Here is a 113504-nt window from a genome sequence, read left to right as displayed (position 1 = left end):
GAGGGGGGGATCCGAGGACCCTGGCCGGCCGCCTGAATCCACCCACACCCCAGCACAGCCGCCCTCCTTTCAGTTTGGGGCACACAGGCAGGGCGGGCGGGGGGCTCTCCGCGGCCAGCTCTGCCCTACGGGGGGCCCTGCCTTCCCCTCCTGCCCCAGGCCTGTCTGTCTGCCCTCCTGGGAGTCCAGCACCAAGGGGCAGCCCCGAGCCCCCTCCCTGCCTGGACTGGGCCAGTGGCAAGGGGTGGGTGGGCCTGCGGAGGGGGGCCAGGCAGTGGGCCCTCCACTCAGTGGCCTACAGTCCACTGGGGTGGCCCGGTCCGCTGTGCAACCCAGGGGGACTGGGGTTGGGGTCTGGCTCCCAGGTGCCCCTCCGCCTCACGGACAGTCGGGAGTGGTGGGTCCTGGATCTCAAGCCCGGAGACAGGGACCTGCCGACTTGTGTGCCCAGAGCCCGGCACGCAGTGGGCACCTCAGGAAACACTCATCAGGCAGATGCTGAGGGTCCCGAGGCAGGGCGGCTGGGCCCCTTCCCTGGCTCAGCTGTGGCCCAGCCGATGGCCAGCTGGGCCTCCAGCCCCAGCCTGCGCCCAGCACGGGGCCATGTGCACACAAACCCTCCCCAAGTTCTCCCGGGAAAGATGCCCTCCTCCTGATGCGGGGGGTGGGGTGGGGCGGACACGGACCTTGTGCTCTGGCCGGGCAGTGTGTGCCAGGCACAGTGGCCTGCAAGGCCCAGGGGAAATGCTGACTGGCTGAGCAGCAGCCGCTCGGTGGGCTGGGGGGAGGCCCGCAGGGGAGGGATGGGGGGAAGCTGGCTTCCCTCAGGAGCGGTGAGGGGTCCTTGGATCCATCGGGGCGCAGGCGCGGCACCTCCCGCGTCCCCAGGGCTGTCGGACTGGCCAACGATGCTCTCAGCGCTTTAACCGGGCGGGTGGCAGGCGGGGCTAAGCCCACTGGGACCCTGGCACCTCCCTCCCACAGCCACAGGCAGCTGTCCCTGCTTGTGGGAGCCCCTGGGCAGACCCGGACCAGAGATGGAGAGGGGACAGCTGGGTCCCCCGGGGGTCTGCTTTGTGCTCCCCGCCCTTCGGTCTCAGACACCAGGTGTCTGCAGTTGTGGATCTTTGGCGTTTTCTCTGCTGTCAGGGGGCCCTTGGCGAGGGACAGGCAGGGTGGCAGGGACCCAGGTGTGCGGAAGGGCGGCACAGTCTGCTGGGGTGGCCCTGCCTGGTCACCCGGCCTCTTCCCGACAGTCTCGGAAGCTCCTCCAGGCAGCGGTTGTGGAGAGGACACAGGTTTCAGCCCCACCTGCCCCTCCCCACGCCTCGGAGCCCCTACACCCCAGAAGGGGCTGCTCTCCAGGCCAGAGCCCATCTTGAGGTTGCTCGGGGCTGGGGACTCTGGACAGATGCAAGGGGTGCGCTCCTGGGGGCCACCCGATCTGTCCAGGGGACCATCCCCTGGGCGCCCAGAGTGCTGTGCTCACCCCAGCCCCCGCAGGCCTGCTTCCCCCAGGCTGGGGCACTGGACCCCCAGCTCTTTCTGCGCCCCATGATCTCCCCTCAGGGTCACCAGGCTGCCAGATGGCAAGGTGGACTCGGCCCCAGGGGATCAGTCTTGTCCCCAGGAATCAGCCCCACGTGTCCATGAGATGACGGGTGGGCTAAGCCCCCTGAGGGTCCAGCGTGGAAGGAAGAAGTCAGGGCTGAGACCGACAGTGTTTAATGAAGGTGGCACCCCGAGCTCGTGAGGGGGGCGGTGGCAGCATCCGGGGCAGATGGGAGAGGCCCCTGCTCGGCCAGGAGTGGCGGGTGCCCACACTTCCAGCTTGTGGCTCTCTCTCGGCGGCAAGGCCCGGGCCTCACTGCTTTGCTTCTGCGGCACGGGTGAGACTCAGCCAGGGAGGAAGCCGGGGAGCGCCTGCCCCCCACCGCCCGGCTGGCGCTGCCCACTCACCGTCCAGGACGTGGAACTGGTCTGCAGCCTCGCAGAAGCCTGGGGGCCGAGGCAGGGGTCAGGGGTGGCAGGGCCGGGGCCCGGGGGCCAGGGCAGACCGCTGGGAGACACTCACCGTACTTGGGGAAGAACAGGATGTGGTCCTCGGTCAGGTTGGCCCCCTGGACCCGCTGCTCAAAGACACTCAGGGCTGATTCGCTCACGGGGAGCGAGCGGGCTGCGTGCAGGACACATGGGGCTCCTGGGCACCCGCGGGTGGGGTGGGCTGTGTGCCTGGGGTTGCGGTCTGACCCCTGGCCCCCAGCCCTCCTGGTCCCCTCCCCGTTCCCACATCTGGGCCCATCTACAAGAGCGGGAGCAAGAGGGACGGGTTCGCGTCCATCCGGGCTCGCCCGGCTCGCCTGGACAGCCCCGTGTGCCTTTACCGTACAGCTTCACCGACAGCTGCCGGGCCCTCTCCAGGTACAGGACGGCAAAGCTCTGGTAGTCCGTCTCCCCGACGACCACGTCCACCGCGCCTCGGGCACCTCGGGCTGGGTAGAGCCAGGTCAGCCGCGCACCCCCTACCCCAGCCCTGCACCCCTCCCGGGTGCCCTTGCCTCACCCTGGAGCAGGAAGCGACCTGGGAGCCCCGTGTCTCCGAAGAGCTGCCGCACCTGCCAGCAGATCCCATCCCTGGGGGTGGAGGCGGAGGAAGGCACAGAAGGCTTGGGGACCCCAAACCGGGCGGGGCCTCTCAGGATACTGGTCCAGGCCACTGCAGGGGTGAGGGAGGGGCAGGGGTGGGGGCGGGGGTCTGTGCTGGAACTCACAGCTTTCGGAAGGTGCTGACGGCCATGGCTGCACCCTGAGGAGCCACGTGCAGTGAAGTGGCCTCAGCCCGGTGGCCCTGCTCTTGCAGGAAGCGGCAGGAGGAGGCCACGGCCACCAGGAGCCATGTCCCTGCAAACTGGGGAAGAGACCACATGAGGGCACATGGGAAGGGGGCTGCAAAGCTGGGTGAGCTGCTACCCCCACCTCCTCCCAACTCCACCTGCTGGGCATCAAAGCTGGCCTTGGGCTGGATGGTGCTGATGGGGGATGGGCGCCGAGGGGGTCTCTGAGCCCTCTGGCCCAAGGAGCCCGTGGCCAGGAGCAGCGTCAAGAGGGGTGCAGCGCTGGGGACCAGCATGGCCACGGCGGCAACGGTGACAGGACCGGTGGAGGCAGAGAGCAGGACGATCGAGTCCCAGGTCAGAGTCCACCGGCCAGTGCTGCCCAGCAGCCCAGCCCAGGAAGTCCTCGTGTGTCCTCCTGCCTCCCCAAACCCCTGCCCTGGGCCAGGGTCCCCCACCCCCACCCCCGCCCCAGGCTCCTCATGAACTCAGCCTCGCCCTGGACATCTGACCTCGACCCTGCACTTCCCGGCAGGGCCCTGTCACCATGCCCTGTGTGCAAAGTCCGAGTTGACCTCGCGCTCCCTGTCCCCAAGTCCCCGCCTGATTTCCACTGTGGCTGGTGCTCATCCATGTGCACACTGATCTCCCTTAAAGTGCCAGCAGCTCCCGGAAGTAGGAACTGGTCTTATCCCCTGGCCATGAACACAGTTCCTGACGCGCTTACTCGGGGGAGGGGGGGGGGGGACATCGGGGAGGGCCGGGGCCAGGGCCGGGGCTCGAACCCTAGCTCGTGAGCCTCGTGCGCAGCCCCGCCCACGGGCCCCGGCGCGCGGCCGCCGCCCCTCCCGGCCGCCAGGGGCGTTGTTTCGGGCGCGGCCGAGAACGCAGAGGCGCCCGAAGCAGCTCCGCCCAGCGCGCGGGGCCTGACGCGCAGGCGCAGGAGTAGGGGACGCGGGTTCCCAGCTCAGGCCTCCGCTGCCATCGATGCCTCGGGGCTCGGGGCGTCGGCCTGGCGGGCTCCATCATAGAGACGCGGCGGCCAGAGAGGCGACGGGGGGCGGAAGAGGGTCCACCGGCCGAGGCTGGGCACCGGGGCGGGGGCAGCGCAGCCGGGCGGAGGCGGCCGCGGTGAGTGCGCCCGGCCCGGGGAGCATCATCGCCGGCTGTGTCCGGACCCCGGTCCGGACCCCAGCCCCTCGGCCCAGGGGAGCGTCACCCACTGGGCCCTGATCCCAGGCCCGCACCCCCGGGCCCCGGCCCCAGCCGCGCCCTCGGCCAATGAATGAGTTGCCGAGGTAGCCCGTGGGCGCCGGGACTGGGGGGCCGAGCCGAGGCCCCGCCCCTGCAGCCCCTCGGAAGGAGAGTGGGAGGGGGCGCTAGGCGGCCCCGCCCCCGCCCCGCCCCCAAATCGCCAGGCGGTGGTCACAGCGGCCGGCTGCCGGCCAGGCAGGGCTCCCCTAGGTCTCAGGGCAGAGGTCAGGGCCGGCGGGTGTCCCTGGGCGCATCTGTGGCGGGCGGGCTGGCCCTTGTCCTGCCGGCCCCAAGTCTTTTCTCCAGAGGACCTCCGTCCCATGCTGACAGCTCCAAAGTCTGGGGTGGCAAGGTCAGAGTGACAGGGTGCGTGTCAGTCACTGACCCTTTGTTTCTTGGCCTTGGAGCGGTCACCAGCCGTAACAACCAGATAGCTCCCTGGGATTCTGCCGGGGAGGTCAGAGGGCCGGCCCAGAAGGCCTGTGCCCTGAGGAGGGGAACTTGCTGGACCAGGCCTGGAGGATGTCTGCTGCCCACCTGGAAAATGCCTGCGCCAGCGCATCACTGGGCCTCGCAGGAGGCCCTCAGGAGCGTGAGAGGCCCAGGAGCATGGCCGTCCCGGGGGGCTTAGTGAACCTCTTGGATCTTTGGCCAGACCCGGGCGGTGCCAGCCGGCCCTCCGCACACGCTCAGTCCAATGGAATTCCCAGCAGGGCAGTTGGTGGGAGAGAGGCCTGTGCCCTCCAACTGGTGGCTAAGGGGACTGTACGTTGGTTTCAGGGCCGCCTGGGCAGAATGTCACGATGGACGAGGGGGGCACACCCCTGCTCCCCGACAGCCTCGTTTACCAGATCTTCCTGAGCTTGGGCCCAGCCGACGTGCTGGCCGCGGGGCTGGTGTGCCGCCAATGGCAGGCCGTGTCCCGGGACGAGTTCCTATGGCGGGAGCAGTTCTACCGCTACTACCAGGTGGCCCGCGACGTGCCCCGACACCCAGGTCAGCACCTGCGCTGGCCCGGAAGCCCACCGGTCCTTCCGTGGTCAGGGGCAGCCGGGCCACGCCTCAAAGCGCAGGGCCTGGTAGGGAGGCCAAAGGGTGGGCAGGGTGGGCGCCCTGGCCTCCGAGGCTTGGGGCTCCAGTGTGACCCCCCCAACAGCGGCCACGTCCTGGTACGAGGAGTTCCGGCGGCTCTATGACAGGGTGCCCTGTGTGGAGGTGCAGACGCTCACCGAGCACACGGACCAGGTCCTGCACCTCAGCTTCTCCCACTCGGGCTATCAGTTTGCCTCCTGCTCCAAGGACTGCACCGTGAAGGTGGGAAGAGAACGCCAGGCCAGAGGTGACAGGTGGCCCAGTGGGCCGCATCCGCATGGGGAGGGCGGGGACCTGGACCACCCAGGCTCGGAGGCTGGGGTTGGACTGCCCATATGCCAGCAGAGGGAGGGTCCTGGCCGAAGACGGAGCCCTAACCCGATGGCGGCTCAGCCGGCCGGGGGAGGGGCCCCGGGGGCCCCGGGCAGGGCGGGGGTCCACGAGGCCCACCGACTCGGCCCTCCACGCAGATCTGGAACAACGACCTGACCATCTCGCTGCTGCACAGCGCGGACATGCGGCCCTACAACTGGAGCTACACCCAGTTCTCCCAGTTCAACCAGGACGACTCGCTGCTGCTGGCGTCGGGGGTGTTCCTGGGGCCCCACAACTCCTCCTCGGGGGAGATCGCGGTCATCAGCCTAGGTGAGAGCGGGCGGGGGTGGGCGGCCCTCCCGCCCCCGCCCCGCCCCGCCCCGCCCCTTGCCCTCCCGGAGGCCCCGCCCACCCCTTGCCCTCCCGGAGGCCCCGCCCCGCCAGCCCTACCCCCGTCCCGCTGCTCCCTCTCAGACAACTTCGCGCTGCTGTCCCGCGTGCGCAACAAGCCCTACGACGTGTTTGGCTGCTGGCTCACGGACACGAGCTTGATCTCGGGGAACCTGCACCGCATCGGCGACATCACGTCGTGCTCGGTGCTCTGGCTCAACAACGCCTTCCAGGTGCGGGCGGGCGGGCCCTGTGGCCGGTTGGCTGCGCCCCCGCAGCCCGTGCCCACCGCCGCGTTCCCGCCCCCAGGACGTGGAGTCGGAGAACGTGAACGTGGTGAAGCGGCTTTTTAAGATCCAGAATCTCAACGCCAGCACCATCCGCACCGTCATGGTGGCCGACTGCAGCCGTTTTGACAGCCCCGACCTCCTGCTGGACGCCGACGCCCCCGGCGCAGCCCCCAGCCGCGTCTTTGACCTGGGCGGCAGCAGCGACGGCGAGGACGAGGCGGCCAGCCCGGGCCCGGCCCGCACCAAGGGCTTGCGGCGCCTCCTGGATGGCCTCCTGGAGGGCCAGGCGCAGCCCCCGCTGTCCGAGCGAGCGCTGGAGACCAAGGTGGCCGAGCTGCTGGCCCAGGGCCGCACGAAGCCCCCCGAGCGCAGCTCGGCCTTCGTGGGCAACAAACTCCTCGTCTTCACCACCGGCTGCCTCACCTACTCGCCGCACCAGATCGGTAAGGGGCCTGAGGCGCGGCTGCCCGGGGCGGGGCAGAGTCCCTGGGTGGCAGGGTCCCGCCGTTGGTCCTGGGGGCCCCGCGCCAGCCCGGCCCCGGGGCAGCTCCCCGGCACAGGTGCCGCCCCAGGGCTGCAGGCTCGCCCTCACCCGCCATCCCGCAGGCATCAAGCAGATCCTGCCGCACCAGATGACCACGGCGGGGCCGGTGCTGGGCGAGGGCCGGGGCTCCGACGCCTTCTTCGATGCGCTGGACCACGTCATCGACGTGCACGGCCACATCATCGGCATGGGCCTGTCCCCCGACAACAGGTGGGCCCCCACGAGCGTCCTGGGCGGGGCGCCCCCAGGCGCGTACTGAGCAGCGTGCTCCGCGCAGGTACCTGTACGTGAACAGCCGTGCCTGGCCCCGCGGCTCCGTGGTGGCCGACCCCATGCAGCCGCCTCCCATCGCGGAGGAGATCGACCTGCTGGTGTTCGACCTCAAGACCATGCGGGAGGTGAAGCGGGCCCTGCGCGCCCACCGCGCCTACACGCCCAACGACGAGTGCTTCTTCATCTTCCTGGACGTCAGCAGGGACTTCGTGGCCAGGTCAGGGGGGGCGGGGCCGGGGGGGGGGCGCGGGGCGCGCGGGCGGGGCCCCTGGGGCTCACCCTGGACTCTCCCCAGCGGGGCGGAGGACCGGCACGGCTACATCTGGGACCGCCACTACAACATCTGCCTGGCCAAGCTGCGGCACCAGGACGTGGTCAACTCGGTGGTCTTCAGCCCCCAGGAGCAGGAGCTCCTGCTGACAGCCAGCGACGACGCCACCATCAAAGCCTGGCGCTCGCCGCGCACGGTGCGTGTGCATCAGGCCTCACGCCCGCGCCCGCGCCCCTTCTTTTCCTGGTTTGCCAACCAGAGGCGCTGAGGGTGGTGGGACCCACGGAGCGCGCCGCAGAGGCCCTTGGTTTTGTGTCCGGGTTGGCCGCTGCCTGGACAGCACTGGGGGACAGAGAAGCTCGCCGCAGCCATGCCTTAGGAAGGGGGTCCAGCGAGGCCACAGCGAGGGGACTGGCCTGACCCCCACCCCACACTCGCACACGTGCACCGCCTCCCACGGCTGGGACTCAGCGCTGGGCCGCCAGGGGCATCTCCTGGCTGGCTTAGGGGGCACAGGACACTGGGGGCCCCGCCTCCTCACCCACTCGCTTCCCTGGGCCCGGGCCCCTGGGACAGTCAGCAGGACATGGTGCCCAGCCAGCCCTGGGGGGGTGCCCAGCCTTGCCCAGGGCACCCCAGCTCCCTCCCCTGGGAGCTGCTGGGCAGCAGGGTCACAGTGCAGGTCGGGCTGCCATGAGCCCGGGGAAGCTGCATGTCACTGGTCACCTGTTCAGGGTCTGAATAAACGTTCGGCAACAGTGTAGCACTGTCCTGCGTCTGTGTGGGGAGGGGCCGTGCCGTCTGTGTGCGCTCCCGTCCTGCCTGCCGGACAGGAGGCTTCTGTGCCCCAGGCTGTGCGACCAGCCGCTGCCCCCACCACCTCTGTGGACGAGGCCCCGAGCGTACCCGCCAACACTGCGCACTCCCCATGAGCAGGGGGACACACGGGACCTGGGACCTGGCAAGGGCTGCAGAGATATGGGGTGGCAGGTGGGGGCTGGGCAGGGCTGGGCATGGGGAGCAGGAGGAGCTGCATCTGCCTCAGTGCCCTGGGAGCTAGCCCGTTGCAGGGGTTTGTGTCCTGGAGGGGGTTCCCTGGCTGCTGGGGGCAGGCATGTGACAACACAGACACAGCAGAGGGGCAGGGGCGGCCCCCGCTGTACCCTCAGGCTTGGCCCAGGCCCATCTTGGGGGCTCACCTGCCCTGCCTGTCTGTCTCGGGACATCCTGGTGGTGGTGGCAGGTGGGGACAGCCACATGGGCAGCAGGCCTGATGAGCAGCCCAGCTGCACGTGGAGCTCACGGTGAGGGGCTGCCCTCAGCTCACGTGGCACTGTCCACATGGCAGTTGAGAAGACAGACGTGGACAGGCCCTCGGAGATGGCAGGGCCCGGGCAGTGGTGAGCAGAGGCTGCCCAGGCTGCCTGTGGGGTCGGAGCCAACCTGGCCAGGGAGCTAGGCTGGGCAGGGCTCCGAGCACAGACCCAAGGTCAGAGAAGCTGGCCTGGGAGGAGTTCGGCCAGGAGGGTGAAGCGCCCAGAGGAGCCGGCCACCAGCACAGGCCACACACTGAAGGCAGAGTGAGGAGGACCTGGGCCCCGGGGTTTGTCTTAGAACCACCTGATGGGTGAGCACAGCGCAGCAGGAAGTGGGGGACAGGAGAGCAGCAGCCCGAGCACTATACCCAGGATGCACTTGGAGCCACAGCCCGGAGCCCACAGGCTCGGCCAGGACAGGAGCCAGCAGACCCCACAGACGTAGCTGTTCCCGAGCTTCTGCTGTTGAGGCGATTTCTGGAAACGACTTAAGATACATCTAATTTAAAGCCGTCAAGGACACTTAGAGAACCCACAAAACACAAGCAGCCAGATAGGAATCAGGAACCCACGAAAATGGACAAATTGGAGGAAGGGTGGAGTGATGCAAGGGAAATGCTTGACACTTGGAAATAAGGCCAGACCAGATCCGCCCTGTGTGAGAGCTGGGACGCGGAGGACAAAAAGAGAGGTGGTCTAAAAACGTGTCAGAGGATCAAGGAGGCATGGGAAGTGGGCAGAGAGTAGGCAGATGTGGAGACAGACTTGAAGAGAAGAAGGCCAAGCAGAGGGAGACTCACGCCCAGAGTGTGGGTGCCCAGCCTGCCCGAGGAGAGTAACCACACTCCTGGCACCATGTGAGCCTGCAGCCCAGCAAAGCTCTGAGGGTGAGGCTCTGGGTGCAGGTGATGGGGAGCAAGCCGGAGGCCCTGCTCCTCCTGCAGTACAGCCAGAAAATCTGGGCAGAGGCAAGGGGCACCGCAGCAGGTGAGTTGGGGCAGTGGCAGAATCAGAGTCCCTCAGAGCCAGCACCTCTTACCAAGCACTCACCTGGTTTACTGGGCCTGAGATTGGTCCAGCTGTCAGCTCTGGAGTGGGTGCATGAGAGCGGCCGGCTGTGGGGGCTGGGAAAGGGGGCTCTGCTCTGTTCTTCAGGGCAGGGGATGCCCCGGTGGAAGTGGGACGGGGGCCCATGGAAACCTACAAGAGCCACACTCTGAGGCAGGGACCTTGCTAGCTGTGTGGGCAGGTATGGTTGCAAGAGCCCCTGCTACTTTGCTCCTTGCTCTCCTGCTGCGTGGACCCAGGTGTGGCCAGACCACGGAAGGGCATGACAGAACAATGTGGCGAGAGCTCCAGGTTTTGCGCTGAGGACCAGACGGAGGGCCAGCAGCCAGACCAGAGGAAGCAGCTTGAAACAGTCCACAAAGCAGTCGTGAGCGCCCAGGACACCCCTCCAGGTGGCAGACCTGCTCCTAAGGACAAAGCCACCAGCTCTGAGAGCTCACAGAGTCACTCCTGAGTCCCAGACTGAACATGTGCATGTGCAGGACAGGCCCAAAGAGCGTGGCTTTGGGGCCTGGGCTAACACTGGGTCCAGTCCACAGATGGCAGAGGGAACGTGAGCCTGGACCCAATAAGGGTCTGGGAAAAACAAAGACATCACTCTTTTCCATGGGATTAAACCAGCCCCAAATCTGATAAAGTCATACTCAGAATAGCCAGAATAGAATCCATGGCTACTTAGCACATGAAGAACCATGAAAAATTCAGCTCAAGGGAGAAGACATTCAACAGATGCCAAGGATGGTGAAGTTGCCTGATGGCCTCCAGTAGTTATTATAAAATGCTTGAACAAGCTGTCACACACATTTTGCAACAGATAGTATGATATAAACATCTCAGCAACTATAAAAAAGTAAAGTGACCAAAGTTTTAAAACTCACAAGACAGACTCAATAGCAGAAAGGAGCAGTCATAGGAAAAAGTCAGTGACCTTGACTGAAGATAAAAAACAGATTGTCCAACCTGAACAGAGAGACAAAAGATCAGGTAAAGGAAACTCAGAGCCTGCCGGATCTGTGGGATGGTAAGGAGTCTAAGGGTTGTAGCGCTGGAAGCTCAAAAGGAGAAGAGAAAGTGATTTGAAGGAATAATCGCTAAAAACTCCCCCAAATATGGTGAAAGATATAAACCTACAGATTCAAGAAGCTGAGAAAATCCAATACAGGACGAACTCAAAAACATCCACACCCAGACAACATCCAAGCAAGCAATAAACTGAAGACCAAAAAGCATCTTTTTGTTGTTGTTGTTTTGGTCTTTTGTCTTTTTAGGGCCCCACCCGTGGCATACGGAGGTTCCCAGGCTAGGGGCGGAAGCTTCTAGCACACACTGATGTTACATGGGGAACAATAAAGGGGCCTGTGGAGAGGTGAGGTTTCTACAGCTCAGTTGAAGAACAAAATACTGATTCCAAGTAAACTGTTATGAGTGTTGTGATCCTCAGAACAACCACTAACACTTTAAAGAGAGAGAGCCAGAACCACAACAGAAAAACTCAATCTGAAATCGAAGAAATGTTCACATAAGTGTACAACACCATCGGCAGGAAAGAGGAAACTGAGGGACAAAGATGGAACCAGAGGCGGTCCCCCGGTGGCAAAGCAGAATTGGCAGCATCTAGAGAGTGCTGGGACGTGGGCTCGATCCTTGGCCCAGCTCAGTGGGTTAAGGATCCGGCCTTGGCACAACTGTGGCTCAGATCTGATCCCTGGCCTGCAAACTCCATGTGCCTTGGGGCGGCCAAAAAGGAAAAAGAAAATCCTAACAGATACACACAGAGTGATTCTAACAGTTATACCTACTGGCAGAGCAGCAGAAGTAGCTGAAACGGTTCTGAAAGACAAGACTAAAGCCGGAGGACTCAACCGCTCGGGTTAACCCTGACCAGGACGCACACCCATCAAGACGGGGTCGCTGCCGAAAGAACAGGGAATCAGGGAGCCCGACAGAGCACATGACTGCGGCAAATGAAGTTTCCCAAAGTACGGAAACGAGGCAGTGGAGAAAAGAGGCTACGCTGTGCATCTGCATGAAAAAACATCAACCAGACCCCAACCTCACACTTTATACAAAATTAACACAAAATGGTCACAGATCTCCAGTAAGTGCCGAAAAATGTTCACTGCCTATGAAAGCTTAGACGACCTCCAGACTCTGGTGAAGCACAATCCCCAGGAGAAAAAGTAGACAAATGGGAGTTCCTCAAAACCTGCAACTTGGTTCGGAAAAACACTGGTAAGAGGATGAAGAGATAAGCTACAGCCTAGGAGAACAAATTACCCACCTGACGGAACTCTGTGTCCAGCAGATGTACAAACAAGTCTCAAGCCTCAACAGTAAGGAAAGAACAACCCAATTAAAAACTGAGCAGAAGACACAGACGCATTACAACTACGTTCATTTGATGGTCAGGAAAATGCCAACCAGAACCACCCCATGCCTGTTAGGACAGGCAAGATAAAAACCAGGACGGTGTGACCTGGGGCAGCTGGGACCTGACCTGCTGGTGGGGACACTGGGGGTGCAGCTCTGCTCCCAGGCAGCTCAGGACCGCAGACCCAGCAGCTTAGAAACAACAGGCGTTTATTGCTCCTAGCCTGAGGCTGGTGCCAGCCTGCTGGGGTGCAGACGGGTCGCCCAGTCCTCCCGGGGAAAAGCAGGGGAGCTCCTGGGGCCCTCCTCACACCACCCCTGGTGGGTTTGGTTCAATGAAGTCAGACCTCGGCAGCTACTGGAAAGTGTTTTGGCGGGTTCTTGGGAATTTGTTGTTTGTTTGTTTTCTGTCTTTTTGCCTTTTCTAGGGCCGCTCCCGCGGCATATGGAGGTTCCCAGGCTAGGGGTCGAAACGAAGCTGTAGCCACAGGCCTATGCCAGAGCCACAGCAACGCGGGATCCAAGCTATGTCTGCAACCTTCACCACAGCTCACGGCAACGCCAGATCCTTAACCCACGGAGCACGGCCAGGGATCGAACCCGCAACCTCATGGTCCCTGGTTGGGTTCGTTAACCACTGAGCGACGACGGGAACTCCAGGTTCTTAGGAATTTGAGCTGCACCGTGTGGCCTGGTAAGGCCACTGCCGAGAAATGAAAACAACTGCTCAGAGGGTCACGGCAGCTTGGCTGGCAACTGCAGAAACCTGGAGGCCACACAACGCCCCCTGCAGGGCACAGCCGACTGTGCTTCGTCTGCAGAGTGGCACGCCCCTGAGTTCTGATCCTGACATGTTGAGTCTCAAAAGCACCTGCTGGAGTTCCCGTCGTGGCGCAGTGGTTAACGAATCCGACTAGGAACCATGAGGTTGCGGGTTCGGTCCCTGCCCTTGCTCAGTGGGTTAACGATCTGGCATTGCTGTGAGCTGTGGTGTAGGTTGCAGACGCGGCTCGGATCCCGCGTTGCTGTGGCTCTGGCGTAGGCCGGTGGCTACAGCTCCGATTGGACCCCTAGCCTGGGAACCGCCATATGCCGCGGGAGCGGCCCAAGAAATAGCAACAACAATAACAACAACAAAAAAGACAAAAAAAAAAAAAGCACCTGCTGAGTCAAAGAAGCCCCGCTCAGGTTTTGCTCCATATGACTCCATCTCTGTGATATTCTCTTTTTTTTTTTTTTTTTTTTGCCTTTTTAGGGCCGCCTTCGTGGCATTTGGAGATTCCCAGGCTAGGGGTCCAATTGGTGTTATAGCCACCAGCCTACACCACAGCCACAGCAATGTCAGATCCGAGCCTTGACTGCAACGTACACCACAGGTCACGGCAACGCGGGATCCTTAACCCTCCGAGCGAGGCCAGGGATCAAACCTGTGCCCTCATGGATACCAGTCATTCATTTCCACTGAGCCGCAACGCCAACTCCTCCGTGACACTCTTGAGAAGACAAAACTTCAGTCACAGAGGACAGGTCAGCTGCCGGGGTCCGGGGTCGGGACCAGCCAAGGGACGAAGACACGATGGAGGCCCTCCATCCCCCGGGGGCGGCGCCCACCCACCTCTCGGAATTAAGACGCACAGAGCTGCACCCAGCAGCACCGCAAATTGGTCTGACTGTGGGACAGATTTTAAAAGATGTTAGGGAGAAGATACATTTTAAATGTAAAGAGGATTAACAAACGAGCAGTGACTTTCCACCTGCAGCAGGCCCAGGTGACGGTGGACTCGTAGCTTCCAAGCACCGGGGACTCCACACCCACATCAAGAGCATCAAAGCGAAAGCAAGGAGGGTAACGAGCCCGACTGGCGCCTGTGAGGATGTGGGGTCCATCCCTGGCCTCGCTCAGTGGGTTAAGGATCCGGCGTTGCTGTGAGCTGTGGTGCAGGTCGGCAGCTACACCTCCGATTTGACCCCTCGCTTGGGAACGTCCATATGCTGCGGGTGTGGCCCTAGGAAGCAAAAAAAAAGTGTATGCAGGAAGGAGTTCCCTTGCGGCTCAGTGGGTCAAGGACCTGGCCCAGGAACTGCACACACTGCAGGCGCAGCCACGGGGAAGGGGCGGTGAAATAAAGGCATCCACTGACCAGGAAGCGGCTGGCGTCCTTCCTTCCTCAAGACAAGGTCATGCGAGTCAGCCGTGAGCAAACGCACAGGCGATGCCGTGACCTCTCCTGGATGCTTGTAAACAACTTTGTATTAAAAAAAAATAGAGTGGAATCGCGCTTTAGATGACGCGGAAGGCAGGGCGTGGAGGTCGGATAAAGGCCGAACTCTGAGGACCACATCCCGGGGGAGTGGCGGGTGTGTGGCCACCGTGGAAGACAACCTGGCGGTTCCAGGACAAACCCACGCCCCGCAGCTCCACTTCCAGGGGGCAGGAAAGCTCACATGCACGCTGAGCCTTTCAGGCAATGCTCACGGCAGCCTGGAGCCGGACACCCCTCGAGTCCGCTACCCGTGAGCAGACGGGACGCGGCCCATCGTCCTGGGGAGGATCGAGGCCAGAGCGAAGAGGCCTCTGGCTTGTGCGACCCCACCGATGGCGCCGTTCAGAACAGGCAGACACGGGGGGGGGGCGGTTCAGGGGAGGGCCGGCCACGTCCCAGAGGCAGGGTTGTGAAGGCCGCTCTGCAAACACCGCCCTCGGGTGGGCACAGCTCACTGCCTCCCAGGGGGGTGCCAAGGGGCCGGGGCTGCTCGCGGGGCTTCTCTGGAGGGTGTCGTTTCTCCAGGGGTCCCTGGTTCCCCGTGGCAGCCTGGCCGCAGCCCTGGGTGCGGACCCTGGCCTCGCTCAGTGCACCGCGGAGTGGGTCCTCCACCCCCAGCTCCTGCGGCACGTCTGGGCAGGCGAGGGCAGGGGCACCCAGCTGCCCGCCTGTGTCCTCTGCTGCCCCTTCTGTGCCCAAATCCCACCTGCCAGAGGGCGCACCCTGCCACTGCCGCCGCCTCCCTCGGCCCCGGCCCCCCCGACCCCGGGAGGCCTTCCTTCTTCTCCCCGCTTCCGTCTCGTCCATCCTAAGGCAAAGGACACAAACTCACCGACTCGGCTGACCCTGGACTGACCTAGTGGGAAAACGCACGCAGACACGATACAGAGACAAGTTCCAACTGGCAAAACCCAGGACGCTAAAAGCAGAACTTAAAGGCCCTCAGAAGAAAAGAGCGCGTGCCAGGCTGTGGTTTGGGTGTCGGCCCCTGGGCGGACCCCAGCGCGGCTCGGCACAGGGCCCCTCGCCCGGCTCAAAGGCTCGCCCAAGCCCGGCTCCGGGGACACGGGGAACCCTCTCCGACAGGAGGAAAGCAGGCGCCCTCCTGGAGGCGGCGGCAGGCGGGCCTCCCGCGAGCGGCCGGGGGGCGGGGGGGGGGGCAGAGAGCCCACCTGCAGGCACCAAGGGCTGGATGGGCCGGGCGGCCCCGGGGACGCTCCTTCCAGGTCAGGGGCCCAGGGCAGGGCGGTGTGCGCCCCGGGACGTGGAGAAGGGAGGGGACAGACGAGTGCCAGGGCAGGGCGGTGCGCCAGCACGCCAGGCTGTACCAAGGGGCGGCGCAGAAGAGGCGTGATCCGCAGGCGACTGGGTGTGCATGGTGTGCAGATGGCAAAACACAGAAACAAAAAGCGAAACAGAAAAGCCTCAAAACCGCGAGGACAGCGCCCTGGGCCACTGAGGCGGCAGCAAGAAGGAAGGTGAGCAAACGCACTTCGGATGTCCCTGTGACATTTCTTTAATTAAAATACATACATAACGCGACAAGCGCACATGTGCCATTTCCGTGTGGTTCCGTCGCTGAGCCCCTCAGAGCAGAGGAGAAACGACGGCCCGGGCAGCGGCTGTGAAGACCCCGGCCCTCCAGGACCACCTGGTCCTGGTCACTCGTGCGGCTGGTGGCCCCAAGGGGCGCCAGCACGGCCCCGCCCAGCCAGCCGAGGTCCCCCTGCCCCGTGCGAGCCAAGGCTCAGGGTCCAGGGCGCTGCCGCCGTCGGACAGGTGCCGGGCCCGGGGACGACGCCCTGGTCAGAGCCCCAGACAGAGACGAAGCCAACGGCCATTCTTCCAGACCTGGGGCCCAGGATGGGGACCCCACGCGGCCCTGCTCTCAGGGGCAGGGGCCGAGAAGGAGCCGCCCAGCAGACGCTACTCCGGAAGAGAGGTGGCGGCGGCCTGCAGCTGCAGGAGCGAGCTCGGCGTGTCGGGGGGCCGGCACTGCTCAAGGAGCGGGGGACACACACGGCCGGGCCCGGAGGGCAAGAGGCCACTCCAGCTGCAAGGCCAGGGCCAAGCAGACACCACTCGCCCTGGAGATTCGAGGGTCTGACAAGCACCGCTCTGTGCCTGACGGGGAGGCCGACGCGCCTCGTGATGCGGCTGGACGTGCTCCCCTCACGCGCTGCAGGGCGGAGGACACGGGGTGCCCTCCCCACCCCCAGGCCCACTGGCCTGGCCGGCCCGGCCCGCAGGGGCTCCCCGGCCCGGCAGCCAGGCCCGGCGCAGGCCCTTCTCTCAGGGCCCGCCTCCCGCTGCCACAGGCCCCGAGCTCCGCTCCGGGCTGGCTGCCCGCCTGGGGTGCACGCAGGCCCGGGGGCGGCCTCGGGCTGAGCCCTCTCCCAGGAGGAGGAGCGTGGCGGCTCCCGGCGGAAGCGGCTAGAGCCCCGTCAGGTCCACGATGGCCTTGATGAAGATGGCGTCGTCGCGCACGTAGGAGCTCCTGGCCTCCATCCTGGAGACGGGGCAGAAGAGCGGGCAGCCGCTGGCGATGTTCATGTCCCCCACCGGCCTCTGGAAAGACGACGAGCTCACGTCGGGTCTGAAGGCGTCGATCACGTGCTCCCGGTTGTTCTGGTCCAGCAGCATCAGGGTCACCTGGGGAGAGGCCGGGGCTGCTGAGCCGCAGCCCGGGGTCTGCCATCCCGCGTTCCCGGCCCAACGCCGGGAACCTGAGGCTGAAGCCCGGGAGCACAGCCCTGCATCCACTTCTGCTCTTTTTCCGATTTGTTAGAGCCGCCCCCACGGCACACGGAGGGCCCCGGGCTAGGGGTCCAATCGGAGCTGCAGCTGCCAGCCTGCACCACAGCCACAGCAACGTGGGATCCAGCCGCGTCTGCGACCTACACCCCAGCTCAGGGCAACGCCGGATCCTTAACCCACAGAGCGAGGCCAGGGATGGAACCCGCGTCCTCATGGATGCCAGGTGGGTTTGTTACCTCTGAGCCACGAAGGAAACTCCGTTTCTGCTTTTTCGTGGTAACACTCGGCTACCGGACGTTTTCTCAGCAAAGAACCTCCCCACGCCCCAGCAACGGCACTTTGCGGGAGAAGCACGCCCTGCCCCAGGCTCTGTGACGCCACCTCCACCGCTGTGAGCGCCACGGCACTGCCCGGCGTCGTCACACCGTCTGTCCTGACCCGGTCCCCAACCTCCGATTCTTCCCCCAAACTCCGTTCTGGCTTCCAAAGGACCAGGCCGCAGCCTCAGACGAAGGCCCCTTAACCGCCCGTCTTCTCCGAGGCAGCAGGGTTTTTTGCCGCGTCGGAAGCATGCAGCAGTTCCGGGGCCAGGGACGGAACCCGTGCCACAGCAATGGCAATGCCAAGTCCTTTAAACCGCCAGGGAACTGCTTCAAGGAAGCACGTCTAGCTGCGGGTCCTGAGCGGCCATGAAGCTGGTGGCCTGACCGTGGGGCGGCCTAAGGGATGCTGCCTGGGACCCCGCCGCGGGACGCCCGCACCCCCGGGGCCCCTGGGCGCCCCCGCACCTTCTGGTTGAAGGGCCACCGCAGGAGGGCGTCGTTGGGGCCCTTCATCAGCACGAAGAAGAGAGACAGGTGCGTCCCGCGGCCCGTGCCGTCCCCGTTCAGGTAGGCGCGCAGACACATCTTGTAGCCGTACCTGCTCGTGTAGAAGGCTGCGGGGCAGGCGCCGGTGAGCCGGGCGGGAGCGCGAGGCGGCCCCGGCCCCACCCAACCCCGGGCCAGGGGAGAGGGCTGCAGATGGCAGCCCTGCGGACGAGGGGCCCCGGGCCAGCAGCAGCTCGGGGCCGGGGAGGGGGCGCGCTCCAGGGGGCACCTGGGGAGAAGATGGCGGGCGCGCGGCCGGCCACGGCCTCCTGGCGCTTCCTGGCAAAGTCGGAGATCTTCCAGATGAAGACACCATCGAAGGTGGAGGCCTGCAGCTCCTGGACCTTCTGCTCCAGGTCGGCCACGGCCAGGTCCTTCAGGCCGATGCTCCTCTCCAGCTGCTGCACCTGGGGACGGGCGGGGCCTGTGAGGACGCGCCCGCGGGGCACAGCACTGGGGGCTCGCCCACCCCTGCCTCCATGGAGACCGGAGAACGCCTGCTGTTGCACAGGGACGCGCTGGTAAAACGACCTCCAGAGCCCAGGGGCACCCCTCTCCCAGTGACGCAGGCGCTCTGACACAGGCTCCGCGCCCACGAGACCCCTCCCCAGGAGGAAAGGCGCTCAAGGGACCCTGCAGACACAAGGCACGCGCCCCCGGCGACCTCCACCCCCGGCTGGAGAGGAGCAGCTCCGCCGGGCGGCCTCTCTGAGCCCCGAGTGGGGGGCCCCGGGGGAACGGGGCGCACACGGAAGCGGGGAGCCTGCCGGAGAGCCAGGCACCGCCCGATCTCCTGGCTCGCGACCCCTTGCCGGCCACGGCCTGGGCAGCGCGGGCAAGTGCCCCTCGCCTCCGGGGCACGAACCTTATTGCTCAGGGCTTCGATCCTGTCCTGGTCCAGCCGGTGCTGCCGGCCGCAGGCCTCGGCGGTCATGGCCACGCGCTCCACCTCCCGGTTCAGCACGCAGACGATGTTCTCGAAGGTCGCCGTCTTGCGCTCCAGGGCCTCGCACCTCTGCAGCAGCTCGGCGGCCTTGGAGGGCCCCAGGCCCGGCCCGCCCCCCTCCCAGGACCCCTCGCTCTGGCCGAGGAAGGGCTGGCCGCCCCCGGGGGAGGGCCTGGCCTCCAGGAAGACGCCCAGCAGCAGGCCCAGGTGTTCCCGGAGCCGCTGCGCCTCGTGCTCCTGCTGCTTCTCACTCTCCACCTGCCGAGGCAAGAGGCTGCGCTCAGCCCTGCCCTGGGGCCCCCAAGCCCGGGCGGGAACCAAGCCCGAAGCAGGTCAAACAGAGCCCGAGGGACAGAAGGTGCTGCCTCTGTTCACCGCGTCAGGAAAAATAAGCAAAATACCAAGACCAAGTGTGTCAAGTCACCAAGGGCCAACAGCACCAGAGGGGCCCCACCAGACATGGGGCTGGGGGCTCGCGAGAGCAGAGGGCTGGTGTGCCCGTCTCCCCGAGGCCAGGCCCTCTGCTCCCAGGCTGTGCACGCCTGGCCCTCGGGCACAGAACCAGCTGGGCAGGGAGGGGCCCGCAGACAGAGCTGCCCAGGAGCTGGCGTGCAGAGAGGAGGCAGGCCGGGGTCTGGGGAAAGTCAGTGCACCGGATGCCAGCCAGGCCAGTGACCAGGCAGAAGGACGAGGACAGAGATGACCAGGGCAACGCCATACAAGCCACAGGGGGAGGCGGGGAGGCGGGGGTCCGGGACCCGTTCACAGGCAGAACAAGGTGCGCTTTTTGGGCAAAGTGGGAGACGGGGCAGCGGGGGCGCCGTTAGACCTCTGGGAGGTCAAGGCCCTGGGCGGGGTCTGGCACCAGAGATGCCCCAGAGGACAAGCAGACAGAGCCGGGACACCCAAGGGCCGGCCTGGAGGAGTGAAGCTGGCGCAGCCCCAGCCCCAGCGCAGACTCACCATCTCGGGACAGCCGACCGCGTGGAACCTGCACGGGACGCGGCACCTGCCACACGTCCTGACGTGGTCCTGAAACTAAAGGCCTGGCCTCAAAACCGTTACTCCTCCGCTCAGCCGCCCGGCCCTCCCGCACCCGCCAGGTCAGAGTCCCAGCAAGGGTCCCTGGCCGCCCCCGCCTCTTCACCCTCAGGCCGGACACAACCCAACCACCCGCCCCCCCAAGGCCGTGATATGCGCACACCTGCCAACGCGCACACATGTGTGTTCAAGTTGGGCTGAAAGCCGAGGTGTGTGCAGGCCGAGGGCCTCAGACGCAAGGGCCCTTTTGGAACACCTGCGGAGACCCCGTCCCGGGTGTGGGCCTCCGCGCCAGTCTGAGGCCCTGGGGCCCTGGCGCCAGCAGCGGGGGTTCTAAACCGAGTCAGGAATGAGGAGCAGCAGCCTGACCCGGTGGCTCCAGCATCAGACACCCGCCAGGGCCACTCAGACCCCCGGGCCTGGCAGCACCTCAGCCAGCACAGACAGACAGACTGACGCTGACCTGGGGGGGCTGGTTCAGGAGGAGCAGCCACCAGCCTCCACCCGCCGGGGACCCAACACGTGAGAAAATGAGACCCGTCCCTGCAGGAACACCGGGTTCCCTGTGCCTGGGAGCGGTTATCAGTCCCACGTCGGGATCAAAAGCCAGAATCAATGAAAAAGCCCTGAACGGTGCCCCCCAACAAAAACAAAGCAGGAACACCATTAAGTAAAACGAAAAGACAAATGACCGTGACAGCCGTCGTCCCTGACGCACAAAGGGCACGGAGAACAGAGCGGAGGCCGAGGGCCCTGCAGGGCATGGGACAGGGACACGATGGGCACAGGAGGAGGCATGGGTGGAATTTAGGCCAGAACGCTCTGGTCCGCACACAAGCCGAGCGGTGCCACGAAAACCAGCCCGGTGCCACCCACGACAGCACTGGCCCTCCTGCCAGCTCTCACTCTGGAGCCCCCACCCCTGGACGAGCCTCCAAGACAACTTGTGGTCAAGGAGCGGCCTTCGAATTCAGCTCCAGAGAGGAGGAGACCAGCTGCAGCTGCCTCGCTGCGAACAGGCTGCTCGGCCTCCAGGGGCACAAGGAGCTGGAGAGAGAACCGGTCCCCAGAGAACTAAAGCCAGCAGCCCCAGGAAGGACGTGTCCCGACAGCAGGAGAGCAGACAGGCCACGGAGTCCTCGGAGCAGAGTTCACCAGCACACACGAGGGCAACGCCAACAGCTGGGTTCCCACTCAGCCAGCGCCAGGCGAGCTCGGGGCAGGAGGAGGCAGCGCCCATGACCCACCCCGGCCCCGCCACCTCTGTCACCGGGGGTTTCACCGGAAATCGGGCCATGGGCCACCCTTCCAAACACAGTCCCCGTGAGCTAGGCCCTCACCGGCGCCCCTCGCGCCTGTCCCGGCCGTCCGCACGGCGCCGGGCGCCGCTTACCTTCTCGCGGGAGATCTTCTTCTTGCCGCAGCCGTCGCAGGTCAGAGGGAACTTGGGGCAGACCTGGAGGTGAGCCTGGAAGGGACAGGTCAGCGTCAGGCCTCCGAGGCTCCTGCGGCCCCGAGGCGGCGCTGGCACGGGGTCCTTCTCGGGGCTGAGGGCCCCGCAGTAAGGCCATCCCCGCCTGACGCGGCAGGCCCGGTGGGGGCTCTGCCTCTAGAGCTCAGGCTTTCGGGACGGACGTCAGAAACACCCACAGCCCCAGTCGGCCGAGCGCGGACTGCTTCTCCGACACGCGAACTACACAGAAAACAGGCTGCCGCAGGCAACGGCCGCAGCCGGAACTGCACAGACGGCAGGGGAGCGGCGCCGTCCGGGCCCCCATCTCGCAAACCGACATGACGCCACCCGCCAACGGGCAGCACGCGGGCACCGCGCTCACTCGCGGTCTCAGGAACCAGGCCAGGCCCCTGACGTGCCAGTGACGCGACAGCGCTGCAGCCGCGAAGGTGCCCCCCCCCCCCCCCACCAACGCGCCGTCTCCAGCGTTTTCAGAGGGCGCGACACGGTGTCTCAGGCAGAGGCGGCCTGGCGCTCGGGGCTGGGGCGGCCCGCGTCTCACCTTCATGTTGGCCGAGCAGCAGGGCGCCCGGCAGTGGCGGCAGCTGAGGCTGCGCTCCGGGCACTCCTGCCCCAGGTGGCGCTCCTTCTCGCCCAGGCGGACCAGGCCTTTACATGCCGGGCACTCGGTCAGCACGAACGGGCAGTGTCCTTCGTGGCAGCTCTGGCAACACAGGGAGCAAAGCGGGTCACTCTCGGCTGGGCCTCGGGCCGCAGGGGGAGACTCCGGAGCACCGGCCCTGCCACCCAGGCCGAGGCCCCCGTGTGGAACGAGCCTGGGCAGGCAGGGGCCCCGCTGGGGACCTCCGGGATGGGTTCCAGAAGCGTCCAGAGGGGCCGGGCATGTCCCAGAGAAAGGCTGCAGCGCGAGGAGGGCGGGCGTGGCTGCCTCCTCCGGGCCACGACCATGGTGCCCGGGTCAGACCCCGCTGCCGCCCGCCCCGCTGCTGCCACCTCACTGCGCAGAGCGACCTGGACAGTGTCGGTGACTGAGCCAGAGACCGAGGGGGGAGGCGGGATGCGGCAGCTTGAAAGGGGTGACCTGGGCGGCAGGGCGCCAAGCAGGAGCCGAGGGGGCGGGCTGACGCAGTGAAGGGAGCAGAGGGCGCAGCAGGAACTGGAGAACAGGCGAGGGCGGTTTGTTCGCCGTGTGTTTTTCAAATGCGGTCACACACGTGAACTTGACCGCTTCTAGGTGCACGTGCCGCATAAAGCACCTCACACCGCAGGGTCAGCAGCCCTGCGAAGGCTCAGGCTGGGCCCCTGCAGGCCGCGGAGGCAGCAACCCGGAGGGCAGGCCGCACCCGTGCTGTCTCCACGGGGCCTCGGCCCAGGACCCGCCAACACGCCGTCCAGCCCATGCAGCGGGCTCGGCTGCTGGGGCCAAGCTCACCGCTTGGAGGCTGAGCAGAAGCGACAGGTGACCTGTGGGCGCAGCGTGTGTGGCGCCTGGCGCACCCACAGTCCTGACCTCTGACCCTCCTCGGGGACGCTCAGCAGATGGAATGCCGCGTTCCCGGCAGACCTCCCTGGGGGCCCCCACGCAGCCCCCCGGAGCACCGGGGGCACTGCTGCAGACGTCCTGGCCCCGGGACACAGACCGGCCGCCAGCCACGCAGAGCAGAGCGGAGGGGCGTGGAGACTCGCAAGGGCTCACGTCCGCCCCGCGCAGGGAGCAGCCCCCCAGCAGCCGCTCCGTCCTCAGAGGTCCCCACAGGGCACGCGGCCCAGCACCCCGGAGCCAACCTCCTCCAGCACTCAGCCCAAGCGCCCCTTCCCTGAACCCCCAGGGCACGCGTCTACCCGGCCACGCAAATAACAATCAAACCGAGCCAGAGAGGAGCCAGGCACCTCACAGCGAAGCAGACTCCACAGCCCCGAGGGCGCTGGCACAGGATTAAAGCAAAAGCAAAGCCCCGCGGGGAGCCCCCCCGGGCCCCCTGGACACACCCGCGAAGTGAGGCACGCGGGCCAGCCCTGACCACCGGCCCCACACCCCAGGCCTCGCCCAGGAGCCTGGGTCCCGGCATCCCCAGGGCCATACCCAGAGCAGACGCACCAACCCGCTCCTGGGGCCGCGATGAGCTCCGTCAGCTCCCACGCCCGCCAGGCGGCACCGCTGCAGAGGAACCAGGAGCCACTCAGGCGGAGCTCCCGCTGCGAGTCTGAGCGATCCAGCCCTGGATGCCCTGGGAGGTGTGGGGGCCCGGGGCACGCCCGACACTGCTCCCCTTCCGGCTGAAGCTCCCAAGATACGTCCTCTCTCCTCTGCAGCCACAGCCCTTCCTCCCGGTCCCTCCATGGCCCCCAGGCTGCCAAGTGTACCCGGCAGGCAGGCCACAACTTCTTCTAACTGAACTGGAGCTTTCAAGCACTGGGTTCTTAGAAAATAAAACATGGGCTGTCCCTGCAAAGGAGACACTTACTCGAAGGCGGAACAGAACCCCCCATCCTTGCAGGCGGGCAGCAGCTCAACCCCAGCGGTTCAGAGCAGCCTGAAGGGCACCCGTGTTGGCGCAGCATGGAGGCCGGGCCCGGGCTGAGGCTGGATCCGGCGGGAGGCTTATCCGCACATCAAAGGCGGCGCTCAGAGCCCCAGAGCAGCTCCCGCCTCCCGCCCCCGCGGCCGGCCCGACGGCGGGGCCAGGCCGGGCCGGGGACTTTCCTGAGGCGGCAGGGCGCAGCCAGGGACTTTCCAGCCTGCATGCCTGCCAGGCCGCGGCCGGAGCCCGCGGGCTGGCTGCGCTCCCTGGGCCGGAGCCAGAGGCCCACGAAGCGGCCACCCACGCCTACCAGCCTGGAGGAGGCAGGCACCCCGAGGACGCAGAGCTGGGGGGTCATCCCACCGGCTCCCAGGGGTCTTCCACGCCCTCACAGGGCAGCACGGCAGAGCCCCCCCATTCCGGCACCCGCCGACCCCCAGAGCCTCGCCCTCCCGGGAGAGCACCTGCCCCGAGGTCTCGGCCATCTCCTCGGCTGAGCAGGGCCCGGGGTGCGGCCGAGTGGCACAGGGGCCCCTGAGCCATGGGGGGGCTCTGTCCAGGGACCAGAAGCCTCACTTCCTTCCAGGAAGGGCGCGGAGAAGGCCCGAACTCCCCTTCCAGGGCCCCGGCGCCTGGAGGAGGAAAGTACAGCTCCACGGCCACCAAGCAGAGGCTCGGCCCGGACACGGCCAAGCTGTTCTTCTAGCAAAGCCCCGCTGAGAGCCTGAGACCCCGAAGTGGACTCGGTGCCTGGGGCCGGGAGCAGGAAGAGAGAAGCTCGCCAGGAGCCCAGGAACCCAGTTCCAGAACCGATGGGCCCTCCCCTGGTGTCAGCACTCAGTCACAGCCCGGCGCCCACCCCCCCAACCCCCCCTCCACGTAGGAGAGCCCGGGTCCCACAGCCTCGCCAACCAGGGCTGCGCTGGACACCCCGAGGCCTCCCCACCTTGAGGGCCCACTGAGCAAGGCCCGCAGCCCTGGCCACCCCAGGCTCCGGCCCTCGGGGCTGGGCTGGCACTCTGACCACAGCTGACGGAGCGACGCCTCAAGGCCTGCGCCTACTGTGGGTCCACGTGCCCTTCTCTTCCTGGCTGGGCACCGTTCCACGGCCTGACCAGCCCCTGTGTTGCTGACCCGCCCTCAGCTGCTGGGGACGCTTGCACTCAAGCCATGTGGGAAGGTGGGCTTTTAGAGCGCAGTGGCTCGTCTAGGGGCAGGAGCGGATGGCCCGCTCCCAGAGAGCCGTGCGGTGGCCACGAGCTCCGGCCCTGGGGGTGCAGCCACGGGGCCTGTCACTCAGAGACCCCTAAGTGCCAACACAGGGAGGCGGCCGACACCCCCTGGCAGATGGACAGGTGGCAGGATGCGCATGCCAGCCAGGGCCCTCATCGCTGGCCAGACGCCTTCCGGTGCCCGCAGAACAGACATGCCAGCCACTGCTGCAGCTCCCGCATCAACGCCACTCAAAGGAGGGAAGCCCGTGTGTGAAGACAACAAACCCCACACACCGGCGAGAGGGCGCGCGGGGCAAGGCAGAGGGCCAGCCCCGTCCCAGGCAGCAGCCTCGGCCGCTTCCAGGGACACTGGACAGGCTCGGAGCTGCTCTGGGGGCCTGGAGGCCGGGCAGGGCGGCCTACCTCGTACTCTTTCAGGGTCCCCTTCCAGGTGCAGCCGTCGCTGGGACAGACGGCCGGCAGGCTCTCCACCTCCCTGCGGGCGGCATTGTCCGGGAAAGCCTGGGGAGAGAGGGCCCTGCGGTAAAGCTCCGGCCCGACGCCCACCCCGTGCCCCCCCGCTGCGAGCCCTCAGGCAGGCGGCTCAGGAGCCGGCGCCCCTCCAGAGACGGTCCCAGACTTGGGTGGTCCCGGCCGCTCCCGCAGGAAAGGCCAGCACGGTCCGCCCGTGGCAGCACCGCCAGTGCAGACACCTCGCTTACCGAGCTGCTCTCCAGGATAGAAACGCCTTCTTCATAAATGCCCTCGTGAACGCAGGCCGCACAGTTCTGGGGCCCGGAGCTGGGGGGGATGGGGGGGTGTCCGTTGTGAAACCGGCCGCGGAGAGTAGCTGGGCTCGCGGACCTCAGCGGACGGGCAGCAAGGGCCCGGAGCCCTGACGGCTGAAGGTGCCCGGTGCCGTCAAGCACCTGGGACCCGGTGCCACCGTCTGCCTGCTGATGGGCCACCCCCCCCCGACCTCCGAACCCCGTGGGGACCAGGCCCTTCGGGGGAGCGGGGGTCTCCGGCAGTTTCCACGGTAAAGGTCTAAGCAGGCGCGCTCTCTCAGCCCCAGATCTACGTGCCCTCGGGTCCCGCCCGGGGCTGCGCCCCGCTGGCAGGCGGCGTTTCTCGGGGACGCCTCGGGCCCCCTACCTCAGGATGTTGCTCAGGCAGTAGGAGCAGTAGCGGTGGCCGCACTGGGCCTGGAAGGGCCTGCGGAGAACGTTCCTGCAGGCCGAGCACAGGTACTTGTCCTCCAGCTTGGTCCCCAGCAGCGTCTTGGAGAAGCCAGGCTGCAGCAAGTCCAGGGAGCCGGGAGGGGTCACGCTGGCTGCAGCCATGGGCGCCACGGCCCCGCCAAGGCCAAGCCCTAAGGAAGAGCACAGGGCGTCACGGCGGCCACCAGGGTCTGCGCGCTCAGGCCGAGGGGCTCAGGAAAGGGAGCGCGGGCTCTCAGTGCCCTCGGGAGCCTGGGGACAGGCTAGCCCCACCTGCTGCAGACCCGAGAGCCACAGCTCGGCCAAGGTGGCGGCACCCGCACGCCCACTGCAGCCCTGAGCCTGGCGGGCTGTCCCCAAGGCCCGCACCCTGGCCTCTGCTCCCCGGCCAGCTTGCCGTGACTGTGTCGCGATCACACCTGCCATCCCTGCGCCTGGCTGTCCCCCCGCCATCCTGCAGCGCGTGTGGTCTTAGTGCACCAGACAGCGCTCACGACAGGTCTCACAGACCCGCCCGGCAGGAGTCACATACCAGGCAGGCCCAGGAGGGGGCCGCACAGCCCTGCGGAGACCAGGGGTGTGGCCCGCTTGGTGCTGCTGCTCCACTCCCATCCCTGCACCCACATCCCTCTTGCTTCAGAGCCACACTCTGCTGGCCACCAGGCCCTGGCCAGGCCCGCAATACAAAGCAAGTGGGATGGGCCATGCGAGGAGGGCCGCACAGCTCAGAGTCCTGGGCAGCGCCCACAATCTCGAGAAGCGAGGGAAACGGAACCCACTAAGCCTTGAAAACGGGCGAGTGCCCAGGAGCCCCCAACAGGAAACAGCCAGACCTGAGACCCAGCAGGCCACCCCAGCCCCGTGGGCAAACACCCAAAGAGCTCTCCCTGCCCCCACACGCCCCCAGAACACACTCCACTCGTCTGCTTGGGCAGCAGCCACATGCAGGAGGTTGCATATGCTGTCCCGAGCTGGTCTGAGCCCGAGGGAACACTGGTGGGCTCTCCATCGGCCGAGGGGTCGCAGTGTGAGGCCGTATGGGAGGCCTCCGAACAGCTCACGGGGCGTTTTATAACCCACATCTGGCCTCCAACCACCCCACAGAGGGATGCAGCCCTGGGGACCCGAGAGGGCACACCTCCACCTCGCACACACCTGCCCACGAGGGCCCGCCCAGCCCCTAGACCACCATCCGGTCAGACATTGGACAACCGGGCTTGTGTTCTCGCAACCCGCACGATGCAGGCTGCAAGCACCAGCAGGACAGAGTCCTGGAAGCTCCAGGTGGGCCCCCGGCACGGCCAGGGCGGCGTGGGCCAGGATGCAGGCACGCCCTCCTGTGCCAGGGGCACCTCGTTCCTGTCTCACCTCTTTCTGTGATCACACTGCTGAACTGATGTCACGACCCGTAACGGTTTACAGATCACGGCTCTAGGGAGTTCCCTCTGAGGCTCAGCGGTAACGAACCTGACTAGGATCCATGAGGACGCGGGTTCGATCCCTGGCCTCACGCAGTGGGTTAAGGATCCGGCGTTGCCATGACCTGCGGTGAAGGTCGCAGACGAAGCTCGGATCCTGTGTTGCTGTGGCTGTGATGCAGGCTAGCAGTTGTAGCTCTGATTAGACTCCTAGCCTGGGAACCGCCATACGCTGCAGGTGCAGCTCTAAAATGCAAGAAAAAAAAAGGCAAGAAAGCTGTCGTGAGGATGAATCAGATGGTGTATGGAAAACCCCAGCTCAACAGCGCTCACACTAACTAGTAGCCATATTTTAACACGCTATCTCGGGAGATACTGCAATAACATGCTGTGGATAAAACATCTTTGAAATAACATAACAAGAAGGTAACACTGCACCCTTCGAAAGTTGGGCAGATACCAAATGGGCAAATGTTATTTGCCGCGGATGCGGCTGTAAGAAGAATAATAAATAAATAAATAAAAAGTAAAAATAAAGATCACAGCCCTACACTGTATGAGACAGAGAAGCTTTTATTTTTAAATATCAGTAATAAAAAAAAAGAAAGAAAAAAAACCACCTTTTTTAGCTTGAAAATCTTATTCGTTACATTAAATAAAACGAAAGGTCAAAGGCAAAGGTGAGGCCATGTTTCATGGGGGTGGGACCAGAAGGCAACATAGAAAACGAACCTGGAGCAACACTGTCTCTGAACAACCTCAAACAACGCTTGCAGCGGCCCGACGGGGAGACCGCCTCCTCCGCACGGCCGGCCTGCAGGGCCCTGTCCTGGGGGGCTGGCCACAGCTTCTGCAGCAGACCGAGCCCCCTTGTGACCCTCCACCCCGCCGGACGTGAAAGAGTACAAAACGGGCTCCTTCTCGGGCGATAAGGGGGGAAAAGACCCCGGGGCGGCAGGCAGGCAGCGCATTCCTGCTCCAGAAGCAGCCCTGGGGCCGCTGGAGAGGCCTCGGGGCTTCAGCCCCCAGCCGATTGCCTCAAGAGGCACTTACAAATACGCCAGAGCCCTTGAGAAGTGAAGGAAGACGTAAGGGCTCGAATGCCTCGAGCCGACCTCGGCCCTGACCGCCATCCTGCCACCTGGCCCTCTCGCGGCCCCCTGGGCACACCGGTCCAGCCCCTGAAATCGCACGGGGCCTGGGCCCTTGGGGCCGCACACCTCGAGGGTTGAATGCCACGCGTCTCCGACTGGCCCCTCCAAGCTTTAGGTCTGTTTTGCAAACCCAGCCCTCAGGCGAGGCGGCAAAACCAAGAACGGCCTCCATCCAGACGACGCACCGGACAGGAACCCGAAGCCGCAGAGCCGGCCCGGAGCTCGCCCTGAACTCGCTCCCGCAAGAGGCTCCAGGCCGAGGGCACGACCTCATCCATCCCTTTACGTTTGGTTAAAACGGCACTTCTGCCAGAACCCTGGCAGAACCAACCCCTGATGACGAAGTCTGGTCTTCTCGGCTCCTGGCCCAAAGCACTGACCCCTCTGGGGCTTCGGGCGCTGGGGAAAGGGAAGAGGGGCACCCGCAGCTGCTCAGACGCAGGCTGATCTCGTCGCCGTGGCGGAATCAACCAGCCTTCTGGGTGGAGTCCAACGAAACCCCTGGACGGGCCTGGAGCTTCCGCTGGGAGGGCACGCGGCCCTGGGCTTCTCTGCCACCTGCTGGCCCTCGTGGTCCTCTGAGCTCTGGGAGGCCTTCTAAGCAGGTTGTTAAACCCAAGAAGGGGTCACAGGAACCCTCGATTTATAACCAGCCTGAGGTCAGAAGTTCGGGGAGTTCCTGTCGTGGCTCAGTGGTTAATGAATCTGAATAGGAACCATGAGGTTGCAGCTTCGATCCCTGGCCTTGCACAGTGGGTTAAGGATCCAGCGTTGCCGTGAGATGTGGTGTGGGTCGCAGACGCGGCTCGGATCCCGCGTTGCTGTGGCTCCGGCGGAGGCGGGCGGCTACAGCTCTGATTCCATCCCTAGCCTGGGAACCTCCATGTGCCGCGGGAGTGGCCCAAGAAAAAAGGCAAAAAGACAAAAAAAAAAAAGTTCGGGAGGCCTCGCTTTCCACTGGAGAGGCCACCTAAAGTGGGCAGCGGTGGGGGGCGTCTGTGGGACCAAGCCCCTAACAAGAGGAGTCGGCGCCAACTCCAGGTGGCCAGTGTCAGAACGGAGTCAAACGGCAGGACAGCGGTCAGTGTCCGCGGAGAATCGCTTGGTGTGGAAACCCCCAGACAGGTGCACTGAGAGACACCGCGACGCTGCCATGCAGGAGTGCCGACGGTGCCCGCGAGGGGCCTCCGGAGCGACTGCCCGAGGGGACGCAGTGCATCTGGCCGGGCACTCAGGATCTGGGCATGTGGGGTACAAGCCGCTCATTTTGGAAAGAAAAAGTGTCTATTCCCAGAGAGTCAAAAAAGGGGTGACATCCCTAATTATGGCCCAGGCACACACGCTTTCCCAGAATGACCCTGTCTCATGATATTAACCACGACAGAGCAACCTCAAAAACAGGTTTTTACACACAAGTCCCCTCCAGGTGGGACTGCAGCCCACCCCCAGGAGAGTGGGGGGCATCCAGCGCCCCAGTGCTCTTCTGCTATTTCCTTCCCTGCAGGGGGGGTCTGGATGCAGTCCCTTCCCAGGTCCTGGTCCTGCCTGGGCGCCGAGCAGCAGGACCCCACCGCCCTCAACCCGAGTGGGCGGCAGTGGATGACTCCCAAAGGGTAAGCGCTGCCCAGACCGACGTCACATCAGACTCTGGAGCACTCAGCTGCTGGGGGGGCCACCGTGTCACCGGCGAGACACAGGCTCGGCCGGGAGTGCCCCAGACACAGGGATGAACTCCCCAAATCCACGTTCCCACTGGCAGCCGCTCCTGCTTCCAGGTCCGGCTTCCCTGGGCACCTCCCAGGTCTCAGCCGCTGGTGCAACAAGCCTCCTTCAGCAGCGTCCAGAGCCCGTGTCCGCACAGCCCCACAGCGTGCCTGAGGCCCCGGGACCAGAGATCCCCCACACAGGACAGTTAGGACTCAGGCCCACCTTTTTTCCAAGCTCAGTGTGATGCCAAAGAGTCTGGCACCAACTCATCACCAACAACTGTCTGCACCAAAGCACTGCAAGCAAACGTGGCTGCTGTCCCCGTCCTGGCAGCGCCCGCTCACAGCTGCCCGTGCAGTCAGTGCACACTGTTCCTCTCCTGAAACGCAAGGCCAGCCTCAGGAAAGCTAATTACGACGCCGTAATCCTGCCCCTTCGAGGGCCCAGCCTCATCAGCTCACACCCAACACAGTGGTAAAGCCACGGGCTCTCCCTTCTACAAACAGCCCGAAGCTGACCACACTGCTACCACCAGGCCACTGTCCACTGGGACCTGACGCCCCACGGGAGCCTCCTGGGGCCCAGCTCCTCCCTCAGACCCCAAGGCTTCTGGGCTGCTCCACCCTCCCTAACCTCACCTGGGGTCCCTGCTCTGGCGAGCCCTTCCCTAGCAACCCTCGCCGAACCTGTGCTGTGCCAGCCCCCTGCCTGCGATGGCTAGGGTCAGTGTCTCACCTGCTCCCCTATGGGTACCGGGCATCTCGGGCTTGGTGGCAGGGAGGAGGGACACAGGCCTGTGCCCAGGGGGAGGGGTGCCTGAGCACCCTCCTGCCCCCATCTCCCAGCCCCATACCCCTTAGCCGAGTCTTCCCTCCACGCTGCACCACTGGCCCAGCTGTGCCCCACCCCACTCCAAAGCGAGGCCCCCCAATCCTGGACCCTGCACTGCAGTCACTCCCTCTACTCACCACTGCCCCCACCCCAGCTATGCAGTCGCCCCCTAGATCACAACCAGGCTACAAGAACACCTGCCCCAAATGCCACCTCCATGGCCTGCTATGCCCTGCAGGGAACGCGGGCTCAGCCCTCAGCTCAGACCCAGGGGTCAGCCTCTGCTGTGCCTGCCTCCGCCCCTCCCCCCAGGGCCCAGCCCCTCCTGGAGACAGTGACAGGCACAGCCCGGGCATCAGGGGCAGTCCTCACCCGTGTCTGTGCAGGAGCAGGCCAGGACCCCGGGAGGCTGGGCATCAGGCACAGGTCTGAACTCGAGGACAGGTAGGTGTGCACCCTGCCCTCCGCGGGACCTGTGGAGCCTGGCGGTAATGTTTTCTGGATCTTCTTCTCCAGACCTTCCGCCCCTTGTCTGTGCGCATGCTATTGAACCCCACCTGCCAGGCAGCAGCCAGCCCCGAGTGGTGCGCTGAGCCTGGTGGCATGTCCACTGCCAGAGAGGGGCCCAAACCCAACTCTGAAAAACAACGTCGGAAGCCCTTTTCCTCCTGGAGAAAACACTTTCTCCAGCAGCAAGTGGCAGCCATAAAGCCGGCCTTCTAGTCCACGGGTGACCACCACTGTTGAAGCAACTCATTCCTGCAGGTCCCGGGAAGAAAGACACTGGTGGCTCCCCACAGTCAGCCAGCCAGACACGCACACGTGGGAGGTGCCCCTCTGCGGCCGCGGACCACACACAGGGCCGGGGGAGACAGGCAGGCCTCCGGACAAAGTCAAGGGGCCAGGGCCAGAGCACAAGGCAGCCTCAGGTGGCAGAGGTCAGGGACACAGGGGGACACCAGAAGGGCTCACGGCACAGCCTGGGTGTCTGTCTGGGCTCTGCCCTTCGGCGTGGGGGCTGGGGTGGGGGGGAGGCCAGGACGCTCAGGCGTGCCAGGGCACTACTGCTCCCAGCACGGACAGCTGCCACTCCCAGAGAAGCTCCAAGAAAAGCAATTCTTAAGATCTTGCTTCTTTGCAACTCAAGCCCTAGTGAACTGCATGGTGCGTGAGGCAGGCCGCAATCAAGCTGTTTAAAACAAGACATAACTCAACCAGCGGACGCTGGGTGGGCTGTGACCTGACCTCTGCCTAAAGCCAGTAACGAGCTGCTAATCACTGCCACCTCACCAGGGACCTGTGGCCCTGCTGCGCCCCTGCCTGGCACGCCCCCCTGCTCGGCCAGATTCAAGGCCGGCCCCGAGGCTGCTGCCACAGCGCAGCTGTCCTGAGCTCGCCACGGTCCGGGGTCACGACGCGCCTCTGGCCCCGGGCACACGGGTTTTTCGGGGCGGCCCGGCCACGCTCCGTTCCTCCCGGCGGCTGCCTCCTCTCTGGGTCCCAGCGCCCAAGGACCTGGCTGCTCCGTCCACATCGTCCCCGGGGCTCGGGGTCACCATGGGCCACGCGCCAGGCTCCCACGGACACCAGGGGCGGCGGTCCCCGCCGCGAAAGCCGGTCGCAGGAGGCCGACCCGAAGGCCGGGGCAGGCACCCCGACGGCCACGCCGCGGACCCGGGACGTCTGGGCGGCGGCGAGTCCCCGAGCGCGGCGGGGAGGGAGCCCGGGCAGCAGAGGGACAAGCGGCGACCCCCGGGGTCCGGGCCCCGAGCGGGTCCGGAAGCCCTCGCGGGCAGGAAGAGGCGCGGCACCGCGAGCTGCGGCCGAGACTCGCGGGCAGCGCGGCGGGGCGGGGACCCCGCAGGGACCCGGACCGCCCGCCGTGGACGCCCCGGGCGTTCGCGAACTTTCCTGCGCCGGCCCCGCGCCGACTTTCAGTTTCCGGCTCCGAGAAATCCCCTCAGGCCCGCGGGCGGCGGCTCGGTGCCTCCCGCCCCGTCTCCCGGTGCCGCGCGCCCCGCCGCCCCCGCCTCCGCCCCTCGACCCCTAACCCCAACCCCACCGCGACCCCGACCCGACCCGACCCGGACCAAACCCCAGCGTTCAGACTCACCAACGGTCGCCGCGCGCCCGGAACCGCCTGCCCGCCTGTAGCCGCCGCGGCCGCCGACCCGCCCCCGAGCCTGCCTGACGGACTGCTGCGGGGGCCTACCAGGAGCGCGCAGGGAGCCGCAGCGGGCGCCGATTGGCCAGCTCTCTCCCCCGCCCCCTGCCTGACAGATCGACACAAAAGCCTACCAAGTGCCTGCAGAGAGCCGTAGCGGGCCTCGATTGGTCAGCTTTCTCCCCCGCCCCTCCCGGGCCCGCACACTGACGGACTAAGGCAAGAACCTACCAGAAGCGAGCAGGGAGCCGCAGCAGGCGCCGATTGGGCGGGGCTGCCGCCGCTCTGGTATTTAAGCCGCCCCTGGCTGGCGCTCAGTGGAGTCCGCCAGAGTAGGCGCGGCTCCGTGTGCGGGGCCCTCTCGCCGGCTTGGCCCGGACTCCCGCTCGCCTCGGAGGAGGGTCAGCCTCGGTGTGGGTTAAGGTTATGACAAAAAGTACAAACCTAAAGGGTCTGAAGGCGTGCGAGGGCTATTTTCCAGGTAGTGAAATGTTCTAGAACGAGATACTGCTGCTGATTGCCCGAAGTCACCAAACGACACCGAGTTGTACGTTTCTAGTTGAAACGGTGAATTTTATACTATGTGAATTTTACACCAAACAAAACAAAACGTGGAAACCACGGCCCGTGGAAATACACAGGTGGAAACATTTAGAAACGGGGTGGGCTTGGCGGGAAAAAAAGAGGCAGCACGGAGAGAGCCGAGTGTTGACCCCACCACTGCCGCTGTGTGTGACCCGGGGCCGGGCCGTTTCTTTATCGCTAAAGGGCAGCTAGGACCATCTGGATCCTCTAATGGGGAACACGGGCTTTCTCCATATCTGAGAACAGCATCGGATACCAGCATCTGCACATGGGGACAGAACTCCCCACTCTTCAGAAAAGGAAAGGCTCAGAGAGGCACCATTCCTTACCCAGGTCACACAGCACAAGGGCACCCCTGCTCCGGGGGATCACGAGAAAAACCGTGCAAACTGTTCAAGGACAGAGTAGAGAAACCAGGCAGGCTTTGAAGTTCTGCGATTTAAACTGTCTATGCTGAGTCCAGAAGTGCACACATCTCACGGCATAAATCATCACTGGGCTTGGAGTTGGAATTCCCCAAACGCCACAGGCCCAGGACCCAGCCGTGAGGCCACCCTGCCTCCAACACAAGCTCCATGAACTTGGAGGCTGAGTTTGCCACAAGCAGCTGCGGAAACGTCTCCCAGTCCCTCCCCCCGCAGGTTCCATGGGGTTTCTCTCCAACCCCACAGCTAAGCCAGCTCTTGGGTGTTAAGATCTCCTCCCGGCGCTGGGAGGCCGGGCCGTCCTGTGACACCTCCGCAGGGTTCCTGCTGCCGAGGGGAGCTTCGCCTGCAGCACTGCACCCCTCTTTCTTCAGGGTAAAATGAGGAAGTCGCCTTCTGCGGTGACTCCCCGGGGAGGGTCAGAGCCCACTCCCCCTTCCCGCGTTGGGGACAACGCAGAAGCCCTGGGCTCGGGGCCCCACCCTGCGTCCAGAGGAGGTTTCCCGGCCAAAGTCTTGCTTCCCAGAAAGGCAGCTGCCTGCAGCCCTTGGCACTGCTGGGGCTGATCCAGCCTGGAAGTACCTGCCGATCTCCCAGCATGAAAACGCTCTCGCGTTAGGGACTGCCGCTTTCAGAGGACTGTCATGCACACATTTTGGGGGCGGAGCGCTGGGGACAGGGAGCTTGGCAAGGAAGGGCTGCTGACTGAAGAGTGGCCACCAGGCCGCCAGCTCAGCAGGGTGACACCTCCCTCCCGGCGGGCTGGAAAAGGATGACTCACTGGTTGCAGGGCAACTCAGGGGATTCCCACGCAGGTTCCTTCCTGCCAAAAAGAAAGCAAAACTCAGCCTGCTGAGGCAGCCATGCGGAGAGGAGCTGGGAGGTGGCCTGGCAGGGACAGCCCCCAGGAGACCCTGGAGGGGCCTGCATCATCTGCCTGCGGCTCCCTGGGGGCTGGGGCCTCTGTCCTGTGCCGCAGTGCCCCCCAGACGGAGGCACAGGCCTGCCTACAGGCCTGCCTGGGTCCATGTGGACGCGGGCTGCTCACGATTCGGCCAGGCAGGAGAGGCCCCATCAGCTGCTCCCTACGCCTGCAGCGGATGCTGTCGCTGCCACCCATGCTGCCCCCAGCCCAAGGACAGAGCAAAGAAAACCAGGCACGCCACTGGCACCTACCCACCCCACGCCTTTACTCTCCTTCCTCCGGCCTGCCCTCATCTGCACCCCACTGCTGGTGCCACCTCCACACCCATCTGGCGTGACTGGTCCCTTCCTCCCTTTACTCACTCAAGCCCTTGAGGGACCAGCACACGAGCCAGGAGGCAGGGAGGCTGACGCGGGCGCCCACGGAGGGCCCTCCTGTGCCCGGCGCAGCCCCTAGGGCACAGGCTGGCACTGGGCAAAGCCAGCCTCCCAATACGATCTACTTCCTGCCCTGAGAGCTCGGCCCTGCCTCTTTTCTCGTTTTTCAGACATTTGAAGGTCAACTGGCCTGCGGCTTCTGAAAGAAGCCAGTTTCACACTTACTGCACAGTCACCTGATGGACGCAATTCCAGAAAGGCCGGCCTCCAGCTCTGCCCAGAATTCCCCTGGACCCACGCCAGCCACAAGGGGCTCCCCCGCTCCCCCTCCCGGAAGAGCACAGCAGGGCCACCCCCAAGAAAAGGAGAAAGACGACGCGACACTGGCGAGGCCTCTAGGGTGACCTCACAGCAGCCAACGCTCTGGGACCAGAGCTGGCCTCAGCCAGCCACGCGTGGCCCTAACAGAGACCACAGAAGGTGGCAAGAGCATGGCAGGTGCACAGCGCTGCAGGCTCCGTAAGCAAGGGAGGCTGGGAGGAATGGTTTCCACGTCCCTTGGTGTCCCCTGGAGCCTTGGGAAGGATGCAGAGGAAGGTAACCAAACTGGGGGGCGAGGGAGCGGGGCTTGTTCGCTGTGCACCACCCACAGGTCTTAATCCACCGATTCAAGAACGTTTGGGTTTTAAGCAACAGAAAGTCACTTTGGAGGCTCTGGAAAACACAGAAAAATACCAAGAAGAGGGAGAAGATCAGCTCAGATGCCCCTGCCCTGAGACAAGCTCTGCCAAGCTTCCCCGCTAAACAGCCGCCTCACTTCAGCCAATGTCAGAAAACAGATGCCACCCCCCACCCAGAGCGGAAGGCCTGGGGGACAATCTCACCAGCAGGATTACAGGTGCCCGGGCCGCCCTGGCGTCCCGCCTCCCATCACCAGCTGACCTGGCCCTAGGGCCTTTGCAACCCCAACCGCCAGTCCCTCCACCAGACCCCGCTCCCTGCCCCCCAGGCGCTGGGCACAGCCTGCGCCCTCTGCAGGTTTTAGGGTCTCAAGATTGAGTGGAGAAGGTCTCTCTCCGGGTGGCCCCGCGTTAGGTGCGTCCCTTCGCCCACGCCCCGTTTGTGTGCTTGTGTCGTCCCTCGGGTGCTGCTCCCCGGCAGGGGGCCGCGGTTCCCTCCACCCCAATGCGGAGCCTGGCGGGTCCCCAAGCGCCCCCTGCCGGCCGCGTCCGGGACTGCCGCCCTGGCCCGCGAACTCCGGGCCGAGGTCCTGCCCAGACAGCTGCACACCTGCTCTCCGTGGGGACTTTGCGCTGCCGCCTCGCTTTGGACTCACAAACCCTAAGAGGGCCCTGCTCACCCTCCGACCCAGCAGGTGACTCACCTGGCCAAGGTCCGCAGCTCTGTGTCCGGAAGGCTCCCTGCACCCCAGGGCAGCAGGCATTGCTCTCTGCACAGCCACCCTCCCGCAGCGGGGCCCCACCTGCCCAGGACCCCGCTGCTGCCACCTGTCGACCATCCCTTTTTGCTCCCCCAGACTCCAGGCCCATCCCCTGCAGCCCCACCCTCTCCAGCTGGCCCCCATGCCGGCCTTCCCCTGGCCAGGCGCAGGAGCCCCGCACCAGGCTCCGTCTACACAATCCTTCCTCTGCAGCTGACATCGCGGCCAGGGTGCTGGAGCAGGGTGCTGGCCAGCCTCCTCCTGCCCAGGCTGGCCGCTTGCCCTCCTGGACCACAGGCTGCCCTAGCCTCCTGCTCACCTGGTCTTTGAGCCCTCGCTGAGGACGCCTGATGGACCCCTGAAATCCCCTTCGCCACGGGACCGAGCATATATTCCATGACGACGACGACGACGGCCTAAAAGAAAAGCGAGTTGTGAAAATGTTCTTTTGCTGAACCTCACGTACACAATCGTGCGGGTAAAAATAGATACATTCAGTAAAGGATAGAAAAAGGGAAAGGGATGGATCAGAATTTTCACGACAGTAACGAATTTTTTCAAAAACAAGGGGAATCCTTGCTTCAACCTCTATTCCTCACGGTAATGAATAACCTTAGAGACCAGTTTCCGGTGGTTGTTTTTTTCGGCCGCACTCAGAGCATGTGCAAGTTCCCAAGCCAGGGGCTGCACCCATGCCACACTTGTAGCCGGAGCCACAGCAGCGACAATGTTGGATCCTTAACACCCTGGGTCACGAGGGAACTTTGAGTCCTAATAGCTGCAAAATGTCAAAATGCTTTGGTCTCAATTGATCTTTCTTCTTCTTGTCATGTTCAACACAGCCCAGCTGTATCTGTCCATCTATTTTCCCTCATACGTGACCAAAGAACGATTCTTATCAAGCTTAATAAATCTGGGTGGAGTTCTCTGGTGACTCAGGGGGTTCACGATCTGGCACTGGCACTGGTGTGGCTCAGGTTGCTGCTCTGGCACAGGTTTGAGCCCTGGCCAGAGCAGCTGGGAACTTCTACATGCTGCGAGTGTGGCCAGGGGGAGAAAAGGACAGCAGGGATGGACACAACATTGTAAACCAACTCTAACCACTTTTTTACAAAGAGGAAGGTCCCTCACTTCCTGGTGCATCCTAGAGCGTGGGACGCTGTCAGTGTCCAGCCAAAGCCAATCCTAGCGCCTTTTAGACATCACAGCAGGGAAACCGTCAATTCAGATGAAGACTCCACGTGGCCACAGAGAACGACAGAGCTGGAGTAAGTGGCCGCTGTGCCAGTGTCCCCTGCTTTGCTGTTTAAGCCAGGGGCGCGGAGTTCCACCAGGGTCGGAAGGACACACTGCACGCAACATCCCCCCCAAAACACAGGGTGCTGCTGATTTCCACAAGGGATTTGCAGTTCGAGGAAGGAGTTCCACACAGGCTGGGCCGATGCCGGCAGCCAACAGGGGACATCCGGAGGAGGAGGAGGAGGCTCTGTATCACTGACAGTGGTTACGAGTGCTCAATGAACCTTTGGTTGGCTGTGTCATGTACGATCTGCCCCTTGGTGGCAGAAGGGGAGAGTCACCATAGCTGCGGTGGCTCTGCTCACACCCAGAGGCCCTTTCAGTGAAAGAGTTCTAAGTTGAGGAAATCTTCCAAAAGTGGAGCAGAAAGAAAAGGAGTTACAAGTAGAAATGATACAGAAGATGTGGTACATGTGTGCGAGGGAATACTACTCAGCCAGAAAAAAAAAGAACGAAATAAGGCCATTTGCAGCAACATGGATGGATCTAGCGATTATCACACTAAGTGAAGTAGGTCAGAAAGAGAAGTACAAATACTATATGATATTACTTACATGTGGAATCCAAAATATGACACACAGGAGTTCCCATTGTGGCTCAGCAGAAACAAATCTGTGTTGCCATGAGCTGCAGTGTAGGTTGCAGGCTTGGCTCAGATCCTGTGTTGCTGTGGCTGTGGTGTGGGCCAGTGGCTCCAGCTCCAGTTTGATCCCTACCCTGGGACCCTCCATATGCCGTGGGTGTGGCCCTAAGAAAAAGACAATAAATAAAATAAACTATAAAACACACACACACACACACACACACACACACACACACACAGGAGTTCCCTTGTGGTGCAGCAGGCTAAGGATCCAGCATCATCACTGTAGCAGCTCAGGTCACTGCTGTGGTGTGGGTTCAACCCCTGCCCCAGGAACTTCCGCATGCCTCACATGCAGCCACAAAAAAAAAAAAAAAGGAAAAGAATAAAAAAGAAAAAATATAACTCAAATGAATCTATCTATGAAACAGAAACAGCAGTCTTTCCCCACAGACAAGGGGAACAGACTTGTGGTTGCCAAGTGGGAGCGGGTTGGGGGAGGGACAGCCTGGGAGGTTGGAGTCAGCAGGCATAAGGTATCATACACGGAGAGAATAAACAGCAAGGGCCTCTCTGTACACAGAGAACTATATTCAATGTCCTATGATAAAACATAATGGCAAAGAATATATTAAAAAGAGTGTGTATATATGTTTAACTGAATCAGTTTGCTGTACAGATGGAAGAAAAATTTTTTTGGCAGCACCCGCAGCATTTGCAAGTTCCAGGGCCAGGGTTCAAACTCAAGCCACAGCAGCAGCGTGAGCCACAGGAGTGACAAATCGAGATCCTTAAGCTGCTGCACCAGAAGAGAAATCCTACACAGCAGAAATTAATATAACATTGTAAATTCACCGTACTTGCATTAAAAAGATAAGGACATTCACAGCCCCAGGAGGGAGTCTAAGATTTTATTGACAGGAATTCCAAACAGTGGAAACGAGAAAGGAAGGGAGGAGACGCTTGAGGAAATAGCACAAGAAAACATTCCCAAATGGAGGGCCCTATTATCCAAGCTCAGGGCTTCTAGACTGCAGAGGATATGGTGGGAAACCACACCAAGGCTGTTACCCTGACGTGGCAGAGAAAGGGGGGCAAGTAGAAGATCCTCAAACTTCCAGGCAGGGGAGGCGGGGGGAGGAAGGAGAGACAGAGACTGTGGGGGGGAAGCGGCACGAGGGCACTCAAAGCCAGGCGGGTGTCAGCATGGACAACAAGAAAGACATGGGACTTCTCAGGTGTAATATGGAAACTAGAAGACAATGGGGCATGCCTTTAAAACTCTAAGAGAAACAACCCAATTGAAAAATAGGCAAAAGACCTGATAGGCATTTCTCCAAAGAAGATATACAGATGGCCAACAAGCACATGGTACCACCTCACACCAGTCAGAATGGCCATCATTAGTAAGTCCACAAATAACAAATGCTGGAGAGGGTGTGGAGAAAAGGGAACCCTCCTACACTGTTGGTGGGAATGTAAGCTGGTACAACCACTTTGGAAAACAGTATGGAGGTTCCTCTGAAAACTATACATAGAACCACCACAGGACCCAGCAATCCCACTCCTGGGCGTATATCTGGACAAAACTTTCCTTGAAAAAGCCACATGCACCCGCATGTTCATTGCAGCACTATTCACAACAGCCAAGACATGGAAACAACCCTTATGTCCATTGACAGATGATTGGATTAGGAAGATGTGGTGTATATATATACAAAGGAATACTACTCAGCCATAAAAAAGAACAAAATAATGCCATTTGCAGCAACATGAATGGAACTAGGGACTCTCACACTAAGTGAAGTAAGTCAGAAAGAGAAAAACAAATACCATATGATTTCACTTATATCTGGAATCTAATATAGGGCACAAATGAACCTTTCCACAGAAAAGAAAATCATGGACATGGAGAACAGACTTGTGATTTCCAAGAGGGAGGGCGAGGGAGTGAGAGTGACTAGGAATTTCGGGTTAATAGATGCCAACTATTGCCTTTGGAATGGATAAGCAATGGGATCCTGCTGTATAGCACTGAGAGCTATGTCAGGCTCCTTGTGATGGAGCCTGATAATGTGAGAAAAAAGAATGTATACATGTATGTGTCACTGGGTCACCTCGCTGTGTAGTGGAAAATTGACAGAACATTGCAAGTCAGCTATAATGGAAAAAATAAAAATCATTATTAAAATAAATAAAACTCTAAGAAAAGACATTTTCAAACATCTTGTGTCTCAAAAAATTTTTCTTCCCATGCAGTCTTGGTCTAAAAGCTACAGGAGACTGCCCACCAAGATAAGGGTGAACAGAAAGAAGATGCTGGTATTGCCTTCAGGAGAGAGGAGGAACTCAAAAGACAGTTCCAGGAGTTCCCATCGTGGCTCAGTGGTTAATGAATCCAACAAGGAACCATGAGGTTGTGGGTTCGATACCTGGCCTTGCTCAGTGGGTTAAGGATCCAGTGGTGCCCTGAGCTGTGGTGTACGTTGCAGACACAGCTTGGATCCTGCGTTGCTGTGGCTCTGGCTTAGGCCCAGTGGCTATGGCTCCAATTCCACCCCCAGCCTGGGAACCTCCATATGCCGCAAGTGTGGCCCTAGAAAAGACAAAAAAAAAAAAAGTTTCAGGCCAACCAGTGTCTCAGGTCTGGAGGAAGCCCACACCAACTTGTCTGGAGAGAACAGGCTGCAGAGGATGAGGCCTGGGGAGCATAGGGATGGCTGGTCCCCTGATGGTTGGAGAGGAGATTTACAGCTCTGACAGTTGGGCACCCAATTAATGGGGGTAAATAAAAATGAAGCAAATAGGAGTCCCCACTGTGGCGCAATGGGATACGTAGCATTTGGGGAGTGTTGGGACACAGGTTTCATTCCCAACAGTATGGCACAGTGGGTTAAGGATCTGGCACTGCTGCAGTTGTGGCTTAGGTCACAACTGCAGCTCGGATATGATCCCTGGCCTAGAAACACCATATGCTGCGTGGGAGCCAAAAAAAAAAAAAAAAAAGGTAAATAAACATGCAGCCAACCAAAAAATTAGAGATATGGTGGGAAAGAATAGAATCACAGTGCATTATGCGGATCATCCGTGAACAGCACTTTTATAGTCATATTCATCAGAATAAAAAGGATGAAACCAATAACTTCTACGTTAACAGTTGGCATGTTGTTCTGTTGCTCCAACCTTATAGCATCAGCTTCCACAAGAATGTCACTCTTCCCAGCCCTGCGCCATTCCTTTTGGCTTGGCCAGTCCACTTCACTCCCCATGCTCCCCTGAGCACTGTTTGGACCCTATGTTCACACGCCCATCCTCCACACTGTAGCCAGAAGGTTCTTCCCCAAAGGCAAACCTCAGCAGGTAACTCCTGTTCTAATCCCAAAAGGCTCCTTCTTTTCAGAAAATATCCATCTGGAGTTGTCATACCTGTGACATCTTCTACATTTGAGACAAAGCCCAAAAATCACATCCTATGACACCTTATATAGTTGAGATGTAGCCTGGGTATAGTATCAGAAATGAAGACTCTACCTGGGTTTAATATTGGAGGAGTCCCCGGTAGCCTAGCGGTTAAGGATTTGGTGTTGTCACTATGTGTCTAGTTCGATCCCTGGCCCAGAAATTTCTGCATGTTGTGGATGCAACAAAAGAGGCGGGGGGGACAAGCATACTCCATGCAATATTGGGGATGTACTTATATTTAAAAATATCATATTGGAGAAGGCAGAAAATAGGATGAGTGATCCTGAGTAGAGAACCATAGAAATAGTCTGCAGAGCAGAAAGAAAAAGAGATAAAGAGCTGAAAGAATAAAGGTGGAAAAATCTGAACTGTGAGACATAACAAGGAGAATTATATACCTTAATTGGAATTCCAGAAGAAAAGGGAAAATGGAACAGAAAAAACAAAAATATTTGAATACTAGTAAAATTTTTCCCAATTTGATGAAAATCAACCATATAGGTCCCCCAAATTCAGCAAACCCAAGCAGGAAAATTATGAAGAAAGTTATATTTGGGCACATAACAGGGACCCCCACCCCCCAAAAAAAGAGATAATCTTGAAGCAGCCAGAGAACATGTCACATTATGTGCAGGATACAAGTAGAGACAAATGATACAAACAGACATGAGTGACAGAGGACTTCTCATTGGAAACAATGGAAGTCAGAAGACAATGGGACAATATTTATAAAATATATCCTTGAAAAATAAGTAGGGCAGTTCCTCAAATATTACAAACAGAATTACCAGAAATTCCCTGATGGCTCATGGCTTAAGGGTCCTGCACTCTCATGGCTCTGGCTCCAGTCACTGCTGTGGTTCAAGTTCAATCCCTAGTCCAGGAACTTCTACATGCTGTGGGCGTGGCCAAAAAAATGGAATTACCATATGATCCACCAATTCCACCTTTGGGTATAAACCCAAATAAATGAAATTAGTGTCTTGAAAAGATATGTGTACATCCATAAGCACAGCAGCACTGCTCACAATAGCCAGATATGGAAGCAACCCAAATGCTCACGAATGGAAGAGGCATGAGCAAATATGCTATGTACACACAATGGGGGATTATCCAGCCTGGAAACGGAAGGAACCTCTGACACAGTCCACAAGCTGAATGGACCTTAAGGCCATCACTCGGAGTGAAATAAGCCAGTTACACAAGGACAAGTGGTGTATTCTCCCATTTAGATGAGGTTCTGATAATGAAGTTATAGAGACAGAACGTAGAGTGACAGGTGTCAGGGCTTGGGGAGAGAGCGAAAGAAGAGTCAGCGATTAACAGGGAAAGAGTCTTAGCTTTTATGAAATAAAGAATTCGGGAGTTGGACCATGGGAGTTTCATAGAACAATGAATGTGCGTCAGGCCACCGAACTCGAGAGTTTTACAATGGCTAAGGCGGCAATTTGTACATTGTGTATTTTACCACAATGAAACATGCTTTAAACAGGGGGGAAAGGGATTTCACAAGGCTGAACTTCCAGGAAGTGGGATCATGGGACCACTTGAAGTCTGTTAGCCTTGGTAATCAGAGACTTTCTTTTTTGGCCACACCTCTGGTATATGGAAGTTCCCAGGTCAGGGATCGAATCCAAGCCACAGCTACAGCAACGCTGGATGCTTAACCCACTGAGTCGAGCTGAGATTCAGACCTACGCTGCTCCAGAGACAACACCAGATCCTTAAACTGCTGCGCCACAGCAGGAACTCCATGAACAGCCTGCAAGTGCATAAGTAACCCCTCCTTCCTGAGGTGTGTGGACACTCGCATTTACTAGATTTTTTGGGATAGCTTTTAACTGATAACTCTTAGTGCTGATTTTCATCAGGGATATAATATTCAAATTAATATCTTTATTTTCAAAATATAGATGAGTTCCCTTGCGGCTCAGCATGGTAAGGATCTGGCATTGTCACTACTGTGGTTTGATCCCTGGCCGGGAACTTCCACATGCTGCAGGCGTGGCCAAAAAACAAAAAGGAAATATAGAAATAGCCAGGTTTTATCTTTGCCTTCCAGAAGTGTGTGGAATTATCTTTTCTCTCCTTTGTATGTGAAGACAAACGAATAGCACTGGTTACTTTATTTATCTTTTGTTTTTTGTGTTTTTTTGTTTGTTTGTTTGTTTTGTCTTTTGTTGTTGTTGTTGTTGCTATTTCTTGGGCCGCTCCCGCGGCGTATGGAGGTTCCCAGGCTAGGGGTCTAATCAGAGCTGTAGCTGCCAGCCTATGCCAGAGCCACAGCAACACAGGATCCGAGCTGCGTCTGCAACCTACACCACAGCTCACGGCAACGCCGCATCGTTAACCCACTGAGCAAGGGCAGGGACCGAACCCGCCACCTCATGATTCCCAGTCGGATTCGTTCACCACTGCGCCACGACGGGAACTCCTACCTATTTATCTTCTTAGGACCACCCAGCAGCATACGAAAGTTCCTAGGCTGTGGGTTGAACTGGAGCTGCAGTTGCTGGTCTATATCACGGCCACAGCAACACCAATACCAGATTCAAGCGTCGTCTGCAACCTACACCTCAGCTCACAGTAATGCCAGAGATCCTTAGCCCACTGAGCGAGGCCAGGGATTGAACACAGGTCCTCATGGATACTAATTGGGTTCGTCACCCCTGAGCCACAACAGGAACTCTGGTTTAAACAGTGCAGAGAGGAGTTCCGGTCATGGCGCAGTGGTTAAGGAATCCGACTAGGAACCGTGAGGTTGCGGGTTCGATCCCTGGCCTTGCTCAGTGGGTTACGGACCCAGCGTTGCCGTGAGCTGTGGTGTAGGTCGCAGACATGGCTCAGATCCTACGTTGCTCTGGCTCTGGCGTAGGATAGCAGCTACAGCTCCGATTAGACCCCTAGCCTGGGAACCTCCATATGCCACGGGAGTGGCCCAAGAAATGGCAAAAAGACAATAATAATAATAATAATAATAAACAGCACAGAGAGAGGATTCATTAAAACCACAGTGGGACCTTCCCATTGTGGCTCAGTGGAAACTGATCTGACTAGTATCCATGAGGACGCAGGTTCCATCAGTGGGTTAGGGATCCCGAGTTGCTGTGAGCTGTGGTGTAGATCCCAGACACGGCTTGGATCCCGTGTTGCTGTGGCTGTTGGTGTAGGCCAGCAGACACAGCTCTGGTTCAACCCCTAGCCTGGCAACGTCCATATGCCGCAGGGACAGCCCTAAAAAGACAAAAAGAGAAGTTCCCGTCATGGCGCAGTGGTTAATGAATCCAACTAGGAACCACGGGGCTGCAGGTCCAATCCCTGCCCTTGCCCAGTGGGTTAAGGATCCGGCGTTGCCGTGAGCTGTGGTGTAGGTCGCAGATGGGGCTCGGATCCTGTGTTGCTGTGGCTCTGGCGTAGGCTGGCAGCTACAGCTCCGATTGGACCCCTAGCCTGGGAACCTCCATATGCCACGGGAGCGGCCCAGATAGGGCAAGAAGACAAAAAGAAAAAAAAAAGACAAAAAGAAATACATAAAACAATGGTGGTGTGACAATGGCTCCCTGAGACCTGCCTACCTACCCACTGAGGGGGAAATGAATTTAAGAAGGGAGGTTAAATTATTGACACACTGGGGTGCCAAAGGGAGACCTGTTTGCTCAGGTGCATCCCCACTAGCACGAAGAAACAAACCCTAAACCTCATCTTATTTACTCAGTTCAGCAGAGTAAAACAATTCCAAACTAAAGAAAACAAAGGGTGGAGTGGCCCCTCTGGGAAGACATGAACTGCTGACCAGGCCTCCCGCCTGCTGCTGCAGGTTCATTCCCCTGGGCCCCACGTCAGCTGAGAGCACTCAGAGCCAGGATGGGGTGAGGGAAGATGCAGGTCAGGGACCTATACCACCTGTGCCCTGGGGGTAGCACGGGCCGCAAGCAAGGGGGCTGCAGAGATCTCTGTGGCAGCAGACCTGGACTCCTATCCAAGGGCTGGATGTCCTGGGGTCACATGGACACCGAGGTCTACGTGTCCCCATCTCCCGGCTGAGCCAACCAGGGCAGCCGCAGTACCGCAGAGCTGATGCAACTTCTCCTGCAGGAATCTCAGCCAGAACTCCAGCCAAGGGCCGCTCCTGGGGTTCACACGCCCAGTGTTGGTTCAATTCCATGAGTAGGGTACCTTAGCGGTTAAGACCGCTGCCCCATACTCTTCCTGGGCTCCATGAAGGCCACAGGCATTTGGGGGACCTCACTTGAAGGAGCTTGAGTTGGGGCGCATTTAGTTGAGGTTTATGGGCTATTTTCATGCTGTTCGGTAGTGCTGGCCTGACCTGGGGCAGGTGAATCTTCTACAGCTGCCAATTACCCACCTGCACTCCGCCCGGAGCTGGAAATACGTGGAAGCGAGAAAAAAATAAGGTTTGCCGTGTGAAGAAGGGAATCTGCGCAAAACTGTAAGCAGAACTCAGTCCTCCTGACACTGGGCTGGAATGCGCGGGTTTAATTCTTGAAACCTCGCTAAAGCTGGAGTCAGGCCAGGCCTGGAGTGGACGCCCGCACGGCCCCCGCACATGTTGGTTACCTGACCGGGAAGAGGTCCCCACCTACAGCCTGGGCAGGAAGGCGCCTCAACTTTCCTCCGCAGAAAGAAGGAAGCTTCCCTCCGCCCCAGGACACCCCAGCCAACCAGAGACTGCAGCCTCAGCCAATGGGAAGCCTCCAGGCTTTGGACCGCCCCCCCAACTCCTCAAATGGGCTTTTTGGTTATCGCAGCCCCGCCCACATCTCCTTTTCCCTATAAAAGCAGGTTTCCCCCCTCCTGATTCTCCGAATTTGGCTTTTGTCTCTTGCAGTGTTGGGGGTGCAGTTCTTCTGCTATTTCCAAATAGCGTTTGCTGGTAAATAACTGGCTATCACTTATTAAAGTGGACACATCTTTTAGAATTCTTGTCTTGTGGAGCAGAAACCTGTAGGAAAGCTGCAAAGAGTGCCTCTCTGCGAAGCCACAAGTATTAGCCACACCGATGTCCGCGGTAACAATCAGATGCAAATCTGTTCAAACATGTTAGACGTATGACTGAATTCTCTTTCCGCTCTTTCCATAAAACAATTCTGCGAAGCCTCATTGAGTGTGGCATTCAATGAGAATACAGCCAGAAATGTAAGCAAAAGCAGTAGAGATGCATTCATTAATTCATACAAACATTATTTTTTCTGAATTTTGTGATGCTTGTGGCATTCGTCAGTCTTAAAATTTATAACTATCGGCTTATTTTCTCATGCAGAGTTTATCATAAAATAAATATTACAAAATTATTGTAAAACATTGTACATTGTGTATATTACATTACTGTAAAGTTATGTGTACATATTTTCAAAATATACATGTTATACGAAAATGTTTTTTGTAGTCAATTTGTTTTTATAATTTCGCACATTTCCTTGGAAATTATATATGCCTTAGACCTCACCAAGCCTACATCCACCCCAGCCCCCATCATCTTTGTGTCATGGGAGCACAACTCTAGATAAGTAGAACTTGGAATTGCGTTCAGGGTGATCAAAAACAAAGAAAAGAAAGAAATGAAATTGAAACTAACTTCAACCACCAAAAAATCGATGAGGCTACCTTTCCCTGGCATCCAGTTTGCGCACCCACCTTGCAGCCAGGCCGTGGCTGGTGGACCCGGATCCCCAAAGATGAGACCAAGAAACCAGATGTAGGCTCCAGTCTCCCTCCCCCTACCTGCGCCCCTTCTTCTCCCTGGGTCCCCTCTTCTTCTCGCACCGGCGCACGGCACCCCCATTCGCGTTTCCCCTCGCAGGACCCCACCCCGCGTCCTGCACCCATACCCATTCCGAGGGCCTCGCTGTGCTGCCTTCCCCAGCCGGGGTTCCCACCCCCTCACCCCAGGTCCTCTGGCTCTCCCTAGCGCCCCCGCTCCCCCCAATCGATCCTCGGCGCTCCCAAGCGCCCTTTCAGCATCCCCAGGGCCCCTTGTTCCCCCGGCGTCCCCTGTCCCCCCATCGCCCCTCCGGCGCTCCCAAACGCCTCTCAGCGCCCCCTCAGCACCCCCAGCGACCCGCCCCCGCTTCAGCGCCCCCCAGCGGCCACGCGCTCCAGCCCTGACGTCTCCCCACGTCGTGAACTCGCTCCCCCGGCGCTGTCTCAGACGAGCCCGGCGCCGATTGGCCCCGAGACGCGGGAAGTGCCCGCCTCCAGGACCTCCGGCCAATGGGAGGAGGGGGCGGGCCCGCGCCGGGCGCCGGAAGCGGCCGTTCGACGAAGGGACGTCGCGTCGCAGGGTCTAGAGCAGCTGCTGCGGAGCCGCCGGACGGACCGCCTGCACCCGCCTGCCCCTCCTGCCCCGTCTGCCCCGTCTGCCCCGCCATGGCTGAGAGTGACTGGGACACGGTGACAGTGCTGCGCAAAAAGGGCCCCACAGCCGCCCAGGCCAAGTCCAAGCAGGTGCGGACGCAGCGCGGGCCTCGGGACTCAGGAACGGCCGGGCGGGGCGGCCGCAGGGGCGGGGAGTGGGGACAGAGGTGGGGGGCCGGGGGCGGGGCCGGGGCTGGAGCTGGAGACGTGGGTGGGAGCCGAGAGGGGCCGGGCGCGGGGAGCCGGCGGGGGCCCGGGACGGGCGGGAAGCGGGAGATCGGACGAGGTGTGTGTCGCAGGGTCGGGGCGTTTTCGGGCCGATGATTAAGGTCTGCGGGCGAGGCCCTCTGTCTCTGGGTGAGGACAGGGCACGGAGTGGAGGAGGCGTGGGGCGAGGTTGGCAGGGAGGACCTGGAGCGGAGATGAGGGACGAGGCACGGGTAAGTGGCAGTTCCCAGGAAGGGATGGGACGGGCAGAGGCGGCCCGCACCTCCCGCCCCAGGATCTCCTTCCCCCCTCTACGGGCTGCCTGGTGCTTAGCCCGTCAGATGCTGCCTGAGGCACATTGCTGACTGAAGGGAGTCCCTGGCCCCAGGCCGAGGTGACCTAGAAACCCAGCATACAGGGAGACTCTGCGTCCCCATCTTGCAGGGGTAGCCAGCGTGCCCTGAGAGGTACTCGAGGCAGAAGGTTCCCCGCCTGGCTAATCCATCCAAGGTTCACCTGTGAGTTGATGTAAGGCGGGGAGGGCGGTTCGGCCTCCACCCCTGCTTGTTGATACTCTCAGGCCACCCTGGGCAGGCCTGAGACACGCAGTATCAGGCCTGGCCCCGTGCTGACTTCGGCCCTGGTGAACGGCATTCATTGACCTGACCTGGACTCGTTAGTCAGTCTAAGTCGAGCTCAGTCTTTTTTTTTTTTTTTCTTTTTTCAAAGGCAGCTTTGGGAGTTCCCATCGTGGGCCAGTGGTTAACGAATCCAACTAGGAACCATGAGGTTGCGGGTTCGATCCCTGGCCTTGCTCCGTGGGTTAAGGATCCGGCGTTGCCGTGAGCTGTGGTGTAGGTCGCAGACGCAGCTCGGAGCCCGCGTTGCTGTGTCTCTGGTGTAGGCTGGTGGCTGCAGCTCCGATTCGACCCCTAGCCTGGAACCTCCATATGCCGCAGGTGCGGCCCTAGAAAAGGCAAAAAGACAAAAAAATAAAAATAAGTAAAATTTGATTTAAAAAAAAAAAAGCAGCTTTGAACAGGTCTAGAAAACGTTGAACATAACACACCTAGGCTGTTCCTCAGGCATATCTGAGTTGTCAGAAGCGTCAAGAGATACGTTGTATGAACAGCGGGCAAGCCTGGACCCAGGGGTGTCACTGCCTTTGGTGGTGTTTAGGGCAGGGACTGCAGGCATGGTGCTATGGGTTCTCTCAGGAGCCAGATTGACTTGGCATGTCTTTCTGCTTTTGCCAGCAGGTCTGGTAGAGAAGCGAATCTATTTCGAGTGTGGGTTTCTGAAAGGAAGCTATTGGTTCGCCTTTCTTCACTGCAGAGACACGAGCTCTGTCTCTTTTCCTGAGCAGGAGTTGCTGAGAGTCGCCTGGCTGTTTGGTTGTAGAGGGATTTGTACAACCAGCTTTGGTTTAAGCCCAGCGTTGCTTGTCAGCCTTGAAAAAGCACTGGATACTGGGCCAGCAGCACAGCGCTTTGGGCATGAGCTCCCGGCCCTGCTGCCTGGGCTAGAAAAGCACCAGGCGTTGGCAGTGTGCCGACTGGCTGACGAGGCCTAAACTGGTGTTTGCCAGATACCACTGAAGCTAACTTTGACCAAAAGCCATTTCTTCATTTCCTAGGCCATCTTAGCAGCTCAGAGGCGAGGAGAAGATGTGGAGACTTCCAAGAAATGTAGGTACTTGTGTTTCCACCACCAAAACCAGGGTGTGCTGTTGGGGTTCAGGTCCGCAGTGGGCGCCTGGGGCCCCGGGGCTGTCAGGATGGCCTCTGGCAGCCGAGGCTGCTGCGGAGCTCGGAGGGTCTGGGATCTTGTCAGAGCAGCTGAGGTCGGCAGAGGTCGGGAGGGATTGTCCCGCACGCTTCCCTCAGCTGCGAAAGCCTCGGGGCTCCGTGCTCTTCGGCCCGTGGGCCGCCACTACTCTGGGTGGCCTGGCTTCTCCGTCACTCTGGGCACAGGGCACCTCTTGGGCTTGGTCCTTGGGCTTGTTGCCAACCCTCCCCTCTGCCCTGCTTCCCACCGGTCCAGGGGCCGCCGGCCAGAACAAACAGCACTCAATCACCAAGAACACAGCCAAGCTGGACCGGGAGACGGAGGAGCTGCACCACGACCGGGTCACCCTCGAGGTGGGCAAGGTCATCCAGCAGGGCCGCCAGAGCAAGGGGCTGACACAGAAGGACCTGGCGACGGTGAGTGGGGCTGGCGGGCTGGGAGTGGCAGCTCTGCTCGCCTGGTGACCCAGGGTCATCGTCCGCCCAGGCCACACGCTGCCCCGCAGGCGGGCCTGAGGTGTCTCCCCCAGAGGGGCTCCAGCCTCAGCCTTTCCTTCTTGAACCGACTGCAAAATACACGCTCTCTTTAGAAAATCAACGAGAAGCCGCAGGTCATCGCGGACTACGAGAGTGGCCGGGCCATACCCAACAACCAGGTGCTGGGCAAAATCGAGCGAGCCATCGGTGAGTGTCCTGTGCCCTCCTGATCAGGCGGGGGCGCTGCCCCTCCACGGTAGGGGTGGGGTTGGGGAGGGTGGGCATGGGAAGGGCTCCGAGGCCCCCAGAGAAAATGCCCAGAGCGAGGAGTGTCTGGGCTCCTCCTTTGGCACCTCCTGCCCCTGTGCTGTGGGCCCGCGCGCCCCCTGCAACGCTCTCGTCCCAGCATCGGGCACGTTCCGCGCCCACGTGAGCCCCCCCGCCCCCCAGGGGTGTCCACGTGGCTCTGAGTGAGGAGGCCCAGTTCTGGGAAGGAACGTCCTCCAAGGTGGGTAGCCACATGCTCCTGAAAGTGAGCCCTGAGAGCTAGGGATGTGTTCCCCCACAGCCCCGGAGGCCGGCAGCTGGTGCTCAGGGGTCAGGGAGGGTGCCCGCTGCCACCTTGGGGGCAGCAGGTGGGGACGCTCTGGAGCCGCCTTGTCCTTGAAGCTGCAGAGGTCAGTGGGCCGCCGGCTCTTTCAGGCCTCAAGCTCCGGGGGAGGGACATCGGGAAGCCCATTGAGAAGGGGCCCAGGGCGAAATGAACACAAAGCCTCGAAATCAGTGCGTTCCGGCTGAGCTCACCTGGCTGGTTGCCCTCGACCACCTGCGGCAGCGCGTTCTCATCACGCGGCCGAGCGGACCCGGCGGCAGCCCTGCCCGGACCCCTCCACCCACGCCTGCTGTCAGACTAACAAACAGAACCTTGCAAAGTGTCCGCCACTCCTCGTCGTCCCCCCACCCCCCCCCCCAGGCCCCGTCCCTGTCCCGTCCCTCCAGGGGGCGCAGAGCGCTGCCTTCCTCTCCCCTGGCTCTGCCCAGTCGCCGCTGTGGCTCCCGAGGGGACCACCTCCCGCGGGTGGGCGGCCGGACCGTCGGGAGAGGAGCTGCCCCTGCGCCCGGCTCGCGGCGACGGCAATAAACGTGTGTTGCCCTCCCTGCCGGCCGAGTGGTGGCGCCCGTCTGTCTGCCTGCAGCGCCCCTCACTCTGGCCCGCAGTGTGGCCACGGGGGAGCCCGAGGGGCTGTGGGGGAGGGGGGGGTCCCTGTGTTCCTCCACGCCGGCTGGGACAGTTGGGGGATGTCGGTCTGCTGCTTGGCACCAGAGCCCAGTGTGGGCACCCCCAGCCCCAGCACAGAGGCCCTGGTCCCATCCTTCCCTGCGGAGCCCAGGGGGTGGGGGTGGGGGTGGCAAGCCGGAGCCCCCTGGGCTGGTGGGGGATACCTGGCCATACAGGTGTGCCCCCTCCCCCTCCCAGGACAGCCAGGGAGGCCTTCCAGACCCAGGTGGGTGGTGGCTCATTCTCCTGCGAGTCAGATCAGAGCCAGTGGCCTTCCTATTCAGGAAGAGTCCATTTGACTGGATGCCCTGGACACACTTCCAGGGGGTCAGCTCGTCCTCAGGCCCTGTGAGGCTCGGAAGGCAGGGACCTCTGCTTTGCCTCCCGGTGACCTGTTGCAGGGGCAGCACAGGGACACACTGTGCTCTCTGTCTGGAGACACCACTCTGGGGACTGCTGAGACGCTGATTGGGACACGTCACACAGGGACCTTTATTCGGGACACTGGACAGAGCAGCCTTACTGTGGCGAGGAGACAGAGCGGGCCCTTATCTGGCACCATGCACACATCAGGGCACCCCCACCAGCCCAGCTCCAGGCCACCTGGGGCCTGTGTCTGCTCCCGTCTGTCGCCTGTACCTGTGGGGGTTTCTATCTGGCTTTATCTGGATGCAGAATCCCCCAGATGGGCTCGGGGTGCCCCACCTCTGCCTCCCGGTGCCCCTAGGCCCTGGTCCTGTCTCTTGTGGCCTGCTCGTTTCCTGTCACCTGAGTCACACACACGTGGGAGGTGCCCCCAAGCATGGCTCGCAGGCAGGTGGGGGGTCTGGGGACGCAGGGAGCAGGACGCGCAGCCTTCGACCTCAGTGGCCGGGGTGTCCCTGTGAGCTAGGGCTTCTGTTGGGGTGAGGACCACACCCAGGCGTGGGGGTGCAGGTAGTGCTGGGCTAGGGTCCTGGGGAGGGGCGGGGACTTCTGGAGCAGCTGGCGTCTTCTCTGGATTGTCTACTGCTCGGTGGCAACTGACGCTGGCAGGGTGATGCCATCCTGGGAGGAGGGAGAGGAGCTTCACGAGTCCTGGGCGCTCGTAGCCCGGGGGGCAGGGGGTCCTGCTCTCGCAGGAGGGCCCAGTGGCTTGGCTCCCATCCAGCGCCCCCCAGAGCTCCTACCGCGTTGAAGAGAATGTTGTCGAAGCCAGGGGCCGGGGCCTCCGACTCGCCCCCGGAGGGGCAGCCCGCCCGCTTCTGCAGCCAGCGTCGCCCTACAAGTCCGAGCAGCACCAGCACCGCAAGGAGGAGGAGGGCACTACCAACCACGGCTGGCACCGATGTGGCCACTGCCCTGTCCCCTGTGGGCCACAGGGCATGTGACCCCGAAGCCAAGCCCTCCCTGTTGGCCCCGTCCCTGGCTGTCCCCGTGGCCCCAGAGAGCTTCTGGGTTCACCCCTTGAAGAAAGGGCCGCCCCAGGCTAAGGTCGGTCCACAGACCTGTGGGGTCACGGCACCCGGCTGGACCCTGCCTGGCAGGAGGCAGCAGTGACCAGAGTAATTCAGGAAGAGGCTGCTGTGGTTCTGGCCTGACAGGCATTCCCTCAGAGGGCTGGCCGCACCCCGGTGCAGGAGCACAGAGTGCAGAGGCCGGGGTGGGGGCACCCCACGCCTGGGCACCAGGGACCGCCCAGCCCTGGGTGGGGCACAGCAGGCAAGGGGGGTGTGGAGCAGGGCTGCTGGCAGCCACGAGGGCCGTGAGCCACAGATGGAGGCCCAGACACAGGGCGGGCCGGCCGATCTGGGCAGGGCTTACCCTGGCTGGGTGCAGGCTGCTGGCAATGCTGCCCGGCCAGATACTCAACGTCGTCTAGGGCAATGGGCCCCAGGGCCGGCTGGCCACCCAGAGTGGCTTCAAACACGATCTGACCGGGAGGGAGCAGAGGCTGTGTGGCCCCCGGGGAGGCGGGGGGGAGGACAGCCCCCCGAGCCCCCGGGGTCTCCTGGCTCTGGGCAGCCCGGCCTCACCTGGAACTCCTCAGCGCTGGCCACTTGCACCCGGCCTTCCAGCCACTGGTGCCGCAGGTGCCCGCCTGTGCCCCACACAGCCAGCTGGCCCTGCGCGCTGCTCAGGAGCACCCTCAGCTCGCCCTTGTCTGCGAGCAGGGGCCGGGGAGTGTCAGGGGCCCGACCTGCTCGGGGCGTGCCACCCTCGCCCTGCTCCTCCTGCCACCCAGGTACCCCAGCCCAACTCACAGAAGTGCTCGGGAAAGCCCATGTGGTACCAGAAGCGGAGGCAGGAGACCTCAGTGGCAGGCAGTGGCTGGCTGCGCAGCCAGGCCGCTCGGCCCCCCGGGCCCAGCACACCCGTTTCGAAGAGAGCAAAGTGGCCTGGAAACGAGAGGGTGGGGTGCCCAGCAGGCCCCCTGACCTTTGGCCTCTGACCCTGACGGCAGCCTGGGTGGGCTGGGCTGGGCTGGGTGGCCAGGGTGGGGGTGGCACCGGGGTCCCTTCCCGACTCAGACCCACCCACCTTTCTCTGTGCCCAGGGTGTGGTCCACAGGGGGTTGGCGGTAGCGGGAGGGCGTGGCTCCGCTGCTCCAGTCCCAGCTGTACCCGCCCAGGCCAGGCCAGGGCAGATGATGCCAGCCACACAGACCGGCCTCGAAGTCACAGGAAGCTGCAAGGAATCTGGGCAGTAAGAGCGTCCCCACCTCCCTCCAGCCCCGGGATGCCACCCCTCCTGGGGCAGAGGGCAGGCCAGGCCTCTCCGGGTTGGCACGGAGCAGGGCCTGCCGGGTCCCGGGGCCAGGCCGCAGGTTCCCACCTGGCCGAGGGCAGGGCCCGTCCTGGAGAAGCAGGTCATCCAGGGCAATGTAGGCGCGCTCCACGCCCGCGGCCACGGCCTCAAACACCACCTGGCAGGCACAGGGCAGGGTGGCCTTGCGCCTGGGTTGGACTAGATGGCCCTTGGGGGCAAGGAGGGCCCCCCCGACCTGACTCACCCTCCAGGCCCGCTCGGCCTGCACGTCCACGCTGCCCAGGCGCCAGGCGAACCCGCCGTGGGTGCTGATGCTGAGCACCTGCCGCATCTCGGCCTCCTCCACGTGGACCCGCAGGGTGCCTGCCGCCCGAGCAGCCCCGTCAGCGGCAGCAGGGAGACTGCCCGCTCAGGGCTCTTGGGTGGGGGCTCCCAGGGGCCCCTGGTCCCAGCGGCCCCTCACCTGGGTTGCGCAGGCTCAGGTGGTACCAGAAGGTCAGGCAGGCAGGCTGGGCCAGGGGCCTGTGTGCCTCCGACGTCAGGGAAGCCACGTGGCCGCGGGGCAGAGCCTGCGGGCTCATGTCCACCACCATGTAGTGCCCTGGGGGATGCCAGCGTCAGCCTGCTGGCTCCGCCCTCCCCCTCAGCTCACCACCCCAGCCCTCTGCCCACTGCCCGCCCGCTGCCAGCACCCTGAGCCGTCTCTGTGGTGTGGTCGGCGTGGGGACCCCAGGCGGTATGGCCTGTGGCGTTGGTCTGGCGTGTCCAGAGGCCCTGGCCTCCCGTGGAGAAGCCACAGGCCGAGTCCTCGAAGGAGCAGCGTTTGGGAGCCGAGCAAGGCCCAGGCCGCACGGCCACGTCGTCCAATGCCATGGTCCCGTGGTACCCGTCCCGGAGGCCCTCGAACAGCAGCTGGGGGGCAGAGGGGGTCAGCTGGCTGGGGCCTTCCCTGCCCACCACCGCCCGGGCACCGGACCTCACTTGGTACTTGGCGCTGGTGTCCTGCGGGTGGTGGAGGGTGGCCCAGGCCTCGTGCCAGTGGTTGCCATGCGTGCCAGACCTCAACCACAGATGAGTGTCTGCCTCTCCTTCTCTCCTCATGGCCAGGCGCAGGGTCCCTAGAGGGAGGGGGTTGAGGGGACAAGACCCTAACTCCAGATTGCCCCTCACCCCCTCGACAGCCCCCAAGGGACCAGGAGACCGGACTTGGGTCTCTGTGGGGGTCTCACCGATCTGGGGCCCGTGGAGGTGGTACCAGAAGGAGAGGCACTCCTGAGGGGCTGTGGGTGCCTGGGGCTGGGTCAGCAGGTGGGCGCTGGGACCCTGGGCTGGGGGCTCCGTGGGGTCTAGGAGCATGAAGTAGCCTGCAGGGGGGATGTGGGGCTGAGCTGCAGAGACGCCAGGCTCCAGGAGAGACTTGGTCCAGGGTGACAGCGCTCGCCTCTGCTCCCTGGGGTAGGGCGTCTCCTCTGAGTCTGAGCGCCGCCCCCAGGTCTGGGCGCACTGCCTTACCGCTGCCCGTGGTGTGGTCGAACCTGGGGCCTTGGCTCTCAACCCGGCGCCAATGGGCATCTGTGAGGTGGTCGGTGTGCCAGCTGCACGCGTCCCGCTCGAAGTTACAGGAGACCTCTGGGGGCGGGGCCGTGGTGGGTCAGCAGGCCCCCAACCCCACACCCCTTCTGAGTCCCGAGAGGGTGGGGAGACTTGCTCCTGGAGTGGGGACTCCCAGGGGTGCCTCCAGGACTGGGCGGGGGGGGGGGGGCTGGGTGCTAAGGGGAGGACCTGCGTCTTTTTCGGTGGCCACCGTGGGGCTGCAGTCCTTGAGGGTCACGTGGTCCACCCCAGCGCCCTGCTGGCCAGGGCCGTCCAAGTCTACCAGCCCAACAAACTCCAGCTTCACGGGGGGGGGGAGTGAGGAATGAGGCTGTTAGGCCAAGGCCAGCTCTGTGCCCCCCTCCCCAGGCTGCCCTCCTCACCCGGAAGGGCCGGTGGCGAGCCCCAAGAAGGATGGTGTCCATCTTCCAGCCCGCGGGGCTGTGGACAGGGGCCTGCCACACCAGCTCACGCCGACTGCCCTCCACCACGACCAGCTCCAGAAAGCCTGTGAGGGGTGACCGTGGGCGGTCCCCCGCCCCCCCCCCACATACGGCCCCTGTCCAGGGCTTGCCAGAGGGCCCAGAGGGACAGCAGTACCTTGGGGCTGACTCTGAAAATAGTAGGCCAAGTGGAGTTCACAGCGCGGGCCTGAGGGGCCCAGGAGGGGTGTGAGAGCCCGGGCCTCCTCTGTCAGCTGCCCCCAGGCCCTCTGCAGGGACAGGAAGTGTCCTGGGGAAGAGCCTCAACTCAGCTGATTCCTTCCAGGAGCCCCTCCCCGCAACTCAGACACCCTCCCAAGTGCAAAGAGGCAGAGCAGGCACCGGTCTGGATGCAGACCCAAGGGGGCGGGAGGCTGCCCTGCGCTGGGGCCCTCGGGCCTCACCAGCAGCATTCCCGGCAGCGTCCGCTCCGGGGATCCGGCTCGCCTGGGCCGAGACACGCATCCACTGCAGGCGCCCCACGCTGGCGTCCTCCCAACCCCCGGCCGAGGGGTCCTCAAAGTCCGTGGTGCCTGCAACAGCAGCCGGCGGGAATCGTCTCGGGCCCCCGCCCCCGCCCCCTCCGGCAGCGGGGCGGGTCTGGAGGGAGGGAGGCGTGGCTCCCCAGCCCCGCCCACTCCGGCAGCGGGGAGGGTCAGGGGAGGGAGGCGTGGCTACCCAGCCCCGCCCACTCCGGGAGTGGGGAGGGCCTGGAGGGAGGGAGGCGTGGCTACCCAGCCCCGCCCACTCCGGCAGCGGGGAGGGTCTGGAGGGAAGGAGGCGTGGCTCCACAGCCCCGCCCACTCCGGCAGCCGGGAGGGTCGGGGGAGGGAGGCGTGGCTCCCCAGCCCCGCCCACTCCGGCAGCGGGGAGGGCCTGGAGAGAGGAAGGCGTGGCTCCCCAGCCCCGCCCCTACCGCACTCCTGCTCGTCCTCTCCCCCCAGGCACTGCTGCTGGAAGTCGCACAGCTGCTCCGGGGGAACGCACAGGTCCTCGCAAAAGAGATGTCCGGGCTCACAGAAATTCCGGGGCTGCAGGCTGGACGGCTGGGGCCAGGGACCTGGGGGCGGGCCAGACCCCTCTGTGGGGGCAGAGCTGGGGTCAGGCGGGCAGGGGCTCGGCTTCTGCTGAGGAGGGGCGGTGCTCCGCAGGCTCACCTAGGGCTGGTTTGCAGTGGTCCGACAGGATGAGGTCGTCCAGGCCCACGACGCCCCCGGGCCCCGTCTGCGCGGCCAGGAGGATCTGTGGGCCCCCAGCACTCCTCTGTCACACCCGCGGTCTGCTCCTTCGCGCCCTCTCCCCGCCCCCCCCTGCCCCCCGGCAAGGGAGGGGTACTTGTCTCCCCTCCCGCGCCACCCCCAGCCCTTCAGGAGGGGCCTTGGAAGGCGACCCCTCCCGGCCCTGGCCTGCACATGGCACCCTGCCTTCCCACTGGGACCCCCTGGGCTCCCTTCTCTGCTCTCTGAGGGCCCTACATGCCCTCTCCCCCCACTGCCCCCACCAGCCTCACCCGAAAGGGGCGCCCGCTCTGGATGTCGACACGGTCTCGAACCCAGGCGGCCCCCAGCTCTCCGCGGCGCCCCCGCAGCAGGACGAGGGTCTGGGGGGCGCCAGAGCTCCGAGCCTGCAGGAACACCTGGAGGCAGCCAGCCTCGGACCCATGCAGATAGTGATAGAAGACCAGCTGGGAGGGGACCAAGCACAGTCAAGGGAAACTCCAGGCCCCGGCACTCAGGGCAGGCACCCCACTATCGCCCCCTCGCCTCACCGAGCAGTTGTAGGGGGCAGAGGCCTGGAACTCGGGGCTAGAGAGGATGGCAGGGTCACTGGGCTCGGCCGTGGATACCAGGAAGGAGCCTGGGGAGAAGGCAGGCGTAGGCCAGGGTGGCCGGGTGGGTGCTGGGACTGAGTGTGGCCAGGACAGTGGTTGGGGTCCCCGGTGGGCCTCACCCTGAGCGCTGTTCCGGCTGTGGTCCCTGCGCGGCCAGGCAGGGTGCTGGGGGCGGCCTGTGCTGTGGTTCCGGGCCCAGCCCTCCGAGTGGTTCCACAGGCCCAAGCCCATCTCAAAATCCGTGGCCAGGTGGTGGCCTGGGGCGGGGGGGAAGCGGGGCTCTGGCTGCTGAGCGGCCTCCTCCCCGGGCCCCTGCCTCCCGGTCTGTGCTGAGGGCCCAGGTTACACGGCTCCAGCTCCAGAAAGACACTAGCCACCTCACCCCGGAAGGACTGTGCCAAGGGCCACCCCCTCCCTTGAACCGCACGCCGCCCCGCCAGCCTGGCTCACTGCAGGTGGGTGTGTCCTCATCCGAACGGTCCCCGCAGTTGTCCTCCCCGTCGCACAGCTGGTGGGGCTGCACGCAGGCCTTGTTCTGGCAATGGTGATGCCCCAGGGGACAGCGAGCCTGGGGGGCTAGGGCGGGGGAGGGTCAACCCATCAGAGGCCCCAAGGCCCCAGGGGGCAGCACTAGTGGCGGAAAGGCTCAAGGCCTTCTGGGCCAGGACAAGCAGACGAGGGGCTCCTGCCCACCGCCCCCCTCCCCAGGTGTGGGTCCCGGTAGGGCCTTACTGGGCAGGCCACAGCGCCCGAAGGCCATGTCGTCCAAGGCCACAGCGCCCCTGTGGGTGGCGTTTCGAGTGGCAGAGAAGGTCACCTGAAGAGAGTGAGGTCCCTGGAGACTCAGAGCTCAGACCTTCGCCGCTGCCCCGCCCCCCAGACCACCCCGCATCTCACCCTGAAGTCACCCCGGATGCGGCCAGTGGTCACCAGCAGCTCCTGCCAGCCTGGGCGCCAGGGCCCCGAGCTCTGCCACAGAGTCAGTGTCTCTGCACCGTGGGTCAGCTCCAGCCGCAGCTCTGCCACATCTGCAGTGGGGGTCCTGGAGCAGCTGAAGCCCCCGGGCGCCCCCCCCCCCGCCCGCCCTGGGGCGCCCTCCCATCTCTGCAGCGGCTCCCCTTCCTCTCCTGGTCCCTCTGTCGGGACACCCGACCTGGGCGCAGAGTCCTGGACCCACCTCCAGAGGCCGCGTGGTACCAGAGCCTCAGCTCACAGGTCGGGGCTGCCTCATGCAGGACGGGGGACCGCAGGGCTGCTGTGGCCGCCTCTTTCCCGCGGTGTGTGCCGACAGCCGCATACCAGCCTGGCGGGGCGGGAGATCAGGAGACCAGGCAAGAAGCAAAGAGGGGAGGGGTGGCATGGAGACCCGCCCAGGCCTCACCTAGGTCAGTGCCCAGAGTGTGGTCTGAGCGCGGCCCCGGACCCCCGGGCGCAGCCCCTGCCCGCTCTCGGAGCCAGCTGTATCCTGAGGTGCTGATGTCCCGCCAGCCGCAGAGGTCCTGCTCGAAGTCGCAGGAGAAGGGGGTGCCGGGGGCGGGCGGGGCCCCGTGGTAACCTGGGAGGGTGGGTGGTCAGGCTGGGCGGCCGCCTGCCGGCCCCGCCTGCTCCCCACCCGGGGCCTGGCTCACCGCACTGGGCCTCGTCGGGACAGCCTCTGCAGTCACACACGAAGTTGCACACAGCCTCGCGGGGGGCCCTGCAGCGGTTGGGGACCCAGGCCCAGCCCAGGGACCCTGCTGCCAGCAGAGAGACAGCCAAGTGGCCCGGAGCAGGGAGAGCCCATGGTGCAGTTTGCCCAGGCCAGTTCCACGGCCCAGAAACTGCTCAGACTTGGGCGGCCTGGGACAACGGTCACCCTGCTTTGGGGTCCCGGCCAGAAGGTCGTTCAGGTCGCGGCCTGAGCCGGGGTCTGGAACCCACAGAGAACTGCCACCTGGGGGTTCCTGTCAGGGCCAAGCAGATCACGTCTGGCCCTGGAGAGGCCGGCTCAGTGTCAGGATGGGGGTGCACGGGCAAAAGTCCCTGATGGGGACGCTCCCTGGGGATGTGCAGGAGGCCAGCAAGGGCCCCGAGGGGCTGCCAGAAGGGTGCCCTCCCCAGGGGACGCATGGATGGGCGGCCCAGCCCTCCTCTGCTCCACCCAGGTCAAGAGCGGAGGTTGAGCACCTGCCTTCAGGGCCCTCTCACCTGCAGCCTGGCTGGAGGCCACGGCCAGGCGGAGCAGGACCCTTGCCTCCCCGCCGGGACAGTCCTCGGGACCCCGAGGGCTCACCCTGTGTCCCCGCTGCAGCCCCGCACCCCTCCTTCCCCGCAGGCCCAACACGGCAGCCCAGGGCATTCATGCTTCAGGAGCCAGGTCCCATGACTCACCCAGGAGCAGGACCAGCGTGGGCAGGAGGTGGCCGGGCAGAGGCATGGCCAGGCCGGGGAGCGGGGTGTTCGCTGACCAGCCTGGTGGGGACTTTGCCTGGTTATCAGCTCCAGGCCCCACAAGCTGACTCTGCTCCAACTGGAGACAGGGCTCAGCCCCTTCTATACCCGTGGCCTCACGCCCGGCCCCACCCTGCACCGACGAACAGCCGGCTGGAAGAGCACGCGGGACAGGGGCCCCTGGCCCAGGGAGGCTCCCCCCTGCCTGGCTCCCTGAGGCCGAAGGTCAGGCCCTGGCCATCCTTCCTGCCCGTGGAAGCCCCACCAAGTGGCATTGGCCTTGGCTGTTCCTCCAGGGGCCTCTGTCCCCACACCTGCTGGGAGCTGAACTCAGCCCAGCCCAGGCTGCCACCTGGAAGCCAGCTGTGCAAACCCCACACCCGGCCCCTGGGGAAGGGGCAGCCCTAGCCACCAGGGACACTGTTCCCTCTGTACCACAGAGTGTGAGTTTTTCCTCACTTGTTCGCTTACAAACGAGGGCTGTTTATTCAGCGGCAGGTGTCCTGAGCACAGTGGGGTGAGCGCTGCCAGGCTCAGGCTCCAGACGGGCCTAGGGGCTCTGGGCCTGGAGATGCCGACCCCAGTGGAGGATCTGGAGCAGGCTCACCTGCTGTTTGGCGCTGCATGGCCTTGGTAGCTAGTCTCACCTGAGCCTCCGTTTCCTCATCTGTAAAGCCCAATCCCCTGCCTGGAGAGGCTACCACGAGCGCCCTGGGAGGGCACAGAAGGCGGGCGCAGAGGGGTCACAGCCTCAGCGGGGCATGCCCACACTCCAGGTGATGAGCCACAGGGGCAGCTCTGCCCTCCTCTATGCCACTTGCACTGCCCAGAGCCCTGTGCCAGGAGGAGGCGGGGGTTCCTGGGAGAGGGGCCCCAGCTCCAAGTCTGAAACCCTCCCTGCTCTCCGGGTGGGAGCCTGTCTGTGGCTGCGGGGCAGGGGCGGTGGGACCCGACCTGGGAATCACTCGTGACCTCAGCTGGCAGCCGGGATGGGCCCTGTGTCGGCAGGCCCAAGGGACTTGGCCCTAGCTCCTTGCGTAAAAGACCTGTCAGGCCTCCTCTTGATGTCCTTGGGGAGAGCGGGAGTGTGGAGAAGTAATGAGGCCATAAACGGGGGCAGGAGCCTGGGGCCCCGTTATCAGACCCCAAAGGGCTGAGTGTGCACCGCCACTCCCTGGGCCCCAGAGGTGGCGCTGGGTCAGGGGCGGCCAGGCTGCCTCGGCCCAGCCACCCACCCACCCTAGTCAGGGTCCAGAGAGAGGATGGAAAAACAGAGAAGCCAAGACACACTGCATCCAGGGACCAGCGGGGGTGATGATGCTTTTACTTCTCCCAGGAGAGGTAACCCCGGGCACTGAGGCCTGGCCAGGTGGCGAAGTGCCAGGGGGTGCAGCCCAGCCCCTTGGGAGGGGGTCTCAAGGGCAGAGTCCTGAGGAGGCTGCCGGAGACAGTCGGGCTCCGGGGGGGGGGGGGGCCTCAGTAGCCGTCGTCAGCCCAGGTGACGCTGTAGTCCGGGTACCTGGCCTTGATCTTCTCGGTGGAGATGGAGTGCTGGGCGCGACCATAACCCTGAAGGGAAAGGCAGCTCTCACGGCTCTGTCCTGGCTCTGGGCACCCCATCAGCTGGGACATCAGGGGCCAGCTCAGGAGGGGGCTGTCATGCTCCCCCAAGTACCCCCGGGGGCTCCCCTGGGGGGAAATGCGGCCACCAAGGTGCACAGACCTTGAGGAAGGGTCCTCCAGCCGGAGGCCCAGACCATGCTAGACGCACGCCCCTGTGGGTTAGTTAGCTGGTAGCCTGGTGACCGGAGAGAGAGGGGCCTCCGAGTTGGCCCCTAACACTGATGGCCTCAAAGCACGAAAGACAAAAGCCCAGCCAGGCCTTTGGGGCAGGAGCAGCAGAAGCCGGCAGGGCCTCTTTCCCACCCCAGGTGTTTCCTGTCATGCCACATGGGAAGTGGGGACGCTCCAGGCCCCCAGTGGAGGAGGGTTCAGCAGCTGAGAAGCACCCCGGGTCTGGCGGCTCAGAGGGCCAGGTCTCTCCGAGACAGGACTGGGGCCCCGGGCTGCGGGCTCACCATGGAGTAGCCGTACACGTGGATCTTCTTGTCCTGGCTCTGGTGGGAGATGCGCCCGCCCCCCAGGCACTCGCAGTCGATGCCCTTCTTCTGCATCTCGCCTGACACCTTGTCGTAGATGTCGGCTGCGACGGGGAGGGCGGCTCGGTAAGGAGCCCTGGCTCCCCTTGGAGGCTAAGGGGGTCTGAAGCTCCGCTCTGAGCAGCTCCCTCCCCAGGACAGGACACCCTCTGGGACGGGATGAAAGGGAAGAGGGGCTGCGCCTGGGCAGGGGCGCTGGGACTAGGAGGGAGGGGTCGGGCCCATGGCAGCCCTTTGCCTCCAGGAGCCCGACTCCTTTCGGCCAGCCCAGGATGAGACCCCGATACGGGATCACCTCTCCCTGCAACCCCTCCGCGACGGCCTCCTAGCCCCGCCCACAGACCCCGGAGACCCCGCCCCACCTCAGCCCCGCCCTCACCGTGGTACTCGGCCCACTTGTAGCCGCGCACGATCTCTTTGCTCTCCCCGGCTGGGGTCCCGGGGGGCGACACGGCGTGTACACGAATCAGCACGTACTTGAAGACGCCATCGGAGTCGATATCCACGTCGGGGATCTGGGCGAGGTCCGCCGCCGCCGCCATGTTTTCGGAGCACGCTCGCCCCTGCGGTCCGCGGCCCTTCCCCACGCGGCCCGACCGCGCAGGAGGCGGGGCCTGGGGCCTGTGACCAATCCCGTGGGGGCATGCTGTCCGGGCCCAGCGTTTCAGCCAATCGTGCCGCCAAGGCACGGCACGGACTGGCCAATCGCGATCCAGATCCTTGCAGGCTTGCGACCACGCCAATTAAAGGGGAACGTGGAACCGGGAGTAGGTTGTGGTTCAATCCAGCCGACGGAAAACTTCTTTCCCAGGAGGCCTGGGCGGGGGGGGTGGGTGGATGACTGGCCCCTTAGGGGGGGGCTAGGTGGCCCGTGAGGCCCAAGGGATGCGCGCCAGCCCTGAGCCCCTCCCCCACCGTGACCGAAGGTTCTCCTCCCCCACGACGCTCACGCGGTCCCTTACCCTTCCTCCCACGCATCCCCCGCGGTGCTCCGTCGTTCCTCTCCCCGGTTCCCCACTGTATACGAAGGTCTCCTTGCCCAGCTTTTCCCAGCCCCGTTGTTCCATGGTCTCCCTCCCTTTTTCTCCGAAGCCCTCCCCCGCAAGCCTCCGAAAGTCACCATTCCGCGTCCCACCCTCTCCCGCACAATAAATGAGGCGGCAGCGGCTACATTCGAGTTCTATTTTCCTTGGTTCGAAAGCGCTCGCCCTCTGGAAATAACCCCGGCCCAGGGTCCTCCCTGGACAGCCGGCCCTCAGGCATGGGGCCGCAGGCAGAGGCCCCTGGGTGGGGTCGCGGCGGCCAGATTTGGGAGGCCACGAAGGCGGATGGGGCAAGCGGGGCGCGTGGCTAGTGCAAATGCGCGGAGCCTAGGCAGGCGCGCAGGCATGTTGGGGAGGAAGGGGTGGGGAAGATGGGCGCGGGCGCACGGTCGGGGGCGAGGGCCGGGAAGAGAGGTGGGGGTTGGTGGGGTCCACAATTTCGTTCAATCAAGGCCACCCCTGGCCCCGGTGAAGGGCTGGGGGCTGGGGGAGGACCCTTGCATGGGTCCAGACTCGCCCCCTCTCCAGGTCTCAGGGCATCCTTGGAGCCTGGGCTTGGGGGCCAGGGGGGACCCCGGGGGGCGGGAGATGAAGGACACCCCGCGGGCGCTCCCGAGAGCCAGATCCGGGCCGTCAGCCTCCCACGCCCAGCCCCCCCCCGCCCCCGCCCACACACAGACACACAGGGCACTGGCCAGAGTGAGTGAGCAAGCAGGCATTTGGGCAATCAGGCCCCCACCCCTCGCGTGGACCACAGCCCAGGCGGACCAGCTCGCTCCCGCACCTGCTCGCATCCACTCTTTCCCTGCCCGTTGCAAGCTGGGAAGGCCCCTCCTCTTTCGGCTTCCCAAAGCCTGGGGACAGGGTCCCACCTGGACGCTTCCCCGGCCCCTGCCCTCTGCACCCGCCTCCTTGTGAGGTCAGGCCCTGCTCTGGCATTTGCACCCCCAGACTGCTCTGGCATGTCTAGGGCCATCCTGTCAGGGGAGAGCAGGCAGCCAGACTCCCCCCCCCACCCCGCCCCGCCCCGAGCCGGGTAGCTTAGACCAGCGCACCCCAACCCATACACACCCTCTGCCTCCCCCACCCAGGACCCCCTCTCCCCCTGGCTGGGTGTCTCGCGCCTTGGCTGAAGACTCCTAAGTACTCCTTCGCTGCGGTTTGTCGGAACCCACGAAGCAGGGTGGGCAGCGCCCTCAATGTGTGGGCTCAAGGTGGGGTCCCGCACAGGCGGGACTGGGGCTAAGCGGAAACGCCTCGCTCAGGTCCCTGCCGGCCCTGCCCAACAGACCAGTACGAGCTCGAGATGCGGACACACCGAGGCCGATCAGGGTGTCCTCCAGAGAGGAAGGGCCTCTGGGCAGGACGCATCTCAGGCCACTGCAGGCCGGTGGGGAACGTGTTGGAAGGGACAGGACTAGACTTTGGTCAACTCGGGCTCCTGCACCAGGGCGAGCCGGGGTTGGGGAGGTTCCAGGGAGGCCTTGCCGACAGACAGGGGAGGAGGGCGAACCGGGTGGTGCGCGATGGGGGTCTGCCGCAGTGACCCCTCCGCGTGAAGGCAGAGCGGAGCGGCCCTCAGATCCACCCCGTCTCCTAGCGGGGAGCACCAAGCGGCCGAGGACTCGCCTCTGGGGAGGCCCGAGGGCGAGATGCGGGAGAGGGAGCTGGTCAGGACTGGTCGGGCGGTCGCCGGAGTGGGGAGGGAAAGGCCGAGCGGGTGAGGAGCGCGAAGGGGCGGGCGGGTCTTGCGGCGAGCTGGGCGGGGCCTGGCGAGCTCGGGGCGGCACGGGGGCGGGGCCTAGCCGACTGGGCGGAGTTCGGGGGGACTGGATGGGGGTTCAGGGTGGGCCCCAGGTGGTCTGGGCCGGCCCCGGACGCGCCCCCGCGGCTCACATGATGTCATCCAACAGGTTGGCACTGGCCACCCAGTCGAGCGCGCGCGGCTCGGAGGCGGCCATGATCATACACATGAAGGGGCGGCCGGTGCGGCGGTCCGTGGGGTAGATGGTGGTGGGCGTGAAGCGCCGGTTGTCCTCGACGAACTCGCAGAGCTGCTCGTAGACGCGCGGGAACTCGTGGCGCAGGAAGACGCCGCGCAGCCGCAGCTCTCGCTGGATGTGAATGAAGGCCACTTCTCGAGCTCGGCGGCCCGCCTCGCCCTCCTGGTCCAGGCCGGCCGTGCCAGGCGGTGGCGTCAGGATCAGCGTCTCCATGTCGGGTTCGCGGCCCCGCGCCGGGGGCGGCCGCGCTGGGCTGCCAGCCGCCAGCGCCACTTTGGCGAACTTGCGCACCGTGGGTCCCGGGCTGCGAGGCGCGGGCGCCGGCCGGGCAGGGGCGCCGGGCGGCGCCGCGCTGGGGCCCACGGCCACTGACACGCTGAGCAGGAAGCACTCGGCCGGCTCGTAGAGGCGCCCGGCAGCCGCCAGCTCGCGGGCGTAGCTGCCCAGGGGCGCCGCGTGCGTAGCCAGCTCGCGCAGGGACAGGTAGGTGGGGGACAGCAGCAGCCCTTCGAGGCCGAAGCGCAGGAAGTTGTCTGCGGAGCCGGGGCTCGGGAAGCCCAGGAAGAGCACGCCGCGGCCGCGCGACAGGAAGCCCACCCGCGCGATGCGCGAGAAGGCGCGGTGTACCGGGCCGCTGTCTCGGCAGAACTGCAGCACGTGTCGGCACACGCTGCCCACGCGGCCGTACACGCAGCGCGCCTTGTGCGCGTCCCAGTCCTCGCGGCGGCACAGGCGCGAGCAGTAGTAGGTGTAGCAGCTGTGACAGGACTTGAAGTAGAGGCAGGCGTTGAACATGGTCTCCGTGCGCCCGCAGCGCGCGTTCGAGCACGTCATCAGGTCGTCCTCGTCGGCGCTGGGCTCGGGGGACGCGTCGGCCGCCTGCCCCGGGCCCGAGGGCTCCTCCGCGCTTCCGGCCGACGCGGGGGGCGAGCGGGGCGCAAGCGCGGGGACTCCGGGGCCCGAGGGCCGCGAGTCCAGCAGGCGGCGCAGCTGGCGGCCCAGGCCGTCGGCCGAGGGCTCGGGCGCTTGCCCTGCCGGGGGCCGCGAATCAATGACCAGGTCGGTGATGAGCTCGTCCAGCTGTTCGAGGCTGCGCTGGCGGCCAGAGGCAGGGCCCTCGGCGGCGGCAGGCGGAGGTGGCCGCGGGCGGCTCCCCGGCAGTTCCCAGCTCCTGGCGGGCGGGCGCTCGGCGGCGCGCAGGTCGTTGTCGGTGATGGTGATCTCGGGCGTGACGTACCAGTTTCGTCCCGGGCCGTCGCCCGGGCGGCCCTTCTCCGACAGCGACGTTTCGGACAGCGACAGCGCCGCGTAGCGTCTGGGCGAGGTGGACAGGTTCACGATGACGGGCGGGCGCCGGCCCTCAGGGGACGCGCCCCGCGGCTCTCGCGCCTCGCGCCCCAGCAGGTTCTCGTAACTACGGCCGCGGCCCAGGGGGTCTTCTCGGCGCGGCCCAGGCGCCAGAATGTTGTCCCAGGAGCGCGAGTAGTGGCGGCTGTCTGTCGCCAGCCGCGGGGGGCTGGTGCCCGTGCCGCCGTGCCAGGAGGCGAGCAACGGGCCGGGGTCCGGCGGAGGCGCCACCTGCAGGGTGCGGTAAGGCCTCGGGCCCCAGTCGCCCCAGGCCGTGCTACCGCGAGGGTGTGGGTAAGTCCGAGCCAGGGCGTCTCGATTGCGGTACCGCCCGAAGTCCTCCGTGTAAAAGGGGTGGGCGGCCGGGTGGGCCCGGGGCTCTTCCGCGGCATAGCGGGGTCCGCAGGGCGGCGGGCCGTAGGCTCGGGGGGCCTCCCCATAGTAGGACCGGGAGGGCGCTTCTTGCACCGGGAAGGTGCGAACTTCCCCCGCATAGTAGCCGCCCCCGCGCCTGGGACTGGGCCCCGGGGGCTCTTCGGACAGAAAGGGCCTGGGGTAGTAGCTGTCGAAGGGCGGCCCAGGGCTGGCCATGAAGCTCCCGGGGTGGCCCTCGGGTTCCTCGGTGTAGAAGAATTGGGTGGGGCCCGGCGGGGTGGTGAAAGGCAGACTCCGGCGCTCCGCGTAGTCCCGGGGCCCGGGAAGGGGCCCGTCGCAGTACAGCGCCCGGGGATCGGCGCAGTACGAGTCACTGGGGGTAGGGGTGCGCGAGAGCGCCATGTGGCGAGGCCCGGGCACCGTGAGGCCGTGGATTTGCGGCGCCGCGCGGGGCCAGGGCGCGCTCTCGGCGGGCCCGCAGGGCCGAGAGCCCCGCGCGGCGTGCTGCAGCACCGAGTCGTCCGGCTTGATGTCCAGACGGCAGCGCACGTGGGGGGCGGGCCCCGCCGGTGGCTCCGCGGGCGCGCAGCGGTTGGCAGCGGCGCAGAGAGGCGCCATGCGGCCGGGACCGCCCCGCTGCGGCTGCAGCTTAATGGGGTGCAGCTCGTTGGCCAGCGCGCGCAGCGTGGGGTACGCAGGCTCCCGGCGGGGCGACGCCTCGACTCGCGCCGCCCGCTGGGCCTCCCGGCCTCGGCGCGGCAGCACGGGTGGTGAGGCGGGCGCGGGCGCCAGGCCCGGGGGCGCGCGGGGGGCGCTCTTGGAGCGGGCGCGGCGCCGGGGCTCGCTGTCGCGGGACCGGGCGCGCGGCGGGGCGGGCTCCGGCGGCGGCGGCGGCGGCGGCTCTGGCTGGGCCTCCATGGCCACCCCGTCCAGCGCCTCCAGGAAATCAAAGCTGCGGCAGTGGCGCTTGTTGAAAGGCACGGGCGCAGCAGGCCGAGCCATGGAGCGCTCACATGGCGGGGGCCTGGACCCGGGCCCCGGGGCCGCCACCTTGATGTCCTGGTACACGGTTGACACCAGCAGGTCCGGCGGGTCTGTGCGGGTCATCTTAAAAGAAGTCTCCGGGCTGCAACTCACTCAGCCGTGCGGGGCTTTCTCCTTGGGGGGAGACGCGAGTCAGGGCAGCCCCTCTGCAGCCCAGGCCCGGCGAACCCCCAGCGCTGGCCCGGCTTACCTGGGGCACAGAGGGCAGGGCAGCCCTCGCTGCGGGCCTTGGCCGAGGCCGCAGGCGCTTGCTCCATGCTGGCATCAGAAGCACCTGCAGGAGGAACTCAGCTGTCCGGCCACTCAGGTCCTGCCCCCTCATCCAGACCGTCCTTTCTGGGCCACTTTCTGCTGGGATGAGGCGGGTCAGCCAGAGGGGACGCCACTGCAGTGGTTCTTGAGCTCCTGCACCCACTAGTGACCACCGGGCAGGCTTGGGTAGACCAACCCCCCCCCCTTCTGGGACAGGCCAGCAGTGGGGTAGGAAGAGTGAGGGTGCGGTCCCAGGACCACCACCGTGGTGCCCACCGCTGGACCACGTGCCTGCTCTTTTAGGGCCGTCACAGACCTCTTCAGGAGTGACGGCTCCACAGAGCAGCATCCAGGCGGATGGCGCCTCCTGGTGGTGTGCAGGGCCGTCTGGGGCCCCAGCCTCAAGCAGCCCCGTTTCGAGTCCCCTGAGCCTCCCACCCCAGCTGCAGATCGGGCTGGACAGGGACTCCTCCCCCAGCACTGTGTGGAGCCCAGTCCAGAGGCCCCAGAGGGGCCCCGAGGTGGCCCCGGCCGGTCCCGCCTCGTCTCACGGACTTGCCCGCCCCACCCTCAACTCGCCGTGTGGCCCAGGCCAGTATAATCCCTCCAAAGAGCATACCTGGGCCCTACAGCTCTCTTTCCCTGGCAGAAACCTCCTCCGACACCCCCCTCTCCGATCTTGGGGTGGCTGAAACCCCCAAGCTCTTTGGGGCTGTCATGACAAGGCCCAGAGAGCGAGCCCTCATCTTTGCAGTGAGTGCACTGCGGCCGGAAACCAGGCCCTGGCGGCGCGGCCACGTGGGGGCCTGTTCCCCCGAGCAGTGCACCAGGCCAGGAGGCTGCCAGCCTGGGAAGCAGGGCAGTGGGCGGGTAGAGCCCCTGCTACCGCCCCTGATCCTCAGGGAGGCCCTCCCCACAGCAGCTCGGGAGGGCTCCATGGAAACCCGAGGTTCCCTCCGCCTGCAAGCTGCACGCCGAGCTAGGGTCCAGCCCTCTGGACCAGGCTCATATTCAGACTCGGGCCACTGGCTTCTCCGTGGTGCACAGAACCAGGGCAGGCTGGGGAGGGGCTCAGACAGTGGGACAGGGTCTCCACCTCCTCACGCAGTCTGGGGGAGCACGCGCTAGGATGAGCTGGGGGAAGGGGGAGCTGGACTCTCACCTGGAGAACCTCTGCTCTGACTGACCTTCTGTGTCCCAGGTGTGTAAGGGGCTTCCTGCCCACAGGGCCGCCTGGCTGGCTCAGGGCCACTCAGGCCCAGGCCCATCTCAGCCTCGGGCCCACCCCAGCCACCCCTGGCTCACAGGACCATCCCCCTCCCGCCTCCTTCCATCCTAAGCTCAAAGCCAGGCCGGAATTGGGGGCTGGATGACTGGGTGTGAGGCTCCGCCCCAGGGAGGTGACAGCCCGGCCTCGGTGCTGCCGTGAGGAGCTACACTGGCGACACCCCTTCCCGCGGGGATGGGGTGGGATGGCCGCCCCGGTGGGGGTCCTAGGCCTAATGAGCCCGGCAGGTGGCCCTCCCCGCCGCTCCGCCCGGCCCCAGCCGCGAGCGAGCGAGCGAGCGCCAGGTGGGGACCAGCCGGTGTCGTCAGGGAGCGGCACCCCCATCCTTGCGGGCGCCTTGCCCGTGGAGGACGCGCGGGGCAGCGGCCCCGACCCCTTACCTGGGCGGTGCTCCCCCACCGCGCCGGGTGCGCTACCCAGGCCCGTGAGCCCTCCGCCGTCCCCGGCTCCGCCGCGTCCCCGGCACCGGCAGAAGCTTCGAGGCAGCGGCGCGAGGCCGCCGGGCCGCTCAATGCTGCCCCCGACGGCGGCCGTCAGGACTGCACTTAAAGGGGCCGCGCCGTGGGCTTGGGACCCGCGTGGCCCGCTGGCTCCGGATTGGGGTTGGGCTGGGCGCGTGACAAGCTCTCTGCACCCCCAAGGTGCAGACCTGGGGAGTTTGATTTGGGGACCTGAGCCAGAGAGCACCCGGAGGTACTGTCAGCCCTCCATCTCCAGGACACCTGCCGGATGGCAGCTGGTAGCCTGGCAGGCCTTGGAGCAGGAGTCTGGAGGAGGCCCAGGCCCTGGGCAGCGCTGTGGGCAGCTCCCGGAACTCAGGCCTTGGCTCAGCCCAGCCAGCTGGGAGCAGATGGGTTGCTCCCTGCCCTGCCGGCCTCTGCGCTGCAAAGCTGGAGGTGCCAACCACTCCCCAGGTCCCTGGGGCCAGATGGGCATGACCTGAGTGCCTGCAGCCTCCTGTCCTCAGGGTGCCCAGCCTCTCCCGGGCAAGGGCATCCTCCTGAGCTCTTTCCATCCAGGGTCCGGGCGGGTGGAGGCCGCCACTGCCCTGGACAGGTCTGCACACGGCCCCCTCATAAACTGCATGGCGAGAGCCTCCCTTCCGGCCCCCACCCAAACAAGATGCTGAACCAGGAAACTGCTTAGCAGAGGGGCGGGCCACTGATGCCCTTGGCTTCAAAGGCTGGGACCTGCCCCACTGGAGTTCAGTGAAGGGGCCTGAGGCAAGTTTCAGGTTGGTGTGGCCCCTACATTAAGCAGCCACCGCAAAGACAGTCAACCTCACAGGCTGTGGGCTCATGGGGACCCTATGGACCCCCAGCAGCTACTCAGTGACTGCTCTCCCGCTGCCGCCTGGGTGTGCCGCTCTCTGGGCACTGGAATTGGGGAGGCCTGGCCACCAGCCCCTCTCCCACGCCTGCAGGCAGTGTGCCTGCCTCCGGAGGGAGTTCTCATGGCAACTGTAAAGTGGTGGGTGGAGCAGAGCCCTGCCGGCAGCTGGAGGGGGTGGGGCTGCAGGGCTGAGGTCAGGGGAGCAGGTGGGAGCTTCCCCAGCGCACAGGATGGCGGCTATGCCGGCCCCCCTGGATGGGGCTTGGCACGCGAAGGCCTGGGCTTGCCAGAGGCTGCCCAGGCCAAGGGCAGTGGGCCACCCCCCAGAGATAGGGCTCGGCGCCCTGAAGGCAGGGAGCTCAGGACCTTCCCGCCTGCCCGCGCTGCCCTGGGGTTAAGGGGGCGGTGGGCTGGTCCGACCTGGGCAGGGGCCCAGCGGCAGGGAGAAGCACACACAGACACGCAGTAAAACAGGAGCGCTTTATGGGCCGGGTGGTGGTGGAGGAGAGTGAGAGGAAATGAGAGTGCGGGGCCTCTGACCCGGCCTGTGCGCACGCCCGAGCTCGGGTGCAGGCGCAAAGCTAGACGCCATGCCTCGGGAGAGCCTCCCCCGAGAGAGGTGCCAGCGCTGCCCGGCGTCTGCACGCAGAGCCCCGAGCGCCGGGGGGACCGGCGGTCCGCAGCGCTGGCCGAGCCGCAGCAAGAAGCGGAGGCCACCCGCATGCAGCCGGCCGGGTGCGCGCGTGCGGGGGGCCGGGGGCAAGCAGGGCCCCACCCCTGTAAACAGCCTGGCAGGCCTCCTCGGCCTCAGTCCCATCCCTGAGAAGCGCTGGGGGCCGGCTGCCCGCAGAGCCCGCGGCCCCCTCCCCGCAGGGCAGGCCCCGCCCCCGCCCCGTGGGCGTGGTCGGCGGCGGCCGGGACTAGAGCTCCTCGTAGTCCCCGCCCCCGCGGGCGTGGCCGCCCGGGGCCCCGCCCCCCAGGAAGGCCTCCAGCTCCTCCACCGCGGTCCTCTCTGGGCCCCGCGGCCGCCGCCGCCGCCGCCTCTCCTCCCGGCCCTTGTCCTCCGCCTTGTCCTTGCTCTTCTTGTGCTTGCTCTTCTTCTTTGCTGCCTTTTCCTCCTCCTGGAGAGGGGACAGCACGGCGTCACGGGTGCCAGGAGAGCAGAACCCGCCTGGGATATCCCACGCCGCCGGCTGGTGCCAGGGAGGCCCGGGGCCGGGGCTGTACCTCTCCGCTCTTCTTCTTCTTCTTCTTCTTCTCCCTCGAGGGAGCCTTGCCCTCCTTATCTGCCGGGATAAGGCGCAAGGTCAGCTCCCTGGACCGGAGGCCAGGCCCCCTGTCTGGGCCTCCCGGGCTGGGACTGGACAGAGGCCTCTAGCCGCCCTGTCTGAGCCGGGTCCCCGGCAAGCACAGCCCAGAGAGAGCGCCCGGCTTCAGCCCCTGCCAGGTCCGGGGGGCCTGGCTCCAAAGGCAGCAGAAGCGCCCTGCTGTGGAGAGGCCCGTGCTTCAGCACCAGGACCAGCTCGCGAAGGTCCTCTCCTCTCCACGGCGGGGACAAGGAAGCTCCAGGACAGGCCCCAGCTGACACTGCTGGGCTCAAGCGGCCCAGGATGGAGGGTGGGGATGGGGCTGGCGAGCCAGGGAGCTGGCCAGGGCCACACGGAGCCACAAGCCCTTCCTTATCAGGCCCGGAAGCCAGGCCAGCTGCTTCCGCGGAGGGCCGGAACGCAGGGCCGGGCTGGGGGCCCAGAAGAGCTCTCGGCCAGCTCCCAGCAGCACTGCCCATGCCACCCCATCCTGCGGTGTGGCCCCTAGGTCAGTCGTCCCCAGCTGCCATCCTCCAGCCCAGTCGTGGCCTGCAGCCTCATGCTCCCGCAAGTCTGGGATGTCGTCAGAAACACAGCTGCCCCCCCAGCAGGCCGAGGAGAGCCTGGGACGGGGCTTCTGTCCCTGCGGGACGTCCTTGCTGCCCAGGCCCTCGCCTCACCCCCGCGCTCTGGGCCCAGGTACAAAGGGACAGGGAAGGCAGTCAGAAAGAGGCCCCTGCCGGGCCACAGCCCAGTAGCCCCCGGCTACCTTCCCCGCTGCTCTCCTTCGGGCGGGTCTCCTCCAGCCCCAACCCAAAGAGATCAGCATCGTTCTTCGGCCTGAAGGCGGAGGCGGGGGGCCTGGCGGGCGGAGGCGGCTGGACAGGGCCGGTGCCGTCGTCCGTCCCATCAGAGAGGTCCTCTCGCTCGGGGAACTCCCCCTGGAAAAGCAGCGGGCAGGTCAGCTGCCAGACCCAGCCCCAGCTCTCCGTCACATGACCCCGCAGGGAGGGGACCCTCCCCTTGTGGGCTCGCCCAGAGTGACCATGGCCTGAGTGTGGCAGCCGTGATGCCGCCACCCCTGCACCGCATGTGCCTTCCCCGGGACAGGCGACAGGCCTGGGCCTTACCTACAGGCCCCCGTGGGACAGCCCGGCCGAGGCCCCGCGGGCTGACCTGACTCTCCACCGTCACCCACCCGCCACCTGTCCGGGCGCCCAGGTCAGTCCTCACCGCTGTCCGCTGAGTATCTGAATCGCTCTCAAAGTCAGGGTCGTCCATGACAAAGGACAGCATCTGGGCGGCAATGGGCCCCTCGGGGTCGCTCTCTGAGGACTCCTGCTTGTCCCTCCTGTCCTCGTGCCCTCGGGAGGAGCCCTCAGTGGGGGGCTTGGTGCCACCCGACCAGTGGGGCTCTGTGGTCCTGGGAGCTGCGCCCCGATGTGGCCTTGAGGCCTTTGCGGAGGACCTACAGGGCAGACAGAAGGGTCACGGGGCCCGAGGCCACCGTCCCCAGCTCCTGGCCTCCCGGTGCCCACCATACCTCTTGGTCTCTGGCTCAGAGCACTTCCCGGGGGCTAGAGCAGTGGCCTTGGGGTGCTCTGCCACCTCCTCTGCTTCCTCCTCGCTGGACGGAGGGAGCTTTTCCTCAGGGATGGGGCCTGTGGGCATCAGAGGTCTGCCAGGCGGCTTATCTTCAAGGTCCACGTCGTCCTGGTAGCCTGCCACCATCGGGTTCCCTCCAGGGGCCTCCCCCTCACTGCAGAGGGACAGGAGGGTCAGAGGTTGCGAGGGGTCCCTCCAGGCGCTTCCAGTATTGGTGTGCACAGCTCCTCTCTGCCCCAGGCAGGGCCCTGACGTCTGCGTGGACGTGGCGCAGGGGACCTGCTGCAAAGGGGGTCTCGGGGCTGTTCTGTGGAGGGGACCCACCAGGGCTGCGGCAGAGGCTGGCAGGAAAGGAGGCATGAGGTGGGGCCATGGGGGCAGAGACGCCCCCCCAGGGCAGTGGGAGTCTCGGCAGGTTCCAAGGGTGGACCTGGGAGGCAGGTGCCCTCCCACAGGGTGCTGGGGTGAGGGGTGACGGGCTGGGACCTTGGCACTCAGGGAGGGGCCCGGGGTGGCTTTGTCCTGCTCCTCTGCAGCTGGGGGAGATGCCGCGACGGCAGAGACGGTGCGTGGGCCTGGCTGTGCGGGCCTGGCTTGGGCTCAGCGCAGCGAAGGGAGAGCGCGTGAAGGGGCGGGGCTGGCCTAGCACCGGCTGCAGGGACACCGGGGCCCAGCGCTCTCTGCTGAGTCTCCCTGCCTGCCCCCCAGCCCCCGAGGAAACCGGGCAGCGGCTCTTTGGAGCCAGGCTCTTCCTCCCACCAGCTACAAGGCGTCCAGACAGATCACAGGCAGTGGGGGCCACTTGCTAAGCGGCAACCCTTGCTCCCCGAGATGCCTGGCCAGACCGCCGCAGGGGCCTGCCATTCTGCTACAGGCTGTGGCTGGGCTCCGGCTGCCTCTGCAGGCGGGAGGCTCAGCAAGCCCAAGCCCAGCCCACGGGAGCTGCCCCGGGCAGCCATGCAGCGAGGTCAGCCGAGCCCTCCCCGCAGCTCCTCTGGCTGCAGCTCTGCTTCGTTCTCAGCGCCCAGGAGGACGCCTGCCTCCTCTTCTGCCTGGTGCCAGGAAAGGCAGCAGGGGCCACCCCTGCGGGGGGGGGGGGTTTCCACAGATGGCCCCGCCCTAACCTGTCACTGTCCTGCAGGACCTTGGCTGCGACTTTCTTCTCGTCCTTCGGGGGGGCTGTATCTTCCAGGAAGCTGCGGTCAAGGCTGTCTTCAGGAACAAAATCCTCCACGTTCTGGACTTTTCCTGGGGCCTCTGCAGCGGGGGCTGGCTCTGGGGACGGCAGACACCAGCTCTTGCCCAGTGTCCCCCAGGCCAGGCCCACAGGGCAGGCCCTCAAGCAGGACAGTGTGTGACCGGGCTGCGGGGCTGCCTGCCCAGGAGGAAGGAGACCCACCCGGGTCTGCAAGGGTTCTCGGGAACAGGAAGACAACGTGCCCCCCAACTTGGGATGCCTGCGCCCACATCCCACAGGCTGCTGCTCCCAGGGCCTACCTGGGGGTGAGGGGACCACCTCAGCAGCCGGCGAGGTCCCGAACAGCCTCGAGATGATGCTGCGCCGTGGGGGCGGGGCGGGGACCACGGGGGGTGGGGGGTGGGGTGGGGCCTCCGAGGGGGCTGGGGGGGCCGAGGGGGCGTGGAGGGGCGGCTGGGGTGCCGGCTGGGGCGTGCCAGGGCTGGAGCTCCCCGTGGACACTGCGCTCGGAGGCACCACAGGAGACTGGGAGCCGGAGGATGGGCTCTGCCCGTTGGCAGCCGGCGGGGACGCGTGGCCTCGGCTGCGCGCCTCCATCATCTCAAGGAAGCTGCGGGGAACGGCAAGGAGAGGGAAGGCCGCCTTCTTCCTCTGAGACTTCTCAGCGGCTCCTGTTGTCCTGTTGATGGGGTCCCTGCTCTCGGGCTCAGAGCAACACCCCCAAGCCAAGGGCCCCCACCTGCCTTTCCAGGTGCCCTGTCACCCTAGTGATCACTGAAAGTGCACTCTCCGGAGGGCAGGATGGCAGGTGCACACACCCATGTCCCCGACCCCCTCTCTCGGCAGGACCTGCCTATGGGGAGGGGCTCCCACCCTGCCAGACATGGAGGCGCCTGGACTTGGGCTGCCTGGGCAAGGGGTCCCTGGGGACCGGTGTCTGCGGGGCCAGCCGTCCCCACCTCTAGGCTGGGAGCGAAACCCACAGCACCGCCTGGCCCCCAACCTGCTAAGGGCAGGTTACAGGACACCACGGCCGAGCCCCAAGGTTGCTGCCTTCTCCCAGTGGGCTGGCCCGGGGGGCTGGCTGTGCCTGGGTGCCATCCCCAGGGGACAGGGACTGTGTGCTTGGTGCCACCAGGTGGCCAATCCCTCAATCGGAGAAGGCCATGTCAGAGCTGGTCCACCCCAGGTCTGGTTCCATAGCAAGGGCCAACCCCCCCAGAATGACCCCTGCTGCCCCTTCCTGCTGTTCTGGGACCAACAGCTGGGTCTGTGTCCTCGAGCCCCTCTGGGGCAGACACTGCTGGGGCGCTGGGAGGGTCCTGCCTGGGACCATGAGCACAGGTGGGGAAGCAGCCTGCCCCCACCCCCACCCTCCACCCCTGGATAATTCAAAGACAAAGGAAGGACCTGTTTTCAGGGGTAATTCAGGGCCCCCCCTCCCCCCAAAGAGCGAGTGCTTCTCCCAGGAGCTGTGGAAGGTGCCCTGGGCGCCCCCAAGAACCCGGAGGGCAGTGGCGGGGGGGGGGCGCGGAGGGTCTGCTGGGTGCTGCTCCACACCCACGGGGCCACCCTGCTGGATGCGCACAGGCTGCTCTGCGCAGGCCGGGCCGGGACAAGGCGCCTCCCTCTGCTGCCGAGGACCAGGCTCGGTTTCCACCCCAGATGCCTTTCCAAGGTCAAGGAACGCTCTCCCCTGGTGTCAACCTGGGACACTGCCGTCAAGATGGGGACGGGGCCTCAGCTGGAAAGGGTCAGGGCGGCTGGTGTCGCTGGGCCCGGTGCCCACAGGCAAGGCCCGTCTGGAGCCATGCAGCTGTCGGTGGGCAACTGCTGCAAAAGCGCCCTGGTGAAGGGGATCAGGCTGTGTGCTCCGGCTCTGCCCAACTACAGCCGCCGGGCTGCGTGCTGGGGCAGGGCCTTGGCCGACCTCTGACCTCAGGGAGCCAGGAGCCCCCTCCCACCTCTCCGTGGGGCCTGGACCACCCAAGGCTGCAGCAACACAGCCCATCGGGGCTGACGGGTAGCGCCCCTGCCGCCTGCCCAGCGCGACCCGAGGCAGGCGGCCGGGCCCGGGGCCAACGCACATGTCGTAGTTCTGGTCCTCCGTCTCCTGCTGCACCGACAGCTCCTCCAGCGTGGCGTCGATGTCCAGCTGATTGGTCTCCAGCTGCCGCAGCAGCGTCTCCCTCTGCAGACGGAACGCACGGCCGTGAGCCGCCCCCGGTGTTCGGCGTGATGCCTCGGCGGCTCCAAGGGGCTCTAAGGGCCGAGGTTGTGATGGGAGCAAATGCACAGACGGTGCTCCTGTCACACGAGGGCCCGGGGTTTAAGAAGCCCCAACACGTGTTGAAAAACACACACTTCCTGCTGTCTCGGCCCCAAGGCCCGGCCCTCGCGTGTGCGTCAGTGACGATTTGTAGCTGCAGAGCACTCTGCGGCGTCACCCTAGCTCATGGTGCTGCCAGATGCCACCCTGAACCCACACGGGGGTGCTTCCCCTGCTCTCTGTGTGCGCGTTGCGCTGGGACAAGCGTAAAGGCCACAGCCTGGGGTCTCCGGAAAGGAGGGGGAGGCCCGCATGACCCGAGGTCTGGACACGGTGACGCGCCCCCACCCCCGCAGCAAGGGGCCTGTCTCTGCAAGGACAGAGCTCGAGGGAAAGCCGTGTCCTTCGGGAGAAAGAACAGACGCCACCGTGGCTGCAGGCGCCAGGGCTCAACATCCTAGTGACGAGCTGAGCCCGAGACATGTGCCCTGCTACGTGACCAGCTACGTGACCAGCAGGGGGCTCGCCTCTGGGGTCTTCCGGCTGAAAGCCCATCCCGCATCCAGGGTCTGACAGACCCTGAGCCAGGCACATCTGAGGGGCTGGCATGGCCCAGCACAGCCACAGGAGTGACCGCTACCCGTGGGGCAGCCGGAGCCCAGGACAGAGGGACGGTGAGGACACCAACAGAGCCTGGTTATGTGGTCTCGGTGGAAGCACCGTGGAGGCATGAGGGGCTCTGGTCAGGGGACCTGAGCCAGGGTGCAGGGACCCCTCACTGTCCCTGCAAGCTCCCTCTGAGGCTAGACCGTTCCAGAGATCAAGGGTCAAGAACAAAAGCACCCAGGGCTGCAGACCAGGTGGGAGGAGGGCGGGGACTCCCTGGGCCCAGCCCCGCAGCGATGGCCAGAGAGGCCAGGGCGGCCACAGCGGTGCGGCTACAAAGGGGGCCAGGGCCGCCTGTACCTCCACGGACAGCACAAGAACCAGCAAGGCGGGGACAGCGCCCGGGGTCTCGGCGCCCCTGGTCCAGCCCCCGGCCCGTAGCCCGAGAAGGACGTTTGAGGACACCTGATCCCCTGCGGCCGTGTCTGCGGCTCCTGTTAGGCAGGTCCCAGGCCAGGCCCACAGGGGACGGGGACGGCGCGGGCCATCCTGGGGCTGCGGGGGGCCGCACGCGGGGCCCAGGGCTGGGGAGGGCGGCCGCCACCACGCCGGGCGGGCTCACCTGCAGCTGCAGGAACGGGATGTTGAAGAACCTGTGCAGGTACTTGAGGCCGAAGCTGTTCTTCATGGAGGACTCAGCGTAGCGGAAGTAAGAGGACCCCGGGGGCCTGTGTGCCAGAAGCGCGGAGACGCAGAGGTGTCGGCAGCGGCCCCCTGACGGCCCCTGGGCCCGGCTGCCCGTGGCCAGCACCCCCTCGCTGGGCCGAGTCTCCCCCTGTGGGCGACAGGCCCGCACCAGCCGGCGACCTCGTGCTTCTGCCCCGCGCCCTGCCCTGGCCTCGGGGATGGAGGGCGTCCACGCTCGCCTGGCACCTGGGCCTGCGTGGTGCCAGGAAGCCAGCTGCCCAGCAGCAGTCCTGCCGTCCCATTTCTGGGCCCCTCCTGCGGTGGGAGCCTGCCCAGCCCCCAGGGTGCCCGGAGCTGGCCCTCACAGGCACCCCGGGTCTCTCCAGCCCGTCTGCCTGCGGGGCGCAGGGGCTGGGGGCGGGCGTGGCCCGGGCGAGGAGGGCGCCCACCTGTCCAGGTTGTCGATGAAGTCGCGCACGTCGTCGGGCAGGATGACGCGATGCTCGCCCATGTCGCGGTAGTTGCCTAGCACACACACGGGCACGTGCGTGGGCACCTTGGGAAGCTCCCGCAGGATGTAGTTGAAGGTCCTAGGAGGCGCGTGTGGGGAGAGATGCGCTTTAGCTGCAGCCGAGACCCGCCACCCGCGCCACCGCCCGGGGAGAGCGTGGGCGCCTCGGAAGACCCTCCTGGGGCGCGCCCCGCTCGGCCTCTGGCCTCGCCAGCGTCCCCTCCCTCGTGTCCTTGTGTCCTCTCGCTTCCCGGCTCCACTGTCCTGCAGGGCACGTGGGCTCTGCCTGCAGCGGGCACGAGGGCCCTCACGGCATCTCCCGAGCGGTGTGCCATGAAGTGACGACTGGCAGGGAACCCCCGAGCCGGACAGCGCCGCGTCGGCCACCGACTTGCTGCCTTCCACTTAGGTACAGTGCTTTCAACTGCTCGCTGGACCGGGGGCTCCGCCCGCCCCTGGCGGCCACCTGTGAGTAAGTGGCACCCTGCCCCCTCTTCTGCGCAAGGGGCCCTAGACGGCGCCGGTCGCTGCCCCCGAGCATGGCCTGAGCCGAGCACACTGCTGTCCCAGGTCTGTGGAACCCGAGACTGGCCCCAGGCCCCAGCCCCCAGCCCAGCTCCACGTCCTCGCCAGACACTCGCACCCGGGCCCGCATGCAGGCTCCCGCCCACCCAGGGGGGCCTCACTGGCAGCCGTGGCCCCGCTCGTTGGCCCACAGCTCTCCCATGTAATCCGCCTGGCCTTCGGTCACAGCGCATCCAGCCAAGGCGAAGACAAAGGCGCACATGAGGCGGATGTGCCCCCAGTGCTGCGGGTGGAGGAGTTGGGCACTGAGCTGGCCACCGGCGGCCCACTCCCCTGCTCTGAGTGCAGCCCACCGCACCCGGGAGGCCACTCACGAGTGGGCTGGCGGCTAGTCCAGAGCGGGCACCGAGGTGCATGTCCCTGTGGTGTCCCGTGAGCTTCGGCCCAGGCTGGTGGACCCACATCACGGCCGGGCACCCAGGGCTGGTGTGGGAACCGCCCGGGACAACCATCCTTAGTAAAGGCGGCACCCGCATAGCGTGCGCGGTTGGAGCCCGGCGTCACAGCAGCACTCAGGAGCCACCTGCGGGAGCCCGCCCAGGGCCTCGGGCGTGGGGTGGTTTGCTCTGCACTTTGCGCTCTTTCTAGGAGCATGGACTACATGTGCAGTCACAGTACAACTTAAAAAGCAGAGTCAGCGGCAGGCAGACTCTGCCCGGTTTCCAGAACCAGTCGCCAGCTAGACCCGTGGCATCTTTCGGGGCTCTCCTCTTTGGCGGCGAAGGCCTGTCTGCGAGGCTGGCCCGCGGCGGCCGCACTGTGGACAGGGGCTCACGCCCGTGCCCTGGGTGCCTGTGTGCGTGGCCGGCTCTCCTCCCACGGGGACAGGCCCCTCGGGAGCTGGCAGGGGCCGTGCCCGCGCCCACCCACACCCTCTCCCCTTGCGGATCTTGCTCCGGAGCCTGCAGACCAGCGCTGGAGCCGCGCCCGCCCGCCGGGGCAACGTGCGTGGTGTTTCCGGCTGGGGCGGCGGGCCGGGCGGGGTTTCTGGGGGCGGGGTTTCTGGGGCGGGGCGGGGGCTCTGGGGGCGGGGTTTCTGGGGCGGGGGCGGGGCTCACCACTGCTTGGTGATGTCGAACATCATGACCACCCCGCTGCAGTTCTTGTACACGTCCAGGAAGTCGGCGTCCAGGGCCAGCTCGGACTCGGCCTGCGACGGGAGGGACGCGCCCCCAGTGAGGACCGCGCCCCCCGCAAGAGGCTCAGCGGGACTGTTTGTTTAAGGGCCACACGGGCAGCGCGTGGACGGCCAGGGACCGAACCTGAGCTGCAGCAGCACCCACCGCTGTGGCAACGCTGGATCTCTAGTTAGTTTTGTCTCCTGAGGGCTGCGCCCGCGGCACATGGAGATTCCCAGGCTGGGGGTCGAATCGGAGCTCTAGCCGCCGGCCTACGCCACAGCCACAGCCACGCCGGATCCGAGCCGCATCTGCGAGCTACACCACGGCTCACGGCCACGCCGGATCCTTCGCCCACTGAGGGAGGCCAGGGATCGAACCCGCAACCTCACGGTTCCCAGTCACATTCGTTTCCGCTGAGCCAAGATGGGAACGCCAACGCCGGACCCCCTAACCCACTGACTGGGCTGGGGATTGAACCTGCGCCTCTGCACGAACCCGAGCTACTGACGTCAGGTTCTGAAGCTGCTATGCCATAGTGGGAACTCCTCAACAGAACCTCACAACGGAGACGACAGCAGCTACTTTCATTTTGGAGAAAAGCCAAAACCAAACAAGACGCAAGGGCAAGATGAGTGTGAAGGCCCAGCGAGCCCACGCTCCTCCAGGGCCTCCTGGACCTGCCAGTGCTGCACGGCCGGCCTCAGCTCACGGACCCTCCGCTGTGCTGACGAGTGAGCCCCTCCACAGTGGGCATGTCCCAGAGCTGAGACCGCAGGTTTGCAGAGGGACTCCCAGAGTGACACGCTGGGGAGGCTGCAGTGCTGGGGACAGTGGTGATGTGCCCACAAAGGGACAGACAGTCACTGAACCCTCCTGTCCTGGGCAGAAGCCCTAAAGGCCGTCCATGGGCAGGAGGACACGGAGAGACAGGTCCTTGGGGCCGCCAGAAAGCTTCCTGGGAGTTCCCGCTGTGGCAAAGGGATCGGCAGCCTCTGTGCAGCAGTGGGGCGCAGGTTCTGTCCTCGACCACAGCAGCAGCGTACGTGGTAACTGTGGCTTGGACCTGATCCTGGCCTGGGAACTCCATTTGCCATGGGGCGACCAAAAAAGAAAAAAAAAAGAAAGCTCCCCAGACGGAAAGGAGGACCAGCTGGCCCCTGCCTTCTCTGCTGGGGTGGCGGCTGGCCGCACCTGCGGGCTCTGTAACAGGGATATAAAACCTGGCCAGTGGCCCCAGGACCTTTTGGGTCACTCCAACTGCATCAGGCATGTGGAGTGACATGTGGCAGCCACTCCCAAAATGCAGCCACGGGCAGCTGGAAGCGGCCACTGCATCCACCCGAGTCCAGCAGCATAAATGGAGTCCTTGGGAGGGCCAGCCAGGCGGGCGGAGGGTCCGAAGAGCCAACGGCCACTCAGTCCCCTCACCGCAAACTCTGATGGCCACGCGGGAACAGATGCTGCTCACCTCCTGGGGGTCATTCTCCATCTTCAAGCCGTCGCCACGCTTCTTGCATTTTCCTTAGGAAGACAGACACAAGTCACGGGGTGGAACTGCTGGCCCCAAGAACAGCCTGGGGTGAGCAGAGCCTCCCTGCGCCCCCACGCCAGCCCCCATCTCCAGTAGGTGTCTTACTGGATGGGGCTGGGGCCCCTGAAACAGCCCCACTGGCGGCAGGACTTGGCCAGGACCCAGGAGGCTCAAACAGAAGCACTTCCCTTCCAGACTGACCAGGCCCAGCCCCAGGCCAGCTCCGCCGGCCTCTGAGAGGCCTCCCTCCGGGCCTGGGGCTCCCTGAGCAGAGCCAGGGTGGACGGGCTCGGGCGGGCGGCAGGAATCACCTGGGTCGCAGTGAGACCTCCAAGCCCCTGGCCCCCGCAGGTGCTTCCCACTGAGGGCAAGGACCACTGATCACCTTGGGCCCCCAGGGCCCCAGGCTCAGCAGAACGAACAAGCACCCCCGCAATAATCGGGTTTGTTGATGAAAACAGCCACCCTCTGCCTGTTCGCACAGCCTGTGCCGCCGCCCTGGAGGCAGCCCCTGGCTCACGGATGCTCCCAGTTCAACAGGAGCCGGCCACACCGCCCCCCCCCCGGCGGACGCCCTGGGGACACAGCGTCACGGCACTGCCCACCGGAGGGCCTGCTCCCTGACCCACCCCCGCCAGGGCCTCGCCTGCTGCCACTGACTTGAGCACCTGCCCTTGGCCACTGCAGGTGGTGCTTGGACCCCGGCCGACAGGGCACAGGTTAGGGGTGGCGAGAAGGCGCATCCCCTCCTCAGGAGTCTCACCCGAGGGAAAGCAGGGGCCAGGGGCGTTAAGGCTGCCAGGCGCGCTTTCACAGGGAGCCCTGGCCCTGGCCGGCCTCCCCCACCATCCCGCCTCCTCTCCAAGCCACAGGGAGCTCCCGGCGCGCCAGGCCCGGGGACTGGCTCAGCCTGGCACGCCTCACAGGGTAGAAGCAGGGCGCTGGCTCCAGACCACGCGGCCAGGCCATTCCCACCACCGAGGACACAACATGCTGCCCCCCCGACCCCCACAAAGGAGCGCAGGCCTGGGACCTGCCCCGGGGCAGGCGGGGGCGGGGGCAAGCCCAGGGCACAGAGGGCAGCTCGGCCCCCGGGACGATGGCCAGGCTGCACGGGGCCACGCGCACACACAGGGACATGGGTGGTGCCGCGCAGAGCACAAGGCCCCTCCGGGCCCCCCGGGTTCAGCCCAGGGAGGGACCGAGATGATGAGGCCACCCAGGAGGACAGGCCCGCGAGGCCGAGACGGGGGCGGCCCTCAGGGCGGGGGGACGACTCACCTTTGTCCACCACGTCCCAGACTTCCACCTTCACCACGTCGTCGGTGGCTGCGGCACAGAGACGGGAGATGAGCACCGCGGGGCGGCCTCCCACCCCGGCCCGGGGTCCGCCCGGCTGCTGCTCAGGTCGCAGTGGGCAGTCTTGACACGTCCTCCGCTGCACGCTCCCCGCGTCCCAAGGCGTCCCTGGGGCGGGCTCCCCCACCCCCGCCCCGGAAGCCAGGGCGGGCCCTTGGGGCTGGTTGGCTGCGAGCTGACTGGCCGTCTCCCCCAAATCCCGGCCCCTCCAGACCCACGAGTGGCCTCAGCTGCTCTGTGAGGGAGGCAGGGGGGCGGGGGTGGAGGCCGGGACCCCCGGCTGCTGGGTCCTGCATGAAACTGCCACGAAAAGCCTTCCGAGTGGAGCCGGCCCGGCCTGGCTTCTGCGGGAAGGCCTGTTCCAGAGTCGCTGTCCCTGTGCTCTGCCCGGTGCTGGGCCGGGGGCAGCCTCTACCAAGGGCCAGTCTGGCCTTAGGGCGACGGGGCCAAGCACAGGGACATGGGCTCTCCCTCCTGCCCAAGGCCCCCCAGGGAAAGGAAGGCAGGGAACCGCCTGGCACCTGCCCCCGCCAGCTTCGCCCGAGGCGGGCAGGGCGCTGTGGGTGGATGAGGCCACTCTGTGTGGCTGGCGGGCAGGGGTGACACTGAGTGTCCTCGGACACAGCCTGGCTGTCACCAGGAGGGAGTTGGCACCTCCGCAAAAGCCCAGGGTCCTGCTGTCGGCCTGTTTTTTTCTCAGTGAGAAGGAACTTTTTTCTTTTTTGGCCACACACAAAGGCACGTGGAAGCTCCCAGGCCAGGGGCCGAGCCTGCACCACAGCTGCGGCAATGCCGGGTCCCTGACCCACTGCACCGCATGGGAACGTCCAGGTGCCTGCCACTCTGGCCGTCTTGCCCACACACCCCTTCCCGGACCCCGCGGGGACAGGCGAGTCGCAGGTAAGTCCGCCCCGGGGCCCTCAAGTGGTAACCCCGGGAGCTTGCGTGTGACGGGCTGGGCCCCTGGCCCCGCTCCCAGGTGGACCAGGGCCCGTGGGAGCGGGGGTGTCGGCGCCACCCCGAGGCGCCCTGACGAGGGCCCTGCGAACCCCGGGGCCCGGGGGGCGATGGGCTCACTCTTGTAGCTCCAGTGGATGCTGGTGACTTGGATCTCCTGCGTGGGGATGTACTCCTCCACGAACTGCTTGCCCTGCAGCCGGTGCCACAGCGCCGTCTTGCCCGTGTTCCTGTCCCCGCGGATGACGATCTTCACTGCAGAGAAGGGACGGGTCAGACGCCCGCCGGCGCCCGGGAGACCCCGAGGGGCCAGGCCGCGGGCGCGCCGCCCCGCCCCGCCCTCCAGGCCCCCCCCCCACCCCCGAGGCACGGCGCTCCCAGGCACCCATCTTCCCAGAGCCTGACGGGTGTCCGGGGACCTGAGGCTGGCATGGCCCGGGCACAGCTCTGCGCGAGGCCCCGCCCTTCAGGACCACCGGGCTGACGGCGGCGCGCGTGCCCTCCTGCGCCCGCTCGAGCATTGGGGGCGGCCTCCCTGCGTGCCGGGCAGGTCGGGGAGAGCCCAGGCCACGCCGGAGGGACAGCAGGGGACGGGTACCAGGGCCAGACTCCGAGGTGCCACCAAGGAGTGGACCTTGCAATGCCTCAGGGAGAAGGCACAGGGCTCAGCAAGAGTGTTCTGGAAAGATGAGCGGTTCGGAGCGCCGTGCAGAGCCACGGGGGCTCGGATGGGGCCGTGACAGCCTCCAGTGGCGCGTGGACGCGGGGTCAACACTTCTAGGAAACTCAGCCACCCAGTCAAGCTCCCCACGGGCTCCAGGTTCCCAGAGTCCCAGCTCCAGTCGGCATGTCGTGCGTGATCTCAAACTTCACGGCTCTCTGCCAGCCCCCGGGTGCGTCACCACACGGGACACAGCCAGCCGACGCCCTCAGGTCACAGGCATGCAGCTCTGAGCTTGGCCAGGGGTGCGCTCAGGCCCCGGAGGGGAGCCCAGACACGCCTGTGCTGTGAGGGCAGCTCTGGGCACAGCTGGGGCTGGGGCTGGGCCGCCTGCAGAAAGCACGGGGGCGGGGGGGCCTCATTCCTGGCCCCTGAGGAAAAGGGACAAAACCACACGTCAGTCCCCAGATGTCCCAGAGAGCGGCCAGGAGCCGAGCCAAGTCACACGGCCTATGGAAGTTTCCAGGCTAGGGGTTGAATCGGAGCTGCAGCCGCCGGCCTACACTGCAGCCACACCACATGTAAGCCACACCTGTGACCTACACCACAGCTCACAGCAACACTGGATCCTTAACCCACCGATTGAGACCAGGGGTCGAACCTGCGTCTTCATGGACGCCAGTCAGGTTCACCACCGCTGAGCCAGGACGGGCGCTCCCTGCACGCTGCCTTTCTGATGCCATGCTCCCGGCTCAGTCGCAGCTTCTTACCTTCACGCGGCTTTGGGGAGTCAGACTCCCACGTGCCCGGGGCCTTCTGTGCAGCCTTAGATTCCTGCTTCTATGCTCAAAGCTCTTATGCCCTTCCTCACACGTGCCCATCCAGGCACCCCGCGGAGCTCCAGGTCTCAGAGGCCAGAACCCCGGTGGCTCCCACTCACTCCCATGTCGGGAGCTTCGTTTCCTGTGGCCTCCTGACTTTCTTCCTGGCAGCTCACCGTTCCCTGAAGCTTCATCCCAGGGCCCTCTCCGAGATGCAGGCTGCAGCCCGCCCACAGAAACATCCGGGGCGTGGCTGCCCGCTGCCAGGAGCACTGCCAACCTGGGAGCCGCGTGGACTCTCCAGTGAGGTTCCGGGGCCACAGAGGTGGTTTCAAGGCAAACTCACTCAGAAGCCACGTACAGCCCCCAGTATTGGGCAGGGGTCTCCTATCGGTCGCCCTACCGGCGGGGTCTCAGCTCTCCTTCCTGCGCTAGGGGTTGAATCGGAGCTGCAGCTGCCCAGGGCCTGGCGGACCCCCCTGGGGAGAAGCAGATCGAGCTGGCTCCCCTCCCAGGACCCACCCCAGCTGCTCTGGAGAAAGGTCAAACCAAGTTCATCAACTGAGTGACGGGAGTTCCTGCCGTGGCTCAGCGGTAACAAACCTGACTAGTATCCAGGAGGATGTGGGTTCGATCCCTGGCCTCGCTCAGTGGGTTAAGGATCCAGTGTTGCCAAGAGCTGGGGTGCAGGTCACAGATGCAGCTCGGATCCCGCGTTGCTGTGGCTGTGGTGCAGGCTGGCAGCTGTAGCTCCAATTGGACACCCAGCCTGGGAACTTCCATATGCTGTGGGTGCGGCCCTGAGAAGAAAGAAAGAAGAAAAAAAAAAAAAGAACTGAGTGATGCACTGATGTTTTTTTCTACATGTTTTATTTCAACTTTCAAAAATGTTCTTAGGGGAATTTCCATCGTGGCTCAGCGGTTTACGAATCTGACTAGAAACCACGAGGTTGCGGGTTCGATCCCTGGCCTCGCTCAGTGGGTTAAGGACCCAGCGTTGCCGTGAGCTGTGGTGCAGGTTGCAGACGTGGCTCGGATCCCACGTTGCTGTGGCTCTGGCGTAGGCCGGCGGCTACAGCTCCGATTCGACCCCTGGCCTGGGAACCTCCATATGCCGCGGGAGCGGCCCTAGAAAAGGCAAAAGGACAAAAAACTAAACAAACAAAAAATGCTTTTAGGGGCAGGGCTGCTCAGGGCAACAGCCCGCGGTTGTTCCGTAAGAGCCAGTCTCCAGCCTCGGGTTCAGTTTTACACAGCCGACAGAGGGCCACTCGCGTTTCTGAATTTCCATCAATTTTACAACATAAAGAAGGGCTTATGTCAGAGCCCCCAGCACACTCTTCACTGGCTTCTGCAATCCCCCAGCCCCGAGAAGCCAGGGAGAGGAGAGCCTGCCTTGGCTCAGCTTCCCAAAGGCCCGCTGGCCGCGTCTCATTATTACCTACGGATTCGGGTTGCAGCCGATGCCCCAGTTCCCTCTGTTCCCAGTTTGCTAAGAAGCGGGGTTCTGCTGTTTTGTTTGTTTCTGTAAGTCCCCAGTGGGTGGCGAATTTCGTGGGGTCTTCCCCCGCACCCACTGGGGTGACAGTTTCTCTGCTCCTTTAACCCACTGCTGAGTTGACACCTGCTGTTGACGCTCCGTGCATACCCAGGCAACCCAACTTGGCCCCGCTGTAATAACGTGTCATCACTGGCACTCTGTCCAGACCAGGCTTTTGCAGCTGTGCTCCCTCTTGTTCTGACCTGCCGTCTGCTCGGGTTCGAGGCTACGGGGCCCACGAAGCCGCCAAGTGTCTCCAGCGGGGCCCAGCGGCCCCTGAGCCTCCAGCTGAGCGGCACCACGTCGCCGTGCTCTGCGCTCTAAGGCTCTGGCCTTGGGCTGTGCACGCGGTCCCTGCCGAGGCGCCTTCTGCCTTTGTCGTGAACCTCCCAGGGGTCTGTCCACTGGACCGTCAGGCCCCCGCAGCCCGTGCGTCCGGCGACGGTCCGGCATCACCTGCTTCTTTTCGTCGTCCACTCCTCCTACTTCCTTGGGGTCCGTCCTGGTCTCTCCCAGGCGTTCAAATTGTGCTCTCAGGCCAAGGACCCCAAGGGCGTCGGGCACATTCATGATCACTGCCTTACAGACGCCTCTTTGGCCCGTAAGTTACTTGGAAATGGCTTTAAGCCCCCCCACGAGGTGTCCTTTTTGCTTCCTCGTATCTGATCAGAAGGCGGTCTTTGCGGCGCCTGCGCTTCGGTGTCTGCTGAGACGGACACTTTTGATGAAGCTCCGGGGTTGGAGGGTCATCTGACCTGCGTGTGTCTGAAGTCACCAGCTCATGGGACCACCCTTGGGGCTGATGACAGCCTGCTGCTGCTTCCACACCCCTGCTTTCAACCTTGCCACGCCACTGTGGGCCGGTTATGCCACGTGACCCAGAAGAACAAACCCCTGCCTCCCCCCCACCCCCGCCCCCGAGCTCCTGCTCGCAGCCCCGACTGAGGCGGGAACCCAACTGCAGCCAGGATTTCCAGACACCGCCACACTCCCTCCCCGCTCTCCTCTGTCTTCTTCTCCGTTGGGCGAGGTGGCTTCATTCCTTCTTTTGCCCAGTATTTATTTACTTACTTACTTTTGCTTTTTAGGGCCGCACCCACAGCCTATGGAGGTTCCCAGGCTAGGGGTCGAATCGGAGCGGTAGCTGCCGGCCCACACCACAGCCACAGCAACGGGGGATCTGAGCCACATCTGTAACCTACACCCCAGCTCAAGCAATGAGGGATCCTTAACCCACTGAGCGAGGCCAGGGATCAAACCTGCATCTTCATGCATCTTAGATTCCTTACCGCTGAGCCCGGATGGGAATGCCTGTCCAGGATTCATGTGGAAGACTTGCCATCTGCTTCCAGCCTTTGGACGGTAGCTCTTAATCTCTAACCCACACCTTGGCTGCAACACCTCAAGTTTCTGAGCGTCTCTGTCTCCCACTTAAACAACAGAGGGCTCCGGGAGCCTTAGCTCGGGTCAGCTCCGCCTTCTTCTCCTGCGTCCCCGGTTAGTCACCGGTCACTACACGACCAAGGTGTGAAACCGTCTCCGGCCCCTGGGCTCCCCTTCCACGAAGGGGGAACGCCCTCTAGGACTTACTGCAGCAAGAACCTTCGCGCAAGCGCGCGAGGTAGCTGCGCACCTTAGACGGGACGCAGGTGGAACCGCACTGGCTCCCGGGCAGCGGCGTGGCTGGTGCAGCTCTCGAGGCTGCCGGGAGGCCCCACCCCTATCACTGTCACTGGGCCCAGGCTCCTGGCTCTCCCTGCACAGGCAGGCTGTCTGCTCCGCTGGCCTCTCAGGTTTTCTGTTTGATTCTGCTCTTCGGAAACTCCCGGGATGGGCCCAGCCCTGAAGCCGGAACGTCGGGCCCTGGGCTTCTCTGAGGTCCATGCATTCGTGAGCCCTGGAAAGGGGGCTCTTTCCCTCCGAAAGGCAGAGCTCGGGGTGTGGGCGTGCGTCCCCCCCTCGCCCCCCCGCCGGCACGAGCGGTGGGCTTTCTGTTTTGGTGGCGGTGCTTCATTTCGGGAGGTTCTCTTTGGTTCTTCAAATCCCGCCCCTCCGTTCAGAGTCTTGATGTCACCTCGGAACAAACTGTCTTTTCATATCTTTACCAACTGTAACGTATTTGTGTTTCCTGTTTTCTCTTGAGAATAAGAAGTCCTAATTTTCTTTCTCTTCAGTTGAAATTGTTTTAAAATTTGAAATGTACTCTTCAAAAGAGTTAACTGGAAAAAACCCCATAATGTCAGAAATAAATAAAATGATCTGGTTTCATCTATTCAAAAAAGTAACTGGCCTCTACTCTTAAGTTAAAAAGTCAAATCAATCTCAGAACCTTAGACATGGGTTCAAATAAGCTAAATAAGTGATGCCCCGGAAAAGCTTTGATTAAGATTCACCTAAGAGGTGACGAGAAGCCTTTTACTTAAGAAGCGTGTAACGGGCCAGATTAGCCATTTCTGTTCTGTCTTTTCTTCTTTTCTTCCATCCAAGTCAAGCTTCGGTGCAGAAGACACGCAGATGCACCGGAGGGCCCGGAACCGCCCCCGGGCAGGACTTCCCGCCCACTCCCGCACATTCCCTGCAAAAGGGGGAATCCCTCCCGTGTATCTCGGATGGACAGGACGCAGTCCTGCAGGCGGCATGCTTAAGTCCCACGTCGCTCTGTCACAGCGCCACCAGCAGAGGTTTCGAGACAGACCCCCAGCTGGCCCCCGCCTCTGGCAGGTGCCCTCCTGCTCAGCGCCCTTGAGGTTTCCATTCACAGGGTCCCCGGGACAGCAGGAGGGCCCTCAGCCCTGTGGCTTGGCCCCCCAACCTCGCTGCCCTGCGATCCCTTGGCCCAGAGAACCCCTTCCTACCTGCCTGCTTCTGCTCCATGGTCACCTGCCACCGCCACCTGCTACCTAAAGCCCCGCCCCGCCCCTGCTCTGTCTCTCCATTCTTCAGACAGGTCGAAGGGCTACTAACTCACCGTGTCCAGTGCCTCCCGTCCCCTTCCACCCTGAGGCGGAGACGCTGTATGACGAAGGCTTGACAAATATTTGCCAAGCCAATCGATGCTGTGGAAGGAACTCTATAAAGAAAACGTGGCCGATCGCGGATAGCAGAGGCCTGGGAATTGCAAACCGGCCCTGCTGGGACTGGTCAGAGTTTGTCTGACACGGCTGTCTGTTTCCTAAAGAAGAGAGTCTCTTGCTCAGAACCGAGCTCTCAAAGGTTTCTTGTAAGGAAGCGTTTACTTCCATTGTCAGTGGTAGCACCGAAATCCGACAGGCCCGGACTCTGGCTGTTTCAGGGGCCAGAGGCTTTCTAGGTAAGGAGTGAATGAAGCCCTGGGCAAGGGCAGCCGGACGACTCCACGAGACGGGGGCTTCCGCCCTCCACCAGCGCAGCTCATCACCTGGCTCCCCCGGTGGCCAGCTCTGTAGCTTCCACCCGGCACGGGTGACATCCAACCTGGGATGTCCTCTGCCATCGCTTGCAGGCTTTGACTCTAAATGTGGTGAGCGCGCTGGGACTCTGGGCGTGTGGCTCACGTCTCGTTGTGGTCACAGCAATTTAAGAGAAAATGGCTTATCTGCCCCAGGAAGACAAAGTTCTGTGAAAGACACGTCAGCTCCTACCCAGAAAAATCCTGAGTCTGTGATTATTACACAGCGGTCTGTTCCCCTGAGGAAACACGTTAGAATCTAAATAGTAGAAGCATTCCATCCTCCTGACTAAGGGAAGACATCAAAAAGTTTCCAAATGCACAAGAGCCAAGTGTAGAAACGGCTGCGCCCTCAAATGTCACGTGGGCAGAGCTCCGGGTTCTCTCCGTTGCACCCTCTTTCACTTTCACCCCTTTGGTTCCAGGAGGTGAGAACCTGGCCTGCACCCCATTCCCCAGCCACCTGAGGTGGGTTTCTTCTCGCCAAGGACCCCACTGGCCTTTCGTGTTTTCGCTCCCGCCTGCCCCGGACGAGGTGGGGTGTGCGCCTCTGGAAGTGCTTTTCAGAAGGTGAATGCATTCCAGGTCCAATTTCCAAAGGACTAGGATTAAGTTTCAGAGACAAATCGGAGAAGCAAATGCAGGTCCTCAAGGTTTGTGTAAACGACGAACCTGACATGGGCTTCTCTTCTTTGAATGTGAGAGAAACACACGCGTTTGGGTCGAATTCAAGGTAACCTCTCTTTTAAACCAGAAGTCGTTCTAACCAGTTTCTTCACATGGCACACGGTCCCTGAGACGCGGCATCCCAAACCCGGTAAAGGTTCCCTTAAAGCAGCAAAGGGGAAGACGTCCAGTATCTTGCAGCAATACATGGATTATGGCAAAAAAACTTAAGAGGAAGCAGTTTAAAAGCAGAGAACAGCATTAAAAAATCTTCCGAGGGAAAATCTTCAAAGAGGTCCAGAGGACAGTCAGCGCCCAGGGGCTACGCAATTTACATAACTTATAACGGAGAACGGAACCGTCCCGGGCTCTGGGGGCATCTGACAACGCCTTCTTCCCCTCGCAGAAGAGGGGTCTCCACAACACCAAGTGAGAGTCTCCGCCTTCCGGAACTTTTCTCAGTATATCCCTTGCGAGGGCTTCTTGAAAAGGGGCGGGAGGGGAGGAGAACGTGTGGCGTAGCTGACATTCCGTCTTCAAACGGAATGAGAAGTCTACAAAGGAAAACCTCACGGCTCCAACGACCCGAGCCAGCGGAGACCTCCGCTCCTCTGGCCGGGGACACGGAGCTCATTGCTGGAAAAGCCCACCACTCCTCTAAGAAGTGTCACAGACCACAGAGCTCTCCCCACGTTATGTAAGAATCTCCCCGAGACGAGGTCACCTGGACCAATCAGGGTACCGCAAACGCACCAGGAACCGCCTGGACCGATTTTACTGTGCACAGCAAACGCACCAAGGTCCGACCGCGCCAGCAGGCCTCGAGACTGACCGAGGCGCCCACCCTCCGGCCCCGGGGTCCTTTAGGGCCTCGTCTACAGCGCGCATCACTTCCCGACTCCAAGCGAACGCCCCTGGGGCACCTGCGACGTACCCGGCACAGGTAAGGGCTCAGCCCATCCGAACCCAGACCGCGAGGCCCTCGGGGCGCGCCGGGGCCTCCAGCGCTTCCCGGGCGCGGCGCGACCCGCTTACCGCGAGTCCCAGGCGGCGCGGCCGGGAACCGCGGACCCCGCGGGGCAGCGCGCTCCCGCCCCCGCGCCCCCGCCCCACTTTCCACGTGCCCCCGCCGGAATCCCCGCGCCGGGCCGCACTCACTGTTATACTGCACTCCCTTGGCGAAGCGCCTCTGCAGCGCCTGGTTCATCGACTGCAGCCCGGCGGGGATGTTCTTATCGCGGCCCGGAGCCTGCTCCGACCCCACAAGCTTCTTCAGCGCAGAAAACATCTTCCTGCTCCCACGTCCGAACCCGGGGCGGTCCGCGAGCTCAGCGACAGCGGAAGCGGCGGCGCGGCGCGGATCGCACCATGTCCCGGGTCCCGGCAACCGGGCGCCGGCCTCGAGGGCGGCTCGGGGGGCTCAGCCGCGGAGGCTCCGCTCCGGCCCCCGCGCCTCCCGGCGCGGCCGCTCTCCGCCCGTCAGCGCCGCCATCTTGGCGCCGGCTGGCCGGGCGCGCAGCTACGGGGCGCCGCGAGGACCAAGGCGGGCGGCGCGCGCGGGCGCGCATGCGCAGGGCGGCCTGGGCGGAGGGGGGCCTCGCGGCGGGAGGCTACGGGGAGCTGCGAGGGCCACGGCAGGGCGGCGCGCGCGAAGGCTCCGCAGTGCCCCTCCCGAGCCGCCCCCTGGGTTTCAGCTCTGCCCGGACTCCTGTCCGCTGCCCGGCCCGCACCCCCAGTCGCCGTCCCCTGTCAACCCCCCGGGCCCAGATCAACACCCGACCCCCTGCTTCCCCGCTGTCTTCCCAACGCGAGGCCCCACATCGGCGTGCCCCCAGGGGCCCCCGCAGTCCTGGAAAAATGTTTATTTGTATAATCAAAGCCAGAATGGGGCGGGCGGGGCGGGTTCCTCCTCTTCCGGTCACTTCTTCTTCTTGGCCACCTTGAGTTTGCCCTCGATCAGGCGCTGGCCCTGCCTCTTGATCTCGGCCCGCGAGGGCACGTAGCTGTGGTCCACGTCGGCGAACTGGAAGGTCTCTGCAAAGGAGGGCGGGGAGGGCAGCCACTCCCGCGGCCCCTCTGCCTGGCGTGGCTTATTCCCGCCTGTCTCCTGACGTCCGTGTGGCCCAGGCCCACATATCGATGTGAATTTCTTCCTTTCTGTGCCCCTGATGCTCCCGCATTCGGGGTCTCACACAGCCCAGGGCTCACCCAACTCACCCAGAGCCCACACCTAACCCTCCAGGCAGCTCTGGTCAAGCGGGGCCAGCGCCTCCCCAGCCTCTGCCTCTGCACAGCTCAGACCAGTACCCCCCGACCTCTCATCCCTGCTTCCAGGTCCTGGCCCCCTGGTACCTATGACGTCCTCCTCCAGGTCCTCAAAGCCGATCCTGGTGTTCTGCTTCTCCTTCAGGGTGGAGGCCTCCAGGACGTCCCTCACCTTCGTGTCGACCTGCAGACACAGGGACTGTCAGCTCCGCGGGAGCCTGCGTCGCGTGGGCACCCCGCCCGCGGCCCAGGGCTACCTCCTCCGTCCTGGACAGCGCCTGCACACCGTCGGCCAGGTGCAGCAGCTTCCGCTCGCAGTACGCCAGCTTGCCGGACACATCGAGGGCATCGGAGGGCAGCGCTTCTTTCTGCAGCGGGGAGGAGTGACGGGTCTCCCTCTGCCCCCACCCAGGGACTCTGTGTAGGGGCTACTCCCAGCTCCGCCGGTACCTGGGCCGTGGGCAGGGGGATGCCAATCAGGCGGATGTAGAGGTTGTCGATGCCGGTCTGGAGGGTCAGCAGCAGCTTCTGGCTCTTGGTCATGGTGGCGTGGGCCAGCTGCAGCCTGGCTTCCTCCGCCTTCAGCATGTCCATTATTTTCTTCTCAGCGGACTTAAAGCTGGTGAGGGGGAAGGGAGGGAGGTGGAGGCCCTCCAGGCAAGGCCAGTGCCATGCTCCGGGGGCTCGAGTACTCAGATGCGGGCACCTAGAGCCCATTTGCTGTGCTTCCACGGCCGGTCTGCAGAGCACTCCCGGGCCCCACGGAAGCGGGCCCGCTGAGCCCGGTGCCACCCGCGGGGCTGTTGGTGAGGAGAATGGCAGGGGCCGGCAGTACCTGACGGAGCCGGGCACCTGGTGGAACTTCAGCATCGCCTCCTCCACCTCCAGTTTCTTCATCAAGGCCTTCAGCTGTGCCCGCCTCTCCTCGCAGTCCTCCATCTGCAGCTGCAGGTTCTCCTCCGTGTTCCTCTGAGCCAGGAACCGGCCAGTGATGTCCTGGTGGGGCCCGCGAGGGGGGGAGGAGCAGTGAGCCCGGAGGGGGCTGCTTCTGCTGGGCCCCTCCCGGTGGTCAGTGAGGCTGACCGTGCCCGGGCACTGAGGGCCTGCGAGGCCAGCCGTCGGGGGAGCCCTCTGTGGGTGTCATTGCACATAATCCTCAGGACAGACAGAGGGGGGCAGGGGACCTCAAGGAGGAGACAGAGGAACCCCCGGGGAGAGACCACGGGGCTTTGAGGCGCTTGTCCAAAGGTGGACAAGCTTATGTCAGGACCACGGACAGGAGCTCAGGGCTCACTAAAAATAAACTCAGAGCGGATTAAAATAAAAGGGGGGCAAGGGGGCAGCTGCTCATTATGAGGCGCCAGTTCGGGAAAGGGAAGGTGTTGGAGGGGAGGCCATCTCCTTCCCACAGGCTCTGTGCGGCCCCTGGAACACAGGAAGGATTTGCCCCACTGGGTCCGGGGACAGCCCTCTGCTCTGAGCGCAGGGGGCCGCCGCTTGGTGTGTCCCTTCATGGAGAAGGTTCTGTAGACCCTGGCCCAGGTCAGCAGGGGCAGGGCCCCGTCCATCCTCCCGCCCCCCCGCCCCCCGCCCCGGGGGGGGAGTGCCGGCGAGCAGTACCCAGAGGTGGGAGCAGTGCACGGCCGCCTTGACTCTCTCCACCAAGGCCATCACGTCCGTCTGGTATTTGACAGCAGCCTTGGAGCTGTCTCTCTTCCTCACTGGGCACAGCAGGGGGGAAGGATGGCCAGCACGCCACGGTGGCATGGGAGCTCTGCACCGGGCTGTCCATGCCCCCTATGTCATCAGGGGAGGCCACCCAGGAGCGGGGTACCCATCAGAGTCGCCTTCGCCTTAACTGGCTCCCTCTTGAGCCAGCCCTCGAGGGACGCCTGCCCGAGGCAGCTCCATCCAGAGGAGACCAGAAGCGGCCTGCCCGGCACAGTGGGGCTTAGTCGCTTCCCAGAGGCGGCTCAGGGGTGCCAGCGGCATCGCCTCCAAGTGCATTTTACAGCTGGGAAGCCGGGGACTCAACCACTCTTGGTAGCAGCTCCTTGCAGCTGGGGCTGTGGCCCTGGGTGCTCCCCTGTGGGGGTCCGGCCAGGGCGGGGCTGGGCTCCCCTGTCTCCCGCACCCCACCCCGGCTGCCACAGGTTACACCTGGCCTCACGGTGGCCATTCCCTGGGAGCCTGGCCAGGGTGGCCAGAGCTGAGCACTCACCTTTCAGAGTTTCTGGACCCATCAGGTTGGAGGAGAAGTCCAAGTCCCGGCGGCCCTGCGGCGGGAGGAGGTAAAGGCCTCCTCCCCCCCGGGGGGGGGGGGGGACGCTGCTGGGGCTGGGGGGGGCCAGCGTGGCGGGACTCACCCGGCGGGACCTCTCGCTGGTCTCCTTCGTGTGGAGCTTGTCTATCAGCCTCTTCTGCTGGATCAGCCGGTTCTCCCGCGCCCGGCGCTCCTCCATGAAGGTGGCTTCTCCTTGCCTCATGTTCGTCTGTGGACACAGGGAGGGGCTTGGGGGTCTGTCCCACTGGAGCCACGGGGAGGGCTATCCCGTGTCCCTTTCCGTCCCCTGCTCCCTGCCCTCCTGGGGAAGCCCCCTCCCAGCCGCACCCCCCCCCTCCCTTGTGTGACACTCCTTTGCCCGGGGGCACCTGGCTGCCGCCACAGCTCTGGGCACTGACTGGGAGCGGTCCCCGGGTCCTCCACTGCCTCTGCCAGCTCTGCTTAGAATGCACCGAGCTGGATTCCAGGTGTCTAACGCAAACTCCGATTCCCCCGAACCTCCACTGTTCTAGCATGTGTTGCTCCGGTGGCAAAGTCCATCGGCTGCTTACGCATCCCGGACACGGCGCTTTCCCGACTGTCACGTCGCCCTCGTGCCCCGCCTCACGTGGTGAGCTCGTAAAGGCCTCTCTGCTCTGTCCAGGTTGGGCCACCCAGCCCCACCCTGGTCTGGCCCAAGGGACCAGCGTCTTGGCCCTGGTCCCTTCCAGTCTCTGCAGCCAGAGCGCCCCCCTTTGGAAACACGAATCCCAATCCCATTTCCCCTCCAACTCCTGCCAGGTCGGGGGGGGGGGGGGGGCGGCATCTCAGCCCCGCCAGCTGCTGCCCGCATGGCCTCCAGCCCCTCATGCCTCCTTTTGGCCCCCAAGACGGTCTTGTCCAGTCTCCAGAACCTGCTCCTGCGCTGCCTCCGTGAGCAGGTCAGCAGGGCAGGATGGCCTTGCTTCATGAGGATGGAGCATGCCTGCCTTGCAGGGGCCTTGGCGCAGGTGGCACCTGACCTGGCCAGGCCGGTTCTCTGCCTGCCACGTCTCCCTCATGGCTTCTGCCCAGGTTCGCAGGGTGTGGGGAGAGCAGGCTGGCAGGGCAGACGCTGGGTTCCTCTGGTGACCACAGCTGGTGCGGGCATAGGGTATCCTGACAGGCCCCGGGAAGCCGTGTGGGGCTCACCTTGACCTCATCCGTGATCAGCACAGCGTCCTGCGACAGGACCGTCATGTCAGACACTTCCGTGCGGTAGTCAGCCACGAGCCTCTGCAGCTTGTCCAGCTCGGGGGGGTATTCTGCCAGCTTCTGCATCAGAAGGTTCGAGGGCAGGTGGGCACAGAGCCTGAGGGTCCAGGGCTACAGGCCAACCAGGTGCTCCCCCGTCCAAGTCAGCCTCCCAGCCCCTCCCTGGATCTCTTGTGACCCCTCCAGAGTGGACCACGCTGTGCGAGCACAGAGGACAAACACGGCCTGGCCTGTGGCCCCAGCTGGGCACAGAGCCGGCGAAAGGCCGTCTTCTGTGAGGGAGACAGTGTCTTCCTGGTAGGCCCACTGCCCAGGGCCGGAGCCCAGAGATGCTTCCAGAGAGGTGGTCACGGGATGTTCCACTGTGTGAGAGGTGACTCTGAAACGCCAGGAGGCTGGCTGCTGTTGGAAGTGAAGCAGAGGGGCCTGAGACACGGGTCTGGGGTCAGAGGCTCGGGGCTCAAGGCCAAGGCTAACCTGAGCAGCCAGTGCGGGCTCTTGGGAAAGCCGCTTGACCTGAGTTTCCCCGTGTGGAAAAGGGTAGTAAGGGCTCTTTCAGCAGCTTGCTGTCGGGGGTGGGGGGGGGAGGGCGAGAAGGTGTAACCATGTGTGACTCAGCAGGGGGTCAGGTTTCTAAATGCCAAGATCCCTTGACTTTTAGTATTTCCTTGATAGTAACTACCACGGAGAATCTTCACTTTTTTTTTTTTTCATGCAGATGACCATGGGAGGTGTTTAGTTTTGTTTTTTGGCTGCATCTGTGGCCTAGGGAAGTTCCTGGGCCAGGGGTCAAAGCCTTGCTGCTGCAGACAACCCGGGATCCTTAACCCCCTGTGCCACCGTGGGAATGCATATGTTCTGAAAAGACAAGGTACCACCAGGGGACACAATACATCCAGGTGAAGGAGGGGCTGGACCCCGGAGCGAGCGGGCGAGGGAAGGGGTGTGTGTGGGGGGGCCAGGAAGCACAGGGAGAGGCTGGAGGACCGAGCTGTGTGCTGCCAGGCTCTGGGGGCTCCGGGCAGTATCCGGGGGCCATGACCTCAGCTGGAAAGCGCTCAGGGCCCACCCAGCCCATTGCGCTCTCCCCCAAACACCTTTCCACTGTCCCTGTCACCGTCCTCGTCGCACTGCCCTCCAGATCCCCCCTCCCCCAGGTTCAAGACGGAGGAGTCTTGGGGGGGCTTCCCTCACACGCCCTGCCCCACCTGCCAGGCTGCTCCTCTCAGCACCACCCCCCCCCCCCCCCGCCACCATCCACCTGTCCTCCTCCTCCCTCTCTGCCAACCCCCTGGCCTGTGGCAGGAGTTTGTGCTGTGCTGTGACCAGGCCACAGGGGGTGGGGGTGGGGCCTCACAACAGGGCTCGTGGCCCCTAGGGGCCTCCCCGAGCCTCCTCTGCAGGGAGCAGGCGGCTGGCATGGAGGATGGCAAGCCAAGGTTACTGGCCTGCCCAGAGGCCGCTCACCCTGGACGATGTGTCAGGGCACTTTCGGAAGGTGCAGGACCGTCTCTCACCCCCAGAAGCCCAGCCATGGAAAACCCCGCAGCAAAATACAAACACCAGACTATCAAACACCCACACGATTCCCATTCGGCACATGATACACCTTTCGGGAGTAGCAAGTACTTTTTTCTTTTTCAACACTTTCTTTTTTTCGTCTTTTCATCTTTTCTAGGGCCGCACCCACGGCATATGGAGGTTCCCAGGCTAGGGGTCTAATCGGAGCTGTAGCCACCGGCCTACGCCAGAGCCACAGCAAAGCGGGATCCAAGCCATGTCTGCAACCTTCACCACAGCTCACAGCAACGCTGGATCCTTAACCCACTGAGCAAGGCCAGGGATCAAACCCATAACCTCATGGTTCCTAGTCAGATTTGTTAACCACTGAGCCACGACGAGAACTCCACTTTTTTTTTTTTTTTTTTTTTAGGGCCGCAAATGCAGTATATAGAAGTTCCCAGGCTCGGGGTCGAATTGGAGCTGTAGCTGTGTCACAGCCACAGCCACAGCCCCGCCAGATCCAAGCCTCATCTGCAACCTACACCACAGCTCACAGCAATGCCAGATCCTTAACCCACTGAGCGAGGCCAAGGATAGAACCTGCGTCCTCATTAGATACGAGTCCAGTTCATTACCACTGAGCCACCACGGGAACTCCCACAAATAAATTCTGGAAAGGATAGTTCCCACCTACAAAGTGCTGATGCTCAGCTGGTGCCCAGAGCAGAGCTCTGGCTTTTTTTTTTTTTTCTTTTTAGGGCTGCACCTGAAGCATATGGAGGTCCCCAGGCTAGGGGTCCTGTTGGAGTTACAGCCGCTGGCCTACGCCACAGCCGCAGCGATGCAGGATCCGAGCTGTGTCTGTGGCCTACACCGCAGCTTATGGCAACGCTGGATCCTTAACCCACTGAGCAAGGCCAGGGATCGAACCCACAGCCTCATGGTTCCTAGTCGTTTCCACTGTGCCGCAAAGGAAACTCCAGGGCTCTGTCTTTTGCCAGGTCTCCCGGCCTGGAGGGCCCAGCCCTGCGCCCAGGTGGGCCCTCCAGGCTGAGCTGGGCTCCCTGCGGGGCGGAGGCAGGCTCACTTTTTTCAGGTAATCCAGCAGGTCCGCGTACAGCAGGTGGATGTTCTGGCCTGTGGTGATCTTGACCATCGTTTTTTCTATGTTGTTCTCCAGCTGGCGGATGACCTGGGAGTGGCGGGAGGGCACATCGAGAGTGGTAGGGGACGGGCCACCGGGGGCTCAGAGGCCGGCGGCGACGGGGCTGGGCTTTCCCCGAACCCCGCCCCTCCCGCGTGGCCCCGCCCCGCCAGGGGCCCCGCCCCTCCCCCTGCGCCACCCTCGCGGCCCCGCCCCTCTGGCCGCCGCCACCTGCCGCAGGCGCAGTTCCTCCTTGGTGGCCTCGGGCTGGCTCTGCAGGCTGGCCAGCTGCAGCTGCATGCTCTCCAGCTTCTGCCCGCGCCGCCGCATCAGGTGCATCAGCGCGTTGTGCACGTTCACGCGGTCGAAGACGTACTTGCGGAGCTTCTCCCGCGCCACCTGGGTCGGGGAGGGCACGGCCCGCGCTTGGGTGCGCAGGGGCCGCAGGGCCCCCCTGAGCGGGAGGGTGGGGGTGGGGTGGGGGTGCGGCGGTGGCAACCCCCCAGGGACCCCAGGGCTGGGAACTCGCTCGGCTCCCCACCGGCCCCGCATCGCAGTTGATTTGTTGTTTTTGTTTTTTTAGGGCTGCACCAGGCTAGGGGCCCAATCGGAGCTGCAGCTGCCGGGCTACACCACAGCCACAGCCACGCGGGATCCCCGACCCACTGAGCGAGGGCAGGGACAGAACCACATTCTCATGGACTCTAGTTAGATTCCTTCCGCCGAGCCGCATGGGGAACTCCCCCACATGGGTAGTTTAGTGGGGGGCACTGGCTGGGTGGGCCTGAGGGGGTCCCTGCTGCTGCCTTACCTCCATGGTGCAACGGCCGTGCGCCAGCCTCATGGGCTGGTCCTTCCCGCAGGCCTTGGAGATGGTCTGTTGGTCATGCTGCAGAGCGGCGGCGGCTGAGCTGCGGGCCCGGCCTCTCTGGGACCCCTGGCGTCTAGCCCCTCTAGGCAATCTGCCAGGGGCTGCTCTGCTCTGTGCCAGCCCGGCCACAAGACCCCAGCTCCTGGGGCTACAGGGGCAGAGTGATACAGGACCCCATCCCGGCCATCCCTGCTCAGATGCCAGGGAGGTCCGGAGAAGAGGGTCGTGGTTTACCCTACGTAGACGCTGCTGCGGGGGTTACCCAGGAAGGGGATGCCCGTCGGGCCCCTGGCCCTGCCCTCTGAGGGGGTGGTTGGGAAACTGACCCCCCCCCCCAGAAAGGCTGAGTTCAGCGTGGGGAAAAAAGGAGGTGCCTGCTGGCCACCGATGTGGGGGTGTTGTTTCAGCACGCCCCCCGCCCCCCAGCCATCAGGGACCAGGGAGGGGCGCCCTTGCCCACCTTCTTGGCCAGAGCCCAGTCCTGGGACCTGAGGTGGATGCTGCTGCGCAGGGCTGTCATCGTCGCCTTGTTCTTGGCCGTCTTCTCCTTCACCAGCTGCATCTGCAGCGCCCGGCACTGCTCTGGGGGCAGGCGGAGGAACAGGCAGACAGCATGGGGGCCACGGGCCAAGCTGGGGCCCCCAGGTGGGCGGAGCTCCGCAGCAGTGAGCCAAGGGGAGGGCTGAGCTCGCTGCCCCCAAGGCCAGGGTCCTTCCCGCCCCGGCATGGGGGCCAGGCTGCCCTGCTCCGCTGTGCTCATCCGACAGCTCGCAGTGGACAGCAGGGCTGGGCAGGGGTGGGTGAGGAGCAGCCGGGGATGGGAGTCCTGGCCTCGCTTCTGAATCCTCTGGTCCCAAAAGCAGGTAGATCCCCTCCTGTCCCCTGTGGCTTGGGGCGCCTCACAAGTCTTCTGGAAGCCCCCAGCGTCTCTCCCCCACCCCCGGCCTGGCACAGCCTTGGATCCCTTCTCCCTGCTCCGCTGGGGGGTGAGCAGTGTGTGGTCACCGGCCCCTAGGCCCTGGACTGTCCCTGGGTTAAGAGCCAAAGTCCTGCACCCTGCGCTGTGGGGCCCCCGCGGCAGGCTCACCCTGGAGCCCGGTGATGGTCTTCAGCTCCTGGAGCTGCTCCTCCGTGCTTGCCTCCTTGCGAGTCTTCATGGCCCCGGGGTCCCCCAGGGGCCCTCCACACCCCGCCCTCTCTATGCTGGGCCTGCCCCGCAGAACCGCCGGCCCGACTGTCCCCGGAATCTCAGCCCATTGTGACCGGCGCCAAGGTTCTTGATGCCCAGGGAACCCAGGAATTCCCGCCCACCCCCACGAGGCCACCCCCTGCCGCTGGCCAGACTCGGGGCTGTCCCCTGGACACGAGCCCTGCGGCTGCTCTCTGCTCAGGAGTGCTGCCCCAGTCAAGGCTGCTTTCTTCTCCAGGGAGGTGACACGGGTGGCCTGGCCCTGCAGCCCACACCAGCGCCCCGGCTCCTTCCCCACCCCTCCCTACCCTCAGGCCACCCTCCTCGAGCCTCCTAAAACTTCCCACCTCTCATTGCCTATGCAGCTTCCGTTCCGTTACCCCCCACCCCAAGTTCAAACACCTCACCCTGTGACCTGGCTCCCGAGAGCCCCAGCCTTGGCCCTCACTGCCCCATTCCCCCTGCCCGGCCTTCCTCTCCACCTCCAGCTCCCTGGGGGATTCCTAGGTCTAGCTTAGATGTCACTTACTCCAGGGGTCAGTCCCCTGCCTCTGCACCCCAAGCCCAAGCTTCCCTTAAGCCATTCCAGCACCGGACATCCTGGAATTCGCAGGTGCACACCGAAGGGGCGACTTTTCCCAACCTGCATGAGTTTGCTGGGGCCGCCGTGACAAAGTACCGCAGACCCGGCAGCTCGCACAGCAGAAATTTATTGCTGCATCCTGGAGGCTGGAGGTCTGAGATCCGCAGGGCTGGTTTCTCCTGAGGCCTCTCCCTGGGCTCGCGGCCAGCCGCCTTCTCCCTGCGTCCTCGCGGGGCCTCCCCGGTTGTCACCTGCACCCTAATCCCCTCCTCCTATGAGCCCGCATCCCGCTGCATGCGGGCCAGCCCCATAGTGGCTGCATCACCCTGTAAAGGCCCTGTCTCCAAATGCAGCCCCGTTCTGAGGTCCTGGGGGTTCCGGCTGCAAATTGAATGCGGGGAGAACACAGTTCCGCTCAGCGATGGCGCTCACAGCGCGTCACAGCACCCGTCGTTCTCTGACCCACCACACGGATCCTTCACCTTTCTGGTCACTCCCAGTTGTAGTTTTTTTGGGTTTTTTTTTTTTTTTGTCTTTTTAGGGCAGAACCCGCGGCATATGGAAATTCCCAGGCGAGGGGTTGAATCGGAGCTAAAGTTGCTGGTCTATGCCACAGCCAGAGCAGTGCCAGATCCGAGCCACATTTATGAGCTACACTGTAGCTCATGGGAACGCTGGATCCTTATCGCACTGAGCAAGGCCAGGGATTGAACCTGTGTCCTCATGGACACGAGTTGAGCCACAGCAGGAACCCCTAGTCACTCTCAGTTTTTAAAAAATGAATTCAGTCTCATCCTGAAACTCCAAATTCACCCGCTGCCCTCCCTCTGAGCCCAGGCCTTACCTTGGGGTTGCAAGGAGCTGCCATGGGCGCAGTCTGCTCCCCTGATACCCCTCCTTCCTCCCAGGGTGGGAGGCAGGGCCAGTCCCCCGTGTGGTTCTCCTTTCCTCAGACACAGAACCCTTGAACTTGAGCGGGGCTCTGGGCTGCCCTCCTAGAAACCTTTGGGCTGTGTCGCATGTGACTTAGTTCTAGCCAATGGAGCGACACAGAAGCAGTGGGTGAACAGCCCTCCTGCTCCCCCTTTCTCCTTCCTGCCGATGGGGATGAAGACCCAATGGCTGGAGCTGGTGCAGCTATCTGGGACCATGAGGTGGGTTTGGAGCAGAGACCATTAGACGCTGGAACGAGGTAAAAGGAGCCCAAGTCCCTGACTCCCCGTCAGCCCCAGACCACCGGTCTGGGCCTTTACATGAGAGGAAACAGGACCTAGGGCTCGTTTATGCCGGTTACCTTGGGCTTCCTGTCATTTAGCTACTGGCCGTCCCTGAGCAGAGTCCCTGGCACACGGTAAATGTTCTTCGAAATGACTGGCTAGGCCAAGAGCCCCGGGGACCGAGCTGGGTCTGGAGCAGCGTGGCCTGGCGTTGGTGCCTTCGGCATCACGGGGAAGGGGGCTGTGAAGGACATGGATTTGCCCGGGTTGTATGTAATCTCTGCCTCCTCCAACGGGGGGCTGGGGGAGGTGGGTAGCCTTGCCCACTCGGGAGCCCTCCTCCATGTGGACGGAGCTCCGGGAAGCTGGCTTCACCCCCGCCACCCCTCACTTCTTCCCAGAGAGACGTGACTTAATTTCACGGGTGTGTTTGGAATGACAGGCAGGTGGGCACAGCCACCTCCTGTCCCTAGTCTCTTGGGAGTCGGGGGCTGACTGGCTGCACACCGTCTGCTCTGCTCCTCCGTGCCAAGGCGTACGGAAGCAGACCCCCACCTGGGGAAGCAGACCCCCGCCTAGGGAAGCAGGCTCCCGCCTGGAGAGGCCTCGTGCTCTTATGGGGCCCACAGGGCTGGCAGGAGTGTCTGATTCCGCGGCTTAGTGTTGGGAACTGCCCTGGCACCTCCTCTGATCAGCTGCATTTATCTCTCATCTTCTTACCACTCTGATTTGTTTCCCAGCAGCTTTAGGACTCAGGTGGGAGGAGGTCCTGCTGTGGTGCAGTGGGTTAAGAATCCAACTGCATCAGCTCCAGCCACTGCAGACATGCGGGCTCAATCCCCAGACCAGGGCAGTGGTTAAAGGACCTGGCATTGCTGGGGCGTAAGTCGCAGCCACAGCTGGATTCAACCCCTGGCCTGGGAACTACCATACGCTGAGGCACAGCCATTAAAAGAAAAGAAGAACTCGGGTGGGAAAAAGGGCAAGGTGTTTATTAGTCCACAACGCCAGCAGCCACTGTCGCCTGGGATTGGTAGGGGGGCGCAGGGGCCGGAAAGGGAGCGTCAGGCGCAGGGAGCACAGGAGCCCCACTGTGAGCCCCAGAGCTGCTGCTGCCAAAGAGCGTGAGACAGCCTGATCCACCTGCGCCAGCTCTGTGTCCACGGGTTTTTGTTGCCCAGCAGGCCAGCCGCCCAGGCGCAGCACCTCTTGGTCTGACCTCCTGGGCAGCCAGGCTGGGCAGGAGCATGTGTGCAGGGGACAGGGCTGGGGTACCTTCAGGTGTGCGGAGGGCCAGCCTGGGGTGCACAGGTGCTGAGGGCTATGTTCTAGAACTCTCCAGCCCCATGTCTTCTGTGCCCCCGGCTGGAGCTCTCCTGGTCATGCTGATCTGTAGGAGGCAAAAGGGGGCAGCTGGAACCCCACCGCAGAGCTGCTCCTGGCCCATTTTACTGGGGCAAAAACTGAGGCCTGTGACAGGAGCCATGCAGGCAGTGAAGGGGCAGCCTGAGATGAAGCAGCTTGGTGTCTGATGTGGGGCCTGTCAATCCAGCTCTTGTTGGGGTGCCCGTGCTCCTCCCCTGGCACCCCCCACTCCCGGGCCGCCCTCCCCCTCCTGGGTCTGCCTCCAGCACACAGGGTTCTGGAAAGCCTTTCTGCTGCGGGCCGTCTCCCTCCCCCACACCAATGGGCATGATGAGGGCACAGGCCTCCAGCCTCCCCCTTGCCTAAAACTCTGGGCACGGGGGCCTCAGTTCCGCTTCCCGCTGCCCCCAGGACCCTCACCTGTGCCCACATCTTTGGGGAGCTTCCCGGTCTCCAGAAAGAGCCAGAGGTTGCTGCATTTCTGCGACTCCACGCGGGTCACCCAGTAGCTGGCCACTGAGCCTGCGACTGGGGGGTGGGGGGCAGGGGCCAGTGGGCTGGGGGGCCTGGCCTGGGCACAGGGTTCTTTTGGGCAGGTGATGGTGGGGGTCTAGGCGGGCTCCCATGGAGAACTGCAGCCCCATTCCAGGAGGCAGGGGTGTCCAGAGCCACCGACCCCCACCCTTAGTGGGAACCCACTTCTGCAGAAGAGCCAGTGGCCACTGGGTGCATTTCAGGGGCCCCAGGGCACCAGCCCTGCGATACCCACCCACGGCCACCAGCAGGTTCCACTGAAGGGGGTATGGAAACTTCTTCTGAACGAGCATCTGCAGGCCGAAGGTCGCACCGGTGCCTGCCAAGAGCCGTGGTTCCCATTAGCCAGCCTGTCCACAGGGCTGCGCAGGGGACACCATGGACACAGCCCTAGTGCCTGCCCTTGGCACCTGCCCGGCCCCGGCACATGCGGACTGGCGACCTGGCGCCACCTGCTGGGGAGTCAGGGTAAGACAGGAGCGAGGTCTCTTCACACCCCAGGACAGACATCTGGACCCAGCCTACCTGTGACAAAGGTGAAAATGCCCTTCAGGAAGGCGTTGGACTGGCACGCGGCATACTCCCCTAGTCCCTGGGGTGGGGGAGGGGGTTGAAGCTCAGTTCCCCGTCCCTTCTGTCCCTCCTTTGGGCACACTCGGGCCGTGGAGGAGGGGCCCACGCCATCGTGAGCCGAAGGAGCTTGGACTCACCCCACCTGCCCCCATGCCCACCCGCGACGCCTCGATCTCCACAGCAAGAGGGTCCCCCCTCCCTCTATCCCTCTTCTCTTCCCTGATGAAGGCGCTCCCGTCGAGGCCCCGCCGCGCTCGGGTCTGCTTCTGAGGCCCGGGGCCCGCGTCCCCAGCCGGCCTTCTCACCGGGTGCTTGTCGGCCACGGCGTCGTCCACCCGCGACAGGCCCAGGTTCACCATGGCTGGCGGGGCCGAGCTCGACCGGGCGGGGGGCGGGGCCTGGAGGGGGCGGGCCTGCGCCGTAGGGGGCGGGGCAGGACGGAATGGGCGGGCCTGCGCCGGAAGGGCGGGGCAGGACGGAATGGGCGGGGCAGGACGGAATGGGCGGGGCCGGGCGGGCGGGCCTGCGCCGGAGGGGAGGGGGCGCAGCCGGCCGCTCTCCCCTTCCCCGCGGGGAAGCTGGGCGGCGGCGCGAACGCGGGCTCCGGGCGCGGGCGGGCGCGGCCTCGGTCGCGCGCTGCTCCCCGCGGGCCCTGCCTCGGTCCCCCGCCCCATTTCCCAGCTCTCAGAGGCATAATGATTCCTGTTAGTGTTAACCGTTGGGGCGCAGGTCCTGAGAGGGAGAGCCCGCGTGCGAAGGGTCAGGCAGAGGACCCTCCACCGTCAAGGGCTGTGTGGGACCGAGCGTGGCCGGATCCGAGGGCGAGGGGCAAGGGGGGGCATTAAGTGCAGGTCGCCGGCCCCAGCCTGCCGTGCCTTGAAGCCCGGTGGGACCCACAGCTCCTCTGATTGCGGTGGGAAGGCCCTGGTGGTACATGCGGAGGTCAGCCCCGTGACACCCGGCTGTGCGACTGCTGGGGGTGCTGTCCCGGCCCACCGTGCGGGCGGGGCATCAAAGCTGCACCCCAGGGCTCCCAAGGAGCTGCCGATCCGTTAGGCCACAGCGAGAACTCTTGCTGCATGTCTTTTGTAAGGGTCATCACTGGGGGAAGATGTTGACAAGCTCCTTTTCCAATATCCATTCAACCCTGCCCCATTTCCAGGAGGGGTGGGGGCACCCTCAAATTAGGAGAAAGTGGGGAATTTGTTTACAAAGAAGCAGTTTATCCAGATGTGGGAGGCTTGGTGGAAAGAGAGGGCAGGATCTGGAATGCAGAGGGGACCTGTGTAGATGGGGCCCCGCCCAGAGACCAGTGACCTGAGGCGGGGGGGGGGGGGCGGCCTCAGCCACCGCCCCCACCTCGAATCACCCTCTTCCCCATCTCCCGTGGGGCTCCCCGGCTGAGCCCTTCAGGTCACTCACACAGGCTGGTCTCCCTCAGTGGTCAGCAGCCTGGCAGGAGGCAGGACCTGGTGGCTTGACTCTGGGAGCAGGGGGCTAGGGCTGAGAACTGCCCCCCGCCCCAGGGTGGGGAGCAGTGCCAGGAAGCTGACATCTGACTTGCAGCTGGGCCACCTGGCTCAGGGACAGGGTCTGGCCTGGGGGACAATGGCAGCCCTGGCCACCTGGAGCCACGGGAGTTTACAGTAAGGGTGTTAGGGCTCCCAGCTTCGCAGGGAGTGGGGAACTGAGGGGGGGGACTGGGTGTGAGAATCAACACAGATCTTTTCTGTCAAAGGACGCCTGGGTTACTCCATTTTGTTCCTGCTTCATCTGAAACCCCCTCCTCTACCCTGTCTTTCCCTCTCCCCCCAGTACCAATTTGTTTCAAATTAGCCGAGAAGAATGTGCGCCCTGACCTGGCCAATGGGGAGGGGACAGGTACATCAATTTTGGTCTTTTTGCCATTTCTTGGGCTGCTCCCGCGGTGGCATATGGAGGGTCCCAGGCTAGGGGTCTAACTGGAGCTGGAGCTGCCAGCCTACACCACAGCCACAGCAGTGTGGGATTTGAGCCGCATCTGCCACCTACACCACGGCTCGCAGCAACGCCAGATCCTTAACCCACTGAGCGAGGCCAGGGATCGAACCCACAACCTCATGGTTCCTAGTCGGATTCGTTAACCACTGCGCCGTGACGGGAACTCCGGGAGGGTCTTTTCTTCTGGGGCCTTCTGAGCGCCCGCGCCCTCCTGCCGACGTCCAGAGCCTTGTCAAGGTCTCCCTGGGTTCATGTGTCTCACTTCCTGACACTGACGACCTGAGCCAGAGTCAGTTTAATTCTTCAACCTGTGGCAGCTTGGGGTGCAGGGCAGGAACCCACAGGACCATCCAGGGGACCCTTGGGACGGAGGCCATGTGGGAGGAGCTGAGCCATCCAGCCAGCGTCCCCACCCGCTTCCCTGGAGGCTCAGCTCCCAGGGAGGGCCCTGCAGTGGCCCTAGTCTTCAGAGCAGGCTGTGGGCTGCTGGGGGCAGGGGCGGATGCCAGGCCTGTGCCCTGAGGGCTGCTCCCTGGCCCATGTCTGCCTTGGGTGTCCAGCCTCCCTGGTAAATGGCAGGAGCCCTGGGTCCCTCCCAGGATCTGGGGGCATCTTGCCCTTCACAGCCTGCAGGGTGGTGCTTGCTGGTCTTCCTCCCTGGAGCCTGCACCCCCACCCTCACCAGGAGCTGCTGGATTCCCCCCCCACCCCGCCCTGGCCGCCACCGCCATGTCCCTGCCTCCCTCTGAGAGCCAGAAGGTGGCCTCTCTGTGGCCACGGCCTACCCTGCCCCTTAGCGGGGCCTCCTCCAGAATCCCCCTCGACTCTGCCTCGGCCCCAGGAGGTGTTCTGTGAGTGGGTGTGTGGGGGGAGAACAGGGTGTGGTTCCAGCTCTGGAGAGACCACCTTGCCTGCATCTTGTCGCATCTCGGGCGGGATGGTACCCCAGGCTTGGCTCTCTTAGGCTGTGCCAGGGTATTGAGGCTACGCTCTCCTGGCCCGGTGGGCCTGCCTTGGTACCTCCAGTGGCGCCGTGCTGCACTTGGGCAGCCCAGGCCAAAGCTGCTTGGGAGGGCCAGGACGACCTCTGCTGGACGCCCACCCAGTCCTGTAGCACAGGCTGGGGGCTGGGCAGGGCTTGGGGTGCCCGAGGCACTTGGAGGGGGAGGGCCTGCCCTCCCCAAGGGACCTGAGAGGGTAACTAAGTCAGTGGGGATTGTATGTCCCTGAGGCCTAGAGGACCCCCAACTTCGCCTGGGGGCCAGGAGGCTCCTGGACGTGAGCACATGGGGAGAAGGGGCCGCAAAGGGCCAGGGCAGGGGGCGCAGAGGGGATAGGGGAGCCCAGGGGGGATGGGGGTGAGGAGGGCAGGGGGCCCGGGGAGATGGTGAAGGGGGGGCATGTCTTGCCCTCGGAAGCTGCCCTTTGGTGCCCTGGGCCGCCTCCATGGAGGGTACGGGGAGTCTCCCCTACTCCTGGTGCTGCCCATGCCGGGGCCTGGGTCCTGGCTCTGTCCACTCCTCGGGCCTTTGGGACCTCAGCTGGGATGGGGTGGGTGGGGGCTTCTCAGGTACGTTTTCCCCCCAGAATTAAGTGTTCGGCACCGGCAGTGCCACACTTCTGTCCTGTCTGAAAGGTGAGGTGGCAGTGGCCTTGCTGACATTTCATTCAGACTCCACTCGCGTGAGAGGCTTACAGGGCTTCACCGCCGTCACCCATCACCACTGTCAACTCCAGGACGTCTCCCTGACGCCACAGGGAGACCCCATACCTGCTGATCGGTGGCTCCCCACTGCCCCGGCACCTCCTGCTGTCTCTGAGGGGTTGCCGTTCTGCGCACCGCACAGAGATGGGCGCCTACCCCGCGGGGCCCTGGCCTCTCGTCCTGTGTCCTGTCGTCAAGCCTTGTCCTGCTCCTTGTCATGCAGACGAGCTTCGTTGCGTGCAGAGGCCACGTGTGCTCATCCATTCACTGGTAGCGGTTTTAAAGCTTGGCAACCCTGCAGCCGAGCCCACCTCAATTTAAGGCAATTTTTCTGCGCGGTGACCCCTCCCCAGGCCCAGCAGGGGAAGCCTCACCCAAGCACCCGCGGGGGCCCTTTGCTGTCTCCATGTGGCCATTGCTGGGACTGCACCAGCCCGCTGGGGCCCTGGGCTCTGGTATGACCGCTGCCCACCCCGCTAGTGCCCCCACAGAGCCCCCTGTGCACCCAGCAGGGCTGGCACCTGTCTCCTCCAGGAAGCTGAGGCAGCCCGTGTGGACGCTGCGGAACAGGTGTGAGGCTCCCACCGACCCGCTGCTGTCTGGGCCTGTGAGGCCAGTGGCACCCAGGGACCACACGGGCCAGGCGCGGGCACACAAACCCTGCCCTGGCTGCAGGGGCAGCCGTGTGCTGGGAAGATCCCCGTCCGGCAGCTGCGTGACTTGGCCCTGCTCCCTCATTTATTCCCAAGTATAAAGGAGCCCCTTCCACGGCCAGGCCCCGCGCTGCGGCCTGGGAAAGAGCGCCAACAGGCCGCCAGTGGGCTAGTGCAGCTCCTGCTGTCACGGACTTGCCGGTGTGCTCGGGCAGGGCGGGTGGCAATAGTCAAGGAGAGAACTCGGATCATGCTGAAGTCGCCAGGAAAGGGACGGGCAGTGAAGCTGGGGTTTGGGGAAGGCTGCTTGGAGGAGGCAGGGGGTGAGAAGTAGCCCAGGGAGCAGGTGCTTCCAGTGAGGGGCCTCGAGGGGATGAGGGGGCCGTGGGGTGGGAGGGCGCAAGAGGCCTGGGGTGGGCTGGGCACGGGTGGGCTGGCGCTGCGATGACTCAGGACGATTTCAACAAGGGACGCGTCCGGTTTAGGCTTTCCATGGTTTGCTCCGGGCAGCGCACGGAGAGCGGACTCGGGACGGGGGGTGTGGGGCCAGGAGATGACCGGCACAGATGGGCCCCTAAACCAAGGCGGGGACACGCGGGGACAGGTGCCTGCTCCTCCGCTTGGGAGGCAGCCCCGCACGGCTGAGGCTCAGGGCTTGCGGAGGGCTCCCTGGGGGATCTGCCGGCTCCAGGGGCCTGTCCCTTGGTCCTTGCTTGCTCTCAAGGGACAGCTGACATAGTGTGTGTGTGAGTGTGTGTGTGTGTGTGTAGCGGTTTATGCTTTTTAAAAATTGAGGTTTTGTTTACA

General features: G+C 64.1%; 10 protein-coding genes across 18 annotated transcripts; 2 read left to right on the top strand and 8 right to left on the bottom strand.

Moving 5' to 3' along the window:
• Nucleotides 1–1709: 1709 nt before the first annotated feature.
• C8G (complement C8 gamma chain) lies at nt 1710–3740 on the bottom strand. Of its 5 annotated transcripts, none has more exons than XR_007133344.1 (7): nt 3347–3718; nt 2993–3116; nt 2772–2908; nt 2564–2634; nt 2075–2492; nt 1960–1998; nt 1710–1878 (listed from the first exon to the last, which is right to left on the bottom strand). XR_007133344.1 is itself a non-coding variant. In XM_047768999.1 (7 exons), exons 1-7 carry the CDS (start codon nt 3466–3468, stop codon nt 1865–1867), a joined length of 801 nt encoding a protein of 266 aa, XP_047624955.1. In that variant the 5' UTR covers nt 3469–3589; the 3' UTR covers nt 1710–1864. The 5 variants fall into 5 exon arrangements, 2 of the variants coding, with proteins under 2 accessions (XP_047624955.1, XP_047624956.1); XM_047768999.1 differs by having other exon boundaries at nt 2075–2176; nt 2385–2492; nt 2772–3116; nt 3347–3589; XM_047769000.1 differs by lacking the exon at nt 3347–3718 and having other exon boundaries at nt 2075–2176; nt 2385–2492; nt 2993–3265.
• Nucleotides 3741–3813: 73 nt separating this feature from the next.
• Nucleotides 3814–8024, top strand: FBXW5 (F-box and WD repeat domain containing 5). 3 transcript variants are annotated; one of them, XM_047768994.1, is made up of 9 exons: nt 3814–3965; nt 4869–5084; nt 5245–5402; nt 5651–5825; nt 5970–6118; nt 6195–6618; nt 6782–6929; nt 6997–7209; nt 7288–8024. In XM_047768994.1, exons 2-9 carry the CDS (start codon nt 4892–4894, stop codon nt 7529–7531), a joined length of 1704 nt encoding a protein of 567 aa, XP_047624950.1. In that variant the 5' UTR covers nt 3814–3965; nt 4869–4891; the 3' UTR covers nt 7532–8024. The 3 variants fall into 3 exon arrangements, with proteins under 3 accessions (XP_047624950.1, XP_047624952.1, XP_047624951.1); XM_047768996.1 differs by lacking the exon at nt 3814–3965 and adding an exon at nt 4417–4440; XM_047768995.1 differs by lacking the exon at nt 3814–3965 and adding an exon at nt 4431–4454.
• A 7757-nt stretch (nt 8025–15781) lies between these two features.
• On the bottom strand, nt 15782–33600 carry TRAF2 (TNF receptor associated factor 2). Its single transcript, XM_047768997.1, has 11 exons — nt 33548–33600; nt 26260–26476; nt 25827–25905; nt 25528–25626; nt 21910–22071; nt 21288–21362; nt 19817–19891; nt 18773–19111; nt 18137–18314; nt 17827–17975; nt 15782–16933 (listed from the first exon to the last, which is right to left on the bottom strand). The coding sequence occupies exons 2-11, from the start codon at nt 26445–26447 to the stop codon at nt 16715–16717; spliced, it is 1563 nt and encodes a 520-aa protein (XP_047624953.1). The 5' UTR covers nt 26448–26476; nt 33548–33600; the 3' UTR covers nt 15782–16714.
• A 15353-nt stretch (nt 33601–48953) lies between these two features.
• EDF1 (endothelial differentiation related factor 1) lies at nt 48954–52701 on the top strand. Its single transcript, XM_047768992.1, has 5 exons — nt 48954–49160; nt 50914–50965; nt 51321–51481; nt 51655–51748; nt 52244–52701. The coding sequence occupies exons 1-5, from the start codon at nt 49083–49085 to the stop codon at nt 52303–52305; spliced, it is 447 nt and encodes a 148-aa protein (XP_047624948.1). The 5' UTR covers nt 48954–49082; the 3' UTR covers nt 52306–52701.
• Nucleotides 52702–53288: 587 nt separating this feature from the next.
• MAMDC4 (MAM domain containing 4) lies at nt 53289–62530 on the bottom strand. The gene is made up of 30 exons (XM_047769306.1): nt 62512–62530; nt 61845–62057; nt 61103–61300; nt 60856–61029; nt 60652–60777; nt 60372–60502; nt 60207–60291; nt 59925–60050; nt 59594–59731; nt 59412–59500; nt 59154–59327; nt 58801–58885; nt 58560–58724; nt 58048–58176; nt 57762–57893; nt 57545–57669; nt 57351–57462; nt 57081–57197; nt 56798–56932; nt 56550–56686; nt 56261–56480; nt 56032–56169; nt 55813–55931; nt 55635–55725; nt 55341–55487; nt 55064–55198; nt 54836–54963; nt 54624–54732; nt 53990–54168; nt 53289–53867 (listed from the first exon to the last, which is right to left on the bottom strand). Exons 1-30 carry the CDS (start codon nt 62528–62530, stop codon nt 53826–53828), a joined length of 3918 nt encoding a protein of 1305 aa, XP_047625262.1. The 3' UTR covers nt 53289–53825.
• A 668-nt stretch (nt 62531–63198) lies between these two features.
• Nucleotides 63199–64683, bottom strand: PHPT1 (phosphohistidine phosphatase 1). Its single transcript, XM_047768993.1, has 3 exons — nt 64443–64683; nt 63983–64107; nt 63199–63473 (listed from the first exon to the last, which is right to left on the bottom strand). The coding sequence occupies exons 1-3, from the start codon at nt 64603–64605 to the stop codon at nt 63381–63383; spliced, it is 381 nt and encodes a 126-aa protein (XP_047624949.1). The 5' UTR covers nt 64606–64683; the 3' UTR covers nt 63199–63380.
• Nucleotides 64684–66195: 1512 nt separating this feature from the next.
• On the bottom strand, nt 66196–73082 carry AJM1 (apical junction component 1 homolog). 3 transcript variants are annotated; one of them, XM_047768986.1, is made up of 2 exons: nt 70066–73082; nt 66196–69989 (listed from the first exon to the last, which is right to left on the bottom strand). In XM_047768986.1, exon 2 carries the CDS (start codon nt 69936–69938, stop codon nt 66999–67001), a length of 2940 nt encoding a protein of 979 aa, XP_047624942.1. In that variant the 5' UTR covers nt 69939–69989; nt 70066–73082; the 3' UTR covers nt 66196–66998. The 3 variants fall into 3 exon arrangements, with proteins under 3 accessions (XP_047624942.1, XP_047624941.1, XP_047624943.1); XM_047768985.1 differs by having other exon boundaries at nt 66196–70223; nt 71796–73082; XM_047768987.1 differs by having other exon boundaries at nt 66196–70149; nt 71796–73082.
• A 131-nt stretch (nt 73083–73213) lies between these two features.
• RABL6 (RAB, member RAS oncogene family like 6) lies at nt 73214–95081 on the bottom strand. Its single transcript, XM_047768988.1, has 15 exons — nt 94757–95081; nt 86604–86738; nt 85449–85496; nt 84105–84157; nt 82574–82665; nt 80869–81009; nt 80355–80460; nt 78945–79048; nt 77157–77467; nt 76784–76934; nt 75598–75813; nt 75288–75522; nt 74824–74995; nt 73975–74033; nt 73214–73868 (listed from the first exon to the last, which is right to left on the bottom strand). Exons 1-15 carry the CDS (start codon nt 94884–94886, stop codon nt 73668–73670), a joined length of 2154 nt encoding a protein of 717 aa, XP_047624944.1. The 5' UTR covers nt 94887–95081; the 3' UTR covers nt 73214–73667.
• Nucleotides 95082–95444: 363 nt separating this feature from the next.
• Nucleotides 95445–104070, bottom strand: CCDC183 (coiled-coil domain containing 183). Its single transcript, XM_047768991.1, has 14 exons — nt 103986–104070; nt 103359–103480; nt 102839–102916; nt 102259–102426; nt 101971–102075; nt 99318–99440; nt 98230–98355; nt 98085–98139; nt 97484–97584; nt 96699–96859; nt 96314–96482; nt 96121–96231; nt 95951–96047; nt 95445–95632 (listed from the first exon to the last, which is right to left on the bottom strand). The coding sequence occupies exons 1-14, from the start codon at nt 104053–104055 to the stop codon at nt 95517–95519; spliced, it is 1602 nt and encodes a 533-aa protein (XP_047624947.1). The 5' UTR covers nt 104056–104070; the 3' UTR covers nt 95445–95516.
• Nucleotides 104071–106858: 2788 nt separating this feature from the next.
• TMEM141 (transmembrane protein 141) lies at nt 106859–108758 on the bottom strand. Its single transcript, XM_047768984.1, has 5 exons — nt 108665–108758; nt 108312–108378; nt 108022–108105; nt 107673–107780; nt 106859–107277 (listed from the first exon to the last, which is right to left on the bottom strand). The coding sequence occupies exons 1-5, from the start codon at nt 108716–108718 to the stop codon at nt 107216–107218; spliced, it is 375 nt and encodes a 124-aa protein (XP_047624940.1). The 5' UTR covers nt 108719–108758; the 3' UTR covers nt 106859–107215.
• Between the last annotated feature and the right edge of the window lie 4746 nt (nt 108759–113504).

This window comes from Phacochoerus africanus, chromosome 2 (assembly GCF_016906955.1).
Source record: "Phacochoerus africanus isolate WHEZ1 chromosome 2, ROS_Pafr_v1, whole genome shotgun sequence".
Classification (NCBI taxonomy): Eukaryota; Metazoa; Chordata; class Mammalia; order Artiodactyla; family Suidae; genus Phacochoerus; species Phacochoerus africanus.
This window is presented reverse-complemented; position numbering and strand designations above follow the sequence as displayed.

Coding starts and splice junctions, on each gene's coding strand:
- FBXW5 (XM_047768994.1), top strand. CDS start 4,892: ATGGACGAGGGGGGCACACCCCTGCTCCCCGACAGCCTCGTTTACCAG. Junction 5,826..5,969: donor GATCGCGGTCATCAGCCTAG/GTGAGAGCGGGC, acceptor GCTCCCTCTCAG/ACAACTTCGCGCTGCTGTCC. Junction 6,619..6,781: donor CTACTCGCCGCACCAGATCG/GTAAGGGGCCTG, acceptor GCCATCCCGCAG/GCATCAAGCAGATCCTGCCG.
- C8G (XM_047768999.1), bottom strand. CDS start 3,468: ATGGATGAGCACCAGCCACAGTGGAAATCAGGCGGGGACTTGGGGACA. Junction 2,635..2,771: donor GTCAGCACCTTCCGAAAGCT/GTGAGTTCCAGC, acceptor CTCCACCCCCAG/GGATGGGATCTGCTGGCAGG. Junction 2,493..2,563: donor AGGTCGCTTCCTGCTCCAGG/GTGAGGCAAGGG, acceptor GGCTCTACCCAG/CCCGAGGTGCCCGAGGCGCG.
- EDF1 (XM_047768992.1), top strand. CDS start 49,083: ATGGCTGAGAGTGACTGGGACACGGTGACAGTGCTGCGCAAAAAGGGC. Junction 50,966..51,320: donor TGTGGAGACTTCCAAGAAAT/GTAGGTACTTGT, acceptor CCACCGGTCCAG/GGGCCGCCGGCCAGAACAAA. Junction 51,482..51,654: donor CACAGAAGGACCTGGCGACG/GTGAGTGGGGCT, acceptor CGCTCTCTTTAG/AAAATCAACGAGAAGCCGCA.
- MAMDC4 (XM_047769306.1), bottom strand. Junction 55,932..56,031: donor CCTGAGCCTGCGCAACCCAG/GTGAGGGGCCGC, acceptor CTCGGGCGGCAG/GCACCCTGCGGGTCCACGTG. Junction 55,488..55,634: donor CGGGCCCTGCCCTCGGCCAG/GTGGGAACCTGC, acceptor GATTCCTTGCAG/CTTCCTGTGACTTCGAGGCC.
- TRAF2 (XM_047768997.1), bottom strand. CDS start 26,447: ATGGCTGCAGCCAGCGTGACCCCTCCCGGCTCCCTGGACTTGCTGCAG. Junction 21,363..21,909: donor GCTGCTCGGCCAACATGAAG/GTGAGACGCGGG, acceptor TGTCCCTTCCAG/GCTCACCTCCAGGTCTGCCC. Junction 19,112..19,816: donor CGGTCGGCTGTCCCGAGATG/GTGAGTCTGCGC, acceptor TTGCCTCGGCAG/GTGGAGAGTGAGAAGCAGCA.
- PHPT1 (XM_047768993.1), bottom strand. CDS start 64,605: ATGGCGGCGGCGGCGGACCTCGCCCAGATCCCCGACGTGGATATCGAC. Junction 64,108..64,442: donor CAAGTGGGCCGAGTACCACG/GTGAGGGCGGGG, acceptor TCCCCGTCGCAG/CCGACATCTACGACAAGGTG. Junction 63,474..63,982: donor ACGTGTACGGCTACTCCATG/GTGAGCCCGCAG, acceptor CTTTCCCTTCAG/GGTTATGGTCGCGCCCAGCA.
- AJM1 (XM_047768986.1), bottom strand. CDS start 69,938: ATGACCCGCACAGACCCGCCGGACCTGCTGGTGTCAACCGTGTACCAG.
- RABL6 (XM_047768988.1), bottom strand. CDS start 94,886: ATGTTTTCTGCGCTGAAGAAGCTTGTGGGGTCGGAGCAGGCTCCGGGC. Junction 86,739..94,756: donor CAAGGGAGTGCAGTATAACA/GTGAGTGCGGCC, acceptor CCTTCTCTGCAG/TGAAGATCGTCATCCGCGGG. Junction 85,497..86,603: donor CATCCACTGGAGCTACAAGA/GTGAGCCCATCG, acceptor TCTGTGCCGCAG/CCACCGACGACGTGGTGAAG.
- TMEM141 (XM_047768984.1), bottom strand. CDS start 108,718: ATGGTGAACCTGGGCCTGTCGCGGGTGGACGACGCCGTGGCCGACAAG. Junction 108,106..108,311: donor CATTTTCACCTTTGTCACAG/GTAGGCTGGGTC, acceptor GGCTCTTGGCAG/GCACCGGTGCGACCTTCGGC. Junction 107,278..107,672: donor CCCCAAAGATGTGGGCACAG/GTGAGGGTCCTG, acceptor TGCCTCCTACAG/ATCAGCATGACCAGGAGAGC.
- CCDC183 (XM_047768991.1), bottom strand. CDS start 104,055: ATGAAGACTCGCAAGGAGGCAAGCACGGAGGAGCAGCTCCAGGAGCTG. Junction 103,481..103,985: donor GACCATCACCGGGCTCCAGG/GTGAGCCTGCCG, acceptor GCCTGCCCCCAG/AGCAGTGCCGGGCGCTGCAG. Junction 95,633..95,950: donor CCTGGAGGAGGACGTCATAG/GTACCAGGGGGC, acceptor CCTCCTTTGCAG/AGACCTTCCAGTTCGCCGAC.